We start from the raw sequence: 124,877 nt of genomic DNA on the forward strand, positions 1-124,877 counted from the left end.
CTCACAGAGGACCCTAGGTCTATTCCCAGTACCCTCATGGCAGCTCACAAACATCTGTAACTCCAATTCCAGGAAATTCAGTTCTCTTTTCTGACCTCCTCTGACACCAGGCACAGATATAGTGGGTCAAACAATCATCCAGATAAATATATATATAAAAGACAGGGTCTCTTTACATAACCCTGGTTGTCCTAGAATCACTGATACACCAAGATGTGCTGGAACTCAAAAGAGTTCTCTTGTCGTTTCCTTCCCATGATGCACTGGGTGGCTACTGGGAATGGGTTAGAGGCCAGGAGCTTTTTGGACCACCATTCCAGTAGTGTCTCCCCAACTTCAAATCAGGGTGGGCCTACAGAAGGAGGGCCCTTGAGGGTTGCTGACAACAGAGGCAGTGAATCCTAGGTCCAAAGTTATAGATTATCTGGACAACACAAAGCTGTGGTTACTGTGGATGTCCTTCCCTTGCAAGTAAGTCCTCAAAGACCTGGGAACACAGTGGGAGAAAGTTTTGCAGTGTGTGTTTGGGGGAGTACGTGGTGGGGGGTTTCAAGTGGGGTGCGGGGGGGGGGGGTAAAGGAGCTTGTGGAAGTCCCGCTGAAGTGCTCAGGTAGCTATGAATGTTCTCATATAGATTCTCCTCTGCTTATACGAGCAAAGGCCTCACATATCCAGTATCCTGAGTGGGAAATCTAGTTCATTCCTTGTTTTGCTCATTTGGTGCTGGAGTACGGATCAAACCCACTTGGGCTACTAAGCCCCTCTGTCTAGACCAGAGAGGCCCCGCCTTCAGCATGAAGGCACCGCCCCTCAGGAGGTCCTCTCCAGTCCGGCCCCGCCCACGTGAGCCTGCGCGTTAGGTAGCGCAGTCGGAAGCCGGGAGCAGGCACAGCCTAAGGCCCTCGTTACACCGCGGACCTGGCTTTAGCGTGCACCTGGAGTTGGGGCGCTCGGGTTGTGAGATGGCGACGGCAGCCGAGTCCGGGGCCCGGACCTGGCCGGGCAGTGGTTCCCCACGTCTCGGCAGCCCGGCCGGCAGCCCTGTGCTGGGCATCTCGGGCCGCGCACGCCCGGGGTCAGGGCCGGAGCGGACTGGCAGAGCTATCGGCTCCGTAGCACCCGGCCACAGCTTTCGCAAGGTGACACTCACCAAGCCTACCTTCTGCCACCTCTGCTCGGACTTCATCTGGGGATTGGCCGGCTTCCTGTGCGATGGTGAGAGTCCACCCCGCGTCCTAAGGCCGCTCCCAGGAGCTGGTGCCCTCCTTCCCGGAACACTGCCCTGACCCTTGAGCCCTGCCCCTCTTGGCAGTGGGTGGGCTCAGAGACAGCCTCTTGTTTGAGTAGGACCTTCCTATGGAGGTGACACCTGCTTTTAAGGGCAGGAAGGAGGGGTGCCCTGGGTCTGGCCTCTCTTGACTTGGAATCTCAGGATTTCCTACTGGGAGGTGGAGACAGAGTCGTGTAATGCAATGCTGTTGTTGGAATCCAACGGAGCTCCAAGAAGCAAGGTGTGCGTTGAGGCAGTGGTTGGGCCTAGGCATAGAGATACGAAGGTAGGACTGAGACTTGAGACAATGGGGCTCTCTCTGCTGTTTCCATGTCTGGCTTCCTAAGCGACTGGGACAGCAGGAGTGACTGGCCGTGGGTCCTGGTCATTCTTGTCCCGAGCGCATGCACAGAGAGACTTAATGCTGCTTTGCTCAGGCTCAACTGCTTGGAAAGCCAGGCCCAGCCCTCTTTACAGTTGTGGCATGTCCCAACACAGCTCCCACCCAGCCGCCGAGCCGGCTAGACAGGGCAGAGGATGGCACCTCTTCCTCAGCTCTCCGGGTAATTCTATGGTTGGCCCTCTTTTCATTCTTACTCTTGTGAAGAGGCAGCCCTGAGACACAAATCTGTGAGGGACATCTGGGCCTTTGACAGTGTGTCCTGACCAAGGTCTGAAAGTGGGAGCAGCATCTGTCCTATTCAGGGAACAGTCTTGTGCTCTGGGCAGGATCACTAAGGTCATACATAGCTCCTCACATAGGAGTGTCTTCTGTTAGTGGGGATGGCAAGGTTGTCATAGCACCTCCTAGTAGTGACATAGGTCACCTGGTTTTCTCTGTCAGATCAGAAATACTACACTGTCCTACCTGCCCACTTACAGTATCAAAGTCCCACCAAGATGGGGGCTGTGATGTGTACACTGACTTAGCTACATGTCTGAAACTATACCCCAGGACCCTACAAAGGTGGCATAGGCAGGTTTTCAGGTAGAAGGGTGGTCCTCTACCTCACTTTATGGGTAAAAGTCATAGCAGGCATAGCTTCAAGTCTAAGTCTAATCTCTGAACGTAAAGGTAGTGGAGGTGGACCTACAGATCGGAGGCTAGACCCTACAGGTCAGAGGCTAGACCTAGGATCTCTGCAGAACTGAGAGATAATGAATGTAGGACTCGAATCTAGGTATCCCTCACAGGTGTGACCCCTGTCTGTGCCTAGGTCTGTGGAGTCAGGAAACCTAAGCAAAATCTTCACGTATAGCAGCCAGCAGCCGGAGAGTCTGTTACTCAGAAGAGGGTACAGAGCCTCTTCTAAGCAGCGTTGCTGTAGACATCCTCACGAGGGTATGAGCAGAGTCCTTCCACCTGCAGGAACACACAAGGTCTCAGCCCACAGAGGGGGCAGCTGGCAAGGCCTTCTAAGGGGGAGCAAATGGGGCGCCTGGAAAGATTCCTGTTAGGTCATTACTTTCTCCTCTGCTTTTCTCACCAGCCCTAGCTAGCTAGCCTCCTTCAAGTAGAACATTTCATGGAAAACTTTGGTCTCTTTCTAGGAATGAGGTGTCTGGGGTCTCAGCAGGAGGGAAGCAGCAGCTGGGGCCCTCTGGATAGGCCCTGGCTTCCCAGGCTGCCTTACTGGCCATGTGCCTTCATTACTACAGCCTCTCCCCAGTATCCCACCTGTGTAGCCAGCCCAGGCCCTTCACTCCCTCATCCTGCCCTGGCTCTGACAGGTTACAATCCCCTCTTGTGCATCTCCAAGTTTGTTTCGCTGCTGAAGCTCTATTGTGCTGAGGTCTGGAAACAAGCCCCTCACCCCCACCCCCAACCAGGTGTGTTTTGTATTTCCTAAGCCCCTCCCACAGCTGTTTATGTGCACCTTGTCTTGGGGAACTCAGCTCTCTGCTCCTCTGTTGGCCTCAGAGACAAGGGAGCTGAGTCAGTGTGAGGGCATTGGGCCACTCCCAAGACAGCAGGACACACTCATCTCCCACCATGGTCCTACTGTGGCATCCGGCTCTTGAGGCTAGTGGACATTGGGCTCTTGAGGATGGTGTGACTACCTTGGATCACAGGAGTGACATCTGCCACTAAGTGGCACAGGGATAAGTACCATGTTGACTGGCTGAGCTCAGAAACAACTCCCAATCAGCTCGGGCTGAGTGACTTGTTTATGCTGGACTTTTAGCCCTGTGATCGATTTCCGATTCCCTATGGTCTGCTGGCAAAGGCTGAGTCCTGGGATTTCTCACCTCCTGGGGCACACACTGGGCTGTTTAGCAAAGTGGGCTGACTGACACAGCTCTTTTCCTTGTAGTCTGCAACTTCATGTCCCATGAGAAGTGCCTAAAGCAGGTGAAGACCCCGTGCACAAGCATTGCGCCAAGCCTCGTCCGGGTGAGTGTGGGGGCAGTCCGCGTGGCTTTCCTGGGTTAAGTGCTGAGCCCTAGCTGTCTTTTGTATTATTCAGTTTAGCCACATCATAGTTAGGGAGCAAAGGGCAGAGTTTGATTGTCCTGCTCACAATCAAAAAGGAAGGAGTGGTTTATGAGCCAAGCACCTTGAGTGGATTTCTAGGTAACTATACACCGAGAAAAGTCAGTGTCCAAGGTCACATTCTTGTCTGTGGAACTCTGAGGAAACCAGAGGAATGCAGATCAGAGGTTCAAGGTTAGGAAGTGGATGTGGCTGCAAAGGGACCAAACAAGGAGTACTTTGCTTGGACTGCATGCTCTGGCTATGACACTGACTAGTTCTGTAAGTCATTAACACTGGAAAATAGGTAGAGAGCACAGGGGAATCTCTGGATTGTCTCTGACAAGTGCACGTAAACCTTTAGAGGTTGTAACCTAACAGGCACATGGGAAAAGCCTTAGAGCCTTGGAGTTGGTGTATGTTTTGGCCATTGACCTTCCTCCACAGAGTGCTTGTCAATGAGGCTCCTCCCAGCAGGTACAGAGACTTCCTTTCTGTGAGTAACGATGGTGGTGAGAGCAGCATAGCTAGCCGCGGTTCAAACAGGTGAGCATGGTGGCCTCACTTCCATCAGCTGCATTTACAAAGCCAGTTTACTGGCAGCTCGGCCGCTCTGAACTTTTACTATACATGTCTGCACTAGGAGGTGGGTCCTGCCTCCCAGCTGAGGAGGAGAGGAGACAAGTAAATGGGGTGAGGGGGGGATAAGCCACCACAGCAAGCAGAAGCTGACGAGTGCTCTGAATGAACACTGTCAGATCTCCCTTAACGTTGCTGCTTGGTGTATACTTGATTACTATGTGTGAACACCAAGGGATCCAAGAATGCTGGCTGCTGTCTCAGGATGCTGTGCTTGCCAGAGTGTTGTCTTTGCGAAGCAACATCTTGAGGCTGTATCTTTTTAAAACAATCTCAAAGCTGTCTTATGTACACTTGTGATTAAAAGAAGTGCTAGTGTGATTTCAAATACGCTCAGAGGAAATACTTAAAAAGAAGATAGAAATCATCTTCCGTTCTGACATACAGACCCCCCTTCTAGTGTGCAGTTTTTCTCCTCTGCTTATTGAATGTGCTTTAAGTCTTGGGCTAAGGACCAGTCAAGTTAAGACCTGATCCTTACAATCTATTTTCGTTGGAAGGTAATTTGCTCTCACATGTTCACAGTGACGTCTCCAAGAGGGTGAATATAAGGGGGTGTTGAAAGCTCTTAATCTAATAAGACAGGGGCCCGGTAATCTTGCTGACCTGTGGAGCAGCAAGGAATGGGTATCAGGTGGACTTCTTTTGCCTGTGCTTAGAATACTGCAGATGTGAACTTAGAGAGCTTTTTCTCTGCTCACCTGTCCCACAATCATTCAGGCTAGCCCTAGCCCTAGTCCAGGTCTCATGGTAGTGCAGCCGGATTGAGGTAGGCACTCTCAAGTAGGATCTGAGTTGCAGATTTGTGAAGGTGAAGGAGGAGGAATGATTCTCTCTGTCCAAGCAGTTACCAACAGGTAATGTTAGGCCAGTTCACAGAGCTACCAGTGATAAGGGTGCAAGACCCAGCAGCTTAAGTCAGGATTTCTCTGTCCCTATAGGTCCCTGTAGCCCACTGCTTTGGTTCCCTTGGTCTCTACAAGCGCAAGTTCTGTGTGGTGTGCCGCAAGAGCCTGGAGGTACCTGCGTTCCGCTGTGAAGGTACCATTGGGCCCTTGGCCCCCTTGGAATTGAGCTCCTCTCTCAAGGGGCTGGTCTCTGCTACCCCAGGTAGCCCAGCCCTCCTCTACCTGTGGTTGTCAAGGGCACGAGTGGTAGGCTCAAGCTGACTTTGGGGGTGCCAACAGTATGAGCCTACCAGGCAGGAAGCAATCAGGCTAAAAGAAGCTGGTTCAGGATGGCAGGGGTTGAGGTTGGAGCCAGCCCAAGCTAAGAGGTCAGTGTGGAGGGCAGGGGTGTGGCAAGAGGCCCCTAACCTTGCCCGCCCCCCAGTGTGTGAGCTGCACGTTCACCCCGACTGTGTGCCCTTCGCCTGCAGCGACTGTCGTCAGTGTCACCAGGATGGACAGCACGATTATGTGAGTGTACCAGCGCTGGGGTAGGTTTGGTAGGGGTAGGCTGGCTGAGCTTCTGACTGCCCACCATCCCCAGGACACGTATCACCACCACTGGAGGGAGGGGAATCTGCCTTCTGGTGCTCGATGTGAGGTCTGTAGGAAGACTTGTGGCTCCTCGGATGTGCTGGCTGGTGTACGCTGCGAGTGGTGTGGTGTACAGGTGGGCATGGGAATGGAACGAATGGGGCCCTGAGCGTGGGACAAAGGAGAGGAATGAAATGAGTGGGGCCCTGAGTGTGGGAGAGTTAAAGCCATCAGGTAGGGGTGGGTTCTGTGATGGGGTATGTGGTGAGAGAAGGGGAAAGTTCCCCTTTTTCAAGATGTCTACATCCTACTGTTTTCTGGGCTATGGAGTAGCAACTCTGGCTTCATGCGCCATCTAAGTGGTTGCTTAGCCTAGTAGATATGGAATTAGCCAGCTTTCTGCCCAGGGTACCAGACTTATACCTTTGTCCTCTCAGGCTCACTCCGTGTGCTCCACAGCACTCACCCCTGAGTGTACATTTGGACGTCTACGCTCCATGGTACTGCCTCCTTCGTGTGTGCGCCTGTTGTCCCGAAACTTCAGCAAGATGCACTGCTTCCGAATCCCCGAGACCATGGTCCTGGAGCTCGGTGAGATAGAGGTGGGACTCAGGTATACCCTGGCTGGGCCAGGCACTGAGTATAAGGGCTTCGTCTGTCCCGTAGGTGATGGGGATGATGGCCTAGATGGGAGTGCTGCAGTCGGCACAGGCAGAGAGGTATCGGCAGCTACAGAATCTAGTAAGTGTCCCACTTAGCTGTCACTCTGTCCCACCTGGTTCTAGACCCCCCCCTGAGATTCTCAACGGCTCCCCTCTTGCCTAGCCAAACAGACCCTGAAGATCTTTGATGGCAACGACTCCATGAGGAAAAATCAGTTTCGCCTGGTTACAGTTTCCCGCCTAGCTCGGAATGAGGAAGTGATGGTAAGAGTTAACCTATACACAGAGGTACAGTGCGTACTACCATAACTGGAGCCCTCTGCTTGCCCTCCTTCATATCTGCCCCCTTCCTCAGCTGGCTTCCCTATCTACCTGCCTCCTTTACCTGTTCTCTTAGCCTAGCTCTCCATACCAAGTCCCCTGTTCACCTGGCCCTCCATCATGGCTCTACCCTCTACAGGAGGCAGCACTCCGGGCCTACTATATCAACGAGGACCCTAAGGACTTCCAGCTGCAGGCACTGCCCCTAACGTTACTGTCTGGCAATGCCCAGGCTCTGGGGAAGGCCGGGACCACTGAGGAGGAGACAAGTAAAGACTCCGGGCCCGGGGATTCCGTGCCTGAGGCCTGGGTCATCAGGTCTCTGCCTCGTACCCAAGAGATCCTGAAGATCTACCCTGACTGGCTCAAGTAAGACTCAAAGCACAGGATCTGTTGCGGGAAGGGTAGCATGAGTACCTAGAACCTGGACTCTGAGCCTCTTCCCCACAGGGTAGGTGTGGCCTACGTGTCCATCCGTGTGAACTCCCAGAGTACAGCACGGTCTGTGGTTCAAGAGGTTCTCCCACTGTTTGGACGACAGGTATGTATACTGGCCATTCCCACCCACTTTGGGGTCACCCAGTCAATGGGCCAGGCTACTATCCCTCTGCATGTCCTGTGGATATGAGGGAAGGTTCTGTCCTAGGCTTGATATGTCACCCATGCTGTATAGGTTGAGGATCAGGAGAGATTCCAGCTGATTGAGGTGCTTATGAGCAGCAGACAAGGTAAGTGGACTGCATTTCTCAGGTCCTTTTGTGTAGTAGGCTAGGGCCTACCAGGACACTGGGGCTAGATCAGGCCCTTCTGAGTGGCCCCACCAGATTCACCTGCATCCTCACATGCCCCAGAGACTTAGAGCAGCTGTCTGTGGAAGGGAGGATCCTAGTGCCCACATGCTGTGTCCCTCAATCCTACAGTCCAACGGACGGTGCTGGTGGATGAAGAACCTCTGCTAGATCGACTCCGGGACATCCGACAGGTCAGTGGATGTAGACAATACTCCCGAGGGAACTGCCAGACCCTAGCCATGTAAAAGAACAGCATCAAGGCTGTCCACTCACCTGCCGTCGCCCAGGCGGGCATCTCTTCTCAGACACCGTATCTTCCCCAACCAGCAGCTGATGTCCTGGCTGGCAGCACCTTCTGTAACATTTCACCCGTCTCTAGCTGGGAGGCCTTGAGTCTCAAGAGTATCCAAGTTAGTTCCCTGAAGAGCTAAGTGGGGATTTGGAGGAGCGTTGCTGGCACTGCTGCCCAGCATTCCCCATTCCTGTTCTTTCCGCAGACATCTGTGCGCCAGGCGAGCCAGACGCGGTTCTATGTGGCCGAGGCCAGGGCCGTGACCCCACATGTCTCCCTGTTTGTGGGTGGCCTGCCACCTGGCTTGTCCCCTCAGGATTACAGCAACCTGCTGCATGAGGCCATGGCCACCAAAGGTGTGACCTTGGGTTATCCAGGGTTCTGGCTGGGAAAGGGTCCTGACTGGGCAGTGGGACTATGGTACCAAGCCTAATTTCTTTTGCTTCCTCATGCACTATCTGAAGCCCAAACTCAGTTTCCACTCCAGGACAGCTGATATGGCCTTCATTGTGGGGCTTCTGTTTCCTAAACTATTTAGTCTATGCTTCTGGGGAAATCCTTGTACATTCAGGAGTCAGGGGCCTTGTTTAGGAACAGGGTATAGACAATTCCCAGGACACTGACCCAGACAGATGGGACAGGGTTGCTTGGGTGGACTGCACTTTGGATGTAGATGTCCTTAGGAGGGAGGCTGACCCCAGATTGGGAGGTCGGGTCTGGGCCTCAGGATGCTACTCTGACTGCAACCTGTCTATGCAGCTGCTGTGGTGTCTGTGAGTCACGTCTACTCCTTACAAGGTGAGCTGATACCTGGTGGATGTTCCTAGGGTCAGATAGAAGAGCCTGCTCTTTACTTCCTTCCCTAGATCCATGCGCCTGGAATCATCCCTTAGTTTTGTTTCTTGGTTCACATCAGTTGCTTTTGTTACAATGTAGCTGAGATTAGCTATTTTCCCCAATCTTTGTCCTTTCTGTGGGTCTACATCTTTTACTGGGAAGGATGGTTTCAGATGTATTGTCAGCCTTTTTGGCATGTGAACCCAGGACACTCAGAGACCATGCAGTGCTCATGGTACTGGATTTGAATGTGAATATGATTGGTCAGGGAGACTAGCCTTATTACCCACTGCTAGATCCTGAGTTGAGCCTGCCTTCTGAAGGAATACTTTGCCGGATGGGTAGCTAGCCCCTTACCGTGGATGCCACCTGTAGTCAGCTGACATGAGCTGGCTGTGGTCAGCGCTGAGGTTCTGCCTAGGTGCCTGGTTGTCATATAACACAGGAGAGGTTTTGTGGCTGTGACATCTTGGGGGTGGACTTCTTAGGATAGACCCTGCCCTGAATACCTTTTGGGTAGGGCGGACAAGATGCACCTTTCTCTGGGTACCTTGGGACAGGATACACAGGACACCTTGTGGGCAGGTGTAGGATATCTACCTTGAGCTTTGGCCCACCTGTGGCAGGTGCGGTAGTTCTGGATGTCACCTGCTTCGCGGAGGCTGAGCGGCTATACATGCTGGCCAGGGACACAGCAGTGCATGGCCGGCCACTGACTGCACTAGTGCTTCCAGATGTGCTGGTGAGTAGTCAGGACCCTGAGGCCAGCTTAATGCCCCAGGACCATGTCCACATTGCCAGATGGCTGATATGTGCCACCTCGGCCTTCCTTACAACAGCCCCAAAAGGACAAGGCTGACCAATTTACATCCTAGTCAGAGAGGCAGAACTTGTCCATGGTTCTGACATGATGATTGGGACCAAGGCTGATTTCACATTATGAACCATGAATTTCTAACCTTATGGGATCACCACAAGACACAACTCCACCACTTAAGGCCATAGTGTGTTGTGACCATGTACTAACATACTGCCAGGCCCTGTTCTCTGAAGTATGATCCTGGCCCCAACCTTCACACAGGTAACCATGTACCTAGGGTTATTTCTGGCCAGTAGGTGGAGCTCCCTGACTTCAGATACCACTCTTAGAACCTGGCAATGTCTGGGAAGAGGTGCACAGAGGGCTGCAGAGGACAGAGAATTTCATATGAGGATTGCCAGAAGGATTTATGCCTGGGTTCCACAAAGTCCCCACAGGTATCCAAGGCATGCTTGTACCCTGAACCCTGATCTCGACTTCAGGCTCCAGTTTAGGAGGAACAGAATTCAAGTGAAATGAGTCTGGATTGGGCAGTGTCTTTGGGTCCCTCCTGCCCCTACCTCCTGGTCCTGCCCTGGAAGTAGCCGTCCTCAATGCCTGAGGACATAGGCCTGGGCTCCCTGTGTGTTTAACCATGCATTGCCCTCTGTGGCAGAGTTAGGCATGAAGCCGTTGTTACTGCCTACCTTGGGGCAAATGAGTGTTAAGTACAGGCAGCTCTGCCTGTCCAATGGGTACCCCATCCCAAGTATGTCCTCACTGCAGTGCAGACCCTGGGCTGCTGTTCACCCTGTATCTATGCCTGACTTGTGTGTCTCCTGTTATTCAACACCACTGTAGAGATTTGAACCAGCCCACTGTGCCTAGACTCCTAGGGACTGTCTCTTGGCATTATGAATGGGGAGACTGACTTTATTCCCATAACCAGTAGTATGTGGTTACCTCTGTAAACTGAGTCCTCGACTGCCATGTGGCAGGTGGGATCTGGAAGCTGTTGACCTCTAAAGGGTGTATTGGCAGCTTTGCAAAAGCCAGGCCTTACTCCAGCTGGCTTGTGGTACCTGGTAGGATCTATGGCCTTCCATCATGGGCCTGTGGCTTCATAGCTGAGAGTATAGGAATGGTCCCTTGACATATGTCACAGTGGATATGGCCCTGACATCTGTGCTTGAGCTCCAAGCAGCCACAGTGGTATTCTTATGAGAAAGGATATCCTGAGGGGACAGTAATGAGGTGGAGATAAGTATGTGGACTGCTTAGCCTTAGAGGGACTGGCTATGGCTATGGCTTAGCAGGCTTGGAATCTGAGGCTGGACACTGTTTACCAGTTCCAATGTGGGACCTTTGATATAATTCAGTCCTCTACCTCTCAGCACACGAAGCTGCCTCCTGACTGCTGCCCTCTCCTCGTGTTTGTGAACCCCAAGAGTGGGGGCCTCAAGGGACGAGAACTGCTCTGCAGTTTCCGGAAGCTGCTGAATCCACACCAGGTCTTTGAGCTCACCAACGGGGGCCCTCTTCCTGGGTGAGTCCAGAGTTTTTCTGGCACATGGAAAGAACACCTCCACCTGTCTCTAGCTAGTAGGAATTCTAAGTGGACTGCTGGAATCAGTAAGTCCTCTATGGCCAGCGATGGAACATCTAAAAAGGAAAGGGCTGCCCAGGGCAAGAATGAATATGCAGATTCTGACCTGGGCAGCCAGGAGGTAGTGGCAGAATACTGTCTCCCACACAGGTTCCACCTTTTCTCCCAGGTGCCCTGCTTTCGGGTACTGGTCTGTGGTGGAGATGGCACCGTGGGCTGGGTGCTCGCTGCCCTGGAGGAGACAAGGCGCCATCTGGCCTGCCCAGAGCCATCTGTGGCCATCCTACCCCTGGGTACAGGTGGGCTTAGCCATCGATTTGAGGGATGGGCCTCAGGGCTGACCCTACTGTGGGTCTTGCTAGAGACTTATAGTGGTTTGTGGATTATGCTTTCTCTCCTGTTTCCCAGGGAATGACCTTGGCCGGGTCCTCCGTTGGGGAGCAGGCTATAGTGGTGAGGACCCATTTTCTGTGCTGGTGTCTGTGGATGAGGCTGATGCTGTGCTCATGGATCGATGGACAATCCTGCTGGACGCTCATGAAATTGATAGTACAGAGAACAATGTGGTAGAAACAGAGCCCCCCAAGGTACCAGTGTAGCACCTACTAGAACCGTATATTTGGCTCCCCCTTTGCTGATGTGCAGTTTTCCTCCCAGTTACCCCTAAGGCAGAGCAGGAACTTGTTGATTGAAGCATGTGGGGTTGTGCCTTCCGTGGCCATGCTGTGGCATTTAAGCAGAGAGGTTCCTAGAAAAGGCATTGGCGACCATAGATAGAGATGTCTGGGACAATTTTGGACACTCAGGGGTGGCTGGCTAGCATCCTGGTTATGCCCTGTCTCCAGATTGTTCAGATGAATAACTACTGTGGCATTGGCATTGATGCGGAGCTCAGCCTAGACTTCCACCAGGCACGTGAAGAGGAGCCTGGCAAATTCACAAGCAGGTACCGGTAGGGTAGGGCTGGGGGACCAGGTCACTTTCAGCAGCCAGCAGCTTTTCCCTGGTAATTTGGAATGCCTATCTGCGTGGCAGGTTCCACAACAAGGGCGTGTATGTGCGGGTTGGGCTGCAGAAGATCAGCCACTCTCGAAGCCTGCACAAGGAGATCCGTCTGCAGGTGGAGCAGCAGGAAGTGGAGCTGCCCAGCATTGAGGGTCTTATCTTCATTAACATCCCCAGGTGCCAGGGTGGGGTCCTGAAACTCTGCAGTTTGGGCCGGGTGCTAGGTCTGTGTCTGATCTGTACCTAACTTTGTGTTTTCATCTTTTGGGGGCAGCTGGGGCTCAGGGGCTGACCTGTGGGGCTCTGACAGTGACTCAAGGTTTGAGAAGCCACGCATAGACGACGGGCTGTTGGAGGTGGTGGGTGTGACAGGTGTCGTGCACATGGTGAGCAATGGCAGGCTGGTGGGTAGGCCCCGTGGTACACCTTGGTCCCACTAGCCAGCTCTGCTTTTGTCTTACCCAGGGCCAGGTACAAGGTGGGCTGCGCTCTGGAATCCGAATCGCCCAGGGCTCCTACTTCCGTGTCACACTCCTCAAGGCTACTCCAGTGCAGGTGGACGGTGAGCCCTGGATTCAGGCCCCAGGTCACATGATCATCTCTGCTACTGCACCTAAGGTATATTGGCAAGGCTGAGAGCAGAGGCAAAATGGACCAGGTCAGGGTCAGGCAGGCTGATGCTATACAGTAGCTAAGGCCAGGTGAGTCCAGGCTTTGGCTTTCTGGGACCCCAGGTGTCAGGTGGCCCTGGTGACAGCCTCAGAGAGGAGGTAAGAACTGAAGACAGTGTTCAGTAGGCTGCAGGTAGCAGCTACGAGGCAGCTTTTCCAGGTCTTCCTCTTTTGTGGCGTGGCACAGAGGTCTCAGAGCTGTCTCTTATAATGTCACTCTGGCCTACTGACCCTCAATCCCTACCTTTGAACAGGTTCACATGCTGAGGAAAGCTAAGCAGAAGCCCAGGAAGGCTGGCGCCATCAGGGATACCCGAGTGGACACCTTGCCTGCTCCTGAGGGCAATCCTTTATAGAGGAGCCAAGATGAAAGGTCTCAGCCACCCAGCCTTTCTCATCTTTGGTTGGTCACACGCTGGCTGGCCAACAGATGGACTTAGCTGTAGCACTGACCATAGAATCTCCATGGGTCTTGGGATGTTTCGATCCCTCATCCTTATCCAGTATCACGTGCAAACTTAGGAGAGGGTAGGTAATGGTCACTACTCACTCCGCCTTAGTACCAAGGTATTGACTGGGCACAAGGCTCTGGAAAGCTTGTATTCTGCACAAGACTGATTCTCACAGGATGAGCGAAGCTGGTCCTTCCTGTTAGCCACATTCCTTCCCTCCTTTGAAACCTCTCTTAAGAACTCTCTTGGACCTAATACATCTGGATGCAGGCCATCCAGGTGGGTCCTCTGATTTCACTTTATGTTCTTTCAAAACAGCTAACCATGTTGGGCCCTGGCCTCCATGCTGCCTGTTCTCCTGTACTGATTAGATGGATGTGGCATCCTCAAGTCCCCTGGGCTTATCACTAGACAGCAATTTGGGCTGAAGATAGTTACAAGGTCTCATCCAGCTGGCAGCCATGAACTGACCAAGTTGTACTTAGGGATGGGAATCTTTGTCTACCCTGAGGGTAGGTGAGTTTAGCTATCACGCATGTGTCACACACAGCTGGAGTGTGTGCTAGGCCGTGTGTCCCTCCTTGACCACTGAGTGGGCACCTAGTGCCCAGAAAGGATCAGAACAGGCCGGGTGGTACCTGGCTGAGGAGTGTGTAAATAACTCCTGCTGTGGAGCAGCTAGAACTCCCTTAGACTCGACTTACAGCACTTTATAGACATGGTATTTGCCTGCCTACAGCCCTTCCTTGTAGATGTAGAGCTTCTACTCTGGCTCCTAAACAAATGGAAGCAGCTCTGATGGCCAGGCCTTGCTGGAGACACTGGGTTCACAGAATGAGACAAATGCTGTCTCTTCCATGCACCCAAGAATTCATTGTCACACCTCAGACCCTAGGAAGAATCTGCCCAGAAATGAGCTGTCTAGGTAAGCCTGGTACATGCCAATAATGGGCTAAAGCATAACTGTGTCATAGAGCTAAATAAAGCCCCTGTCAGAAAGTGAACACGTTAAAGACATTGAAAGCTCTAGCCTCAGCCCTGGATAGGGGGAGACTCACATGGAAAGTCTCCTGTGATGCTTACCTCCCACCCCCAAAAGTATGTCTAGAGCCTTTTCCAGTTTGTCATTACTCAGCTTGTGGACACCTTCAGAAGTGTGACACTGGGGTGGTGTGGACCAGGGTGTCTACCTGCCTGGCAGCTTCATAGGACCATTGTGCCACCCGCTCACCTGCTTCTGCCAAAACTGCATACAAGTGCATCAGATAGCCATTTGTGATCTCAGTGTGGATGATCATGTTTACACCATTTTCAATGTTCAAAAGAAATTCGTTGTGATGTAGTTTTTCCTTTTTATTTCAATCTGTAGAACTGTGTGTAAATTATGGTCAGTGTAGCATGTCCTCTGTATTTAAGTGAGACTGTCCTCTTGTGGAGTGTGTCCTGTCTACTGGTCCTATCTTTGTCTGTAATTTATCACTACCTGAATGTGATCTAATTTATATCTGGGCCAAATATAGTGTGGGCTTTGCTGTCCCGTGGCTGCCTCTTGTCTTTGTCTAACAACTGGTAGAGGAGTGGGCAGACAGACTGGCAGCCCCACCAGGGAAGCTCTGTACTCTTGAGGATGTGAGCCAGAAAGGAGCGTCTCAGCCTGAGTTAGCCTAGACTCGATGCTCGAACGCTCCGAGGAGGATAGCCTGTGTGGTCACATGCCGGTCAGAACAAGGAGGAGGGATGGGCCTCTGATCCTAGCTGCATGCTGCTGCATCAAACAATACCTCAGTGACGGCCCAAAGTAGCTTGTTCAGGTTAGTTAGACAAGTAAATTCCCCTGGCAATGTTGTGATCAAGGTAGGTAAGTAAATGGGTAAAAACAAATTCAGTTCCCATGAAACTCCTCACTGCAAAGTGTGAACAATGTTCATAGTTTTGAAATAGATATTGATATTTCACAGTGTAAACAATACTCGGGCCAATATATCCACAACTCCAGTGTCGCGATAAACTTGTACTAAGACATCTCCACAAGACCCTTTGCAGTATGACTACGATAGGCAGGAGTGGCTTTCTTGGCATTAGCAGGAGGCAGGCAAGAGCTGGGACTGTGTCTCGGGTTCACCCTGGTCTTGTTGGGGACGCTCTGGCCAGAGGTCCCATAGGACTTGAAGGCCTGCCAGGGCAAGGCGTACCAGGAGCCGGAGCAACAGGAACGCAAAGGGCACTGCAATCTGCATGAGGTGGAAGATGGCTGTGCTGAACCGACTCAGTAGGCAGGTGGCGGCAAAGGCCAGCAGGCTGGCACAGGGGTACAGTGCGAGCTTGGCAAACATGAAAGCATGTTCCTGCCCACCAAACTGCACAGCTGGCTGCAGTGTTTCTCTCTGGTGCAGCAGGGCTGTAGTCCAGATGGCAAACTGGAAGATGCTGGCAAAGAAGATGATGGCACAGCTGACACGCACACGCTCAAGTTCATCACGGGGTTGCCGGGCAAACGCCGAGGTCTGCTGGTAGGCCAGAGGGAGGCCCCCCACAAAGGCCAGTGACAGTATGTTGAACAACCCCATGGTCTGTGTAGCCTTCCGGACATGCAGGAAGAGTGAGTGGTGGGCAAACCAGAGCAGACCCACTGTGGCGAAGGAGCCGAAGTATGCCAGGAACTGTGGCCCATATGCACCCAGGGCAGCCACAAGGCTGCCACTGAACTTCTGTTGCACATCCTTGGGATCCGGAACATTGTCCTCACTGGGAAGTATGAACAGATGGCATTTGTAACAGCCTCCCAGAGATAACAGGACCAGAAGGGTAGACCAAGCATCATAAAGGGAATGTGAGAGTAATGTGTGGTCTTCAGAGCACAAAATGATCCCAACGTGCTACTTGACGTATTTAGCATTCTAGTCAGTTATTGTTCTTCACTCACAGTCCTAATTTAACCAGTCCTATATTCTCTCCCAACTGGTGGCCCTACCTGACATCCTATCCAGAAACCGACAGCCCTGGCTGGTTGTTGAGGGTCAGCCTTCTGAGGGCAGGAGATGTTCCACAGCTACCCTAACTCTTGCAGGCTGTGTTGGAGCATAAAGTCAAGGGATGGGAACCATGAGGAGATGGGAACCATGAGGAGATGCTCCACAGCTACCCTAAATCTTGCAGGCTGTGCTGGAGCATAAAGTCAAGGGATAGGAACCATGACCTGGATATGAATGATGGGACACCCAAGTACCAACTACTGCCTCCAAATCGGAGGGACACAGTGTGAGGGCAGGAAAGAGCCTGAGGTCTGTCAAAACCGCCAGGCAGAAGGTGGCAGCCTTCTTTTGGCTAGAATTCCTGCCCTAACCATAGCCTCTTGTCTGAGTCCTTCAGCCTTGGCTGCAGAATAGAGGCAACAGCAGGTTGCTCTGGAATGTTCCTAAAATCTAAGGCCTCAGGAAATAAGGCACTAATGAATATTTACTTTTAACCTATAAAATTTATAAATTATAATAGAAAAACCTACTCAAAAGTATCAGGAAAAGCACAGTGTTAGATGCAGAATCTAAAACTAGACTTGTGACATGTTTAATAAAATAAGAATGCAGGGGCTGGGGATTTAGCTCAGTGGTAGAGCGCTTACCTAGGAAGCGCAAGGCCCTGGGTTCGGTCCCCAGCTCCGAAAAAAAAGAACCAAAAAAAAAAAAAAAAAAGAATGCAATGGAATATTATTGAGCAACCACAGGCTAGAGGGGGGTAAGGGGCTTAAAAAAAAAAAAGAGAGACACTTGGAAATAAAAGTGAGCATTCAGACTAGAGCCCCAACAGTACTGTACTAGAGCTAAGCCACATACAAGAGCCAGTCCTAACAGGTATGGAGGTGGGGATAAGGCTGAGGGAGCCGCCTGCGTATTTCTGGGATAGAGAGCACAAGGTAACCTTGGAGAAGTCCTCTTCCTAGCACTTGTGCTGTCAGGCTGAGAGCAACTGTGATGAGAGGCACCTAAGGGAGGCTGATACTGATAAAACCTTTCTGGAGTTTCTAAGAACAAGACATTCTCAGACATATTATCACCTGGAAGATGGGCCAAAGCAGCAAGTTGGGGTTCTCACCAGATGTCCAAGATGAGGAGTGTGGCCACAATGGCATAGACACCGTCACTGAAAGCTTCCACCCGTTCTTTGCTGAGGGGCGCATGCAGGTCAATACTGAAGGGCTCTACATTGTGAGCTGGAGACTCCCTGTGGCCTGTGGACATACCAGGAGAAGAAACTAGCCTAGCTGAGGGACTATCAGACCATTATGGCTACCACTGGCCTCTTTTCCAAGGGGCCAGGGACATACAGGCCAAGAGGAGAAGTGATACAGAGATCACTGGTCAAAGTCTGCTTGGCTAGATGTTTCCCATAAGGGCAAGAAGTAGCCAGGGATCAGCAAACACACCAGATATGGGCTGAGCCAAGGACGGCCCGCCCTAAGCTATCACACACTGATGCCTTGTTCCCACTCAGTGATCCTTGGGAGTAGCCTGCAATCTGGCAGAACCTTCCAACATGCTTACTGTTGTAATGTGCATGGTTACCTACCCATAAATTTGTCTTTACACCAGGTGGTAGCCTTGCTGATGTGAGGGAGGAAGATGACAGTCACCATCAGCAGGTATGACTGCAGAAAGAAATAACAGGTCAGGGTGTTTGAGGATGGAGACTACTTATACCTGAAATCTGGTCCTACTCTTCAGCCCCAGGCAGAGGGGCAACTGGAGTCACAAAGGAAAAACCAAAGAACTGTCTTTTATGGAAATGAGGTGTATGTAAAGGCACAATCCCAAAAGGATAAAGTGCTATAGGGACAAATACATACCAGTCGTGTGCTTTCCTAATGAATACATAATGAATAGTAACAGCTTAACAAAAGGTAAGCATTCCAACTAAGAAATGTATGGGAAGAGACGACCCTTCACCTGTGCCGCCCTGGTCAAAGTCTGCTTGGCTAGGTGTTTCCCATTCAGCATTCTGCACCGTTTCAGTTTATAAAGTCTCTGTTCCCTGGGTCCCACCCACCCAGCTATGTTATTTCCTCGAAAGAAGTAGATCTCCTCATAGGGCTTTAAGTATGGCATTTGTAGCAGTCACAGGCCTTCATTAGTCTGTTTAAAACCTGAAATGTTTTTGAAATGCTTAGCAAACATTAATTTTCATGTATTTAATTTTAATTACATATAATTTTTGTTTTTGTGCATGTGTGAGGGTGCTCATACACTACAGTGCACATGTGATGGTCAGAGGGCAACTTTCAAGAATCAGTTCTCTCCTTTTACTATGTATGTTCAGGGAGCAAACTCAGGTATCAGGTTTGGTGGCAAGTACCTATACCAACTGACCATCTCACCAGCCTGTTACCAAATGTTTAAAATGATCAGCATTTGTTATTTTCCACTATTCTTAGGGTGCTTTGATTTAAGACTCAGTGTACTTTCACAGTATTTAAGCTGACTCTGCTCAAGCCAGTTCCCACAGCCTGTTCTGAAAAACCGTTTCAGCATTGCCTGTTCTTTCTTCTGCTAGCTAGGTTCTTTCACCTGTGATAAGACTTCTGAGATTCTAGCACTCACCAAGGGGAAGAAGAAGAGGGAAAAGACAGCTGCAACAAAACAGAGTGCTGGGCCACGGAGGACTAGGTGCAGAATGTGCCGCCGGGACAGGGCCCTATGTGTAGAGCACTGGATTTGTGGATTCAGCAGATGTGGGAAGTGGAAGGCATAACCCACGATCATTGCCTGGGTCAAACAAACAAACAAAAGAGGCTATAGGGCACCATCAACAGGTGGTGCCACAGCCAGTTAACCCTTGAACTAACATACACATTTCTATAGGTCAGGAGCAAGAGTGTCCCTCCTAGATAGCCTCCTACCCTGGGATGTTCTGAGAGTCTGGGGAGGAGAAGGGGGTTGAAACTCATTCTATTCTACAACTGCAAGGCCCTGGGTGAAGACCTGGACTACCTGAGGTATAAATCAGGATACTGGCACTTGGCCTGCATACCTCATGGCAAACACATATACATACCCTGTGTTCCTACCTGCACAGATCCAATGGCAATCACACACATGCAGAACAGGAAGATGCCCAGGGGCACATCAGGGAATGTTACCATTAGCGAAAACTGTCAAAAGAATCACCACAAACCCCCAAAGGATTATCAGAGTGAGGTTCTGAGATAGTTTACAATGAGCTTCCCCTCTCTGTACTGGGCACTGAGCAGAAACCTGTCCTAGTGTAGGGGCACTGGTGTGGGGCTGGGGCTAGGAATATTCAATCCAACAGAGCAATTCCACCCACTGATTCCTTTAAAGCTTGTGTCACTAATTCTATGTAAAATCCCCTAGATCTGAATTCTCTGCATTATAGCCCTGTGTACAGGGGCCAACAATGGGCTACATTAGAATTTTAAATGCTTGTTGATATGCTAATAGGGGTTACAGAGCAGGCAGGAGCAAAGGGCCTCCCGCACTCAAGGCCTTTGCCTCCAGCAGCCCTAAGCTCTCTCTTCTACTCAGCTGAGGGCAGTCACCCAGATGTGCTCAGTGAGGGGTGCAGGCTGACGGCTGTTACTCACTGTGTAGGGCAGAAGGGTGATGGTCATCATACAGGCCTGCAGTGAAGGGAAGGAGGGAGGTCACAGTCACTCCAGGAAGGCAGAAGTGTATCTGTAGAGTTCTAGGGCTAGACCCAAAGAGCCTGTACCCCTCCCTGTCCTGGACACACGGATCCCATGAGCTATCTGAGGAGCTTCTAGGAATGCACAAAATCCAGGCTGTGGGAACCCATACCTTCTCTGGAGGACTAACTGATAACTAAGCTCATTTTTCAAAACAACACTAACTCACCAGGTTGAGCAAGGCAAGTGTATCATCTATTTTTCCAACAACCTGGAACAATCTAAAGTTAGGAGAAAGAAAGGACAGGCCATCATTCAAATATGGCGCCATACTATTACCTCCCACAGTACTTTCTAGTTAATATCATTGAAGATGCCACTTTTGACCACACCATTTAGTGTATGGGACTGATGGGACTTAGTAGGCTCAGGTGCTATGGAGCCTGGGGACTGGAGTTTGATGCTTAGACCCACGTGAATGGGGGAAAGAACTAAGTTCTACAGGTTACCCACACATGCGCAGAGTAAATGTGATTTGTAGAAATGTAAATACTACCTACTCTGTGGAAGTTTTATGTGGGAAGCACATACCTTTCCCACATATTCTTCCCATCACGTGGCAAAAACAATCTTAAGAAACCAACTGTATGACCAGTAGCTCTTTTTTTTTTTTTTTTTTTTTGCGGAGCTGGGGACCGAACCCACGGCCTTGTGCTTGCTAGGCAAGCGCTCTACCACTGAGCTAAATCCCCAACCCTGACCAGTAGCTCTTATGAACAGATTTCTCACAGAAAGCCTTGAGCTATGGAAGTTTTAACTGTCCAGGGAGTTCCTGCTAAAGGCAGGACTAGCAAGTGTGACTGTGTCTCCTGTCCCAGGAGGTTTGTCCAGCAACCCTTCCTGAGAATAAGCCTCTGGGGATGTGGGGCCACAGCTCCATCATGTAATACATTGTTTTCTAGACATTATGTCTGAAGTCCAGTTTGAAGAAAGGAAGTGCTCTTTTCTCATTCTTTCCCCAAAGATTTCATATACTGCACTTTTTAGAATTTGTTATCTAGCAGAAATAGTTTCATATGGAGACACTACAATATAAATAGAAAACAAAGTGAAGCACTATCCTTGCTCCATGAGCAAAGGCTGCCAAGGAAACTAAAGCCTATCATGCCGGGGCCTACAACAGGGCTGTCCCCAACAGTGCTGGACCATGACTCAGATGTCACCCATCTAACACCAAGCACATGGCCTTCTTTTTGGACTGGACTCAGCTGAACTGCCATCTCCACTCTAGGAAGTCACCTCTAGTTAGTAGCAGTGACATGAGCTCATTTGGGCTGAAGTCTTCCTTAATAAGCCGAACCAAAGGGGCTTCAACCCTAGAGGCAGCAGGCTACCTGCTGTTTCTAAGCTTATGTGTATAAGAGAGCACTCAAAGCGAGACACAGAACAGATCTATGAAGTTCCTCACAGGCCCGAGTCTCAAAACCTGACTGTTGATATGCTCCACAGTGGGTGTGGTCCTGGTGAAAGAACCATGAAGCCAGTATAGGGAAGGTTGGCTAAAGTTACAGGGAAACCAAAAAGATAAGCCTGCCCAGTTTTTGAAACACCTATCACCATCATCTTGCTGAAAACAAGTGTGTAACATGAAATACATGCTGCACTTTTAAATAGCAGTGAGCAGAACACAGGCCTTTAATCCCAGCACTCAGGCAGCAGAGGCAGGATTTCTGAGTTCAAGGTCAATCTGGCCTACTACATAGATGTTTCTTCCCCTCCCTAACACACACAGAGGGGGGGGGGCAGACAGAGAGACAGAGAAGTCATGAAATGTTTACTAGGATCTGCAAGTTTTTCTGCACCTTGAGCATTCTCTGAAGAATATTTTCTTTGAACATGCTAGTCTGCAGCCAGGTATGTAACACCCACATGCCCAGCTCTTCCTATAGAAGCCTCCTGTCCCTCTGTCTGTCTGGCATTCAGTGGTCAGGGGCTCATGCAGCTATGGAGCCCTGTGATCTGGAATCCTAAGGAACCTTATTCTTCCCTAGGACAAAACTCAGACATCAGAATGTAATCTATAGGCTCAGCTTCCATACAGGGAAGGGTTTATGGTTGGTCTGAGACATAGCCATTAAGTTTGTATTCTCTCTCTTCTCTGCCATATTCTATGCTGGTCTTCAGTGGGTCTTCTGCCTCTCCTAACAGACAGGAAAAGGGGGAGGGTGGTGCTGTAGAGCCAAGTCTTCTTTGGAGCAATCTTGACCATGCTGTACTCTTTCGAGTACAAGTCTCAGAGTGAGAACCAGAGGCCAGGGTGGGAAGAAGTAGCTCCCCTGGGACACAACATGTGAATCGAACAGCCCACAGATACCAAGAACAATACAACTCTGCAGTAGTGTAACAGTCCATGTCTTTTGTCCACCCTGAGTAAATCATGACAATGAGGACCCTGGGTTAATTCCCTACCTGGTATGTGCTGCCCAGGCCACAGTTACGATTAGAAATGTCATGAGGTAGACAGCAATCCTAGTTGCTAGAAGTTTCTGTATACTTTTGTCAAACTGCTGTATGAAAAGAACACTGCTATTAGAACAAAGTAACACGTGATCCAACAGTGGTCATTTCAATGGCAAGACTTACCCTATGGCATAGCGAGGCATTTAGAGGGTCCCCAGTCTCAAAGTGCACAACACAGCCTATGTCTGCTGTGAATCTACCTCACTTCTACCACACTTGCCCCACACTACAGCAGTATTGTGAACATACTTTACAAGAAAAACCCCTGCAGTTCTAGGACCTCCCCAAAGATTTACGTCAGCTTACAGGTATGGCTGGAGTCAGGCCCCCTGCTGGGGGCTGGCTGGATAGAGCTGCAGCCTGCCTCCTGCCTGCCTCCTTCAGGGTGCACAGTAGGCATGAGTCCTGTATGGTGATGCTAATCACATGGAATGAATCCTCAGTGCTGTCCAAGCCTCAGTTATTCCACTAAAGGGCTACATGGTGATGACTCCCATAAAGAAAAAAAGCCCATAAAGTCAGATATAAATGAAAATTCTTTTAGAAAAGCTCTTTGTTACCCACATAGGATGGCTTGGTAGACATCCGGGGTGGGCATGGTTCCTTTTCCTCTCAGTGGAGGATATCAGTGCCTGTCTACCTACCTAGAAATCAAACTTCCTTTTGCCAGAGCCTGTGCTTGAGCCCCGCCCTCCTGCTCTGAATACACATCCTTCTAGGAGGGAGCACTGATGTTCTTCCCACTCAGTAAATTCCCTGCCTTGGGGTTGGCTGCCCAAGCCCAGGTCAGGTCTTCTTACTGGCCCACTGTACAAAGCAGACTGTTCCTATTACCTGTTCTGGTGAGATCTCTGTGTGGGTCACAGGCAGGATCTAAAGGAACAAAGACAAAAATGACCAAGCAATACTTCTGGGGCTGGGCTCTTCAGTAGTTATGTTGGCTCTTGACCACTGCTGGGCAGGCTGCACCTGCATGAAAGGTTTGGGCATCCGAGGCTGCCACAGAAAGGAGTGGTAGGTTTGAGGCGGGCCCCACACTGACCATGACAGTGGCGATGATGGATAGTAAGGCATCACTAAAGCCCAGCATGCGGTGGGAGCTCTGTGTCCCCTCCTCATCTCTCCTGTATAGGGATGAGTCTCCCTCGGAATCCACTGCCTGCTCCTGGACCTGGAGCCTGGACATGGTGGAGTCACCAAGTTGTCACAGCAGCCTGGGAAGAAGTGTAGCTCTGAGCATATCAGAGGGATGTTTCAACCCTGTAGACTTCAGCCATTTCGATGCAGAGACAAGGGCTAGGTATAGGGGACAAAAAGAGAGACACTTCACAAAGGAGCCTTTCCAGATTTCCAGTCACAGGCTAAGAGTATCAGCATCAGACTGATCAGTGAGCTCTGTGATTGGACAATACATTCTCTGTCTCAGCGAGAAAGCTCTGATGGTACAGGGTAGATAGCATGGTACCTGAAATCTGACCCCAAGTCTCCCCTAAAAGCTGCTTTGTCAGTTACCTTGAGTTGCACAACTCTCGGCTAATGAGAATGTCCCTGAGGGCCAAAACTGCCTCAGGTCAGAGTCTGGGACGTTTTTAAGTTTGTCAGAAACAACGCTGGGTAGACAAGTGAAATGCCATCTGGGATTCCCTACAAGGAGAGATATTTGTGCCCCAGGAGCAAAGGGCTAAAGTAAAGCTATAGAATCCATCTGCATTCCACACTGGACCCAATGGTAAAAACACAGGGAACCACTCAGCAGCCACAGGATATGGAAGAGGTGAGGCACTAGCAAGTATTTTTCTAAGTGCCCAGTTGTGATCAGAGTGTTGGTGCGGGAGCGATGCTAGGGCCCACTGCAGGCATGTGTACAGGTATGTGTTGGTGTTGCCCAGCCTCAGACACGTGTTAGTTCTCCATGAGGCAGATAGACCTCCATACTCCGGAGCTCATCCTTCAGGCTTCATGTAAATCAGATGTCCATCCAGAGTCCCAAATCACAAATTTCATCTCTACTTAGTTGGAATTGAGCCTCTTAAATGGAAGATGATGTGGACTTTGAAACAAAAGATACAGGAACCTCAGCCACTTCCTAATACAGTGTCTAGCAGTACGTAGAAATGGCTTTGTGGTACTCTATTTTTTTTTCTTTTTTTCAGAGCTGGGGACCGAACCCAGGGCCTTGCGCTTCCTAGGTAAGCGCTCTACCACTGAGCTAAATCCCCAGCCCCATTGTGGTACTCTAAAACCAGCCACATAAAATAGCCAAAATGTCTACTTCAAAGACTGGCAACCTGGTCATGCTAAGGTCCAGCTGGCTGACAATTTTTGCTGTTGTTTTGTTATTCGAGACATGGTTTCTCTGTGTAGCTCCAACTGTCTTAACTCACTCTGTAGACTAGACTGGCCTCGAACTCAAGAGATCCACCTGCCTCTGCCTTGTGTCCCAAGCGCTGGGATTAAAGGTGTGTACCATCATCATTTGATTTGACATTGACATTTTTACTGGGAATATGTAAGTATCAGCCTGCAAACTCATAACATGGATGTCACCAACATCACAAGGACTAGCTGATTGGTATCCAGGATAGGTACCTTTACTTGCACCAGGACACTGTGAAGGTAGGAGAGGACCTTTGTCTGCCTGAGGTACACCTTGGCAAAGAAGACTGAGCAGTATAACTACAGTGGAGAAGAGACCCTAAGTCTGCCATGACAGATAAGGCAACTGTTGCAATCACAGCCACAGCAGAGTAGGGCGGCAGTGGGGGCAGCAGAGCCCACAGAGGTTCCTTCCCCATCCTGGTTTTCTCTGGCTGGACTCGTATATACTTTGGTTTTCTCATCCCTTCAAACTGTCAAGGAGACCCTGCCCTTTAACTAGCTACCCTGGCCAGGAATGAGGGGGCCACAGCCTTTGTGAAGCTACTTGTCTCTTTTCTTTATAACTCTGGTAGTGGGAGGGGAGTGGGTGATACTTGTAATTTGGTTCCCCTCCCTCTTCTTTTAAAATCAATTTGGAATCAGAAACCTATGGATTCTAGCAAATGGTCCTTGTTCACTTTCTCCTATTTAGCTCTGGTCTGGTCCCCTGTTTTTTTTTTATAACCTTTTCCCCCCAAGCACCATGTCTTAGGATTCTTTACTATGAGACACCATAACCAAGGCAACTCTTATAAAGGAAAACATTTAACTGGGGCTAGCTCACATTTTCAAAGGTTTAGTCCATTATCATATGGTGGGAAGTATGGCAGCATCCAGGCAAACACAGTATTAGAGATGGAGCTGAGAGTTCTACATCTTGATCTGCAGGCAGTAGGAAAGTGTATACCACACTGAGCATATACAACCTCAAAGTGGGCCCACACAGTGAGACACTTCCTTCAACAAGGTGACACCTACTCCAAAAAGGCCACACCTCCTAATAGTGCCACTTCCTACGGGCCAAGCATTCAAACACATGAGTCCATGGGAGCCATCCTATTAAAACTGCCACACACTGCTTATACAGACCGAGGACCAGGCCTCTTCTCTCTATCTCTTTCCAAATCCCTTTAGGGTGGTGAGAAGAACAGGGAAGGGACATGCTCCTTCCTCAGGTATCTGGTAGGGCCCTGCTCCCAGGGGCTTCACTCTTTCCTACGGGCTCTCTCGGACACATTGTTAAAATAAAACCTGAATAAAACTACAGGTTTGATATAAAAATATAAAAACAACTAGCAGAACTCGAAAAATGGACAAAGAATGCATACATTTTCCTAACAATGCAGTGACTGGTTAATAATCACATTAGGAGAGACTGAACATCATTACATTGTCTTAGTGAAAACCAAAGCAAAGACCATGATGAGACCATACCCTACTAGGATGGCTGTAATAAAGATAAAAATGAGTAATGCGACAGGGATGTTGGCAAACTGGACCCTTGTGTACTGTTGGGGGATATCAAAGGATGCAGTCACTGTAGAAAATAGTATGGCAATTGCTCAAAAAATAAATAAAAAGCAGGATTATTACAGGGCCAAGCAATCTCACTTCTAAATATTCAAAAGAAAAGAAAGCAGAAAAGCTGAGGCTTTTAAAGTACTTATACACCAATGTTTACAGAAACAGTATTCAGAATAGTCAAGAGGAAGCAAACAAACATCAGACAAAATGTAGTGTGTGCACACACACACACACACACACACACACGTATGTGCTCACAACATACACACTTTTTGTGCTGTTTGTACATGTGTGTGTGTGAACTCTTGCTTATGATCCTATCACTAAGGGTAGAGGTAAGGGTTCAAATTTGAACAAGTAGTCTTTTGTTTTTTGTTTTTTGTATTTTGTTTTTTCCGGAGCTGAGGACTGAACCCAGGGCCTTGTGCTTGCTAGGCAAGCACTCTACCACTGAGCTAAATCCTCAACCCCTCAAGTAGTCTTTAAAATAATTTTTTTGCATGTGTACTTAACCGTAGTACTAAGAACACAACTGGGGCTGAAGAGTTGGCTCAGCAGTTAAAAGCACTTGGTGCTCTTGTAGAGGACCTACGTTTGATTCTAGCAGCCACATGGAAGGTACCAACCCTCCGTTGACTCCTGTTTCAGAGGGCCCAACATGCTCTTGTGACCTCCAAGGGAACGGGACACAACAGAGTGCATATATACATAAATATTATTAAAGAGAAAATGTACACCAGCCTCGCACCTACAATTCACATGTTCAGATAGCCAGCAGCTATATCTTCTCTTCATCATATATCAGGGTTTTGTTTTGGTTATTTTTTTTTTTTTAAAGACAGGGTTTCTCTGTGTAGCCCTGCTTTCCTAGAACTTGCTCTGTTGATTATGGTGGACTTTAACTCGGAAATCCAGTCTTTGCTGCTGGGAGTACTAGGATTAAAGTTGTTTGACATCACATTCAACTCATAGATAGTTTTTTGTTTGTTGGTTGGCTTTTCAAGATAGGATTTCTCTGTGTAGTCCTGGCTGTCTTGGAACTCACGCTGTAGACCAGACTGGCTGTAAACTCAGAATCCACTTGCCTCTGTCTACCGAGTGCTGGGATTAAAGGTGGGACCACCACCACTGCCCAGCTGTCATATATAGTTTTTAAGACACATAAAATAAAGGAGGGAAAAAAAACCCAAGACTGAAAATACTGGGACATGGAGTTGAGGGATAGTGATTTTAAAAGACAGAATTCAGGATTTCTAAATTATGAATCTCACATGAGACAGTGCCCAAAGCTTGTTTCTAGGTTACACCTGCTATGTACTAGGCCCTAGAGACAAACCAGAGACATCCACCTGAGAGTACATCAGACACACCAGCAAGCAGGGAGGGAAAACTTCCAGGATGGGCCTACCTACCACCCAGAATGGGAGCTGTTGTTTTAAATCAGGAATGGGTACTGGGTTTCTGTCAAATGCTTTTTGTCATCCACTGTAGCCCTGGCTGCCCTGAAATTCACTATAGATCAGGCTGTCCTTGAACTTACACAGATCCACCTACCTCTGCTTCTCACTTCTCAAGGTGTGCCTCACTAAGCCAGGCTATTTTGTTTTGTTCTTCACTTTTTAGTAAGTATAAATTACATTGGTCAACATTTAAATACAAAATCAACTTTGTATTCCACAGATAACCTCAACCAGGTGTGAGATATATATATATATATATATATATATATTCACACACACTGGATATACACACTGGATATCCATATGTGTATATATATATATATATGTGTGTGTGTGTGTGTGTGTATACATACATACATACATACATACATACATACATATACTGGATATCCTCCATTTAAGATGCCAAGAAATAGTATTTCATATGTCAAAAAAAATGGAGAAATGAGCATTTTACTGGCTGAACATTTTCAATCCCAAAGTAAAAAACTGAGTACCATTGTTGGCACTTAAAAGTTTTGGATTTTGGATTAAGAATGGTCTAACTTTACCAGACTTATTTTGCTAAAACATATTTTAAAGGATTTTTTTGAATGTATGTTTATGAAACATGTTTGTTGTTTCCTTGTATTGTTTTTGCCAAGTTAGGTAGGAGTTGGGAAATACTTCAATTTTCTGTATAAGTTCATGTAGATCTTTAAAAAATTGTTTTCTTAGATGTTTAATGAATTCTTAGTAGAGCTATGTAAGTCTGAAATCTTTGCAGGATTTTAATCTAGAAAGTGAATGCTTTAACAGGTATAGAATTGCTTAAGTTACCTATTTCTTCTTGGGTAAGCTTATGCTGTGTTTTCAGTGAATTCATTTACTTAGCTAAGCTGAATTCATTGGGAAAATGTTCATGACAGCCTCTGGTTATCCTTTCAGTAGACATTTCTCTTATTTGTGATCTTAGTAATTTTAGTTTTTCTTATTCATATTTGGCCAATGACTTCTAAGTTTTATGGACTCAGAGAATCAGTTCTTATTCATTGATTATTTATTGTTTGTTTCACTGCACTTTGGTATTTATCTTCCTTCTAATTACTTTGGGTTTCATTTTCTCTGTTTTTTTTTTTTAAGACGGATGCCAAGGTTTCTGAATGTGGTCTATTTCCTACAATGACTTAATAGCATCCCATAATTTTGAAATTCTGTATTTTTATTTTTAACAGTACAATAAAACTACTTATGATTTCTTCTTTAACACATAAAAGGATATTATCCTTTTCCATTCAGATAATTTTTCATACTGCTAATTTCTAGTTAAGTTCATTGTGATCTGGTAACATACTTGTTTCATTACCCAGATGTTCTAGATAAGTAGATGTTCTTTACACACTTAAAAAATATGTGTATTCTGCTAATTAATATTAATGCTGCTTGTTAATAGGAATTACTAATTACTCTGCTAATTAATAGGGTTTGCTCTATAAATGGTCATTAATTCGAGATGTCTGACAAGGTTATTCAAGTCCTCTATATCCTTTGCGATTTTCTGGATACTTATCAATGATTAAGAAAACTACCTCAACCTCCAATTTGTCTCTCTCTCCTTGTGGGTCTATTAGCTTCTCAGTTAACACACTTTATAAACGTAGCATTACTCGTGTTTATAGTTGATACATCCTTTTTTGTTTCAAATTAAAAAATGTTTATGTGTGTGACTTTTGCCTACCTACACATATCAGTGTGTACCACATGCACGCTGAGATCCTAGAGGTTTAAAGAGGGCACTGGAACCCCTGGGACTGAAGTTGTAAATGGTTGTGAGCCACCATGTAGATGCTGGGAGCTGAACCCTAGCACTCTGCAAGTATTCTAAGTCACCAAGCCATCTCTTCAGCATGGACACATCCTTTTTATGACTTTATCCCTTCATCATTATAAAATAACTTACTCTTCGGCAGTATCTTTTACTACGAAACCTACGACATGAGAATGTGTTGGTGGGGTAAGAGCACAGGTTCAGTTTTAAATTTGTATGTGTTCATACATGAGGTGAGATCACCAGGAGACCCTAAGATGTAGCACCAGTTAAGATGGTCTTGAATTGGGATCTACTAGGATGCCATAGAAATGATCTATAATTACACGATTTAGAATTTTCCACTTGTCCTAGGTCATGCCAGCAAGAGTTTGCGGTATCAAGTTTCATTATACGCTCTAGTGGATTAATTATTCATGAGGCTTCTCATGATGTTGTTTTAGGTCTCTTGAACGCTACTTAAGCCTTGGGTTCCCTACCTTTTCCTCCTGCTTTCACGTTTATTTTCCTTCTAAATAGTGAAATCTCAGGCCACCAAAAATATCCCTTCAACTTCATCCCAATAAAAACATAGTTACCTGCAACTGCAAGCCCTATTTCCTCCACTCTGCCTCTCATAAGTGTTTCTCTTACAGAAAGGTGCTGTTTCTATGCCAACACTAAATATCCTATATTTGGTTGTGACTTGACTGTCTATTGTGCTATTCTAAGAGACAGCAGTACTCCTCTCCACTGTACCGGGAAGCCTTTAGTGTCTCTCATTGACTTTAGGCTGCTCAAGTCTCCCATCTAAGACGTTAACACCACACTGCCCTTTTAGCTCCCACACTCTCCTCCACAAATCTCCTCAGTTACTGCCATCTCTACCTCATCAGCTCTTTATTCCTCCAGGTGTGATCCACAGCTTCTACTTCACCACTTTCAGGAAACTACTGTTCACCTACCCCGTATCTCACTGTATACTAACAATCATCCTTCATTTCTTTTCTACTTGACTCTCAGAAGAACAGGTGAGTCCCCCAAAGGCATATTTAATAACATACAATTCTGGGACAGTTAAGATGGTGATTTGGGCTTAAGGATCCACTTTTTAGTCCAAAACCACATACTCTTATCTAAGGCTCAGCAGCGTCATATGGCTTCAGAAATCACGGAGGTACAGAGACGGGTGGGGAATCCCGTGATTTTGTCTCACCTGAAATGGACAGCTCTAAGTGTTTGACATCAACAGGATTCTGGGTCCAGTACTGCCAGGTGACTTTTGTACACACGTTGTGAAGCTTTTTTTTTCCCCTTTTAAATTTACGGTTTTTAGTCTTAATACTAGCGACTAGTTCATCCTCCCCCAAACCTGTGTGGGCCAAAACATAAGTATCTGGCTGCTTGTCTGCAAGATACCCTCCTCTCCTAAACCCGGCATTAGGGGACACTAGAGTGGGCTTCAGGCCTCGCTTTACCTTGAGGCGTCAGGCGCGAGCGGCGGGCTCTGGGGCTGTCCGCAGCGCGCGCCCAACGTCCCGCGACGCTCTAGCCACCGAGGCTGGACCCGGGCCAGCGGAAGCAACCGGACGAGGTTAGGGTCAGATGGCGACGGCCCTTACTCCGTGCCTCCTAGGAGCTTGGCGTCTGTAGGCTCGCGCCCTCTGCGCCTGCGCCAGCTGCCGGCTCTGCAGAAACACGTGCCCTTCCGCTTGCTGCGTCAGGGCGGGGCCGCGGCGTCGCGACGCAACTCGCTCTCTGACTTACGTCACGGCGCGGGCGGAAGATGGCCGGGTTGGTTGCCCGCAGCTGCTAACCCGGCAGTGCGGAGCTGGAGCCTGGCTCCCGCTGCCGCGAAGCGGCCGTCGCCATGTCGCTGCTGCAGTCTGCACTGGACTTCCTGGCGGGCCCTGGTTCTCTTGGCGGAGCTGCCGGCCGTGACCAGAGTGACTTCGTGGGGCAGACTGTGGAGCTGGGCGAGCTGCGTCTGCGGGTGCGGCGGGTCCTGGCCGAGGGTGAGGCGTAAGGCGTCGCCAGGCCGCGGGAGGCAGGAGCTGCCCAGCAGGGTCGCTGCTGGGGTGTGGTTCAAGTCAGGGCGCGCGAGGGTCACCGCTTTAGGCCTAGGTAGCAAAGAGGATCGTGTCCAGGGTGTGAATCGAGTCTGAGACCGAGAGAGTCACGACTGAGGTGTGGGTCAGATCAGGGCCGCGGGGAGTCATCTTTCTGGGCAGGGTCTGCCGGAAAAGTCACGGCTGGGATGTAAATCAGGTCATCGCTACGAAGGGACACCGCCGGGGTGTGTGAGTCAGGACGGAGGGGGTCTTGCCAGGAAGGGAGCCCACAGGGAAAAGTGGGTTAAGGCCTTTGGTGGTGACTGCAGAGGATAGGCTACTTCTGGGTTGAACACTTCCTGGTGGGTAGAGTTAGTGCAAGGGACATGCTAGCAGGTGGTTGTCCAGTAAAGGAGGCCTGGGACTGGAGGGATCACCTCTACGTAGCGCCAAAGCTGTATCTGGGGCATATACAAAAAGATTGAAAGGTGGAGTCAAGAGGAGAGCGGAGTCACTCTGGGGTCATAAGCCGTTGTTACTCTTTGTATCCTATGCAGCGTTGTTGTTGCATCCTGAGGACTGTCTTGAGGTGGAAGTGCTTGTGCTGAGTTCTGGGGCCTGTACAGTCTTCCCTTGCTTGGGGAGGTAGGGGATAGATTGTGGGACCCTATAGCCTCTTTTTCTTTTATGGCCTAAGTGTTTGCCTCACCTCTTGAATTTTTCTGTAGTGACCTTGTATAAGTTACAGGAAGCAGAGCCCGTTGGTGTAACCTTTAGGAACCTGCTTGATAGACAATTCCATAGTTATGTGTCTTGACGCCAGCCTAGTTTGTAGGTTCCTCACTCAAGATCTGTAATCAGCCTGTGTGGAGGAGTTTTCTCTTCTGTGATTTTACTTTTTTTTTTTTTTTTTTTTTTTTTCGGAGCTGGGGACCGAACCCAGGGCCTTAGTGCTCTACCGCTGAGCTAAATCCCCAACCCCTGTGATTTTACTTTTTTAAAGATTTACTTTTTTTTTTTAAGAGTTTTTTTTTTTTTTAGATTTATTTATTTATTATATATGAGTACACTGTACTGTCTTCAGACACACCAGAAGAGGGCATCAGATCTCTTTACAGATGGTTGTGAGCCACCATGTGGTTGCTGGGATTTGAACTCAGGACCTCTGGAAGAGCAGTCAGTGCTCTTAACCGCTGAGCCATCTCTCCAGCCCCCACTTTTTTTTTTTTTTTAAATGGTGTTTTACCTGCCTCTGTCTCCGGGCATTATCTGTGTGTACTGCCTGCTGAGACCAGAAGAGGACATTGGATCCCCTGGAACTGGAGTTAGAGACAGTTGTTAACCTCTATGTGGGTGCTAGGAATCCAGTGTTGCTCCTCTCCTCTGCAAGAGCAACAAATCTCTTAGCCTCTGAGCCATTTTTTTTGTTGTTGTTGTTTGTTTTTTTTGTCCATCAGTATCTAGGCGTGTGCCAGATCTCAATAGCTCTGAAGCTTACCTGCTAAACATAGTTATGTTCTGACAAATTGGAAATTGGTTCAGGGAGAAGAGTGGCCTGACCCAGGTCTGAAGCACCTCTCAGGATTGGCGAATCATCTCGATAAGGCTGTCCCTGTCATTTTATGCTTACTGGGAGCAGGGAACTTGTTTAACACTCTTTACTATGGAAGAGCAGAGGTTTTCACAGTGTTCTCCACTGTGATTTACATAGATTTGGATGTGATTTTGTTGAGAAGACGTCTAGTGCTTTTCCCTTCAGAGATGGGTTTAGGACCTCCACTAACAGTCTGATATGTGACACACATTTCATCTATTGAGATGACAAAGATGATGCCAATCAGTTTGTTCATTCTGAAGATACCAGGCAGTTGCCTTAGTTTTTTGAGAAATTCAACGATGAACTGATGGTGCAGGCCTGTAATCCTACCGTCCCGGGAGTTTGAGGCCGGAAAATTCTAACTTCAGGGTCTGCCTGGACTACAGGTAGAATTAAAAGCCAATCTGGGCAAGTTAATAAGATGCTGTCTCAAAAAGTGAAAAGGGCTAGGGGTGTGTGTGTGTGTGTGTCTGTCTGTCTGTCTGTCTGTCTGTCTGTATTATAGTTCAGTGGTATAGCACTTGCTTAACATTTATGAGGCCCTGGGTTCAATCTGAGAACCAGAAGGGAAGAGAAGAGAAGAGAAAGACTGGGTTTCCTTTCTTATAGGATGTAAAGTAAGACACATATTCAGATAGTAGAAGGAAGAGGTAGCTTGGGTGTGGCAGTACAGTAAACAGTGTGAATTCCAGGTTATATGGAAGGCCTGCTTCTATAAAAGGGGGCCAGAAGAAGATAGCTGTACGCTGTACCCACCTGGCCAAGAGGCCATCTCTAGTAGGACATGGTTCCAGTCACCAGGAGAGGGAGATTGTGTAAAGCAGGAAGCTTACTCAGACCACATTGAACCCAGGATGAAAAACCAGGAAGTGTGGGCAGCCACTGTCTCTAGCAGCTTGTTCCCTCTGCTCTCTGGCCCAACTGGGAATAAAAATAATCAGTGCAATTTTAAGCCATAGATTTCCTCCTTTTAGACTTAGGTATTTTAAGTGTGTTTGTTTGTTTGTTTGTTTGTTTTTCCGAATCGAGACAGTAAGAAATCTGTAGTATTTTGCATAGATTACTTAAATGATTTTCCTGAACAGCAGCCATAGACCATGGTCCATTGGGATTTAAGCTGTCTTACAAGAACGTGAGGGAGGCTCTTAACAACATCAGAACTTTTCAGGTTCTAAAAGAGGACTCAGGTCATGACCTTACATCATGGGATGGTCCCAGAGGGGCTGAGAAAAGTTTCTATAGTCAAATAAATTGCTCTATAAATGAATAAATATTCTCACTGTACGCAAATTGCTTCTCTCAGTTTATATCAGGTTTTGTCACAGGTATTTATGATAAACTAAACTTGGTTGTCATACAGTTTTTGTAGTTATTATTAATTTGATTCTGGAGAGAGAAAAAAGTTGTTAGGCAGAACCAGAATAAAAAACCAGATAGCTTTTTATTCATGTTGGGATTTGTCCTGTCTTCACTAATTTTTTTAATTATGTTTATGACTGTGCTCATATGTATACACTATGTGCATTCATGATATCAGTGGAGGTCAAAAGAGGATATGTGATCCCCAGAAATTGAAATTTAGGAGGATTAGGACCAACCATATGGTTGCTTGGAACTGAACCTGGAACCTGGTCCTCTGTAAGAGCAGGAGAGCTTTAAACTGCTAATCCATCTCCCCAGCCTCTGATTTTTGATCTTGATGTTGTGTCCTATAGCCTTCCAAAATTATAGTTTGTTCCTCTCTTTTCTTCATGTGTTGGTGAGGGGCATGTTATGGCCAGCACGTAGTCAGAGAATGACTTGCAGCTGTCACTTCTCTCTTTCCACAATGCTGATTCTGGGGATTGAACACAGATTGTCAGACTTAGTGGCAAGCTCCCTTATCTACTGCCAATCTGCCTTTATTCTTCTATTTTCTCCTCTTCCCTTTCCCTCTATTTTCTTTCTCCCTTCCTTCCTCTCTTTTTCCCTCTATTTTTTTTTTTTTGAGATTTCACCAAATGTGTTGCATTTTGAAAGATGGTGTTAATCTGCAATAAAAACACCCTTACGTGTTTTGTGATTTGGATGCCTTTGATTTTCTTTTGTCTAATTGCATCAGCAAAAGGATCTTGTACAATACTGAGTATCAGTGATGCGCCTTGGCCTTCTTCCTGATATCATTTTACCACTAATACTGTTGCTGTTGGTCCTTTAGGGACACTCTCTATAAGGTTGAGGAAGTTTCTTCCTAGTCTTGGTTTACTGGCAGTTTTAAATTTTATGATAGGACTGTGTATTTAAAGGAGACACCGGGAAGGCTGAGGTAAAGAATGTAAATTGGGGGTGGGGAGTAAAAAAAAAAAAAACAGAAAAAGAAAAAAAAAGAATGTAAAGGCATAGCAACCTTGGTTTTGTTTTTGTTTTTTTATTGGATATTTTTGACTTACATTTCAAATATTATTCCCTTTCCTGATTTCCCGTCCATAATCCCCTGTCCCATCCTCCCTCCCCCTTTTTCTATGAGGGTGTTCCCCCTCCCCAACCACCTCCCCTTCCCACCCTGACATTCCCCTACACTGGGGGGTTCAGCCTTGGGAAGACCAAGGGCTTCTCCCATTGGTGCCCAACAAGGCCATCCTCTGCTACATATGCAGCTGGAGTCATGGGTCTGTCCATGTGTAGATGGTAGTTTAGTTCCTGGGAGCTCTGGTTGGTTGGTATTGTTGTTTTTTTGTTTTTGTTTTTGGTTTTTTGTTGATTCTTTTTTTCGGAGCTGGGGACCGAACCCAGGGCCTTGCGCTTCCTAGGCAAGCGCTCTACCACTGAGCTAAATCCCCAACCCCGATATTGTTGTTCTTAAGGGGTTGTAAGCCCCTTCAGCTCCTTCAGTCCTTTCTCTAACTCCTCCAATGGGGACCCCATTTTCAGTTCAATGGTTGGCTGTGAGCATTTGCCTCTGTATTTGGCATGCTCTGGCAGAGCCTCTCAGGAGACATCTATATCAGGCTCCTGTCAGCATGAACTTCTTGGCTTCATCAGTAATGTCTAGGTTTGGTGGCTGTATATTTATGGGCTAGATCCCCAGTTGGGGCAGGCTCTGAATGGCCGTTCCTTCGATCTCTGTTCCAAACTTTGTCTCCTTATCTCCTCCTGTGAATATTGTTATTCCCCCTTTTAAGAAGGACTGAGGCATTTGTACTTTGATCGTCCTTCTTCTTGAGCATCATGTGGTCTGTGGATTGTATCTTGGGTTGTTTTTGTTTTTGTTTTTTTTGGGGGGGTTTTTTTGTTTTGTTTTGTTTTTTGTTTTTTGTTTTTTTTTTTTTTTTTTTTTTTTTTTTTGGAGCTGGGGACCGAACCCAGGGCCTTGTGCTTCCTAGGTAAGCGCTCTACCACTGAGCTAAATCCCCAGCCCCTTGTTTTTGTTTTTTAAAGTTTACTTCTTTATTTAATGTATGAGTGCTCTAGCTACACATACACCTGCATGCCAGAAGAGGGCACCAGGCCACGTTGTAGATGGTTTAAGCCATCATGTGATTGTTGGGAGTTAAACTCAGGACCTCGAAGTGCAGCCTCTTAACCACAGTCCTCCAGTCCCACAATCTTGTTTATAAAAAGCAAAACATCAGTTCTTTGATCCCTCTTCATTAGTGTTATTAGTCGGTTTTTTTCTCTTAGGGTGTCAGGGCAGCATAATTTCCTTTTTCCCTCCTGGTGTTGATACTCTTTTCTGTTTGCATTATCCTTCCCTGGTGTTTGACAACCCAGATAGAATTTGTCAGTGTTTCTTGTTTTCAGGATACCTGCTTTTTATTTTCCAGGTTCCTTGTTTCTATGTTGGTACAAATTATACTTTCCCTTCCTATCTCTGAGCAGAAGGTATAAAATACTGTGACATAAAAATTGGGCTGCAGTTTTTTGTAGGAAGCAGTTGCTATGTATGGCCGACTTTGGTTTGTAATTTACCTAGTAAAGGAATATCTAAGTTTAAGTCATAGCACTGACCAACAATTCTTTTTTTTCAGGAGGGTTTGCATTTGTTTATGAAGCTCAAGATCTGGGAAGTGGCAGAGAGTATGCATTAAAGGTACTAATTAATGACAAATCATTGTGTGGGGATTTTAGTTCATTGTAAAGGTATCTTGAGTTATTTTCAAGGATGCATCTCTGTTATTCTATGCATATCAGTCTGTTTCAGTCTGTTAATTCTTGTCTCCTCCATGTTCTCAAGGGCTTAACCCTTATGCTCACAACTCTAACTTGGGTTGAGTGCTCTTTTAGGAGCTTTCTATTTTACCTGGGAATATGGTCGGCTTTGGAGGGAGGAGTGGGAGAAACCCTTTGATTTCTCCATATTACTCCACATGTCAAAATAAGGGAACAGGAATTTGAACAGTACAGAAACCACCTACCAAATTTACATTCATGGCATCTGTTAAAAGGATTAAAGTAATGTGGTAGGAAGGGGTCCCTAGAACTTGATTCCCAGTTAGGTAGCTTTGACTTTTATCCTGAAACATGGCAGTAGGTCCAGCTCTGCCTTGATGGGCAAGCAGGGGCTTCCTTCTTGTCAAGAGTGGGGTACAGGCAGTGGACCCTTAGACCAGGGCTTGTTTTGGTAGTCCACATTGTATGCATGTGTTTGCTAGGTGTATAATGCGTCTCCTTGTTTGTTTTGCTTTACTCTGGCCTGTTTTTACTTTTTCTTGAGTCTTTGGAGTATAAAGATCATTCAAGGTTTCTAAGCTTCTGTGAGATCAGATGTTCAAATGCAGGTAAATGGTGTGCTATGCTCCCTGAGACTTGGCGTCCTCTAGACACAGTGCTTACATTCCCTGGGGTGTTTTATCTGTTAAGCAGAAGGTAAAAAGACTTCAATCTTGTGTGCTGTTCCCCGACAGAGATTACTATCCAATGAAGAGGAAAAGAACAGAGCCATCATTCAGGAAGTATGTTTCTTGGTATCCTTTTCCTGAGACTGAGAGTTGCTGCCATGACTGTGTCAGGCTTGACACAGTTACCAGGAGGCTCCTGTGATAAATCAAAGTCAGCCTTTTGCCTTTACCAGACTTCCTATAGACATTCTCATGCAAAGGGTTTTTCTGTCGTTGAAGTAGAAATCTCCTGGTGTTATGAAATGGGTCGCTGGGGCTGCTGTTTCAGCCTTCGAGGTCTCCATGCTGAACAAACAGGTCAGGTATCACACAGAGAGTCCCACTTTGTCCTGTGATGACCTAGGCAAGGACTATATGGATACTTCCATATCAGTGGGCCTCAGTGTGGCCCCAAGACACTTCTCACCCTTTACAAATGGCACATAACAACCTTTCTGCCTATTCTCTTCTACACAGAATGTATGCCTGTAAGGCATAGTCTCTACTGCAGACAGAGCTGCTTCCTTTCCCTTTTAGACTCTACTCTGTGCTATCTGATAGCCTAATAATGGCTGCTTGGGCTTTGAATGCACACTCTTCACCACCTTCCTGTTGTGGGGCCCAAAGGGCTTCTGTCTGTCTCTTTGACCCACTCATATTAGCATTTCCACTAGCTTCCTCCCACTGTCTTCACCTTCTCACTGTCCCATTTGCCCCTCCCTCACCATTCTGTCCAGATGCCCATACATGCTAAGGCTAAGGCAATTTGGGTATCATGACTTTTGTTTCTTAACATTTATGAATGTTTATTTTTTTAAGTGCACAGAATTATGGACATAATTATTCACATTCTTCTTTAACAAGACATACAGAAAAAACTTTCTGGCCACCCCAATATTGTCCAGTTCTGCTCTGCAGCATCCATAGGAAAAGAGGAATCGGACACTGGGCAGGCTGAGTTCCTCCTGCTTACGGAGCTCTGTAAAGGTAAAGTGCCTTGATGTTTAAGTGCTTTCTGACATGTTTCAACAGTTGTTAAATACTCCCAAGATGTTCTGAAAATGCATTGATCTGAACTGAAAGAACCAGCCAGCTATCCATTGATCATTGTGATGTTTGGAATATGCATTGTGTGTCCTTCATGGATTATAGGTTCTTTCTTGTTTGTGTGTGTTTTGAGACAGTCTTACTGTGTAGGTCTGGTTGGCCTGGAACTTGGTGTGTAGACCAGTGTTGAAATCACAGATACCTGCATACTTCTCTCCCTGCTAGAATTAAAGGTGTGTGCTACCATGCCTGGCCTTAGGCTGCAGATTCTAAAGAGCAGGGTCGAATTATGTTTTTCTCCTGAAACAAGATGAGCAGGCATGCAGTGGAACCTCAAGTGCCCTCATACGTAAGCTGGAAAAGATATACATTGGCACGTAACTGTCATGTCCTTAGGGAGTGCAAATAGTGTTTGCACAGGACAGGAGGATCACATAGTGGGCATGAGGCTTTATCAAGTACAAACCTAAGAAAGTATCAGGAAGACTTTCTGATCCATTGGCAGGCCTGTAGGTAGGACATGCCTTGGGTAGATCTCCAGGGACAGTGGCTTCAGGGATGAGTATAGGTAATGCTTGAGGCAAGTTTTTCCTTACTGGGTATGGTATTGCATTCCTGTAATTCTAGCAATGGGGAGTTGAACCCCATACTTTGTGAAGTGGAATTGACTATGCAAAAGTAGCACAGAGCTCTGCTGCTGTCTGCCGGAATGCCATGTCATTCTTAGTGTGGTCTCAAATGTGTGATGCATATGCTGAGGGGAGACTGTGGTATAAGTGGCTGCTTCTGTGTCCACCTGAGCTGAGCAATGAGTGTTGGGAGCGAAGAGGCCAAGAGAGATCAAGGAGCAGCAGGAAGACTGAGACAGGGATTCCTTGTAATCCCAACCATGTTAGAGCCACTTGCCTATATGCCAGTGATCATGAAAAACTATATCGTGGTGGCTGGAGTGCAGACAGACCAGTATCAGCTGAGAACAGAGGAGAAAGCTGGGGATAATGAGTGAATAGATTGGGGAAAGGAATAGAAATGAAATATCTAGCCAATAGGGAAAGGTGTAGAGGAAGTGTGTAGAAGCCACAAATGAGCCAATAGGATCTCTCCGCCAAGTAGAGGAGGGTGGGATCTGTGTAGGTCACATGCGGGCTCTTAGTTGTCAGAAGCAAGAGGCTGAATGTTCAGTGCAGACTCATTTCTACATGGCTGGAAGCTCTGGGATGATAGTTCCTACTGGAGCAGGACATTCCCCTTCAGGCCTCCAGTCCTCTCCACTTGTGTCCTCATGTATCTTCAGGTCCACACCCAGCCCCTGTCAAACTAACCCAGTACCTTGGTCCACCTGTTGGCAAAATCATCCCACTGTGCATAGAGGGCAGGAGCTGTGGGAACTGAGGACTGCCGGGGAGAGAAGTGAATTAACTATATCTCAATTGACATGTATCCAGATAATTTGTTTGCTCAACTTTTTAACTCTAAAGTTTTAAATTTAATGAAAACATAAAAGGTCAGTGAATGGATATATTAGATTTGCTAATTTGTAACATTTTTCTTGTAGTTGCTTTCTTTCTCCTTGGTCTTGCTTTTCTTTCTGTTTAAGACAGGCTGCAAACATCAAGACCAGGAAACGTGGATGTGTGCATATTATTTTGCTTTATTTTTTTAAGGCCGGCTCATTCTGGCCAAGGTTGGCCTGGAGCTTGAATCAGTCTTTCTGTCTTGGCATGAGAGCTGTCACTCCTCCCTACTCAAGGCCAAAATTTATTGTTCATATGTATTGTCTGAGAGTAGGAACCTTTTCTGTTACAGTTGCAGACTCAAATTGTATACCTAATTCTTAGTTTGGATGTAGTATATAGTGTATGATTAACCAGGATGTCTTCCTAATATCTCGTTCCAGCCACCAACAAAATCCTTCATGGTTTCTTAAGTTGTAGTCACTTTGAGTCTGTTTTCTGGGCAACTCTGGACCACTTCTTTACAAGCTAGGAAGGCGCCAGCTCTAGTGGCATGGCCTCCAGCTTAGAATTCTTGGGATGGGAAAACGCTGGCCCTGTGCTAGGTAGTATGAGAGGCTGATTTGTCCATCTGCTACGTTTTGTCTTCATGGATTCCTGTTGTCCTGCTGTATTCAGTTATAAAAGAGCATGTGCGCATTGAAAAAGTCAAAGTCGGATTGGCGACTGCTACTAAATAACCAATTAAGGGGTCATCCTGAGGAAGACCAATGCTCCCTTTCTCTCTCAGCCGTCTTCAGTCTGTAGTCCTTCATTTGGTGTTGAGGCCCCTTGAAATATTCCCCTTCCGCCTTAGCATGTCTATTAGTGTTTTTACTGTTTGGATATTGTTTAGTCAGCCATATTGTTTCAGTATCATAGGTGTGGATCTGAGTCATTTCTACAGGACACAATCTCACAGCCATCTGTCTTCCCATTCCTTTGATTCACTCTGAAATCATATGTAAGCAAACAAAACTAAATAGATTCAACAGGTTGTATTTATATGAGTGTTCACACACATGTATACGCACACGGCGCGCACACAGTCACGTAATAATAAGAAAGAGGCCAGGAATTTTAGAGTAAGGGTAGATGGAGAGGTAAAGTATTAAGGGAAAAAGGCAAAAAAAAAAACCCAACAAAACAAACAAAAAAACCCCCAAGCAATAGAATTAAATAGATCCTACAAAAGGAAGGTTTAACTCTGTAGTTTTCTTTAACCTTAACTGTACCAAACATGTATTCATGCTGGCAGTGTCCCCTTATCCCTGTAAGACTCCGCAGATGCCTGCTATGGGCAGTACCAAACCGTACACAGCAACCTTGCAGTACTGCAGCAGTCCACCTGATAACCAGGAAGTCCCTGAGGCTGCAGCGGCAGTAGAACTTACGCAGTGGTGATTAAGCTACTATTTATGACCCCCCTTTTGTCATTTATGAGGTCAGAAAGCTTTTGCATGATGCAGGTCTTGGTATTTGAAAATCCTGGTTTGGAAGATTTGGACAATATCTGTGAGAAGCTCAGTTCATTGTCTTTGCTGTTTTCTGAGGTGGTGGAGGTGTAAAAGGAGTGGATTCAGTTGCTGTCTTTAAACAGGGTAATGTGGGAGGCAGAAAGGTCCAACCTGCTACATTTTCTCTTATATGGTATACATGTTTATATGTGTGTTTGGGTATGTATGCTTGAAGTTGACATGCAGGATCTCCTCAGTCACTCTTCTAACCTACATATTGAGGTTTTAAAGTCTCTCATTGAACCCAGGACTCAGTTTGCTCTAGGGATTTCATTTCTACCCGCTGTATACCAGGAATTTCTTTGCAGGCCGCTGTATACACCCATTTTTTCCTAGGGGTTCTAAGGATCCAAATCTGGTCTCCATGCTTATGTAGCAAACAGTTAACCCACTGAGCCAATTCCTGCAGTTCCTTTTTGGAAATCAAAAATCATTATCCTGTCTTAGTAGGTCTCTGTTGATATGATAAAACACCATGAGGGAAAGCAACTGAACAGGAAAGGACACATTCCTTCACTGGAGGAAGCCAGCTTAGTAACTCAAGGCAAGAACCTGGAGGCAGGACTAGAAGACACTGAGGAATGTTGCTTATTGGCTTCGTTAGCCCAGAATCATCTGCCCCCTGGGTGACACCACCCACAATGGACTGGATCCTCCCATATCAGTCACTAATTTGAAAAATGCTCCCACAGACATGCCTACAGGCCAAGCTGATGGAGACAGTTTATTGTAATAGACTGACTAAAAACTAACCAGCACAGCTGGCAAACCCATGCTTCGGAGGGTATCTCCCAGGTCCCAGTTTTGGGAGGATACAGATAAGTAACAGTTTGCTTAACAATGAACACTTCTGGCTTAAAGGCTGGACAGAGCTTGCCTGGATTTGGGGCAGAGTTGCTGGACCTCTGATAAATTGGGGAATCCCTCCTCCTCGTGGTAGCAGGTGCAGAATTTACCAAAGGCAGTTTTGAAGTCCTAGGTTGGGCCATGGATCCTTTAAGTTGGTCTTTACTGTTACCTTCATTGGGAGCCCTCAATCTGTTCTTTGTCAGAATAGGCTACTTTTTCTGTATAAAATAAGAGGGTTTTTTTTTTAAAGCAGTCCCCCCTCTGTCACATGGATTGTTTTTTTAAGATACTCTCAAACTGAAGTTCGTAGCATGCATGATTAGTATTTTCAGCACTACAAAAACCAGGTGTGTACACCTGTGATCCCACTATGGAAGAGACAGAAGAATCAGAAGTTCAAGGTCATCCTTAGCTACTTACCCAAATTCGAGGCTTTAAAAAAAATTCGAAGATATTGGTTGGATGGCTCCACAGTTAGGAGTGTTTGCTGCTATTGCAGAGGATCCCAGTTTGATTCCCAGCATTCGTGTCAAGCAACTTAACTACCCGTAATTCTAGCTCTAAGGGATCCAGCGCCTTCTTTTGGCTTCAGTATGCCATTACTCACATGCACAAATGCACATACACACACACACACACACACACACACACACACACACAAAATTTAAAAATAACATGTTGACGTTCACTGTTAGGGCCACTGAGATGGCTCAGGGGTAAAGGCATCTGCTGCTGCACTTGACAGTCTGAATTCAATTCTTGAGATTCACATGGTAAAAAAAGAGGACAGTTTTTAAAATTGTCCTCTAACTTCCATGCGTGCATTGTCACACACACCCTCAGTAAAAATTAAGAGGAAATAAAAATTTATTGAAAAATTTATGTGTATTAGGGTTTCACCTCTCTGTATGTATGTGTACCACATGTGTGCCTAGTGCCCATGAAAGTTAGAAGTCAGATCTAGAATTGGAGTTATGAGTCGTTGTGAGCCACCATGTGGGTACTAGGAACCAAACCCAAGTCTTCTGCAAGATCAATAGGTGCTCTTAACTGCTGAGCCTTCTCTCTAGCCCCCAAATAAGTAAATTGTAAAATTGTCCTGTGACTCGTTATGGTTGGTACGTATATAATCCTAACACTCAGGAAGTTAAAGCAGGGTGGCAAGTTTTGAAAGCCTGTCTCAAAACAATAAAAATCTCTTAATGCTTACCAAGAATGAACTATTGAGTGAGACAGTTAAAATTAACACTATGATCAGTCTGGCATAGAGCTGGTGGACATAACTGCTCCTGCCTCTTAGAGCCTGCTTCTGTTTCACCAGAGGCCTGGGTTCTTTGGAAGACCCCTGTTCCTTTAAGTTTATATATATAGACTCAGTGAATCAAGTATGGTAGGAGCAGGAAGTAGTCTAATCTTGCCAGAGTTGGGAACCAGAATGGAGTTACCAACAGGGAATGATGCAATTCTGAGCTGGGGAACTGTGGTGAGGAATCTACATTCAGAGTCAGGGTTTCTGCTCTGCCTGTGCTGTGCTGTGAACATGAGCCTAGAGCTTCTGCTTTGTGATCATTATTTCAGAGACCTTGGTCACTGCCTCTGCTCAACTGTTAGAACTTTGCTCCTGCCTTCAGGGCTTTTTCATATGATTGCTTTTGCTGCTTGTTTGTCCCAGAGATGTTCTATGCTTTTTCTGCCCCTACCCTCCCCAGAGCAAGGATGGTCCTCACACTCACTCTTTTATTTGTCTTCCTACAGAAGTTGAAGGAATGGCTAGAGTGGTACTGATTGGGTATGCAGCCCAGCCAAGGCCTTAGAATGCCACTCCTGCCTGCCTGGGCTGCTATACAGAGGTGGATCAAACCTATTAACAAGTAGGATACAGCATTCTAAGCCCTAGGGTGACTAAATTCACTTGTCTCCTTTAGGACAGCTGGTGGAGTTTCTCAGGAGAGTTGAATGTAAAGGCCCTCTATCCTGCGACAGCATTCTGAAGATCTTCTACCAGACATGCAGAGCAGTGCAGCACATGCACAGGCAGAAACCACCCATCATCCACAGGGATCTCAAGGTACCAGCTGGGTTGCATTACTGACTGTGTCTTCACACTCTGTTCTCCTGCCTTAGGATAACTCCCTACTTGTTTTTGTGCCCCTCGTGCTTGATCAGAGCCCAGTGCTTTCTGATCCTATTATCCTGGTGTGCAAGCTTCTCAGTTGCCTTTCTTACAGAGTTAGAGGCATCCAGGTACAGTGCTGACCTCGGTGGGGAATCATTTAGGTGGAAAGGCTTCTGTTGTGCATCTCCAACTACAAGTGGTGTTGGTGTACCACAGCCTAGCTGAGGGCAGCACCTGCCTGTCTGGAATTGCTGTATACAACTTATATAGTCTGGCTGAAGAGTAGAGTCATATGAATTTATTTTACTTTTTCCTGTTATTAATGAAGTTGAATGTTATAGCTACAGCACCTTTTTCTTCAGTTTCTTTTCATTTTTCTTTTTGTCCCCTCTTTTACCTTTTTAAAATATATTTGGCTCACTGGAACTCCAGGTGTGTGTGTGTATTATATATATATGTGGGGGGGGGTGGGTGGGTGTGTGTGCATGCTTTTCCAGAGAACCAGGGTTTAATTCCCAGCACCCACATGGCAGCTCACAACTATCTGGGATCTGACACCCTCACACAGACATGAATACAGGCAAAAACACCAGTGCACATAAATTAAACTAAAAAGAAATTATTTTTAAAAAATAACTTATATGTTTTAATGTATAAGATATACACACACACACGAGTATTCTATCTTCCTGTATGCATACGTGACAGAAGAAGCATCAGGTCCCATTATAGGTGTTTTTGAGCTACTGTATGGTTGTTGGGAATTGAACTCATGACCTCTGGAAGAACAACCAGTGCTCTTAACCACCAAGCCATGTCTCCAGCTCTTCCTGGTATATTCTTGAACAAAATATTTAAGGTTATATTGCCATAGCTTAGTGTGCATTCCTCTACTGTATCTTTTTAATTTTCTGAGACTGGATTTGTGAGGAGGCTTAGCAGGTGAAAGCATTTTCTACCAAGCCTGATGTCTTAGTTACTTTACTATTGCTATGAAAAGACACCATGACCAAAAAGAAAGCATTCAGTTGGAAGGGTTGCTTAGTGTTTCAGAGTGTAACCATTATGATGGGGAGCATGACAGCAGGCAGGCAGGCAGGCAGGCAGGCATGGTGCTGGAGCAGTAGCTAAGAGCTTACCTACATCCCCATCCTCAAGTTGGAGGCATAGGTAGGGGCTAAGGGAAGAGACTGGAAGTAACATAGGCCTTTGAAACCTCAAAGCCCACCTCTAGTGACACACCTCCTTCAACAAGACCACACCTTCCTGCCCTTTCCAAAACAGCTCCACCCACTAGAGGCTAAGCCATCAAATCTTTGAGCCAAGGGAGACCATTCTCATTCATACCTCCACACCTGACAACTTTGTCCCAGGCTACACATGGTGAAAGGAAAGAACTGACTCTCTAAAGTTTTTCTCTGACCTCCACACAAATGCTGTAGCATACATGCACCCGTTGCACAAAGTATATACTTATTTAAATTTGCAAACAGTGCAATGTTATTGTAGTAGTGGTGGTGAATGTATGTTAGGAACAAAGAATATATAGAATAAAATTATTAGAGACTCAGTCACTTGCCCAGTGAGCTGTCTATATAGGTGATGCCTGTTGCCCCCTACTTTAGGAGCTCCAAGGGCTGGCTACCTCTAGTCACTGCTTGCTATAAAACAGGCACACAGTGTGCATATGCACCTCTTGTCTGGCATGTGTTACTTGTGCAGCAGCCACTGTCTGCTTTCCTTGATCATGATCTTGGTTTTGTTGATGCTACACAGTTTGTTTTCCGTGGTGATAGGTATCATTTGAATGTACCTGTGCCTATGCATTCTTTTGTGCCTGTTTTTTTTTTTAATTGCCCAGTGTTGTCTTTGTGTGTAGTCTCATCTCATGGAATGCGCATTATGGGACTTTTTCATTATATATCCTTTTTTGCTGTGGACAACACGACACATCTGTTTTACTTCTCTTGTTTGTAGCTGACTGTGCTGGCCTGTGTCCTGAGGACAGTCCATCTGGCTTGTCCATAGAGCAAGTGTCCTCTGTAGTTAGAGGGCACAGGCATCTAATTCTGGGTGTTCTGGAGGACACTAGCTCTGTAGTTCCCTCCTTTGTCAGCTTCTGATGTAGAGACACTCAACCTTGACAGATCTTACAAGTAGGTTTGGTTTGTTTGCATTTTCATTCTGCAGGTTCCTACTTCCCTAAAACTCTGAATTTTATTAGATTGCTGTGACTCTTCAGCACAGTTGATAGAGTTTCAGGAGAGTACTAGGCTAGGAATGGTAACTGGCTGGCTGCTGACCTGTGTTGGGACACTCTACTCTGATGCAGATGACAAAAACACAGGATGCTTAATGTACCTCGAAGGAGGAGCAGGATGCCAGAAAAGCTATGCACTGGAATTAGGTTTGCATGTGATCTTATGACTCATGGATTTAAAGTTTGGCTGGGTGTGGTGATGCATGCCTTTAATCTCAGCATTTCGGAAATAGGCAGGTAGATCTTTGTGAGTTCAGGGCCAGCCTGATGCACATAGTAAGTTCCTGACCAACAAAGGTTAAATATAATAAAACCCTGTCTTTAAAAACAAACAAATTCACCTCAGTCATTTTAAGGTCTTCTGGACAGGAAGTCTTTGTCCATCCTTGTTAGAGTTATTCCTAAATTCATGATACATTGCTGTAGATATAATTAGTGTATTTTATTCCTTTGTTTCTGACTTTTATGAAGGCTCATTAAGTTATCTGTTTGCTTGGTGGGTGGTTTTAACTTCAAAAAATTTTATGGTAGCTCCTAGCAACCAGCAGCCTGGACCTTGGTACAGAGGATTTTCCTGATAAGGAAGTGGCGGTTACTAATATTTCTGTTTGTCCTTGCAGAGGTTTAGGCCCCATGTACACACTGAGTTTATAGAACCACCCTTTGGAATTTTGCAGGTTGAAAACTTACTGCTTAGTAACCAGGGGACCATTAAGCTGTGTGACTTTGGCAGTGCCACAACCATCTCCCATTATCCTGACTACAGCTGGAGCGCCCAGAAGCGAGCAATGGTGGAGGAAGAGGTGAGGTGTGCGTTTGAGTCTGCACTCTTAGAAAGTAGTTCTCAGTTCCTCTCTCTCTCCTGCTCTTTATATCCCCTCTGAGTCTTCCAGTACAGGCCTGAGTATGGGTTTGTACATATTCTTAACCGACTCCCTAGTACTGTACCCTGAGAGCATCACCTTCTTCCTGGCTGTACTCTGTTTGTGGCCACAGATTTTAACAGACTGGAGAAGTCATTTCCTCTCATGTTCTTCTTATCAACTGGCCTTTAAATGAAATGTCTTTATCCTATTAATTTCTTAGAATTTATTGCCTTAAATATGTACAACAGATTTTATTTTAACATTTCAAGTTAGATTTCAGCAACATTAAAGATTTTCATATTATTGTACAGCCATCTTCAGAACTTGTCTGTCATTCTAAACAGCAATTTGGAAGAACAAAAAAAAAAAAGAAAAAAGAAAACCCATTTAGAGAGCTGATAGAACACTTGCTTAGCATGAGCAAGTTTGTAGATTCAATCCTAGTATGAAAGAATTATTTAGAAACACTTTTTGTTGAGAGGCCCACAGCTTATTTCACATGGCTCCTGCCCCTGCAGAGAGTCTGTATCCTCAAAGTGTGTATATAATTCCACAATGGTTGACATTTCATAGAATTTACATGAATACAGAGCACTGCTCAGCAGAGAGGTCCCAAGGCATAAAGATAGGTAAAGGATAGTAAGGGGACTCTTGCTGCAGATTCTGAAAGGTTGGCCTTGCATTTCTAGCCTGTCAGGTGCTGCAAACTGCCTTTCCAGGGGGACACTTGCTTCCCAGGGCTGCTGCTGTGGAGGAAAAGGCAGATCTACTTTGGCATGATGCCTGTCGGGATGTTTATGTTTCTTGCTTATCCTGATACAGAGCTTACTAAAGGCAGGGTTTCTGGGTTGCTTAGAGGTCTGTCACATCAGAGCTATGCTTCATAGACCAAGTGGGTCCTCCTTTGCAGATCCTGTTGAGTTCTGTGTTACCACTGTTAGAGTTGAAGCCTATGGAGACTGCTGGCCACTTAGGAAGACTGCTCTTGTGTGCAGCATTTGTCCCACTTCACAGCCCGTTGTGTACAGTTCAGTTTCCAGTATGTCAGAGCTGTCAGGCTCCACCACTATGGTGGAGACCATTCGGGTCAGTGTTTGTTTGGATTCTCAGTGCAGTCCATTTCCTTTTGCTCAGTTATCCAGTGTCCTGCCTAACTATGTTGTATGGATACAGTCCTGCGTCCCTTTCCCTGTGCCTACCTGTTGTGTATAGACCTCGGCTCACTGCTCTTAACTTCCAGTGTCCTGAAAGTCTGCTTCAGTGGTGATAACTCTGCTATAGGCTTTAGTACTCTGCCCGTCACTGAAGTGAGAACCTCAGAACCTACTCATATATTTGTTATTTATAAGGACTCAGATACCGTTTTTCCTATGGTCATGATTCAGTATGTCTGTATTTTGTCCAGATTAGCTTCACAAGGCTCTTAGATCCTTTGACATTTACCATCTGGTATGGTTTTCATGTGACTTCTTTTTTCCAAACTTAACACTTAGCTTAATCCTCATTATGAAGTATTCATAATGTGGAATCTTACATCAGTTATGTTTAGAAATGGACCCTTTTAGAAAGGATTAGGATTAGCTAAGGTCATCAGGATGGAGCCCATTGTTTGAATTTTGGTGACTTTCTGAAAAAGAGCAACCAGAAGACACACGTACATTACGTCTGTCTATGTGGTTGGCCCCTGTACTGCCTTGGGACACTGCTAGGAAAAAAAGACTACCACCATATGTTTGCTCTTGGCCAGAATTATTAACCAAAACAAACCTTTCTCATAGTTTACACAGTCTTCAGTGTTATGTTATTAGCAATGGTAAGCACATGCCTACCTTGCTCTGGGCCTGGGATCAGCTTCTTGTTTGAGAAGCATTGCTGCCTTGGAATGAGAAAGGGATAGAGCCCCTGGTCTGATCACAGGTGTGCGGTCAGTGTTGAGGCTTTGTGTCTAAGCCTTCTCAGTAGATGTACTTACTTGTACCACGCGCGTAGCTGTGCAAGTGAGCACACATCCATTCTCAGAGTAGCGACTACAGCTCTGCACAGTGCCTCTACCCCAGTGTGTCTGCAGTGAGAGCCACCCTGTAACAGTCTGACTGCTTCCTCATCAGCCTTGGAATCATGTGCCCTTGGCACCAAAGAGTCTACTGGAAGTTTGGGGTTGGTTTGACTTCTTCTGTTCCCAAGTCCCATGTGCTGAATAAACATAGTATCCAGACATTCCTAGAGTTTTTTTTTTTTTTTCTCTTGGATGTGATCCTTACTCATTTGAAATCTATTGGAGTTTACTTAGTAGTATTAATCCAGAGCAATCATCATATGTCTCTTTTCACAATGGCTTCTTAGCCTTTATTTAGTATTTTCCCTCCTAATCCTTTTAATCCAGAATGGGCATAGCCGGTATCCCTTTTCTTTGACACTATGGAGTCCTTTTTGGGGATTTTGTTTATTGTCTGAATCCTGGACTCTGCTGAAGTAAGTCTGCCTTAGTCCACTCAGTTTATTCAGTTTCTGTAGCTGCTTGCATTCCCAGTGTGTTATCTTTATGTGTCTGTTGCATATGCTGTTTTCAACATGTTAATAGGCATCAACAGGTTTGCATGAGCAAGTACCATATGTTCTTGTATCAGATGGTTCTTCAGAGTGTACACCTGGGGGGTATGAGCTTGCTGGATTGAAGCATCAGTGCCTTAAAGTATATGCAAATCAAGTTTTAATGAAAGTGTCTCACATGCTATAATACATGGTCACAGTATATGACTTGGTGTTGGCCCTGTCGGTTACAGCGCACTCCACATTGCTCTAGCCTGACTTTTGTCCCTTCTTCTGATCTCACTCTGTCTCTTGAATGCATGCTGTTTCACACCTTCCTGCAGGCTCTGCTTGCATACATTGCCTTGTCATCCTTAGAGCCGCCTCTCATGCTGGCTGTTTACTGCTTGCATCTTCCATGGAATAAGAAGCCATTGCCTGTCTGAGGCCTTGCTGCCTGCCTTCCTGCAGTATGCAAAGCCTGTTGGCTTACCCTTGTTTGAATCATGAGTCTGCTGTGAATTTCCCATGCTAGAGTATTACTGGAGGTCTAGCAGGTCTCAGTTTTGTATGTGTATTTATGTATATGTGAGTGCATGAGTGCATATGTATACGGAGACTGAAGGACAAGTTGAGGAGTTACTCCTTAGGAGCTATCCACCTTGTTCTTTGAGACAAGGTCTCACTGGCCTGGAACTCACTGATTAGGTTAAGCTGCATGACCAGCAAGCCCCAGAGATCTGTCTGTCTCTGTCTTCCTAGCACTGGGACTGTATGTTCTTGCCACCACACCAGCTTTCTTTAATGTGTGTCCTGGGGATCAAACTCAGGCCCTGATATCTGTACAACAAAGCACTTTACTGACTGACCTATCTACCCAGCTTGCTCTTGGCTCTCAGTTTTTAAACATGACCAGCTGGCAGACTTCATTATTTCTTATTTATTTATCCTATCAGAACTCATCTGGAGACTTCTTTCAGTATAATACCTCTGTTTGCTCATTAGAATAATACCCCTCATGTAAGCTTGCCTTTTTGGTCACTTTGAAGTAGGCTTCTCATGCCAGGCACAATGTGTTTCCCTTGAAGAAATAGTGCCTTACGTGACCAGGTGAGTGAGCAGAGGTCCCTCCACAGCACAGTGGGAGGGAAATCACTGCTGCTGCCTTTAGCAGAGAGCTTAGGAAGTTGTAGGGCCTCTCGTGTAAAGCAAAAAACAACGCTTATGTGTGACTTACCCTGAATGTAACTTACCCTGAATGTAACTTACCCTGAATATTGTGTTTTCTTCAGATCACGAGGAACACCACACCCATGTACAGAACGCCAGAAATTGTAGACCTGTATTCTAACTTCCCTATTGGCGAAAAGCAGGATATCTGGGTGAGACCTGAGTGCTTCTCTTGCTGGTGCCTGGACAGTTAGGTCATGTCAGGAGCTGCAGAAGCCTCTAGCTTGTCTGTCTTAGGCCCTCATGTCTTATCAGCTCCTTTCTGTTAATCTTCTCCCTGCCCTTCACCTTCATTTTCTCAAGTGTCTCTTGTGACTGATTTTAGCAGGGGTGAAGTTTCAGAGCTAGAGAGGTTAGGAACCTCCTAGTGGTTAAAATACTTGCTCTTGCACAGGACCCAGGTTCAATTCCCAGTGCTCACAAGTCGTCTGTAACTCCAATTCCAGGTAGAGCAATGCCCTCTTTTGACCTCCAGGGGTACAAGGCATGCACATGGTGTACAGACATACATGCAAGCATATGTAATACCCTCTCTGGGACTATATCCTCATCTGCCACAGGCATCCACTTTCCTTTCACACCAATACAGTTGACACAAGAAACCTGCATGACCTCAGAAAGTCTGTCTCCATGGACAGCAAACAGTCGGTTCCCAAGAGGACACTCCCTTAGGCCAAGACATTGCTAATAAGTCGGTGCATCTGTTTGCTAGATGCGGTGTCACGCTACCACAGGGTGAGGCTCAGTCCAGCATGCCCACGTCCACCCCTTCTGTAGCAGTCACAGGTTGTTTTGCCTGTGCTTCTAACTGACTCACTATGAGCCTCCTGTGGTTTGCTTAACTTCCAAGAACAGCTCATAAAACTTAGGGACACATTCCTGAGCGTTTACTACTTTATTGTAAAGGATATTATAACTGATATGATAGAAGGATTCATAGAGCATGTAGGAGACCAGATGGGAGCCTCACTACTCTGCCAAGGTGTACTACCCTCTAAGATTCTCTATCTGCTCAGCTGTCTTAGGAGCTCAGGTAAACCCTGGTATTTCTGTTTTATGGAGACCTCGTGATTGATTACAACATTGGTCAGGGGCAATCAGCTTAACTGTCATTTCCTCTGCCCTTTCAGAGGTCGAGGCCTCTGATCCCAATTTTGTCTTGGTCTTTCTCATGACCTGCTCCATCATGAAGCTACATATAGATGGCCAGCAATTACTTAGAAATTCCAAGGATTTTAGGACTTATGTGGTAGAAAATAGAACAAGACTAAAAATATTATTTCACACAGGATGCCTGTTTTACATTGGTCCTTCCTTGTTATGGCCAGAGCCATCATTTTCTTAGGGCAAATGATAGCATCAGCAGCCCCCCAGACACTGTCAAAGCTGAGACATTTGATGTTTATAAGGAAGATACATCTTCATTAATTTTTTGATACACACTAGAGTATTCTCATCACACAGTGGGACACATGTAGGTTCATCTAGATATTCTGTATAATGCTACATGCCTCAGTTACTCCCTGTTCACATTGGTGGGTGTGGTAAAAGAACAAACCACAAGAGGAGGTCAATTCTTTGGGAATTCCCAGGTTGCCCCCCTGCCCTTCACACTGCCCAGTCAGAAGCTGTCAACCTTCTGTGTGGAATTCATTCATGGTACCTGCTATGCCTTTATGTGGTAAGGTTCTCAAGATGCCTACCCATCTACAAACCTGTGTTTGAGTAGGAACTGTATAATTTTGAAAGGAGTTTTTTTATTTGAGTAGTAATAGCATAAGACTTATTGCTGGGACCTAGAAAGTCCTTTATGTTGGAAGGGGGGGGGGGGCTTCCCATGGAAGGAATTGCTATCATTGGCCCATCTTGCCAGGTTGACTTTTTAAATTTTAAATTATGTCTACGTATGTGTCTGTGGGTAGGTATGTGCATGTAAGTCTGGTGCCCAAGGAGGCCAGAGGCGTTAAATCTCTTTGGAACTGGAATGACAGGTGGTAGTGAGAGCTAAACATTGCTGCAGGGAGCCAAGCTTGGGTTCTGGAAGAAGAGCACTGTGCACTCGTAGCCATGCAGCCACCTCTCAAGCCCTTAGGCTGGCATCTTTTTAAGTCATAACCAACAAAGGTCAATAGCCTGATTGGCTGATTGCCCTTCAAGGGTCAGTAAGAAGGGGCAGCTCCTTTGTACCCCTCTGCTGCTGACCTTGTCCTCTGGGTCCCTCCCTCCCTGCTGGTCCCTGTTAAACCTGTGCCCTTTTTTCTTTGCACAGAACCTCCCCACTCTCAGCACTCAGCCTCTGTTTTCCCCTTGCTTTTTTTTTTTTTTTTTTTTTGGAGCTGAGGACCGAACCCAGGACCTTGTGCTTGCTAGGCAAGCGCTCTACCACTGAGCTAAATCCCCAACCCCCCTGCATTTTCTCATTCAATCTTTACCTTGTCTCTCACACTTTGCTGCTGTTTCTTTTCCCCCACAGGCACTGGGCTGTATCTTATACCTGCTGTGTTTCCGGCAGCATCCTTTTGAAGATGGAGCAAAACTTCGGATAGTCAATGGGAAGTATTCCATTCCTGTGAATGACACTCGTTACACAGTCTTCCATGACCTTATTCGTAAGTTCCTGTTATGAATTTGCTTGATGCCAAAACTTGAAAAGATGAACTTCCCTGTTGGGTTTTAGGTGCTGCTCACCCACTGGCTATGCAGGTCCACATCAGCCACTATTGTGGCTGTTCTGACAGCATTCTAATGTGCTTTTTCATAGAGTTGCCCACCTGCCCAACTTTCTATAACCTTATGGTATTCTGAGTGGCCACTTCTGATAGACATGTTTAATTTCTCTAGTCATCACTTTGTCTTTCTTTCCTTAGCTTCTGAAGTCAGCGTTGTGGATAAAGTGTGATCTTTGTTCTGTAACCTCTGTGATAGCAGGAGGTGCCATCCAGCCTAGTCCCAGAGCTGTCAGTGATATGGGACTAACTTAGGTTGCTGTTTTGCCGTAGGTGGCATGCTAAAGGTCAATCCAGAAGAGAGGCTATCCATTGCTGAAGTGGTCCGACAACTGCAGGAAATTGCAGCAGCCCGGAATGTGAACCCCAAAGCCCCCATCACAGAGGTAAGGCCATCACAAGGCTCCACTGTCCATGCCTAGGCCTCAATGTGCTATGACTTCTTGGCATTAACCTCTGGACAAGCTCATCCAGATGAGCCACAAGGATCAGTCTATCATACCACTGGTTGAGGTTTTGTTTTATTTTGTTTTGTTTTTTCTGGTTCAGGTGATGATGGTAGCTATACATACATCTCACAGTTTTTGGGGTCACACACCAACCATGACTTCATGGTTGCATTCATCCCCAGACTCAACACAGGTCCAGTACACACAGTTATTGTCAATACTCTGCCTTATGTGCTGTTGGACAGAGGCACCCTATGGTTATATGTATTTGGGAAAAGCAGGAAGTCCAAGAAAGCATTGTGGCATGTGGGCCAGGAATCCTTAAATCCTTAGGTCTAGCCCACAGCATCAGGGCCCAGGCAGGGTTTTGAGTGTGGTTAGGATTCCAGCATCCATGTTCACTTCTCTGTGATAGCCATGTAGTTAGCAGGGTGGCTAAGGTCTGTGCTGCTGAAGGGTAAGGGTAGAATGCAGAAGAAAGGCATTTTAGAGAGACTGCTCTGAGTCCTCATCCATGCATAGGGATCTTCAGAAGCAGTGGGTAGAGGAAGTCTGTGATTCCTTTAGGGAAACCTGCTCATAAGATCCTTTCTGTTTCCATTAAGGAGATCTCAAAACTAGGAACAGGATATGTTTTAGGAATTCAAGTGCTCTGAAGATGGCAGGTAGACGATAGGGAGTGTTTCTGACAAATTTCTTTGGCAATCAGGTTAATGGTAATGGGTTAGAGAGACAAAGGCATTTGGGTGGGGGGGTTGCTTTATGGCAGTGCTGCCTGAGGCTTTGCCTATTACCTTTGGTCTTTGGCAGAAGTGTTTGCTGGCTGTCATGGAAACCACAGGAAGGTAGGAGACAGGACTTCCTTGTTCTTCATAGGGTGTCAGAGAAGTGCTGCTGGCCAGTGAAGACACCAAGAGTTTTATGATTGTAGTGCATATAGAGCCTGTGAATACATTCTCTGGGCTAACCAGCTCCTTAGACAATATGCACTGTGGGCTGAGTTCAAAGAATCATGCAGGCTTGGTCCAAGGAGTTGTTGGAGGAACCCGCACAGCACTAGAACCACAGGTGTTAGGGTTCAGGGCTGCACAGCTGATACATTTGCTCAGGATGGTTGAGTAGAATGGAGAAAATGAATAGGAAGAACAAATGCCATGTCCATAAAGGTTTGGATATGTCTGGATAGGATAAGGGTGTTAACATTTAAGTGATGATTACTCCCTAGGTTACCATGAATGTTGTTTAGAGCTGTGAATGGAAGTTTTATGTGAAGCCTTGCCTAGGCTTCTGAGAACTTCCTTCCCTTGCATGCTAGAGTAAGGCAGAGAGAGGTCTGGCTATTTAGCTTCTGCTCGTCAGCCAAGGGCACAATGCTAAGTGCAGTTGTAAACTAGCTCTGACTTGAATGAAGCTGACACCATGCTTTTGAATCTTATAGCTTCTGGAGCAGAATGGTGGCTATGGGAACTCAGGGCCTTCCCGAGCACAACCACCTTCTGGGGGCCCTGTGAACAGCAGTGGAGGTAAGTGGCCAACCTACCCACTTCCTTTCCCTACAAGGATGTCTACTGTTATTTACTGGGTACTCAATATGCATTAGAACAGATATCAAAACCCTGTTCCTGTGGGCTTTTCATCTGGTAATTGGCTCTACCATTCTGTGGAACTCAGACCTTTTGAGCCATATACTCAGGATAGAATGCAGAATTTGACAAGGCATTTTGACTCAGATCAAACAAGGGAAAGGTTGTTAGGGCAAGATCCAGGAGAGACTAACCTGTAGCCACCAGTTAGCCCTGTCCTATAGGAGTTTTAGTAGCACTTCTCAAAGCAAGAATTAACTCACCTACCATTCCGGGTAAAATGGGACAAGCCTTCCAGGGATGGTTGACTATGGTCTCTAGCTCCTCTACACTGTACCTTGAACATCTGCACAGTCCAAAGCCTATGGAAATGATCCTTCTTAAGGGAAGACACCTCCCCACTCTAGAATACCTCCCAGAAATGAAGCATGAAGGCCAACTCTACTTTGACAAGGTCAACAGATAATGTCTTAAAGTCACAACACTAGAGGTGTCTACTAGGAGAAGAGGAGATGGGGTCATAGGAGCTGGAGTGCAGTAGGAAGGGTTCCTGCTAGTTTGAGAGAGCCAAGCCTTAGAACAGTGGCCTTCTATCTTAAGAGGACTGGATGCCTTGAGAGCACCAATGAAGGAAAGGAAGATTCTGAAATATGGTCACGGACTGACTAACTGTGGAATGAGCCGTTTCTTAATTTCCTTTTTGAGATGTCAAGTGCGAGTTTTAGTCCTTCTCTAGAGCTTTGTTTCTTAAAGAGAAGGCTCTTATCTCCTGTGGTTGTCTACCCCTGTGGTTGGTACTTCAGGTCCTTACTCTGCCCCTAGCATGTGTGCAACAGTTGTAGATCATGGGGAGTGGGTTCTGGGGTGTCTACTTTTGCATCATACAATGTGGGCTCATTGTGGGGCTGTTCAGAACCTACATAACATGTTAGCTCTGCCACCACAGTCTTTGAGGGCCTCATTCTGTGGTCTCAGAATACACTTTTGTCGGCTTCACCTGCACTCACTTTAGAAAAGTATCATGTCCTGCAGTTACCACCTTGAAATTGCGTCCCATAGTTGGTACAGTTCTGGGTAGAAGCTTGGTCTGACATGTTTTCACATAGCCTTCTGTGCCTACATTAGCCATTCTTTGGATTTCTGAAATGGCTAGAAACAACAGGCTAGCACCTGCTAATGAGAAGGACTGTTGGTTCACTGGTGGGTTTGAGGGAGTTAGGGGGAGCAGTGAGGCTTCTTGGGGGCATACTCTTGATCTACTGTGGCCCTGCTAATGAGAAAGACAGTTGGTTCACTGGTGGGTTTGAGGGAGTTAGGGGGAGCAGTGAGGTTTCTTGGGGGCATACTCTTTTTTTTTTTTTTTTTTTTTTGGTTCTTTTTTTCGGAGCTGGGGACCAAACCCAGGGCCTTGCACTTCCTAGGCAAGCGCTCTACCACTGAGCTAAATCCCCAACCCCGGGGGGCATACTCTTGACCTACTGTGGCCCTGCTAATGAGAAAGACAGTTGGTTCACTGGTGGGTTTGAGGGAGTTAGGGGGAGCAGTGTGGCTTCTTGGGGACATACTCTTGACCTACTGTGGCCCTGCTAATGAGAAAGACGGTTGGTTCACTGATGGGTTTGAGGGAGTTAGGGGGAGCAGTGAGGCTTCTTGGGGGCATACTCTTGACCTACTGTGGCTCTTTCCTGTAGTTTTGGCTCTGGCAGAGTATGACCAGCCCTATGGTGGGTTTCTCGATATCCTACGGGGTGGGACAGAACGGCTCTTCACCAACCTCAAGGATACTTCCTCCAAGGTCATCCAGTCTGTGGCTAAGTAAGTATGAGTAAGTGTGAGGACTATCCTATCCTATTCTTTGCCCGTGTGGAGATTCCCCAAGGCGGTGTTGTGTTGTCACTCTCTGTCGGGCAGAGCCAAATGCAGACTTAAGCCTGGAGCCTTGCCTTAGTTTGTGTTCTGTTGCTGTGATAAAACATTGACCAAAACCAGTGTAGAGAAGAGAGGACTTATTCAGCTTATAGGTTTAAGTTCATCATCAAAGGAAGCCAAAATAGGAACTCAAAGCAAAAAGCTCTGGAGGTAGGAACTAAAGCAGAGGGCAGAGAGGAATTCTGCTTACTGACTTGCTTTCTATGGATTGCTCAGCCTGCTTTCTTATGTAGCCCAAGATCACCTGCCCATAGGCCAGTCTTACAGAGGCATTTTCTTAATTGAGTTTTTCTCTTCAGAGATAACTCCAGCTTGTTTCAAGTTGACAAAAAAACTAACAAGCACAAGCCTGAGGCCCCTGTCCATAGGACCTGCTACAGAACTGGCTTTGTATAACTTCAGCTCATGATCTCCTTAGCCCTGCCAGTATCTGTCATGATAGCACTAGTCTTTTTCTTTGCTGTCAAATAAATGCAGCAGTTGCAAGACAAAGTGACATCTTCCTGCCTACTCTCATTATTATAAGTCAGTTGCTATCAGACCTGGGCCTCAGTGGGTGTGAATATATGCTTCAAGTCAAATGAATGGCCCCAAAGCTATAGTGAGTGTTCAGAACACAGCACTGTGTTGAAGGTTGCTCCATCAGCTCTTCCGGAGGGAATTGTGACTGAGAGCCTGGCCAGTCTCACTGGCTCTTGTCAACATGGATGCTTCTACTGCCCAAGGACGTCTGCTGCTGTAGTGAGCACCATTCAATCATAGTGCATAAGTCCCCAAACTCCTATGGTGGATGAAGTATCCTTTCCTTTTCTTGGTGGTGGTGGTTTTGTAGCCTTAGCAGTTGTATATGTGTGCCTGTGCTAATGGGGGAGTGCACATGAATATGCTACATTTTGGAAATACAGATATGTGAACATGTGCCTTCTGTGTGGAAGATATGCTTAAACCACTAGGCATGTCCAAACTTTTGATATTGTGATATGATCTCTGTATTAGGGTTCTTTAAAGGAACAGAACTGATAAATATATATTACATATTTACATATGGGGCTTATTAGATTTACAGGCTATAGTCCACATAGTCCAATGATGACTGTCTTATGATGGAAAGGCCAAGAATCCAGTAGTTGTTTAGTCCACATTGCAGCTGATGAGGCAGTCGCTCCAATGTCACCATTTGGTTCTCTTGGGCTTACCCACCTTTCTGAATCTACACTTAGATACACTTTTTCCTTCTTTCCTACTTTTGGATGTTTTCCAAAGCTTTCTTTAATACTTTGGGCTTTTTCACTTTCTCAAAAACTCCACTTCCACTATGTGGCTGCTTGTCTGCCATGATGCTGACCTCCGTGCCTAACTCAAATAGCATAGCCTTCTTGCTTACCATTGAGCAACTCATGATGTTTTAAGTAAATGTATGATTTTTGTGTTGAGCCTTATTCATAACTGTCTTTGACTACATAGCCTGTGGGTTACAAAGTAGACATGGCTGATAAGAGTTCCGTAAACTCCTATGTTTATTAAACCGACTTACAAGTAGCAACAAACACCTTCAGTCTTTGACTATATCAGTGAAGATAGATGCCTTAGTGTGGTGACAGGTGGCAGAAGTGACCACTTCAGCTTGAATGGCTTGCCTGAAGCTGAATGATGTCTTAGAAGCCAAGGTCTTGTCTGTGTTGAGTACAGCCCTGACTTATGTACTCTTGGACCTTGCCCAGAGCCGAGCTGTCAGGGTCCCTGGACTCTTCTTAGGCAGGCTACACTGTATGTGAGCCCTGAGTGATACTTAGCACCCACTGTGCACCATTGCCTATGCTTTCCTATACCCGACCTGGTGCTGGGGCACACTTATCTTCCTGGAGAGACGACTCGGTTGTCTTCCTGCCTTCGTCTGCTGCACATTTGCAGCCTACACCCTTTCCTTTACAGCCCTGATTGACTAAGGCCACTCTGTAGATAAGGCTGGCCTTGATCACAGAGATCAGAAATCTGTCTGTCTCTGCCTTCACAGTGCTGGGATTAAAGATGTCTGTCCATGATAACCTGTATCTTGGTTACATTTGGGTCATTGTTTTTGTGAAGAAATAAATTAGAACTAGTTAATTCTGATCTGGCTTGTCTGTTTAATTGCCTTTCTCCACAGAAATTTAAGCACCAGATAAAGCTGTATTTTAGTACATCTTGGCTTTTGTCTCAGGGAGTCCTTTATACCCTAAGTAACCCTGTCTTAAATAGGTTCAAATGACATTTTAAAATGTTAAAATTGCCACAATCAGATTTTATGTCAGTGAATTTATAGTGTATGTGTCTTCTTTTTCCACCTGGCCCTCTGTAAAGACCCCGTGGTGACTCTACTGATGCCTACCTCAGCTCTGTTCTGACTTTCCTATCTGACCTCACTGCCCAGCTAAGTTTGCCAAGTTTTTACATAGTTATTTAGGTTTTGATCTGGATTTTTCAGTTTTGTGAACCAATTTAGGGGATTAGTTTTTAAGAGTTCTTGGTGGCCATGAGCAATAATGTATCTTGGTCATTTAGGATGTCTTTTTTTTTCCCCTTCAGCAGTGTCTTCTGTCTCCTTTCAGGTTCATAGGGCATAGAGTGTGCTGTCTCCTCATGTTCTTATCCAGTCCCCTGGAGCAGTGGGATCAATGACTGATGCTACTGTCTTGCTTTACTTACTATTTGTCAGGATCAGCCCTCCATGTCTTTGCCTTGGAGAACACTTCAGAAAGCAAAAGATGGCTAAAGCTCTTCCTTGGGCCTCTCTCTTCCACTCACTTCTCATTGGTTGTCCACTTACAACAGTTATACACAAAACATGGGCATTCACATACACACTACTTAGAGGATGCAGTCTGCAAACAAGGTTACCTCAATATTCTAGGACATAGGCTCCTCTTAAAACCCTTATAATTACTAAGTGTTTTCTATTCTGATTGAGTGTTCTTTCTATTCCAGCTATGCAAAGGGCGATCTTGACATATCTTACATCACATCCAGGATTGCAGGTAGGTCTACTTGGAGGATAGACATCTGTAGGAGATGTAGACAAAGGACCAGTGGAGGTAGCCAACGTGCAAGGTGCCTCTTTAGCCTATTTGATAGCTGTGGATTCATCTGAGGTTTGGCCTGGAGAGCTACCCCAAAAGAGTGGAGGGTAGGTTACATATATTGAGCATATTTCCTGGCCACTGTTAGCCCAGCTTCTGGTATGATTGGAACTCTGAGGATACAGAGGAAGTAATGGTAGGACATTTAAAACTAGATAATCTAGGCAAACTATAATCAGAAAAGTCACCTAAATACCATGATTGATTGATTTTATCATGTCACCAGGAAAGCTCTCTCAGATATCAGTAGTTAGCTTTGTAATGTTTCCCATATTGTATTTTATACACATAACACTACATAGACCGGGAGACTTTAAGAGGATAAGAAGAGCCTGTGTTTGGCCGGCTGCCTGACTGGGGGGTGAGCCCAGCCCAAGAGGGCAATCCCCTAGCATCTAACTTGGGCCTACTTTGTTTCAGTGATGTCGTTCCCAGCAGAAGGTGTGGAGTCAGCAATCAAAAACAATATAGAGGATGTACGATTGTTTCTGGATGCCAAGCATCCAGGACATTATGCTGTCTACAACCTTTCTCCAAGAATATACCGGGCTTCCAAGTTCCACAATCGGGTAAGTGGCCTTGAATTATTCTTTTACGATTTGGGCCATTTTCTCACTTAAGTGCAGTCTTAAGTGATGGATCTGCACTAACCTGATATGGACAGTGCCAGACAGCTGCAGGGAGGGCTAGAGGTATGGCCAGGGATAGGGATAGGCCAGAGTGTCATATGCACACACAGAGAATGAGAGACAGAGAAAGACCTTGAAAAGACTTTTGCTTCCCTTTCCTCTCCTTGGCACAGGAAAAGCTAGTTCATTTTGCAGCATCAGTGAACCACTCCTGTGGCACAGGTACTCATAGCCAAGAGGGATGTCAGATGAGAACCCTAGCTGAGGAAGATGCTCAGAGTTTCAGGCCACTTCAGTTATAGAATCACTCAAAAAGGACAATTGTGTGGAGAGGGGAAGAAGGGGAGGCTAAAGGTATCTGCTATCAAGTCTGACAACCAAGTTAATTCTCTCGGACCCACATGGTGGAAGGAGAAAATCAACTCTTTATTAGTTTTCCTCTAACCTCCACATACATATGCTCTGTGGCACTTGTGTGTATGCATGTACACGGGCACACAAAGGTTAAAAGGAAAATGGTTTTTAAAAAGGACAGTGTTGTAGGCAAAGACAAAGTAACCCTGTGAATATGCCAGCCACCTTGGGACTGGTGTAGAAACTTAGCTGAATGGACTTTCTCCCTACAGGTCACTGAGTGTGGCTGGGCAGTCAGGCGGGCACCACATCTCCACAGTTTGTATACTCTATGCAGGAGCATGCATGCCTGGCTCCGGGAAGACCACAGGAACGTCTGTGTTGTACATTGCATGGTAAGTTGTGTTAGCTGCATATTCTGAACCAAAGCCACATTGGTCCTGGGTACGATAGGGGAATACTGACCAGAGGAAGACCTCTGTGCTTGGAGCTTTGGGCTTGATGGACACAGACTCCCTGGTTCCTACTCCTATGGGACAAAAAGTACTCAGAAGGGCTCTTTTTTGGTGATCCAAGCAGCACATCCAGCATCTCCAGCATCTGGGGGAGGGATATGCAACCTTGAAATAATTGAGTTTTTACCTCAAGTTTTTCTAACCATAGAATGAGGAAGAAAGATTTGAATACCTTGCATTTGTGACACCCAACAGGAAGTACACTTAGGGCTCTGTCCTCCTGTACTGCAACTGTGTTTTGATTTTTTTGATATACGGTCTGGCTGTTCTGGGACTCACTATGTAGATCAGCCTGGCCTCTAACTCACAGAGATTCACCTGCCTCTGTTTTCCAAGTGCTGGAGTTAATGGCGAATACCACCACATCTGGCACAACTATTATTATGAGAACAGTAGTAAGATGGACCTGGTAATACTGGCTGGTAATCTCAGCTACTTGAGAGGCTGAGGCATAAAGATCAAAAGGTAAAAGTCAACCTAAACAATAGTAGTGAGAGCCTGACTCAAAATAAGTGAAAGTGTTGGGAGTATAGCACTTACCTAGCATGTAGGAGGTCCTAGGTTTAGTTCTCAGTGACACAAATGAAGAAAAAGATGATGATAAGAGGTCTTAGGAAGGGATTGAATGTGATGAGGCCATCTGAGTGGGAGGTCAACCTGTGCACTTTGCTAATGACTTGATTATCTTCTGGGCTTAAATTTTCATTGCATGAAGCATATTTACACATTTAGATACTTATGTTCCTAAGTGTATCCTAAACAAACCTAGCGTTAGAGCCTTCCCGTAGCCACAGAGATAGGTAGGTTTACGGGAACTGTTGTGAGTCTTCTTCCTTTCTGTGCGTGGGCATATGTGTAAAAGAAATGTGCCTTCGTTGTAGGATGGGAGAGCTGCGTCTGCTGTGGCAGTCTGTGCATTCCTGTGCTTCTGCCGTCTCTTCAGCACTGCAGAGGCTGCTGTGTACATGTTCAGCATGAAGCGCTGCCCACCAGGCATTTGGCCATCCCACAAAAGGTACCAGGTGATCCTTGCTGGGGACAATGATGCCTACAGCTCTTTTGGCCCTGAAGTGGTGCTGCCTTCACTGTGTTGGACCTGCAGTCAGGTACTCTAGTTTGCCGAAGGCCAAGTCAGTATCACTGTGGTTTCTAGCTCTTCCCTAGACCTGTGCCCATGGGTACCCAACAGCTGCAGGCCATAGTTGACATTCAACTAAAGCTCTCCAGCTGTGATGACTTCTGACTTGTGGTGCCAGTCTCTTACTGAGGGCCTGGGTACCAGATTTTTCAGTAAATGTGTGAACTCTATGTGGCCATGTCTTCTGTGGAATCCAAACTTATGTGGACTTAGGATGTTATTTGATAATGCACTGTGAACCTTCACACTTTAAAATGTGAAGTGTTGTTACCCTGCTTGCTCTGAGGTCACAAAAATGCATATAAGATTCACTCAGACATTCCTGCTGCCATAGATCATTCACTTGCAGTGTAAAGAAATCAATTTCTTTTGTTTTCCTTTTGTTTTTTTGACACAAGGATCCACTCTGAAGCTCAGCCTGGCCTAGAACTCACTATGTAGGATAGACTGGTCTCAAACTTAGGCCAGTGTCTTAGTGCTGAAATTATAGTTATTAGTTGTCGTATCTGGTTAAGAAGCAAATTATTGTGTCTCTGCCTATTTCTGCCCCTTGTCCACTGACTAGGGGACTACCACATTTACTAGCTATGTCCATTCATAGTTAGTATTCACTATTCCCCTAAAGCAAATCTTTCATTGAGAAGTTCAGGTCTAGAGAGACATTGCCCATCCATCATAAATGCCTCTGCCTTAATGAGTACTTGGAAAAACATGCATCAACCTCCTCTCTAAGAAAGTGGGTGGGTGGAACATGAAACAAAAGCCAACATGAATGCTATTATGAGGCAAAGGTCCAGGCAGTAAGGGGCTCCATATTTTGGCAGTAGGAGTTGTAAGTGCTCTTCCCAATGTGCACACATCTCTTGTGAATGGGACCCACCTTATTTGCTCACTGACTGGTGGGTAGAGCATCATGATGGCAGTATGTTCCTCAGGCCATATGAGGAGAATGGCTTTGCATCTGTGTCCCCATTCTAGCCTCTGCTAGGGGTGACTGGAAGGATTCAGCATATTGAGCTCTTAGCCATTTGTACTATTGTTTTCCACATGTTGGGGCCTGCTGGGCAGGAGATGTGGGCAGCAGCGCTGCTAAGTGTGGGTGGAGCATAAAACAAGACAGTATCTTTGATACTCTGCCGTGAACCCTGGGACCTCATGGAGGCACAGTGACTTGGTGTCACTCATGTCCTAACAGTCACTGAGACAACTTCATATCTCTGCACTTTCAAACCCTTTGTAAACTGGGACCCTCATGCCATCAACTTGCCTCAGATCCAAAAAATCACTGGAGAGATGATGCACTTGCTGCCAGGACAGATTTGGTTGGACACCATATGAGAAGACTCAGAATACTGTGGTGTGCATGGGTAAAGCTTTGGGGTATTGTAACAGAGTGTCTATGCCTTCATGTCTGTTCTCCACAGTCTCCAGAAAGCAAGGAGAGGGAGGTATATGTAGTGTCTGACCCTTTCTGTCCTGAGGGAAATAAATAGAACCAAAGAGTACATTGGAATTCAGAAGGAAATTTAAAGGAGCTGATGAGTCTGCCAAAGACCCTAGCAAGAAAAACAAAGAAGATTGAGATATGTGTGTGTTTGGGGGGCAGAGGGGCTGATAATCACCTTAGTAGAGCTGCATAGTAGTATAAGAATCTCAGACTCTTGGGTAGACTCTGACCAAGAGAGGAGTAACCAGTGATCTGAAAGACAAATCACCATGTATTGCTCACCTGCAAACCAACAAAAGACCAGAAACCCAAGAGTTTGTTGCAAATGGCCAATCATGTATGTAGGTGAACCCAGAAGAAAGTTAAGTACAGAATGAAACACTGCGTACACGAGCATCTCCAGGATCCACAGCAGCTACAGCCACAGGCCTAGAATGTCGGAACAAGAACCCATCCTTACATATCATCTTACTTCTTCCCAAATATCCTGAACACAGACAGTCAGAGCCAGAGGGAAGGAAGCCACTTGCAAGAAAGGAAAGCATGACTTACAGACTCAGAAACCCTGGCCACCAAACGAAGAGTTTCCTTCCTTCCTTCCTTTCTTCCTTCCTTCTTTTTTTCTTCCTTCTTTCCTTCTTTCCTTCTTTCCTTCTTTCCTTCCTGTTTGTTGGAGACAGGGTCACTCTCTACCTAGCCCTGGCTGTCCTGGAACTCACAGTAGATCAGGCTGGCCTTAAACTCACAGAGATCCCACACACCCTTTTTCAAGACATGTAACCTCTCTATGTATCCTTGGCTGGCTTTTGATTTGCTATGTAGACCGGACTGGCGTCAAGCTCTTAGAGATCTTTCTGCCTCTCTGCCTCAGCCTCACAAATGTTAGCACTGAAGGTATGCTCCACCATGCAAGGCCTGAAGATCGTTTTAAACATAGTGATTAGTAAGTCAGTAGAAGAAAGGACATGAGTGCATAAAAATGTTTATTTAGCCAGAGTGAATTAAAGAAGAAAAATGAAACCAAGAAAACATAAGTAGAAGAAAATACAGGTTTTAGTCCATCCATGTCGGCATTGAGACTTAGCACAAATAATCCAAGAGCTCCAGTCAAAGACCCAGGACAGACGAGATGAGTATGAGGAGCATCTAGCAGCATAGGGAGCAGGCTGCATCAGCGGCCCTGCTGCTGTAGGGCCTGTGGGTTGTCCTACACACCAACAACAGGTCCTACTCAGGTCACAGGCTGCATTCGGGGGCCTAGCCACATTGTCAGGTTAAGGTTGAACCTCTGACATCCCAGAGAGCTTGTTTCCCCTTCATTTTGGCTCTACTTCCAGACTCAGCTGTGGATGCCCTCCATGCTATTTGCTGTTGGCTAGTCATCAGGTGAACACAGTCTTAAGGGTGTGGCTACCACAGTTTCCTGTCTCCTGCAACTCAGACAAGTCTGCAGGAGAATCGCATCCCTTCACCCATGTTTATTGAGGAAGACAGCTGGTTCCCATCCCTGTCCCCTGCCAGAGGAGCCACTATTGGTGGGAGCCTGACACAAAGATGTCCCACTGCAACACTCCCCAGAAGAAAGGAAGAGAAGCTCTATCATCAGTAGACAAAGTAAATTAGAGCTGAGCATGGAGGTGTATGCCTATCGTCTCAGAACTGGGAAGGCAGGAGCAGAACGACCATGAGTTCAAGGCCACCTGGACTGCATAGCAAAACCCTAGCTCAAAAACAAACAAACAAACAAGCAAACAAAAGTCACAAAACAAACAACTGGGTATAGAGGCACATATCTATATCCCATGGCTTGAAGTTAGATACAAGAGTTCAAAGCCAGTTTTAGTTACATAAGAAGTTTGAGGACAGTCTGGGCTATGTGACCTTGTCTTAAATCAAAAATTATATGGTGTGGTAAACCTAGAGAAATGGCTAAGTGGTTCAGGCCAGAAGACCTGGATTCAATTCTTAACACCCACATGGAGGCTCACACCTATGTACAGCTCTAGTCCCAGGGGGGTCCAGGTCTTCTGGCCTCTTGGGGCACCATGTTTGTGCGTGGTGTGCGGACTAGTCTACATGAAGGCAAACCCTGGCATACATAAAGTAAACAAGAGGCAGACTCCTAACATCCTTCTCTCAGTACTCAGTAGAATAAATACACATAAAATCAGCGACTCTGTACCATTGACTGACTGCTATAGAATATTTCATCATAAATTGAAAGATATATTTCTTTCAAATGTGTTGAACATCAAAGCAACGTCAGTTTGAGCCATTAGTTAAATCTCAACAAATTTCTTTTTATATTTTGAAAAGTGTGTGTGTGTGTGTGTGTGTGTCTGTGTGTCTGTGTGTGTCTGTGTGTACTAGAGATACAGGTCATTGTGCTTAGCTACCTCTCCAGCCCCTAAATTAAAAGTTTCTTATATTGAAATTATACGTGCAAAATATGTTCTCAAGCCCTAAGGGTTAATAAGACAAGAAACCATTAACATAATCTAGAAGACATTCTAATTTTTTCAAAATGAAGCTTCTAAACAATCATAGGTAAAAAAGAAAGTCTCAAGGGATTTAAAAATGGCTTTAAGTACCATAATGGAAAAGTGTCTGATGTTTCTGTCCCCTGAGGACATCACATGCTTGGGTGACAGGTGCATGTCTGCCTTAGGTACATTGAATACGTGTGTGACATGGTGACAGGCGCGTGTCTGCCTTAGGTACATTGAATACGTGTGTGACATGGTGACAGGCGCGTGTCTGCCTTAGGTACATTGAATACGTGTGTGACATGGTGACAGGCGCATGTCTGCCTTAGATACATTGAATACGTATGTGACATGGTGGCAGGCGCGTATCTACCTTAGGTACATTGAATACGTATGTGACATGATGACAGGTGCGTGTCTACCTTAGATACATTGAATACGTGTGTGACATGGTGACAGGCGCGTGTCTGCCTTAGGTACATTGAATACGTATGTGACACATATGTGACATGGTGACAGGTGTGTGTCTGCCTTAGGTACATTGAATACGTGTGTGACATGGTGGCAGAGGAACCCATCACGCCCCACAGCAAGCCAATGCTGGTGAAATCTGTTGTCATGACCCCTGTGCCACTGTTCAGCAAGCAGAGGAATGGCTGCCGACCATTCTGTGAGGTCTATGTTGGGGAGGAGCGTGTAACCACCACATCCCAGGAGTATGACAGGATGAAGTGAGTACAAATTTGGGATTTCTCACCCCTTGTTGTTTTGAGTCCTCTTGCAAACTTCTGAAGCAGAAACTACCTTTTGTTTTGATTGACCTGTGCTAAGTACAAATGATTTCATGTTGGACTGAGGGTGGAGAAAGAGGGGTTATGTACAAGAGTACATACACTTAGGAGATAGAGGCAGGTTGATCTCTGAGTTCGAGGCCAGCCTGTTCTCCAGAGCAAGTTTCAGGGCAGCTGGGCTCCATAGAAAAACCCTATCTCAGCAAACAAAAAAAGAGTGGCTTCTTGGAATAACTTGGTACACAAACATCCAGAGAAAGTGTGGGTTCAAATGTTTGGTAACATCTTAGAACTCTTTTTTTGTTTGTTTGTTTATACTTAATGTAAGCCAATGTCTCAATGTGTTCCAGGGAATTTAAAATTGAGGATGGCAAGGCTGTCATCCCCCTGGGCATAACAGTTCAAGGCGATGTCCTCATCATCATTTACCATGCCAGATCCACTTTAGGAGGGAGACTGCAGGCCAAGGTGAGTGTTACTGTGTGACTGGGCCTCTGGATTGACCTTACTACCCAGTGAGCTATAGGCTAGTGTGTCTTAAGTGTCTGAGCCAGTCCTCAGTGCTCACCCTATGGCACAGGGCAAAGGGGATTTTATTCTGAAAGGTCCAGAATCTCCCCCATGAGCATAGACTGTAATCTTCACCAAGGGTTGTTGTACTTAGTCTTGGTACTTCTCCTGCCTCAGCCCAAGCTGTTCGGGCCCCTATGCAGGCATCTTCTCTACTTTCACCAAGCATTTGGCAAGGAGTACCATCCTCCGGGTAGTGTTACCCTATCTGTACTGTGCCTTGAATTCCCTTGAGAAGAACAGATTAATTGGACCCAATCAGACAGCTTATATTCTTGGGGAAGAACTCTGATCCAGAGTTAGTATGCACTCTCAATGGGTCTCCTGCTGGTCTTCTTGTAGATGGCGTCCATGAAAATGTTCCAGATTCAGTTCCACACTGGGTTCGTGCCTCGAAACGCAACCACTGTGAAATTTGCAAAGTATGTTGGTGTTGCACTGTGCTGCTGTTGGAGAGGGACAGGTACCCAGAACCACTAGCTGAACACATGAATATGGGTCAGTCAAAAAAACCCCAAAAGACTAGCAAGTGTGAGGCCTGCCACATGATACTGGACCTAGGCCCTGGGCCTGTTTGTGTCTTCTGTCCCTCACAGTTTACGAAGGACCCAAGTTAGCTTCCACTTGGTTCCTGACCCCTTTGGACTGACCTTATGCATTTCTTTTTAGAATTTAGCCAGTTAAGTCTAGATGTGGTGTAACCAGTGGTGTGGCAAAGTTTACTCTATATTTGATTCTTTGCTCAGTGCACAGGGCTCTGAGTGCACAGTGTTGGGTACAGAGTTGGGAGGTAATGTTCTGGTCCTACTTTCTATAAGCTTGGTCTGCTTTTATAAACAAATATATGAACAAATACTACAAAGGAGTAACTCTCCAGGTGACAGGACTTTCGCAATAGTGTTGTGTATATTGGGTTCTAACAACAGGCTCTAGCTTATGAAGAGCTGGCATCACTCACCACTTCAAGGTTGTTGGTATAGCCTATAATCATCATGATATATTTTCAGATTCAGTTGTGTGGGTCTTGCTTCATCAAAAACATTCATCAGCCCTGGGTAGAAAAGAAATGAGGGTTCCCAGAGTGAGCAGAGAGTTGCCAGGAGCTATGCCCCTGCCATGTTATGTTCTTGCTTTTTGCACTCCCCTGTGGAAGCACTAAACAGAGCATGCCACAGGTCACAACTCCAGGAGACTGTGTAGGTGTATTAATGGTGTTTGCTAATCTCTTGCATTTATTTGACATTAATACCCCACTCTTTGTTTGTTTGAGACAAGGTCTCTTACTCCGTAGCTTAGGCTTACACCAACTATGTAACCCATGCATGTCGATCCTCTTGCCTCCGTTTCCCTCACAAGCGTTGGAATTACAGGTACCTCACTCACTCCTTTTCTTGCAGACAGTAGTTTCTGTAGTTTTCAGCCACCATAGAGGGAGGCATGGTCAGGTTTTTTGTTTTGTTTTATTTTGTTTTTGTTTTTGTTTTTGTTTTTTTAAGACCAAATGACTGAAGACCACCAAGAAAATGGAGGCAAAAGGCCTAAATGATTCAGGTATTAGAGTTTTTTTGTTTGTTTGTTTGTTTGTTTTGTTTTGTTTTGTTTTTTGGTTTTTTTTTTTTTTCCGGAGCTGGGGACCGAACCCAGGGCCTTGCGCTTCCTAGGCAAGTGCTCTACCACTGAGCTAAATCCCCAGCCCCAGGTATTAGAGTTTTTTAACAAGAACTTTCAATAGTTCTGATTAGTATTGCAATGGTTTGAATGACTCCACCAAGTTCATGCTGGAATTTAATTCCCATTGAGAGTTTTTAAGAGGCCTAGTGACTTTATCTGACTATAGTGTCTGGGTCTCGCCTTTGAAAGGCTAATTAAGATTAAATGAGGCCATGAACACAGGGCTCTATCCACTGGGACTGTGGCTTATATAAGAAGATGAAGAAGCCTGAGGTAGGACACTGTATCTGGCCATAGGATGCCCAGGGCCATCTAGGGACCCTACAAAGCTGCTGCCAGTCAAGAAGCTCTCACCAGCTTCAGACACCAGTCTCTGACCTCTCAGCCTTCAGAACCATGAAAAGCATAAGCCTTTATTTTCTCTCAATCTGTTATGGCAACAAAAAATGGATCAAGACAACATATTGAGGAAATCACAGGGAGGGCCACCAAGATGGCTCTGAAAATAAAGGTAATTGTTAACCAAGCCTGATGATTTGAGTTTGATTACAGGAACCGATAGGGTGGAAGGAAAAAACCAGCTCCTGCAAGTTGTCCTCTAACCTCTTAATTCAGGTTGTAACTCTTGTGCACACACACACAGACAGACACACACACACACACACACACACACACACACACACACAAATTAAATATATTAAAATATAATAAATAAATAAATTTTAAGAAAGAAATCAGAGGTAAAAATGGAGCATTTCAGCAGACCTAGAATGTGGAAGCAAGAGAGATGATTTCTAGAACTGAAAACACAGCTTACATGAAAAATTTGGGAATTGTCTTGGCAGCAGAGCAGTCACAGTAAATTGTAAAAAATATATTCTTCAGACTGAGCACAGAGGAGGTGAATAGACAGATAAATGTCAGGTCTGAAGTCAAAGGAGAAGAACAGATTCAGCTCCTGGGAAAGTAGCAGACATCTGCCAGTGAGGTGTCAGGGCCATGCATACCAAGTACTTTCTAACAGGAAGAGAAGCCTTGCTTAGAGCATAGGTAAATTGCTGAAAGCACCTGGTGGGGAGATACCATGATTGCCGTGGTAAGGCTAACATCTGTGAGTGAACTGAAGGGCTAGTAGCCAGAAGTCAGGGCAGCATCATCTTAGGAGTGATGAAATATGAAGCTTCTCTATCTAGGGAAAGCGGCCTTGTATAGTGATTAGTTTAGCAGATGTGTTCAAGGAAACAGAGAGAGGCAGTTTAGTACCAGAGGGAAGGCAGAACAAACTAGAAGCAAGCATAGCTATAAGATATGAGGAAGATTGGGATGCTCACGGCAGTGAGTAAAACTAGTGTGTTCACTGCCTAATACATCAGAAATCACCATTAACAAGTAGATTTGTATGGAGCTAGACACGGTGGTAAACACCTTGGGAGGAAAAAGTAGTCAGATTTGCATGAGTTTGAGGCCAACTTGGTCTACATAGGGAGTTCCAATACAGTTAGGATTGTATAGAAAGACCCTATCTAAAAACGGGGGAGGGGGAGAAAGATTTGTTTGTAGTAAAATACGTAACAGCAGCACTAACCAAAGAGTCAGGAGAGGAAACGATCTCTCATGAGCCTCTGAGGCCTGGCAGTCAGCGATGTGTTCATTGCAAGTCAAGAAGTATGCTATGATTCCACAGAAGGCAATAAAGAGCTTAATAAGGTAGAGGAGAGGACATGTGGAACACAAAATATAACTTAATCTAGGTAAGGTCAGGATGAAGAGAGGAAGAAACAGAACCAAAAGAGATGGAAGGAAGCCAAGCAACAGAGTCATCCCTAGAGGGTTAGTCTGATTCCAGATATACAAAACAGTGGTGTTGTTAAATAAACAACCCAACTGAAAACTTAGACCTCAAATGCATGTCGTTTACAAGAGCCATGTTTTAGAAATATATATGTGAAGACCAAAAAGACTAAAGTGATGGAACCTACCACACAAATATAGGCTAGAGATGTAGTTCCTCTCAGTGACAACTAGTGCAGACCAGGGTGAAATGCTTCGAGAGAAAGCAGTTTAGTGTGCGGAAGGGCCTGTGAGGCAGCAACAGACCGTCCATGAGTTTGTGGGTACTCAATCACAGAGTGGATAAATTACATACAGTTGATGTCATTTCTTCTTTCTCTCTCTCTTTCTTTTGGCAAGCAGAACAAATAAATCATTATATAGATCTTTTATACAATGACTTGAGTTTTTTCAAACTTTAGTAACTAAAAATAAAAACCTGATTTCTCTATTTTGAAGTATCCAGTGTATGACACTGTTGTGTGAGTTTGGGGGACACTGCAGGCCACAGAAATAGGTTTTATTTGAGTATACTGGCTACATAAGCCTACAGTGAGGCAAGGGCCTTGACAAGAGAAACATACATACATGTGCAGCAGGATTGCTCTGCAGAGCAGCTGAACTGTAGCTACCGGTAGAAAAGAATTGGGAGCAACACATCAGATGAGCCTGAGTGGGTCAGTCAGGTCATGGGATACAGTAGATCTGAGGTATCCTGTGATCGAATGAGGGTCTGAGGGGGATTTCATCTTACTATACTACAGGCAGGACACAAGTCAGAATTTTGTTTACATGTGTGAGAATTCCCTTCACTGCCCATTGGAGCCTAGACATACCAGTATCTAACCTCCAGGGCCTCTGAAGCCCTGTAACTTGAAACCCAGCTCCCTGGCCCCCTGCTCACACACCCTCATTGTGCCCTCACTGCCCTGCTGGCTAGGCTGGGCAGTCTCAAGGTCAGTAGGGCAGGCAAGTAAGAAATGAGATGTCCCCAGAACTCATCAACCCGTATACAGAACACTCTCCGTGGGCTCTCCTGCCTTGTTTCTCCATCCTCATTGATGGCAAGTTTCAGCCTTTCCTCCCTGTAGCCATCAGCTACGTGTAAGCCTAGCTGCATGTAGTTACTGAGTTATGTCCCAATGGAAAGATACATATGGATACAGGGCAAACCCCTGTCACAGAGCCACCTTGCTCTGCCCTGGGTTGTGCTCCAGTGTGCAGAGGGTTGCATCCCAGGCAGGAAGTAGTAAACTAGGGGTGTCTAAAACATGCAGGCTTATCAGCATGCTTTTTTATAGTAGTAAGAAACAAAATGAATCATTGCTTTGCTACCCAGACAACCACTTTGCTCTCCCCAGCTTTCCTTACACAGTGGTATTGGTAACTACAGAATCACACAGATTCAGAGACCCCCTTACGACCAGGAGTGTTTGGCCTTCCTTGACACCTGGGGGACCCCTGAAAATGGTTCACCATTGCTACGTGTATTTCTTAGATTTTGTTGGCAATGGTGTTGTTGATAGGTAAAAACTTAGTATGATGTACAAAGATAGTGGGTGGCAGATGGATATGTTTGTGACTGAGATGGATATGTTTGTGATTTCTTGGAGCAATTTGGAACTACAAAATGGGGACAGTTTGTAAAACGGCTAAAGTTGTTGCCTACAGGGTAGCCTAGCCCAACCTCCCCTACTCCCCATGCTTCCCTGGTATCTGAAGACCCCATGGCCTCCCCTTTCCCTACTCCCTGCCTAACCCTCTTCTACAGCCCAGGCTGCCTCCCTGAGCCTTCAGCAAGTCTTGTTTCTAGTTTCTGATGGCTAAATCCTGGAAGTCTTAGATTTATGGTTATCTACTAATAATTGGTATTTTCACCAAGGTGTACATATTTTTATAAAAATATTTAAAATTTCAGAGTACCTCATTTAAACCAATCAAGTACCTGTAGTATTTGTCTACTAGAAAGTGATGGGTGGGGCATAGGTAGGGTCTCCGGTCAGAGCTCAAGGTCTGCTGTATGGAGCCTGCCTTCCCTTTTTTCTGGATTTAGAAGTCATGCTATGCTAGCTATCCTGTGGTCACTCTGAGCCCCTGGCCTCCCATAGCAACGTCTGTATTGGTAAGCGCAATATTCTACCACCTTGACACTAGGGAAGCAGGGCAGTCAGTAATTGTGGGTGCATCGGTCCTGCTCTAAGTTGTCCTTACCCTTGTTCCATGGGTGAGGATGGTTATGTGCCTGTTGCCTCACCAGCAGTCGTTTACCCTTCCTGTGGGTGTTGAAGAACTTTGGATACATCTTGGCCATACTCACCCATTCTCTCTTTACCTGTAGGTATGACCTGGATGCTTGTGACATTCAAGAGAAGTACCCAGATCTGTTCCAGGTGAACCTGGAAGTGGAGGTGGAGCCTAGAGACAGGCCCAGCCGAGACGTTCCACCTTGGGAGAATACCAGCCTAAGGGGGTTAAACCCCAAGATCCTCTTTTCCAACAGGGAAGAGCAACAGGACATTCTGTCTAAGTTTGGTAAGATGTGCTCTGGCTCTCAGTGTACTTGCTTGGAACTTAGTTCTAGCTCCTTTCACTTCTGGGTAAGATTTATAGGAACAGAGCTCTGCCTAAGGCTGGGCAATACTTCTGCCCTGGGTTTTGGGCATTCTACCTGCTCTGTGCTTATTAGTAGAAACTCGCTGGTAGGTAATGATACAGCTCTGGAACCAGAGCAGGGAAAGACATGGCATTATGATCCTGAGGCCCTTTCATGGGTTAGTAAGCCCCATGAAACTCTGGGCCTCCTGACGTGGGCACAGCAGGGAAGTCTATTTTCTTTGCTGTGCCAAAGCATCTGCTAGAGCATTGGTTCTCAACCTATGAGTCACAACCCCTTTGGCAAACCGGTCTCCAAAAATATTTGTATTAAGATTCATGGCAGTAGCAAAATTACAGTTATAACATAGTAACAAAAATTTTATGTTGTGTGCTCATCATATCATGTGGAACTATATTTAAGGGTTGCAGCATTAAGAGGGTTGAGAACCACTGCTCTGGTATAAGGTCCTGTTGCTCTCTGGGTGCATGAACCCTTGACCTACTTTTGGGGTTAACATGAATCTGTGACTTGGGGAAGGATTTCCTCCAAAGTTCAGTTTGTACCATAAGTTGACTTAGGTCATATACTCTGGACGTGACAATTTAAATCCCACATTGAAGGTTGTACAATTTACATGTATTCTTAAAAGGAATATATGTTTGCATGTATGTATATGTGTGTGATAGGCTGTATGAGTGTGCTGTGTGTGTTCATGGGTGGGGCACAGCACTGAATAGAAGGATATAGGAATCTAGTTGTAGCCAGATCTTGTTGTTCTCAAGGAACTGGTGCCAGGTGCCCCTGTGGCCTACCATATCCAGTTGCTCTGACTGTGCCTTGCCCTGTGTTATGCCTGGCACTGGTGGCCTGATGCAGCCTTTTCCTGACAGGGAAACCAGAGCTACCCCGGCAGCCGGGCTCCACAGCTCAGTATGATGCTGAGGCAGGGTCTCCAGAGGCTGAGATCACAGAGTCGGACTCACCACAGAGCAGCAGCACGGACACCAACCACTTTCTTCACACACTGGATTGGCAGGGTAAGCATAGGGCACAGCTAATCCTTCATCCTTCAATGGGGTCCAGCCTGTCACAGGACCCTGAACTCTCTTGTCACTACTAATTTTTGGCATTATTAACACACAGTTGCAGCATTCTGCAAGGGCCATGTGCTGAGTTCAGGTACTTAGGGTGACAGGTACTTATGAGGACAAGCAAAGTTGAGGTCTCCTTACAGGGGCCATAGCCCTACATCTTGGCCTGTTTTGGAAGGATTTATGTCTGGGGATCAAAACCAGGGCCTTGTGCATGTCAGATAAATCCTTTATAACTGAGCTACACATTAGCCTTGGCTCACAAACTAAGAAGAGTATATATTCGTTTAACACAGAAATAGATACACACACAACACACACATGAATGTGCGCACTCGCATGTGTGTACACACACATGCACACAAAGCTCAAGGTATCAGTTTTATTTCATTATTGATTTGAAGTCATTTGCTGACCATGTCCCTATATACATAGTTTCGTTAACAGGCCCAGGGTTTCATAAGGTCCACAGTAGAGGGATAAGCTAAACTATGGTGGTTAATCACATCCCCACCTGGGAATTACTTTACTTCTTACTGCCTCTAGTTTCTACTGGGCATCATGGTCTCTTCCTCATGTCTCATAGCCTAATTAATACAACTAAACACCTAGGATTCACCTTAACCACTTGCCTCCCTGACTTATAACCCAGAGTATGCCACTACCACTCAGGGAAGGGCATTTCCCCAGGAAGTGCCATTGTATGTCCCCTACTAGGCTATGTTTTACCAAGTGTTTTGCATAGAGATGGAGAGGCTGGCCTGCAGATGAACCTGTGTGAGCCTGAGCTGCTTTGCTGTTGGATAGAGACAGTATTATGGCTCCATGGTGGTCTCTGAAGCTCAATTCTCAAGAAATAAGCTTTGAAGACTAAGATAGCCACTGGGGTTGGCATGAATGAGTGAGGGTCCTGGTGTTGGCTGAGCTCTGAAGACTAAGGTAGCCCACTGGGGTTGGCTTCTGTTTATGTCAGCTTGTTCTGCTCTTTCACAGCTACTCTAGCATGTGGGTCACTAAACCATTGGTTTTCTTTCCACAGAGGAAAAAGACCCAGAGACTGGTGTAGACAATACCTCTCCTAAGGAGAGTCAGTCTAACCTGATTGCAGATGGAGATGGAAGTGAAGTATCAGATGAAGAAGAGGCTTCATGCCCTAGTGAAGAGAGAAAGCCTGGGGCTGGAGAAGATACACCAAGGCTGGCAGCTGGGACCAGACAGCAAGACTTAATATTTGATGTGGGCATGCTGGCTGCCCCACAGGAGCCTGTACAGCCTGAAGAAGGTGTCGATCTCCTGGGGCTGCACTCTGAAGGGGACTTAAGGCCTGCTGCTCCCTTGCAGGCTAGCGGGGTCCAGTCTAGCAACACTGACCTGTTGAGCTCCCTTCTTGAACCATCTGATGCTTCTCAAGTGGGACCTCCTGGTGACCTGCTTGGTGGTGAGACTCCTCTGCTGTTAGCAAGCCCAGTTTCTCTTCTTGGGGTGCAGAGCAACCTGCAAGGAAAAGTCCCTGACACTGGTATGCATTTCAGTTATGCAGAAAATTGGTTTCATAGTAATGAACAAGGCTTAACTGTTCCTGCCATGTAGAAAAAGGATCATCCTGTTATATTGACATCTGGTGGGAAACACCTTCTATAGAAACTGCATGTGTGGCTGCATTAGTTCCTACTGGTCTCAGCTCACAAACCAGGACTGCCAGATCTGGCTTCAGGTGATGCTGTATCCATGGGATAGTCCTAAGATGTAGGACATTAGAAGGGCCATGTATCCCTGGGTGGGCTGCTGGGTGGTATGAGTTCATATTGCTGAGGAAAGGGAGGGCTGAGAGCAAGGCAGCAAGGTTCCCAGGGTGCAGGCTAAGGTATGCTTGTCCCTGCCCTGCCTATGTCTCCTAGTGGACCCATTTGACCAGTTCCTGCTGCCATCCAGCTCGGACACCCAGCCCTGCTCCAAGCCTGATCTCTTTGGAGAGTTTCTCAACTCTGACTCTGTAGCTTCCTCAACTGCCTTCCCATCGACCCACAGCGCCCCACCCCCATCCTGCAGCACTGCCTTCCTGCACCTGGGTAAGTATGGCCATGATGAATATTACATAGAAGCCACGAGTTTATGTCTGAACAGGCCTAGGAGCACCTACTTCCTGAGGCCTGGGGATAGGACTTGGAGATGGAGCAGTGGGCATAAGGGCCTTCTTTCTGTCTGCTCAGCTCTGATATAGCCTAACTTATACCTCTTATACCTAACTTTTCCTCTTCGCAAAGTCTAGGGCTTCCCAAAGCCTAGCAGAACATGATAGCATCTTTTTCTCTGCTGCTTATAGGCCCTGCTAGTGGGCATTTCTGTGACGCTTGGACTGTAGCAGAGACTAGTACTTACTTCTGCCAGAGCTTCTAGGAGGGGAAGGACCAGGAGGTGGGAATGACCGGTTAAGGGACCAAAAAAGTCCAGGTTTATGATGAGGCAACAGGATGGCTAAAGACTGATGTGTGCATGTGGGAGCAGCAGACATGACCCATTTAGGCAGAAATTGCTATATCTTGGAGAGAAAGCTTGGTTCTGCTTCCTAGAAGAGAGCAGATGGTCTGGGGTATACTCTGGAGACAGCTGACTGCTCCAAATGGCTTGTGGGTAGAAGGTATGACATACGGCTCCGCCGTGCTGAAGTGGGTGCATGACCAGCAGAGGACACAGGGACTAACTAGCTCTAGACTCCAGGGAGTTCCTAAAAATTCCTATGAGTCCTTTACCCATCGTGGTAGGTTAGAGAAAGGCAGAAAGGCAGCATACAAATGTCCCTGCTACCCTGTGAAGATGTTGCCTGCTGACCTCTGTTGCCCAACTTTATGGCTATCTGCTACATCTTCAGGACCATCAGGAAAAAGGCCAGATGATAATGGCTGAGGCCTGCTAGTTCTGCCCGCCAATCCTGTGAGTTCAGAGTATCAGCCACCAGGTGTCTGTCTGAGCAAAGCACTGCCTCGACTGCCTAGCCACATTGGTCCCTTGGATGTAAGCTGGGCAGCAGGTTGCCTCCTGCTTCTGCCTGGGATAAGAAGGTTCCCTCAGCATTATGTGGCGTATATACTCAACCCAACCCCTGATGTTCTCTGGCTTCTTCCAGGAGATCTGCCAGCAGAGCCCAACAAGGTGATTGCTTCATCCAGCCACCCAGATCTGCTAGGAGGATGGGATACGTGGGCTGAGACTGCTCTACCTGGGCCGGCCTCCATGCCAGTACCAGAAGGTATGACCTCCATCCCCACTGTTCGCTGGTCTCTCGAGACGCAAGTCTCCCCATCCCTTTTGAGAAGAGGACAAGGCAGGGCTCGTTTACAGGTTAGGGTTAGGGTGAGGGTATGTCCTAGTCAGCCTTATGTGCGTGTGAACCACAGAGTTCTCTGCTGCCTGTTCCGTGGGAGTGCCCACACTCTGTAAGAGGTTTACCCTTGTGGAGTGGCAACAGTGTCTCCTCCTCCCTTTGTTGAGTGGCAACAGTGTCTCCTCCCTTTGTTGAGTGGCAACAGTGTCTCCTCCTGCTATTCTTCCATGCTGTTCCTTTCCATGAAGGCAAAGTTTGGACATAATTCCTTGCCTGTGTGTGATCAATTGCCCTGTTTGTTTATGTACGTGATTTTCTATATTTTCTGTGTTCTCTGAGGGTACCTCAGAAAAGCTTCCATGTGTGTGCTGTGGCTTCTAGGATGTGCCCTATTGGTGATGTGAATTACAAGGAGTTCTTGACATTTGTGCACATCCATCTGACCACTCTGTGCATACTCTGTGTACCTATAGTTTTATCTTGCTAGCACATTTTTGATCCAAATTCTGGCACAAACCTGTTTGCAAAGTCTAACATACATCCCCTTCTACTATTTTATCAGTTTATTTGCTCAGAAACAAGAATTCTTGTCTTTGGTTTCTCGTCAGAGTTGGATTTAAAAACATTTTACAATTTAGTAAGTATTTTTTAAAAGTTGTTCATTTATTTTAGTGTGTGCATGAGTTGTGCATTTGTAGAAGTTAGAGGGTGACTATTATTTTCTATACTTTTGATTGTGAGGTTTTTCTTTGATTGTTTTCTTCAGGGTTATTTCGTATTCTTTATTAAGCCCTTTTCATGTTGAGAATTCGTTCTTGTTTGTTTATTCCATTCTGATTGCAGTTTCTCCTCCCTCTTCTCCATTTCTCTTCAGAAAAGGGCAGGTATCACATGGATGTCAACCACTCATAGCATCTCAAGTTGCATTAAAACTAGGCACCTCTTCTCCTACTAAGGCTGAAGGAGGCACCCAGCAGGAGGAAAGGGTCACAAATGCAGGCATCAGTCAGAGACAGCCCCCGCTCCCACTGTTAGGAGTCCCACAAGAAGACCAAGCTACACAACTGTAACATATGTGCAGAGGGCCTAGGGCAGTCCCATGGAGGCTCCCTGGTGGCGGTTCAGTCTCTGAGCTCCTTGCAGGTTAGTTGATTCTGTGAGTTTTCTTGGGGTGTCCATGACCCCTGTGGCCCCTACACTCCTTCCTCCTCTTCTTCCACAGGATTTCCCAAGCTAATGTTTAGCTGTGGGTCTCTGCATCTGTTTCTGTCAGTTGCTGGGTAAAGCCTCTCTGGCGACAGTTGGGCTAGGCACCAGTCTAGTATAGCAGAATATCATTAGGAATCATTTCATTGACTTTTTTTTTTAATGTCAATCATGTTTGGTTCTATCCTAGGCCTCTGGGGCCTGACTCTCTAGGCAGTGTCAAGGGTTGGGTACCTCTCGTGGTATGAGTCTCAGGCTGGATCAATCATTGGTTGGCCACTCCTACAATTTTTGCATCACCTTACCCCAGCACATCTTGTAGTCAGGACAAATTGTAGGTCGAAGGTTTATGGCTGGGTTGGTATCTTAGTTCCTCCACTAGAAGACTTGACTGGATACAGAAGAGGGTCAGTTCAGGCTCTGTATCCCCCATTGCTAGGAGTCTTAGCTAGAGTCATCCTCATAGATTGCTGGGAGTTTCCATTTCACTAGATTTCTAGCTTATCCCAGAGATTTGCCCACCCCCCAATTCACTCCTGCCCCCACCTCCACCCATTCCAGTTGTCTCTCCCAGTACTCCATCCTTCCCCAACCTCTCTTGTTTCTATCCACACACCCCCATCCAGATGATACCCACCAACACCACCCCCTTCCCCCCCCAAAAAAACCCTATTCTCCCACGATATCTAATTCTGTTTCCCCTTCACAGTGAGATTCATATGTCCCCCTTTGAGCCATCCTTGTTACTAAGCTTCTCTGGGCTGTAGTATGATTATCTTTTACTTTTTGGCTAATATCCACTTATAAATGAGTGAATACCATGTTTGTCTTTCTGCGTCTGACTTACCTCACTCAGGATGATCTTTTCTAGTTCCATCCATTCGCTGGAAAATTCCATGATGTCATTGTTTTTAACAGCTGACTAATACTGTGCGTTGTGTGGGTGTACCACATTTTCTTTATCATTCTTCTGTTGAGAGGCATCTAGGTTGTTTTCAGGTTCTGACTGTTAGAAATAAAGCAGCTGTGAACATAGATGAGCAAGTGTCCTTGTGGGATGTGCGAGCATCCTTTAGTGCCCAGAAGTTAGGCTTGGGTTAGCTGGATCTTGAGGTAGACTTATTCCTAGTTTTCTGAAAAAATGCCAAATTGACTTCCAAAGTAGCTGTATAAGTTTGCACTTTCACCAGCAACGAGGAAGTGTTCTTTCTCCACATTCTAGCCAGCATGAGTTTGTTAGATTTATTTACTTATTATATGTAAATACACTGTAGCTGTCTTCAGACACACCAGAAGAGGGCATCAGATCCCATTACAGGTGGTTGTGAACCACCGTGTGGTTGCTGGGAATTGAACTCAGGACCTCTGGAAAAGCAGTCAGTGCTCTTAACCACTGAGCCATCTCTCCAGCTCCTATACGTATGTCTTACTCAGTTTGTTTTTTGTAGTTGTTGTTGTTTTGTTGTTGTTGTTGTTTGTTTTTTATCTTAGCCCTTCTGACAGGTCTAAGATGAAGTCTCAGCATTGTTTCGATTTGTATTTCCCTGATGGCTAAGGATGTTGAACATTTAAGTGCTGCTTGGCCATTTGGAATTCCTTTGTTGAGAATTCTGTTTAGATCTGTACCCCAATTCTTATGGATGTCTATTTAGTTTCGTGAGTTCTTTATATATTTTCGAAATTAGCTCTCTGACACAGGTAGGGTTGGTGAATAACTTTTCCCATCCTGTAGGCTGTGCATTTGTTCTATTGTCAGTGTCTTTTGCCTTACAGAAGGTTTTCAGTTTCATGGGTCCCATTTATTGATTGTTCACCTCAGTGCCTGTGTTATCGGTGTTCTGTGTACGAAGTTGTCTCCTGTGCCAATGAGTTCCAGGCTGTTCCCCACTTGTATCAGATTGAGTATATCTGGTTTTATGTTGAGGTCTTGGATCCACTTGGACTTGAGTTTTGTCACCAGGGAGATAGATTAATGTGCTGACATCCATCCAGTTAGACCAGCACCATTTGTTGAAGATGCTTTCTTTTTTCCATTGTATAATTTTGGCTTTTTTGTCAAAAAATCAAATGTTGATAGGTGTGTGGAATTATTTCTGAGTCTTCAATTAGATTTCACTGGTCAGCTTGTCTTTTGTTATGCCAGTGTCATGTGGTTTTCATTACTGTTGCTCTCTAGTACAACTTGAAATCAGGGGCGGTGATGCCTCCAGAAGTTCTTTATCACACAAGATTGTTTTAGCTACACTGAGACTTTTGTTTTTCTATATGAAGTTGAGTGTTGTTTTTTCAAGGTCTGTAAAGAACTGTGTTGGGATATTGATGGGAATTTATGTTGAATCTGTAGATTGCTTTTGATAAGATGACTATTTTCACTATGTTAACTCTACTAATCCATGAGCATGGGAGATCTTTCCATCTGCTATAATCTTCTCCAATTTCTTTATTCAAACACTTGTCATACAGGTCTTTCACTTGCTTGATTAGAGTTACACCAAAATAATTTATATTATTTGTGGCTATTTGAAGGGTGTTGGGCTGGAGAGATGACTCAGTGGTTAAGAGCTCGACTGCTCTTCCAGAGGTCCTGAGTTCAATTCCCAGCAACCACATGGTGGCTCACAACCATCTGTAATGGGATCTGATGCCCTCTTCTGGTGTGTCTGAGACAGCTACAGCGTACTTATACATAATAAATAGAATAAATCTTTAAAAAAGAAGAAGGGTATTATTTCCGTTTTCTTTCTGAAAACACTTATTGTTTATATATAAGGCTACTGATTTTTTTTAATTAATTTTATATCCAGTCACTTCACTGAAGGAGTTTATCAGCTATAGAAGTTCCCTGGTAGGATTTTTGGGGTCACTTATGTATACTATCATCATCAAATAGCAATATGTTGACTTCTTACTTTCCAGTTATATCCCCTTGATCTCCTTTAGCTGTCTTTTTGTTCTAGGTAGGACTTCAAGTACTGCTATATTGAATAGGTATGGAGAGAATAGACAGCCTTGTCTTGTCCCTCATTTTAGTAAAATTGCTTCAAGTTTTTCTCCATTTAGTTTGATATTGGCGACTGTTTGTTGTATTTTGCCTTTATTGTGTTTATGAGTGTCCCTTTTATCCCTCATCTCTCCAAAACTTATCATGAAGGGTGTTGAATTTTATCAAAGGCTTTTACATCAATGTTCCTGGGGGAAATTGATCTATAATCTATTTCTTTGTTGAGTCTCTGTGTAATTTGGATATCAAGGTGACTGTGGTATCATAAAATGAATTTGGCAGTGTTCTTTCTGTTTCTGTTTTGTGGAATAGATTGAGGAATGTTGGTATTAGCTCTTCTTTGAAAGTCCGATAGATTTCTACACAAAAACTATCTGGTCCTGGACTCTTTTTGGTTAGGAGACTTTTAATGGCTGCTTCTTTGGGTCTATTTAAAATCTTTATCTGATCTTGATTTAACTTTGGTAAGTGGTATCTATTGTGACAATCGTTCATTTCTTTTAAATTTACCAATTTTGTGGGGTATAAGTTTTTGAAGTATGACCTAATAATCTTTTGGATTTCCTTTGTATCTGTTATTACCTCTCTTTTTTCATTTCTGATTTTGCTGATTTGGATATTGTCTATTTGTCTTTTACTTTGTTTGGATAAGAGTTTGTCTATATTGTTGATTTTCTCAAAGAAGCCAACTGCTTCATTGATTCTTTGTATATTCTCTTTGTTTCTATTTTGTTGATTTCAGCCTTGAGTTTGGTTATTTCCTGCTGTCTACTCCTCTTGAGTGTGTTTGCTTCTTTTTGTTGCAGAGCTTTCACGTAAGAACGCTCTAATTTTTTTATGGAGGCACTTAGTGCTGAGAACGTCCCTCTTAGCACCACTTTCATTGTGTCCCATAAGTTTGGGTATGCTGTGCGTTCATTTTCATTGAATTCTAGGAAGTCTTTACTTTCTTTGTTTCTTCCTTGACTCAGTGGTCTTCATTAGACAGTTGTTCAGTTTCCATGAACTTGTGAGGTTTCTGTTGCTTTTGTTGTTGGCGTCCAGCTATAAACCATGGCGGTCTGGTAAGATGCAGGGGGTCATTTCCGTTTTCTTGAGTCTGTTGAGATTTGCTTTGTGATGGAGTGAGTATATGGTCAGTTTTGGAGAAGGTTCTATGAGGTGCCGAGAAGAAGGTGTGTTTGGGTGAGATGTTCTGTAGATACCTGTTATATCCATTTAAGCCATAGCATCTGTTCCATTATTTTTCTGTTTAGTTTCTGTCCATTGATGAGAGTGAGATATTGAAGTCTCCCACTTCTAATGTGTGAGATTTGCTGAGTTTAGTAATGTTTCCTTTACAAATGTGGGTGCCCTTGTGTTTGGAGCATAGATGTTCAGAACTGAGACATCTTCGATTTTTCCTTTGTTGAGTATGAAGTGTCCTTTCCTTTCTCTCTTTTTTTTTTTTTTTGTTCATGACAAATTTTACTGTGCAGCAGTAAGTACAACCTAAGCAGTATGCAAAGAAATAAAAGATTCAAACATGGTAGCACAGATCTGTAATCACAACACGTGGAAAGTTGAGGTGGAAAGATCAGGAGTTCACGATCACACTTGGTTACATAAAGATTTTGAGTCTGGCATGTGCTATATGAAAGTCTGTTTTAAAAATAAAGAGAAAGAAAGGAAGACAGACAGAAAAAAAAGGAAAGAATGAAGGAAGGAAGAAAAGAAGGAAAGAAGAAAGAAAGAAAGAAAGAAAGAAAGAAAGAAAGAAAGAAAGAAAGAGAAAGGAAGGAAGAGGGAGAGAGAGAAAAAGAAAGAAAGAAAGAAAGAAAGAAAGAAAGAAAGAAAGAAAGAAAGAAAGAAAGAAAGAAAGAAAAAGAAAGAAAGAAAAGACTCATAGTCCCCAAACTGCAAAGGTTACTTTTGGATTCCAGGCTATTACTGTTGTTTGACTTTACATAGCTTTCCTCTTTTACCATCTACCAATTTTCTTGTCAGTGGAGGTGAGACTAATAGTAAAGATAGTAAAGTTGATATAGTTAGAATTAAATATATTTTGTCACCGGGGACAGTATTTGACACATAATACGTACTCAAAACTTTAGTTATTTCTCTTGGTTTCCATATTTGGGCCAGGAAAAAACATACAACATCCTTGACTTTTATGACCAAAATTTGGTTCAATATAAGCTATCTGTTCTTGTTCAAGTTGACATTTTGCTTGTCATACATAAAACAATAAATATCAGCTCCGTATAAACTTCAAGATTAGAACAAGCATTGGCTGACTTAGTAGCTGCTGTAGAACTTACCAGGTGTAGAGACGGGTGCATGTGCTGGAGATGGAGAGAAAATGAGTGCTTCCCCTCTTGCCTTCCCTCCCTTATGTTTCTTTCCTTTTTTTTTTTTTTTTTTTTTTAACGTGAGTTTTTTTTTTTTTTTTTTTTTTTTTTTTTTTATTAACTTGAGTATTTCTTATATACATTTCGAATGTTATTCCCTTTCCCGGTTTCCGGGCAAACATCCCCTCCCCCCTCCCCTTCCTTATGGGTGTTCCCCTCCCAACCCTCCCCCCATTGCCGCCCTCCCCCCATAGTCTAGTTCACTGGGGGTTCAGTCTTAGCAGGACCCAGGGCTTCCCCTTCCACTGGTGCTCTTACTAGGATATTCATTGCTACATGTGGGGTCAGAGTCCAGGGTCAGTCCATGTATAGTCTTTAGGTAGTGGCTTAGTCCCTGGAAGCTCTGGTTGCTTGGCATTGTTGTACTTTTGGGGTCTCGAGCCCCTTCAAGCTCTTCCAGTTCTTTCTCTGATTCCTTCAACAGGGGACCTATTCTCAGTTCAGTGGTTTGCTGCTGGCATTCGCCTCTGTATTTGCTGTATTCTGGCTGTGTCTCTCAGGAGAGATCTACATCCGGCTCCTGTCAGTCTGCACTTCTTTGCTTCATCCATCTTGTCTAATTGGGTGGCTGTATATGTATGGGCCACATGTGGGGCAGGCTCTGAATGGGTGTTCCTTCAGTCTCTGTTTTAATCTTTGCCTCTCCCTTCCCTGCCAAGGGTATTCTTTTTCCTCATTTAAAGAAGGAGTGAAGCATTCACATTTTGATCATCCGTCTTGAGTTTCGTTTGTTCTAGGGATCTAGGGTAATTCAAGCATTTGGGCTAATAGCCACTTATCAATGAGTGCATACCATGTATGTCTTTCTGTGATTGGGTTAGCTCACTCAGGATGATATTTTCCAGTTCCAACCATTTGCCTACGAATTTCATAAACTCGTTGTTTTTGATAGCTGAGTAATATTCCATTGTGTAGATGTACCACATTTTCTGTATCCATTCCTCTGTTGAAGGGCATCTGGGTTCTTTCCATTTTCTGGCTATTATAAATAAGGCTGCGATGAACATAGTGGAGCACGTGTCTTTTTTATATGTTGAGGCATCTTTTGGGTATATGCCCAAGAGAGGTATAGCTGGATCCTCAGGCAGTTCAATGTCCAATTTTCTGAGGAACCTCCAGACTGATTTCCAGAATGGTTTTACCAGTCTGCAATCCCACCAACAATGGAGGAGTGTTCCTCTTTCTCCACATCCTCGCCAGCATCTGCTGTCACCTGAGTTTTTGATCTTAGCCATTCTCACTGGTGTGAGGTGAAATCTCAGGGTTGTTTTGATTTGCATTTCCCTTATGACTAAAGATGTTGAACATTTCTTTAGGTGTTTCTCAGCCATTCGGCATTCCTCAGCTGTGAATTCTTTGTTTAGCTCTGAACCCCATTTTTTAATAGGGTTATTTGTTTCACTGCGGTCTAACTTCTTGAGTTCTTTGTATATTTTGGATATAAGGCCTCTATCTGTTGTAGGATTGGTAAAGATCTTTTCCCAATCTGTTGGTTGCCGTTTTGTCCTAACCACAGTGTCCTTTGCCTTACAGAAGCTTTGCAGTTTTATGAGATCCCATTTGTCGATTCTTGATCTTAGAGCATAAGCCATTGGTGTTTTGTTCAGGAAATTTTTTCCAGTGCCTATGTGTTCCAGATGCTTCCCTAGTTTTTCTTCTATTAGTTTGAGTGTGTCTGGTTTGATGTGGAGGTCCTTGATCCACTTGGACTTAAGCTTTGTACAGGGTGATAAGCATGGATCGATCTGCATTCTTCTACATGTTGCCCTCCAGTTGAACCAGCACCATTTGCTGAAAATGCTATCTTTTTTCCATTGGATGGTTTTGGCTCCTTTGTCAAAAATCAAGTGACCATAGGTGTGTGGGTTCATTTCTGGGTCTTCAATTCTATTCCATTGGTCTATCTGTCTGACTCTGTACCAATACCATGCAGTTTTTATCACTATTGCTCTGTAATACTGCTTGAGTTCAGGGATAGTGATTCCCCCTGAAGTCCTTTTATTGTTGAGGATAGCTTTAGCTATCCTGGGTTTTTTGTTATTCCAGATGAATTTGCAAATTGTTCTGTCTAACTCTTTGAAGAATTGGATTGGTATTTTGATGGGGATTGCATTGAATCTGTAGATTGCTTTTGGTAAAATGGCCATTTTTACTATATTAATCCTGCCAATCCATGAGCATGGGAGATCTTTCCATCTTCTGAGGTCTTCAATTTCTTTCCTCAGTGTCTTGAAGTTCTTATTGTACAGATCTTTTACTTGCTTGGTTAAAGTCACACCGAGGTACTTTATATTATTTGGGTCTATTATGAAGGGTGTCGTTTCCCTAATTTCTTTCTCGACTTGTTTCTCTTTTGTATAGAGGAAGGCAACTGATTTATTTGAGTTAATTTTATACCCAGCCACTTTGCTGAAGTTGTTTATCAGCTTTAGTAGTTCTCTGGTGGAACTTTTGGGATCACTTAAATATACTATCATGTCATCTGCAAATAGTGATATTTTGACCTCTTCTTTTCCGATCTGTATCCCCTTGATCTCCTTTTGTTGTCTGATTGCTCTGGCTAGAACTTCAAGAACTATATTGAATAAGTAGGGAGAGAGTGGGCAGCCTTGTCTAGTCCCTGATTTTAGTGGGATTGCTTCAAGTTTCTCTCCATTTAGTTTAATGTTAGCAACTGGTTTGCTGTATATGGCTTTTACTATGTTTAGGTATGGGCCTTGAATTCCTATTCTTTCCAGGACTTTTATCATGAAGGGGTGTTGAATTTTGTCAAGTGCTTTCTCAGCATCTAATGAAATGATCATGTGGTTCTGTTCTTTCAGTTTGTTTATATAATGGATCACGTTGATGGTTTTCCGTATATTAAACCATCCCTGCATTCCTGGGATGAAGCCTACTTGATCATGGTGGATGATTGTTTTGATGTGCTCTTGAATTCGGTTTGCCAGAATTTTATTGAGTATTTTTGCGTCGATATTCATAAGGGAAATTGGTCTGAAGTTCTCTTTCTTTGTTGTGTCTTTGTGTGGTTTAGGTATAAGAGTAATTGTGGCTTCGTAGAAGGAATTCGGTAGGGCTCCATCTGTTTCAATTTTGTGGAATAGTTTGGATAATATTGGTATGAGGTCTTCTATGAAGGTTTGATAGAATTCTGCACTAAACCCGTCTGGACCTGGGCTCTTTTTCATTGGGAGACCTTTAATGACTGCTTCTATTTCCTTAGGAGTTATGGGGTTGTTTAACTGGTTTATCTGTTCCTGATTTAACTTCGATACCTGGTATCTGTCTAGGAAATTGTCCATTTCCTGAAGATTTTCAAATTTTGTTGAATATAGGTTTTTATAGTAAGATCTGATGATTTTTTGAATTTCCTCTGAATCTGTAGTTATGTCTCCCTTTTCATTTCTGATTTTGTTAATTTGGACGCGCTCTCTGTGTCCTCTCGTTAGTCTGGCTAAGGGTTTATCTATCTTGTTGATTTTCTCAAAGAACCAACTTTTGGTTCTGTTGATTCTTTCTATGGTCCTTTTTGTTTCTACTTGGTTGATTTCAGCTCTGAGTTTGATTATTTCCTGCCTTCTACTCCTCCTGGGTGTATTTGCTTCTTTTTGTTCTAGAGCTTTTAGGTGTGCTGTCAAGCTGCTGACATATGCTCTTTCCTGTTTCTTTCTGCAGGCACTCAGCGCTATGAGTTTTCCTCTTAGCACAGCTTTCATTGTGTCCCATAAGTTTGGGTATGTTGTATCTTCATTTTCATTAAATTCTAAAAAGTTTTTAATTTCTTTCTTTATTTCTTCCTTGACCAGGTTATCATTGAGTAGAGCATTGTTCAATTTCCACGTATATGTGGGCATTCGTCCCTTACTGTTATTGAAGACCAGTTTTAGGCCGTGGTGGTCCGATAGCACGCATGGGATTATTTCTATCTTTCTGTACCTGTTGAGGCCCGTTTTTTTGACCAATTATATGGTCAATTTTGGAGAAAGTACCATGAGGAGCTGAGAAGAAGGTATATCCTTTTGCTTTAGGATAGAATGTTCTATAAATATCCGTTAAGTCCATTTGGCTCATGACTTCTCTTAGTCTGTTCGACATCACTGTTTAATTTCTGTTTCCATGATCTGTCCATTGATGAGAGTGGGGTGTTGAAATCTCCCACTATTATTGTGTGAGGTGCAATGTGTGTTTTGAGCTTTAGTAAGGTTTCTTTTACGTATGTAGGTGCCCTTGTATTTGGGGCATAGATATTTAGGATTGAGAGTTCATCTTGGTGGATTTTTCCTTTGATGAATATGAAGTGTCCTTCCTTATCTTTTTTGATGACTTTTAGTTGGAAATTGATTTTATTTGATATTAGAATGGCTACTCCAGCTTGCTTCTTCTGACCATTTGCTTGGAAAGTTGTTTTCCAGCCTTTCACTCTGAGGTAGTGTCTTTCTTTGTCTCTGAGGTGTGTTTCCTGTAGGCAGCAGAATGCAGGGTCCTCGTTGCGTATCCAGTTTGTTAATCTATGTCTTTTTATTGGGGAGTTGAGGCCATTGATATTGAGAGATATTAAGGAATAGTGATTATTGTTTCCCTTTATATTCATATTTGGATGTGAGGTTATGTTTGTGTGCTTTCATTCTCTTTGTTTTGTTGCCAAGACGATTAGTTTCTTGCTTCTTCTAGGGTATAGCTTGCCTCCTTATGTTGGGCTTTACCATTTATTATCCTTTGTAGTGCTGGATTTGTAGAAAGATATTGTGTAAATTTGGTTTTGTCATGGAATATCTTGGTTTCTCCATCAATGTTAATTGAGAGTTTTGCTGGATACAGTAACCTGGGCTGGCATTTGTGTTCTCTTAGGGTCTGTATGACATCAGTCCAGGATCTTCTGGCCTTCATAGTTTCTGGCGAGAAGTCTGGTGTGATTCTGATAGGTCTCCCTTTATATGTTACTTGACCTTTTTCCCTTACTGCTTTTAATATTCTTTCTTTATTTTGTGCGTTTGGTGTTTTGACAATTATGTGACGGGAGGTGTTTCTTTTCTGGTCCAATCTATTTGGAGTTCTGTAGGCTTCTTGTATGTCTATGGGTATCTCTTTTTTTAGGTTAGGGAAGTTTTCTTCTATGATTTTGTTGAAGATATTTACTGGTCCTTTGAGCTGGGAGTCTTCACTCTCTTCTATACCTATTATCCTTAGGTTTGATCTTCTCATTGCGTCCTGGATTTCCTGTATGTTTTGGACCAGTAGCTCTTTCCGCTTTACATTATCTTTGACAGTTGAGTCAATGATTTCTATGGAATCTTCTGCTCCTGAGATTCTCTCTTCCATCTCTTGTATTCTGTTGGTGAAGCTTGTATCTACAGCTCCTTGTCTCTTCTTTTGGTTTTCTATATCCAGGGTTGTTTCCATGTGTTCCTTCTTGATTGCTTCTATTTCCATTTTTAATTCCTTCAACTGTTTGATTGTGTTTTCCTGGAATTCTTTCAGGGATTTTTGTGTCTCCTCTCTATGGGCTTCTACTTGTTTATTTATGTTTTCCTGGAATTCTTTCAGGGATTTTTGCGATTCCTCTCTGTAGGCTTCTACTTGTTCTCTAAGGGAGTTCTTCATGTCTTTCTTGAAGTCCTCCAGCATCATGATCAAAAATGATTTTGGAACTAGATCTTGCTTTTCTGGTGTGCTTGGATATTCCATGTTTGTTTTGATGGGAGAATTGGGCTCCGATGGTGCCATGTAGTCTTGGTTTCTGTTGCTTGGGTTCCTGCGCTTGCCTCTCGCCATCAGATTATCTCTAGTGTTACTTTGTTCTGCTATTTCTGACAGTGGCTAGACTGTCCTATAAGCCTGTGTGTCAGGAGTGCTGTAGACCTGTTTTCCTCTCTTTCAGTCAGTTATGGGGACAGAGTGTTCTGCTTTCGGGCGTGTAGTTTTTCCTCTCTACAGGTCTTCAGCTGTTCCTGTGGGCCTGTGTCTTGAGTTCACCAGGCAGCTTTCTTGCAGCAGAAAATTTGGTCTTACCTGTGGTCCCGAGGCTCAGGTTCGCTCGTGGGGTGCTGCCCACGGGCTCTCTGCAGCGGCAGCAACCAGGAATACCTGTGCCGCCCCTTCCGGGAGCTTCAGTGCACCAGGGTTCCAGATGGTCTTTGGCTTTTTCCTCTGGCGTCCGAGATGTGTGTGCAGGGAGCAGTCTCTTCTGGTTTCCCAGGCTTGTCTGCCTCTCTGAAGGTTTAGCTCTCCCTCCCACGGGATTTGGGTGCAGAGAACTGTTTATCCGGTCTGTTTCTTTCAGGTTCCGGCGGTGTCTCAGGCAGGGGTCCTGCCGCTCCTGGGCCCTCCCCCACGGGGGCCCAGAGGCCTTATACAGTTTCCTCTTGGGCCAGGGATGTGGGCAGGGGTGAGCAGTGTTGGTGGTCTCTTCCGCTCTGCAGCCTCAGGAGTGCCCACCTGACCAGGCGGTTGGGTCTCTCTCTCACCGGGTCTGGGAGCAGAGAGCTGCTGCGGGCCGGGATCCGCGGGTGTGGGACTTCCGGTAAACACAGAACGTGCCCGGTCCTAGAGAAATTCTGCTTCCGTGTGTCCCAAGCTCACCAGGCAGCTTTCTTGCAGCAGAAAATTTGGTCTTACCTGTGGTCCCGAGGCTCAGGTTTGCTCATGGGGTGCTGCCCAGGGGCTCTCTGCAGCGGCAGCAACCAGGAAGACCTGTGCCGCCCCTTCCGGGAGCTTCAGTGCACCAGGGTTCCAGATGGTCTTTGGCTTTTTCCTCTGGCGTCCGAGATGTGTGTGCAGGGAGCAGTCTCTTCTGGTTTCCCAGGCTTGTCTGCCTCTCTGAAGGTTTAGCTCTCCCTCCCACGGGATTTGGGTGCAGAGAACTGTGAGTATTTCTTATATACATTTCGAGTGTTATTCCCTTTCCCGGTTTCCGGGCAAACACCCCCCTCCCCCCTCCCCTTTCCTCATGGGTGTTCCCCTCCCAACCCTTCCCCCATTGCCGCCCTCCCCCCACCAGTCTAGTTCACTGGGGGTTCAGTCTTAGCAGGACCCAGGGCTTCCCCTTCCACTGGTGCTCTTACTAGGATATTCATTGCTACCTATGAGGTCAGAGTCCAGGGTCAGTCCATGTATAGTCTTTAGGTAGTGGCTTAGTCCCTGGAAGCTCTGGTTGCTTGGCATTGTTGTACATATGGGGTCTCGAGCCCCTTCAAGCTCTTCCAGTTCTTTCTCTGATTCCTTCAACAGGGGTCCTATTCTCAGTTCAGTGGTTTGCTGCTGGCATTCGCCTCTGTATTTGCTGTATTCTGGCTGTGTCTCTCAGGAGCGATCTACATCCGGCTCCTGTCAGTCTGCACTTCTTTGCTTCATCCATCTTGTCTAATTGGGTGGCTGTATATGTATGGGCCACATGTGGGGCAGGCTCTGAATGGGTGTTCCTTCAGTCTCTGTTTTAAAAATATGGAACGCTTCACGAATTTGCGTGTCATCCTTGCGCAGGGGCCATGCTAATCTTCTCTGTATCGTTCCAATTTTAGTATATGTGCTGCCGAAGCGAGCACTCCTTTCTCTTTTTGTTAACTTGGGTTGAATTCTATTTTATTAGATATTAGAATGGCTACCCAGCTTGTTTCTTAGGTCCATTTGCTTAGAAAATCTTTTCCCAGCCCTTTACTCTGAGATAATTTTCTGTCTTTTGATGTTGAGGTGTGTTTCTTGTATGCAACAGAATGACAGAACCTGTTTCAAATTCATTCAATTAGCTTGTGTTATTTTGTTGGAGAATTGAGTTCATTGATGTTGAGAAATACTAATGACCAATGATTGAATATTTCCTGTTAGTTTGATGGTGGTGGGTGAGTGTGGGCACCCTCGCTCGTTCACTCACTCACTCGCACACACCTGTGCTTTCCTTCTTTTGGTTTTGTTGGTGTGAAATTACTTGCTGTGTTTTCATGGGTGTACTTATCCTCCTGGGGTTGGAGCGTTCCTTCTAGTATCTTCTATAGAGCTGGATTTGTGGCCAGATATTGCTTAAATTTGACTTCCTTATGGAATATTTTCTTTGCACCATCTGTCAGTTTTGATAATAGGCTGGGCTAGCATCTGTGGTCCTAGAATCTGCAAGACATCTCTAGGCCCTTCCAGCTTTTGGAGTCTCTGTTGAGAAGCCAGGTATAATTCTGATAGGCCTGCCTTTTTTCTTGGAGCTTTTAATTTTCTTTCTTTATTCTATATATTTAGTGTTTTGACTAGTATGTGGCAGAGGGACTTTCTGTTCTGTAAGCTTCTTGTACATTTATAGGCATCTTTTTCTTTAGGTTAGAAAATTTTTCTTCTATGATTTTGTTGAAAATATTTTTCTGGATCTTTGAGCTGGGAATCTTCAATTCCTATTATTATTAGGTTCAGTCTTTTCATAGTGTTCCAGACTGCCTGGATGTTTTGTGTCAGGAACTTTTAGATTTAACATTCTCTTTGACCGATGTATCAGTTTATTCAATCATATCTTCGACACCTGAGAATTCTCTTGTATTTCTTGTATTCTGTTGGTGATGCTTGTGTCTTTAGTTCCTGTTCACTTACTTAGATTCTCCATCTCCAGGATTCCCTCAGTTTATTTTTTTCTTCATTGCTTCTATTTCCATTTTCAGGTATTGAACAGTTTATTAATTTCCTTCACCTGTTTTCATTTTCCTGAATTTCTTTAAGGGATTTATTCATTTCCTTTTTAGGAACCTCTATCATCTTCATAACATTGGATTTAAGATCAGTTTTTTGTGCTTTAGCTCTGCTGGAATATCCAGGACTGGCTGCAGTAGGGTAGCAGGGCTCTGGTGGGCCATGCTCTGACTGTTGCTGTACTCCCACACTGCAGTGCCTCTGGTCGTCTGGGTTTGGCATTATTATAAGTTTAGGTGCTGATTTCTGAGTTTATCTTTGTTAGATGGATCATTTTTGTTTTTCCCCACTTGATTTCAGTTTCCTCTCTGGTCTTCTGGCCTGAGTGGCCTAGGGTTCTGGTGACTAGTGAGTCTTCAAGTCCAATAGGCTGTCTCTGCTGGAGTTTTTGCAGCCTGGGTGACCTCTTGGGTTTTGGGTGCCAATATTGTCTCTTGGGTTCCAAGTGCCTGCATGGCCTCTGGAAATCTGGATACCTGCTTGGTATCTGGGGTTCCTAATATAACATAGTCTTCAGAAAAGCAAAAGTCTTCTGCTGGAGTTGTAGGTCAGAATGGGGGTGCAGTTAGGGGCTGTTGGAAAGGCTCTAAGGAGTGTTGTTGGGCCATGGGCAATGTTTTACCTGGGGTCACTAGTGCTGCTGTGGCCTTCAATAAAGCAGAAATCTTTTGCTGCCTCTACCTCCCAAGTGCTGGGATTAAGGGTGTGTGCCATTACTGCCTGGGACTAAATGTAATTTTTACAAGTTTTTACATTGTGTTAATTTATGGGGGGTGTGGAGTGGGGAGCAGTGTGCCTATCATGGAAGGCATGTAGAAGTTAAAGGAAAACTTGGGTAACTCCATTCTCTGCTTTCACCAAACAGGCCCCAGGGATTGTGATGCATAGTGATTGAACCCAGGACATCAGATTGGGTAGCAAGTGCCTTTTACCCACTATGCTGTCTAGCTAGCTCTGTTGTTGTTGTTGTTGTTGTTGTTGTTGTTATATGTGTTTTGTGTTTGTTCATGTATGAGTATGGATTTACATCTTCTGTGGTACATGTGCATGCTGTGGTGCACATTTGGAACTCAGAGAACAACTTCTTGAGGTCATTATTTTCCACTTTGTTGAGGCAGGATCTCTCATTTCTGCGGCACCAGCTTGCTCACAATCTTCTAACCAATTCTCCTGACTCTACTTGTCTGTCACCAAGTGCCAGGATTACAGGTGCACACATATGGCTTCTTCACATGTTCCAGGATCAGTCTCAGGTCATCAAGCTTACATAGCAAGCCCTTTTACCTGCTGAGCCATTTCATTGGCTCAGTTGTTTTGTTTTGTTGTAAGATGGAATCTTATTGTATAGCTCTGACTGTACTGCACTTTATGAGACCAGGCTTGCCTTGAACTTAACAGAGATCCACCTGCTTTTTATGTGAAAATATTACATGGGTGCTGGGATCTGAACTTTGGTCCTGATGATTGAGCAATAAGCACTCTTAACCACTAAGCCATCATTTTTAATGACGAGATAACATTTCGAGTAGTTGTGCAATAATTATTTCAAGATTTTATGCTTAGCTAGTCTCAAATTTCCGATGTTATATCATGAAGGACAGTCACATTTCAGAGATTATAACAGACGATGCTGCAGAGTCAGAACAGTGAAGACACTTTCTGATTCTTGGTACCAGACGGTCAGTGATTTCCCTGAGCAACATGGATATGGACAGATGCTGGAGCCAGCCATTCGGCCGGGTGTGTCCTGTGCTCTTCCCACCATCCTTAAAGAATTACCAACCTTGAGTGGGGCCTTTGGTTCTGAAAGGGAGGATCAGGAACTTTGGGTGACTGTGTTTCATTCTGTGCTGTGTAAATCTCATGGCTTTTGTCCTTTTTCCAGGTACTCTCTTCTCTTCTGCAGGTCACCCAGCCCCTCCAGGCCCCAACCCCAGCCAAACCAAGTCTCAGAACCCAGACCCATTTGCTGACCTCAGTGATCTCAGCTCTAGCCTCCAAGGTAATGCAGGGTCAACCCTATGTGGTAAGAAACTCCTTTCCAGGGTTGGGGATTTAGTTCAGTGGTAGAGCGCTTGCCTGGCAAATGCAAGGCCCTGGGTTCAGTCCCCAGCTCCAAAAAAAAAAGAAAAAGAAAAAAAAAGCAGCAGCAGCAGCTCCTTTCCATGCTCTATTACACTCCTATGTCCAAGGACCCCAGAAGCTTATGTCTGCTTTCATTCTGAGTGCCCATTGACTAAAAAGCTATAAAAATGAGAGTTGGTAGACCTAATGTTGATGCATGGCCTGTGTGACCATGCAGTATCTGTACCAGCTAACTCCAAGGTTATGGTATTATCCAGGAAGTAGGGCAGCTGAGGAGTTAGTTGGTGAGGCTCTGCTTAGTACTGAGTGTTGGACATCAGCATTCTCATGGTAAAGGTCAACCATGGAGTCAAATGCTACTCCTTGTAATATTCATGCCTGTCTTGGGGCTGGACCACATTTTGTACCTCCTATCTTCACAAGCTGAGCTTCCCAGACGTCATCTCAGGTTTGTCTTCTAAATCTCCTTTAGGCTCCTCCGCTCCTTTGTCAGTATCTCTTCTTCATAACTTCTGAGAAGGGAAGTCCAATAAGCTATAGGGCATGTAGTTTCTGGTTGGGGATATTGTCAGGTTGCTTGTTGCACAGGACTTGCTTGTTCTGGCATCTGTCTTAGGTGGTATTATATTCACTCACTAAAACATAACTGACCTTGGCTGACACTGGGCACCTGACAGAATTTAAAACAGTGCCATGTATAGTTGATTTTTGTAAAAAAGCTTTCAGACCAGGTAGGGGTAGAGGCTTATGCCTGTAATCCCAGCACTCAGGGAACTGGGTAAGAGGATCAGGAGTTCAAATCTTGGCTACATGAGACCCTGTCTCAAAACAGTTACAAAAGCGCTTTTAACTGTAAACATAAAGAAACATGTAGTAGCAATATGGTGGAAATACAACACAAACATGGCAGTCAAGATTGAAAGACACTAAATGTTTGTGTATCACAAGATTGCCCCTCTGCTTAGTATTTTAATTGATCTGTAGGTCTAATGTTCTTTCCACCAAAATCCCAGCAAAGATTTTTGTACAATTTATCTGAGAAAGCAAATAAACTACAATGATTGGGGCTTCTTGTAATGGAGAGTAGTATAGAATCTCCACCCTGACTTTGAGGTACATTCTCTGGCCACAGAAACCAAGACTGTAGTGTTAGCAAAATGCCAGGCACTGATACCTGGATAGGAAGAGAGGACCCAGCTGTGTACCCAAATGGGGACGACAGAAGTATGAAAATTGGTGGAACTGGAACCACTGGATTTGCACAGGCAAGAAAAGGAGTCTCAGCTGTACCTGAACCTCATAGCCCATTGCAGTGGGATGTAAGGAAGTGCAGAAAAGAAGCACAGATCTGAGACTTTCAACTGTGGAAAGACCAAGCAAAAATGTGGGAAAAACATTTTTTTTCGAAAACAGTTTGACAAAGTACTCTACTAAAATATACAACTGTAGTAATAAAAAAAAATGTAATCGTGTGGGGAAATGAGGAGAGGGGCAAAGGTTCCATCACAGTTATTCTGGAATGCCAATGCTCCCATGAGACAATGTTGAATCATCAGCTGCTTTAGGGGAAGATTTGGGTGAAGCAAATCATAGAAATTGAGTTTCTTATATTTACATGTTTCTTAGTCAGGGTTTCTATTCCTACACAAAACATCATGACTAAAAAGCAAATAGAGGAGGAAAGGGTTTGTTTAGCTTACACTTCCACATTGCTGTTCATCCCCAAAGGAAGTCAGGACTGGAACTCAAGCAGGTCAGAAGCAGGATCTGATGCAGAGGCGGGGGGGGGGGGGGGGGGGGGGGTGTTGTTACTTACTGGCTTGCTTCCCCTGGCTTGCTCAAGACTACCCAGCCCAGGGATGGCACCACCCACAATGGGCTGGGCCCTCCCCCCTTTGATCACTAATTGAAAAAATGCCTTACACCTAGATCTCATGGAGGCATTCCCTCAACTGAGGTTCCTTTCTCTGTGATAACATCAGCTTGTGTCAAGTTGACACACAAAACCAGCCGGTACAATTGACCCCTTATCAACTTGACACACAAACCCATGGCTATTAAGCCTCAACCCTTACTTTGTTATTCACCCCCAAGATCTAAATAACTTTAAGAGTCCCACAGTCTTTACAAATTCTTACATATTAAATTTTCAATCCCTTTAAAATATCCAATATCTTTTAAAATTCAAAGTCTTTTTACAATTCAAAGTCTCTTAACTGTGGGCTCCACTAAAATACTTTATTCCTTCAAGAGGGAAAAATATCAGGGTGCAGTCACAATAAAGCAAAATCAAACTAACTATCCAATGTCTGGGATCCACTCACAATCTTCTGGGTCACTTCTCCATCTCTGCCCTTTGTAGCACACACCTTGTCTTCTAGGCTCCAGATGCTTGTGGTCCACGCTGCTGCTCTTGGTAGTCATCTCATGGTACTGACATCTTCAAAACACTGCTGTCTTCTGCTGCAACTAGGTTTCACCAATAGCCTCTCATAGGCTCTCTTCATGGTGCCAAGCCTCAACTCCTTTGCATGGCTTCTCAGTGCCCAGCCTCAGCTGCTCTTCATGACCTCTTCTTCATGCCTTCAAAACCAGTACCACCTGGGTGACTCTTAAACACTACCAAGTCCAGCCTCAGCATGAGGTACAACCTTGGCTATCTCTGGAACACAGCTTCTTTGTGCTTCCAGAAAACACTTCCCAGAGCTTTCACCTCAGTGATGTTGGTCTCTTCTTAATCGCCACTAATTTCTTAGCTCCAACTAAGGTTAGCATCGATTGTCCCAGTAATGCAAAGGTTTCGCTTTAAGTAGTTCTGTTATCTTGTTAATCACAGCTGATTCTTCAAAACTACAAAATCTTCACAATCAGAATAGCAACAGACCTGATAAGAGTCTAATCTTCCCTCTGAAATTTCACAAGCCAGGCCTCCATCTTCTGGACTCCATCCCTGGAACCCCTCCCCCCCCCCCCAGCCCAAGCCAGCCCCCAGAGCCTATGAACAACTAAGGTCTCACTTTAGTGTGATTGGGGCTCCTACAGAAGCTCTTAACATCCCAATAGCTCTTCTAAGTCAAAGTTCCAAAGTCCTTCCACAGTCCTCTCCAAAACATGGTCAGGTTATCACAGGAGTACCCCACTCCAATTTGTCTTAGTCAAGGTTTCTATTCTTGCACAAAACATCATGACTGAAAAGCAAGTTAGAGAGGAAAGGGTTTATTCAGCTTACACTTTCCACATTGCTGTTCCTCTCCAAAGAAGAACTCAACAGGTCAGGAAGCAGGAGCTGATGCAGAGGCCATGGAGGGATGTTACTGGCTTGCTTTGCCTGGCTTGCTCAACTTGCTTTTGTATAGAACCCAAGGCTACCAGCCCAGGGATGGCACCACCCACAAGGGGCCCTCCCTCCTTGATCAGTAATTGAGAAAATACCTTACAGCTGGATTTCATAGAGGCATTTCCTCAACTGAAGCTCCTTTCTCTGTGATAACTTCAGCTTGTGTCAAGTTGACACATAAAACCAGCCAGTACACATGTACTTACAGGAAGGTGAAATAATATAGCCATTTATGGTCTGTTTCTTACAAAAGAAAACATGCAAATATCATAGGACCCTAGTGTTTATCCCAGAGAAATGAGTTTATATTTCTATAAAAATCTACAAGTAAATATTCTGCACGTGCTCAGAGAAGAGCTATTTGTAATATCCAAGAAAATAAACTCTGAATAGATGTTCTTCTGTGGATGAAGATTAAACAAACAGCAGTCCCTTTCATACTGTGAAGTACAAAACTTTCTATCCTTGGCAGTAGAAAGGCATAGGAGTGGGAGTCAGCTGATCACGCCACACTTGCAGTGAGAAAACAAAGAAAGATAAACACATGCTTGCTAATGCTTGGCTTACCTTCTTTGTTCAATCCAGGGTCCCCTTGCCCAAAGGAACGATTTCACCCACAGTTACGGTGGATCTTCCCACATCAATGAATATCATTAAGATAATCCCTGACAACAGGAGACACACCTTTAATCCCAGTGTTTGGGAGGCAGAGGCAGGCAGATCTTTGAGTTTGAGGCCAGCCTGGTCTGCAGAGAGAGTTCCAACAAAGTTAGAACTACACAGAGAAGCCCTGTCTTGGGGAAAAGAGGATAATCTCCACATCATGCCTAGAAGTCATCTATCTCCTAGGTGATTTTAGATACTAACAACGCCATCACAGGGTCACAGGGGAACTTCATTGCTGGGGACATTGTGTGAAGATTCTCTAGACTTCTTAGCATGTATTGCAACTTCTCCCCCCCCCCCCCCCCCCGACCTGAGGACCGAACCCAGGGCCTTGCACTTGCTAGGCAAGCACTCTACCACTGAGCTAAATCCCCAACCCCGTATTGCAACTTCTGTGATTACTATTTCACAGAAATTTAAAGAGTCAGCCACGCATTTGAGTCAGAGTCCACACAAGAAGACCGCCCCTGGACCACTCAGCAGATGGGGTATCCTAACATCTAACTTCATTCAGAAACATTGAGCAACACAGCACTTGTGTTAGGTGGAAGAGATCAGCTAAGTGAGGGTGGTTTATGAGTGCACGTCCCAGCAGTACAGTATCCTCAGCCCCAGAAGTAACTCATCATTTGGCTATGAGACTTACACATGTCCCCTGGTGTCTCCCCAGGCTTGCCTGCTGGACTTCCTGCAGGGAGCTTCGTTGGCACATCAGCCACCACTCACAAAAGCAACAGCTCCTGGCAGACAACTCGTCCCACAGCCCCTGGAACCTCATGGCCCCCGCAGGCCAAGCCAGCCCCCAGAGCCTCTGAACAACTAAGGTCTCACTTTAGTGTGATTGGGGCCCGAGAAGAGAGAGGTGTCCGTGCGCCCAGCTTTGGTAAGTCCTGCATTTACATGCTGGTTGGAAGTAGAGCCCCTTGTTCCCTGCTCAGAGCCGACCAAGACAGTTGTATTTATGGTGCTCACAGAGGCTACCCCAAGGTAGCCGATTTGGATTTGTATGCTGGTGTCTTGGGGCATCTCTGCAGGCCTGGCCCCTCTCACCTCCCCATTCCCAATGGCTTTTAACAGATGGTACTGAGGCCATGTTTTATTTCCTGTCCAGGTATCAGAACAGACAACACCTAGGTAAAAAGCAGTCAATGTCTATAAAAAGGGTCTATTTTTTTTTTCCCAGCCCAAAAGCCAAAGGTCTCAGAAAATGATTTTGAAGATCTGCTGCCTAATCAAGGCTTCTCTAAGTCTGACAAGAAGGGGCCAAAGACCATGGCAGAGATGCGGAAACAGGAACTTGCCAGAGATACAGACCCATTCAAATTGAAGGTGGGTAACTCCAGGGTCCAGGTCACACTGTAAAGGCCAGTGTCTCCAGCCAAAGACTTGTTATGTATGGACCTGGCACCTGGAGTTCCTTGGAGTATATTCCTGGGCAACTTGATATTATACTTAGTGTTTCCTCATGGGCACTGGGGATCAGTGAGGGATGCAGGCACCAGACAGGGCTTCTAGTACTCTAGATGTATTTGACCTTGGCCTTGAGCTAGCAAAAGAGCATTGCTCAGACTTGTGCCTATCAAAACCAAGGTTTCGTCTGACTATTGAAGACAGCAATTTGTTTGGGTTCTGGTTTTGACCTAGAGCCCTTATAGTGGAGTGAGAAGGAGTCAGCATAGCACAATGACCAGAATATCCCACGTGCATGTGTGCATGCGACCCTGGCTGTCCTAGAACTCTATTTGTAAACCAGGCTCCTCGCAGACTCACAGAGGTTCACCTGCCTCTGCCTCTCAAGTGCTGGAATTAAAGGCATGTACCACCACACCCAGCTGAGGTTAGTTCTTTAGGGCATGGTGTAGCCACTCCCTTAAGAACTACCTGAAAGGTTACCAGGAGCCCACTTGTCCTCATTGAACCCTGTTCCTTGATCAGGAGGCTTTACTGAGAGTTTAGGAGTTTGTATCTAGCTGAAAGGATTATCAGTTCCATCCATGGTACCTTCTATCCACAAATCACAGTAGCCTGATCGGGTGGGCTTAGTGCTGGGATTGAGAGGTCCAGGTTGGGGACCTTCTGGATATCAGGGAATAGGGGAAGAGGGAAGTACAACTATGGTTGCCCTGTTCTCCTATAGGAGTAAACAAAGAGGTACCAAACCATGTTCTTGAGGCCTCCACAGAATCTTGCTTCCCAGGCCATAGGTGATCTTTCACTTGAGGACCAGGTCCATTGAAATATGATGCACCCACCCTCTTCAGCATCTGAATATCCTTCAGTATTTCAAATGCCGCTTACCTTGATTTCCCCACCCTACCCTCCACACAGCAGGGAGGGAGGTATCCTAAATACAGCTCCTTCCTGAGGGTCTGTCTACATTGATGTCTGTAGCTTTTGGACTGGATTGAAGGCAAAGAGAGGAATATTCGTGCACTGCTGTCCACTCTGCACACAGTATTGTGGGATGGGGAGAGCCGCTGGACACCTGTGAGTATGGCTGACCTGGTGACTCCAGAGCAGGTGAAGAAGCAGTACCGCCGTGCAGTGCTGGTAGTGCATCCTGATAAGGTAAGTGTATGGGGAGGCAGTTCCCAGGATGCTAGACCTTGGGCTTCTGGACCTTGTGCTTGTGGTTGGGTTGTCTCTGCCTCTCATCGCCTGGGGGCCTGCTGGCTGTGTTCTATGAAAGGAGCTGGTGGGAAGGTGGGCTGAGTAGTCAGGCTGGCTCTCACCCCATTGCCCACAGGCCACAGGGCAGCCATATGAACAGTCTGCCAAGATGATCTTCATGGAGCTGAATGATGCATGGTCTGAGTTTGAAAACCAGGGCTCAAGGCCCCTCTTCTGAGGCCTGTGATGACTATGGCTGCAGGAGCTGCTCATGAATCCTGAATGCTGCTGGCCTGACTGAGGCACAAATGGGACCATAACAGGTGTGGCAGGTGATATCGCCCCAGGGGCCTGGACCATCTACTCCCAATCATCCCTGCATTCATCATGGACAAATACCATTCCATGGCTGGGAGAGAAAGCATTCCTCAGATCTGATATTTGTTGTTTTGTTTTTCTTTTTCTTGTCCCAGAGGAAAAGTGTTGATTTATATTCCTTCCACAGCTGTCACAATTTGTGATTTACTTGGTGTCTGGTGGCTGTCACCTCTTGAATGGCACATGTCGCTGGCACTTCTCTCCTGTAATTTCTTCAAATATGGGGTGCATCCACACCCCACTCTGATAAGTTTGCCAATCATCTGTACATAATTAAACTATTTTCCGATGGCTGGTGCAGTGTCTGCTTGTAAAGCACTTCTTACCTAGTTCCTGGTCATGTATGTGTTCACCTGTTTTTACCTGTGGTGGATGGTAGGTTGTGCAGTTGGCCTAGAATGGGCTGTAAAGACCACTGCGACCAGCACTGATGCCATCCTCACTGAGCATTTTGCTGGAGAAAAGTTCTGGAATCATCAGAAGGGAGTCCACAACACTGGGTTTCTCCCAAGGCCTGGAGTCTTAGGCCACCTTCAGTAATTCTACGGTTCTTCATCTTAGCTCATAACTAGTGTCCTCAGAGGGGTGTCGGGACACTTCCACCTGCCAGGGGCTGCAGGGTTGGGTCATGTTGTCTGCAAACACTTCCTCTACTGACTGGATCTCAGCCTCTAGGAACTCTAATGAAAACTTGAGTCAGTGGCCCAGGCCTAAAACCCACTGATGAAGAAATGTTGAGGTGAGTGTAAGCTCAATGTTAGGTCTTCGTCACTGTGTAGATAAGACACGGCCATGGAGCTTATGCTGCCCCTTGGACTGACATCCTTGGTCAGAGTTCAGTTTGAGGTATAGAATACTGCTTCAAAAGAAACCAGCAGGTAGGCAGCCAACCATGATTGTAATACTAATTGGAGCTCAATAAAAGAGGCCCCTAGACCGCAAGGATTTGGGTCTGAAGCATACAAGTATGTATTGATTAGGACAATACTGACCAAACCAGGATGTCCCAGGTTTAAGTCAGTGTCAAAATCAGACACATTCCTGGTACCAGGGTCTGGTTGTAAAGCACTCTGGTGATCTGTTTCTAATTCTTTGGGGATTAGGGAAAGAACTTTGTGTTAACATTCAGGAAATTCAAAACATTATTTCTTCAACTGCCTCAATCACAGGTAGATAGGCTTCACCATAGAGCTTTTGGACTGTAGCCCATGGATGATGACTTGAATTCAGCCAGATATGACTAATTCATCTTCCTCTGGAGGTCTGTAAGTAGCATCTGTCTACAGGGACCTAAGGAATCATCTTATTGGCAGAGCACTTGCCACTTCCTGTGTGACCTCTTAATCTAGAATGTAAGTCATCCCTGTGATGCCAGCTGAAACCCAGATAAACATGCAAGTCCTGAAGGGCATAGTAGCTCCTTGAGTAAAATAGACGTGTATGTAAGACAGCTTGTCTGTGAGCCACTAGCTGCTGAACGCTTGACTTAGAGATGGGGTGTGCATCTGGCTAGGCTAACAAAGCAAGAGCAGACACGAGGTGGTGAGTACAGACAGTGGGGTCTAATGCACCTTAGGATGAAAGCCTGAGAAGGAGCTATTCTGCCACTCTATTGACCAGGAACTGTGAATGGTCTTGTCCAGGAGGACAGCTGAGATCGTACCCTCACTGAGCAAGAGATGGAAAGCAGGCGTCATGAATAGCTTGGATGTTAAAGTCATGTATGTTATGGGAGTTGTTCCCATGTGCTGCTCTGTTCCAGTCTGCCATCACTTCAGTCACCTTGTGGGTCTGCTGCAGAGGAAAATGTTACTCCTTTAGCTGTGGTCACTGCTGGCAGGACCCTAGGGACAAGTGTGCTCTCCCAGTAGAACAGTGTTGGGAAACCTAGCTACCATCACCAGAGTGGATGCCAGGTGGGCCCAGCTCCAGCCCTGGGAAGCTAGAAGTTTGTGGTTGCTACTCCCGAACACCATAATGGCCTTAGTTCCATGTCCACATCAGTTGGTGACCAAAGCTCCAGTTTGGCAGACCTGAGCCTCCTTCCTTGCCACTCAGTGCCACTGCCACTAGCCCAGTGCAGACCCAGAGTCTTGAGTCAGGGTTGAGGAGCGCTATCTACCCTGCTCTATGATAGGTGATACTTAGCACCATCCACCGCTCCCTTAATCTGACCCTGAAAGCTGCAGGCCTCATTCTGTCTGTCACCCCATTGTTTAATGACTCCGTTTGCTATGCATTGCTGCTATTTTAGTGTTCAGTTCTTTTAAAAAATAATGAGCAGACTGGATAGAAGCCAAGATTTGTGCACATCAGAATTGCTCAGGGTTCCCAGCTCAAGCCTGATAGCTCAAGCAGACACTGGAGCTCTTTGGTTATGTTAGGGAGTGTCCACACATTCATTGCTCCCCAAGAGAGGGCTTGTGCAAGGTAGTCGGTGGGATCCAATGGGTGGTAAACAGCTTCTAGTGGTGGGGAAAAGGTAGACTCGGGGATCTTTGGAACTATGAAGAGGTAAGACTAGTGTTGGGCAACTTGCTGGTTCCCTATGGACATTGGTTGTACCAGGCTTTGTGCCCCCTGCCTTTATGGTCCAGCCCTCCTGGTGTCTCCAGTGCCCATTCTGCCAACCCCACAACATGGAGTTCTCCCAAACTTTCCTTACCCCAGGTCTAAATGTTGGACGCCAAATTTTCCCCACAGTGTATTGGTTTTAACACCTCCCCCTCTGGGGGTTGAAGGTGCAGATCTCCCACTGTACCTGACCTCACCCTTGGAAGCCCTTTGGGGCCATAAACCACAGTTGTAATTAAGGGACAATAAGTTACTTGCCCAGACTCACAGAAGTTTTGGAGAGTGTGGTCATTGTAGAATGAGGAAGGAAACAGAAAAGAGACACTGAAAAACAAAGTCCCACCCAAGAGTACTGGCACCCAAAAGGTACTCATGCATGAGTTTTGAAAGCACCCACATGTGGAGAAAAATACACAGACAGCACAAATCACAGCCTAGACACTGCTCTTGAAATGCTCCTGAATGGTGTAATTTCCTACCTGACAGCCAGCCAAGAGCTGTCTGCTTTCTAAGTAGATAGGCCTGTCTAGCAAGGCCTTACTTAGCACATGGACAGTGCTTTCACGTTACTCTTTAAACACCCTAATAGTGATAATCCCCACCCCACCCCCGCCTCCATATTTTGAGAGAACTGCTTTTAGGGGACCTAGGATGCAGATGTGGGCCTGTTTTTGTTAACTGTGGCCTCCAGATAAGGATGAACAGAGAGCCCACCTTAAAAGAAGTAGATGGGTACCTGGTGGGAAGGTTTATGAAAGTGGCCTGCAGTGCAGGGTTGGCAAATGCACCAAGAGCCCACTCTTAGGATGGGGTATATCCAGATTATCTAAGGGACAAAAGGATGATGCAGGTTGGCCCCCACAGGACTCAACAGCCTTTAGATGGTGCTCACAACCTCACTCAGCTTGATACATCTCAGACCCCAACATCAGTGCACAGCCTGGTGGAGCTCTTGGTTCTAGTACTACAGCTGGAGGTGGCCAAGTTCAGGCAGGTTGGCCAGTAGCTGTGTGTAGGGTCTTGGGCCACAAATGCTCTGGTTTGTGGTCTGTGCCCTTAAGGGTCAGGGCCCAGAGAGAGTTCCAATTCACAACAAAAGGTTGAATGACATTTTTATGCTCAGTACAGTCTTGCTGTGACTAGCCCTTACAGCAGGCCTTCTGGGATTCAAGGAATCCACCTCCCTGTGCTTGGGCCACAGGATACTACAAGCATCACTGAGGTCTTGGAAGTGTAAGAGGAGAAAGTGAGGTTGTCCTTACATTAGCAATAATAGGACAGTTGACTGCGGCTACTACAGTGATTCTCAGACCCTGGACTGAGACTGAGGGTTTGACCCAGAACCCGGGGCCCTCAGCCCAAGTTGTATGAATATGAGAATAGGTTCCAGGTAGAAGTGCCATCCATGCCGTGTTATCAGGGCAGAGGAGATAGTCTTCTCTCTGAACCCTCCTGATGAGTGTCAGTTCTGCTGAGGACTGCTCTGTGAGGATCCTTTGCTGGACTTAACCTGTGAATATTCCTTTATTCATGTAAAATTGTCTGAACCCCTCATTGGAATTCTGACCTTGATCCCAAATACTACAAGACCATCTGTGGAGCAAAAGAAACCATGTTCTAGGAACAACATTATGGTGGTAGCCTGGGGCTCTAGTTCTCACTCTGCATAGCACATAGACAAAACAAAAAATGAACATGGAAAAGATTACTCCTGAGCTAGAGAATGGAGGCCTCCTCATCACCTAAGGTAGAATAGTAATCAAAGGAGCAAGGCCCAGGTCCTGTGAGACTTGATCCTTATAAGTAGAGTCTTAGGCCACTCTAAGAGGTGTCATCAAATACACAATAATCATTCTGTGATGCAAGAGCACAGAATGTGACAGGTACTGCCAAAGCCCTGTGTGCGCACTGCAGTGCCTACCCTACAGGTCTGCGTAGTTAGGGACTCTACGTGCAAGCCAAATCCTGACCCAGATGGCCTCACTGGGGCGAAAGTGACCCTCAAAGGAGCATGGAAACCCTGGTGTTTGGGAGGAAGACTTGGGGACACAGCACCCACCCATACTGCTGATTGGTAGGCTCTGGCATCAACATTTACTCAAAACTGAACTTCACACACCTGCTGCAGCCACCTCACCCTGGTTCCTCCCAGGTTTCCTGAGCCAAGCACAGGGGTCAGTAGAATATACTGCAGGTAGCATGCCCTCATGCAGCTGCTCCTGAATCATGGGTCCTACCACCACAAGGGGTTAGTGTGGACACTAGGTATGGTGTAAGAAAGTCCACGACCAAGTCTTCCCTTCCAGACTTCAAGGAATAAAGGAGCTAACCATTTGTCAGTCTGCACAAGAGCAACAAAACAGTCCTCTGTGGGATGCTGAGCAGCAGATAGTATGACAGGCATCCTTCAGAAAAGAGAAGGGAATACCACAAGCTATTGCTCAGTACCCTATGCATATTGGAGATGTCAAGGGCAGAACCTGCCAAGAGAGAATTCTAAGCAAGGGCAGCAGAAACTCTCTTAGGTCCTCCAAGATGTTTCTAAGTAAAGATCTGTGTGTATGATGTGAAACCTTCAAATCCTGGCCCAAAAAAAGTGGGCACTGGAACCTCAACAGCTCACAGAGCACACAAACATCAGTACGTGGGTTGGCATAAAAGAATTTTTTAAGGAAGTGTCTCACTGTGTAGCCCAGCCTAGCCTTCCTTAAACTCCCATGTGCTGTAACTACAGACACACACTACCATGCCTGTCTTAAAATTTGTGTTGTCTTATTGCTAAGGTTAAAACAGTCCTAATACATGATGAGGTATAGGGGATTCATAGAAATAAAATGTTGCAAATATCTCATACAGAGGAAGGAACACGTAAAGGTCAGCAGAGATGAGCAAAAGCTGTATAAACTCCAGTAAAGCCCTTGGAATGCAAAATAAAAGGATAATCAAATCAGGACAAAAGTAGATCCTGTAAGATAGTCAATGAACCAGAATGAAGTCAAAGCTGGGTGTGGTGGTACACACTTAATCCCAGCATTCAGGAGGGGAGGCAGAGGTAGATCTCTGTGGTTATGGTCTACATAATGAATTCCAGAATAGCCAGAGCTATGTAGAGAGACTCTGCCTCAAAAAACAACAAAAAGGAAGGAAAGAAAGGGAAAGAAGGAAGGAAAGAAAAAAATAATAGAAATAATTTTAAAACAAGATGGTAGACATAAATTTGATTAAAATGTTAAAAATATTACTGAAAGGAAGAGATATTTCAGTATCTGAACAATATTAGGTTTTTGGTGTATGTGTGTGTAAACCTACTTTAAATATAAAGATGGTGTAGACGGCCATGTAGCTCAGTCTTAGAGCACTGCCTAGTAAGAATATGAGATTCTGGGTGTAACCCCAAGTAACCCTCAGAGAAAAGAATGGACTGTGGACCACTAAGAACAATGGGCAAGTTGGCCATATCAAACCAAGCAGACCTCAATATGTGCAATATAACAAAAACAGAAAGTAGGTGAGTGTGGTGACTCACCCCTGTAATCCCAACACTCTGGAGGCCAAAGCAGTAGAATCTACATGAAATGAATAAATTTCACAATGATCAATGATCAGGAAACTTAAATGTATTCAAAATGCTAGAACTTTGAAATATATGAAGCAAAACTGGTGAAGCATGAAAGGACAGATAAATCCACAGTTACAATCCTTCAGTAATACTTCTTCATTAATTGATTGTAAGTACACGGAAAATCAGTAAGACTAGACTAACAACTTTGACATATATATAAAATATTCTAAGACTGAAGAACTCACATTCATTTTCAAACAGGAAACAAAGCATCTGGCAAGTCTCAACAAATCAGAAAACAGCAAAGAGCACGTTTGCTGACCAGAGCAGAATTAAATTATAATTCAGCTGTAGAAAAAAAAATATGTTTCTCAATTCAAAATACTTGGAGTCAAGTAAAAAGGTCTAAAGTAACCCATGTGTCAAAGGAGAAATTACAGAAAATGTATTGAAATAAATAAAAATGAGTTATGAGCATGTTAAAATTTATAACAGCAAGAAAAATGAAGCCACGTGGTGGTGGCTCATACCTTTAATCCCAGCACTTGAGAGGCAGAGGCAGGCAGATCTCTATGAGTTCAAGGCCAGCCTAGTCTGCAGAACAAGTTTTAGGACAGTCAAGATCACAGAGAAACCTTGTCTGAAAAGGAAAAGTGAAAAGAAAGAAAAAAGTGAGAGAAAGAAAAGGGAAGGAAGGAAGGAAGAAAAAGAAAGAAAGAAAGAAAGAAAGAAAGAAAGAAAGAAAGAAAGAAAGAAGGAAAGAAAGAAAGAAAGAAAGAAAGAAAGAAAGAGAAAAGAAAGAAAGAGTGGATATTAGCCCAAAAGCTGGAATTACCCAAGATACAATCTGCAGACCACATGAAGCTCAAGAAGAAGGATGACCAAAGTACAGATGCTTCAGTCTTTCTTAGAAGGGGGAACAAAAATAGTCATAGGAGGAAATATGAAAACAAAGTTTGGAGCAGAGACTGAAGAAAAAGCCATCCAGAGACTATCCCACCTGGGGATCCAGCCCATATACATACAGCCACCAAGCCCAAACGATATTGCTGATGCCAAGAAGTGCATGCTGACAGGAGCCTGATATAGTTGTCTTCTGCCAGAGCATGACAAATACAGAGGCAGATGTTCACAGCCAATCATTGAGCTGAGAACGGGGTCCCCCATTGGAGGAGTTAGAGAAAGGACTGAAGGAGCTGAAGGGGCTTGCAACCACATAAGAACAATACCAACCAACCAGAGCTGCCAGGGATTAAACCACCATCCAATGAGTACACATGGCCAGACCCATGGCTCCAGCTGCATATGTAGCAGAGGATAGCCTTGTTGGGCACCAAAGGGAGGAGAAACCCTTGGTCCTGCCAAGGCTCCTCCCCACCCCCAGTGTAGGGGAATGTGATGGCAGGGAGGCAGGAAGGGGTTGGTGGTTGGGGAAGGGGAACACCCTTATGTAAGAAGAGGGAGCAGGGATGGGATAGGGGGTTTATGGACTGGAAACCAGGAAAGGGGATAACATTTGAAAAAAAAATCCAATAAAGAAGAAAGACTAAAATCCAAAAGTAAATCGAACCAAAGCAAATTGGAGGGATGAAATAGAAAAGACAAGTGTTGACATCAGTATAAAAAATACAACATAGGAGACAGTCAGACAATCTGAGTTTGATCCCTAGAACCCATACAAAAGTGCAAAGAAACAAACCTGTTCTTTAGCCACATATATATTGTTGCACACCCATGCCCTCCCCTACATTAATGATAAATATAAAACACTTTTTAAAATACAAAATAGGAGGAAAATTAGCTTAAGTCTAAATTTTGAAAAGCTCAATAAATTTGACAGATACCTATAGATTTCTTAAGGTACAAAGGCGAAAATACAAATTACAAGTACTAAGAATGAAAGGATTTATGAAATTGGGAAGGGCACTATCACAGCAGAGCCTAAAAGCACTAAAAGAAATGTTATGAAATGAAATAAATACCTTAGATGAAATGGACACACACTTAAGACCTAAATTATCAAAACTGATGTATATGCTGAACCAAGTGGTAGTGGTACAAGACCTACCCGTCAGAAGGCTGAGCTACAAGGACCCAAATATCTCAAAAATTCTAGGTCTACCTGGGCTATAGACTGCGCTGAAGGCTACTTTAGGGAACAAAGCAAACTCAAGGCCAGCATGGGCAACTAAGACCCTGTCTCAGAGCAAAAGAAAGCTGTGTGTGTCACACAGTAGTAGAGTACTTACCTAGCACGCACAGAGTCCTAAGTTGAATCCCCAGTTCTGGTGTAAGGGTGAGGAGGGAAGAGAAGAGGGAGGAATGAGGAAGAGAGAAAGAGTTTTGAAAAGCAAGTATAGGCAACATCACAGAAATTGAGCTAATGATTTGAATTATTCTTAGACAAAAAAAATACTCTATACAGTTTATTATGAAACCAATCAAACACTAAAAAAACAGGGTCCCAGGGAAACACCAGTCACCATGACAACGGGCAAGGCCCCGAGATGTGTGAAAGAAAGCCAGTGGAGCCTTTGAACAGAATGTAAGGTCTGCAAGGCAACTGACAGATAGCCTGGGACATTTCACATCTGTGGACAGGCGAATAAAGACACTGACAAGGCCTGTAAGAATGTAAAGCAGCCAGAGCCCTAAAACAATAATTCTATTCACTTGAAAAATAGTTCAGCAGATGTGTGTGGTAGGTTGAAAACTCAGCACTCAGGACTGGAGGAATGTTGCAAATTTGAGGACAACCAGCTCTACATAGCATTTCGGGTCAGCCCGAAAACAGGGAACATATATGCACTGTCTTTTCCTTGATTCTTTTAATGTGTATAGTTGTTTTGCCTGCATGTATATATGTGTATAATGTTCGGGCCTGGTTTCTACAAAAGCCAGAAGAGGGCATGGAGTCCCCTAGGACTAGAGTTACAGATAGTTGTGAGCCACTGTGTGAGTACAGAGAATCAAACCTGGATCCTCTGGAAGAGTAGCCAGTGTTCTTAATCACTGAGCCCCCTCTCCAGCTCTGAGACCCTGAGATCCTGAGTTCAATTCCCAGCATTCTGTAATGAGTTCTGATGCTCTCTTCTGGTGTGTCTGAAGACAGTAACAGTGTACTTATAATAAATAAATAAATTAATTGATTAATTAATTTTTAAAAGGGGGAAGAAAGGAAGAGGTGGGAAAAGGAAAATAAAAGAGAAAAGAGGAGCAGAGAGAAAGGAAAGCAACATCAGATCAGTCTGGAAGCACACACACACACTGGTGTGTAGAGTGAATCCCCAAGGAACTCAGAACTAGTTCACAGTGAGGAAGGCAAGTCCAGGTGATAAAAGGGGCTTTGGGTAGCACAGGGATGCACTGTCTTGGGGACTGTCCCAGGACATGTACTTTTGACGGCTTTTCTCAGGTTTCCAGTCATTACTGAGGCCTGCTGTCTTCTCTTCTTTCTCCCTTATGAGTTGCTGAGTACCTCCCAAGGCTGTTCGCTCTTCCCTGGAGCCACACCGTTGGATAGACAGGCCTTTGTGCCAGCCAGAACTTATGGGAGATCCTTGTGTTAGAAACAGATATCCTCAGCTTGCACGAGAAACACAGAGTAAAAGTATCACAGCAAGGTCATTTCTTTTTGAGAAAAGGATACACTAAGAGTCAAAATATGCTAGCAAGCACAATGGAACAAGGAGGTCACTTAATATTTTTTCTAATGCAGGTAATGACCATGGTATTACCTTCTACCCATGGAAGTCTTGCCAGCTCTGTCCTTAATATACCCTGCCTGAGTGTATCTCTGAACCTGAAACATCCCCATCTGTGTCCAGATTGTATCAGTCTCTGTGGTGGTTCAAATAGGTATGCCCCCCATGGATTCATGTGTTTGAATGCTTGCCCTATAGGGAGTGGCATTATTAGGAGGTATGGCCTTGTTGGAATAGGTGTAGCCTTGGAGGAAGTGTATCACTGTCGGGGGCAGGCTTTGAGGTCTCCTATGCTCAAGCTATGCCAAGTGTGACACACAGTCTCCTGCCTACAGATCAGGATATAGAACCCTCAACTCCTTCTCCAGCACCATGTCTGCCTGCATGCTATCATGCTTCCTGCCATGACGATAATGGACTAAACCTCTGAAACTGTAAGCCAGCCCCAATTAAATGTTTTCTATTTTAAGAGTTGCTGTGGTCATGGTGTCTCTTCACAGCAATAAAACCCTAAGACAGTCCTTGTGACAAGATAGCTGAGAAAAACCAAAGAGAAAGAATTTGTCTGATGTTTTCTGAGGTTTCTTTCTCTATGCTGGTTTTATTGCTTTGGGCCAGAGGTGAGGCAGGATATTGTGTGTTAGGACACATCAGAGAAAAGCTGCTAGGAAGCAAAGAGCAAAAAGGAAGAGGTGATGGGGATAGACTTCCAAGGACTTTCTCTAACCAGATTCTGGTTACTAATAACCAGTCAGTATGAACTCTTTTTAAAAAAAGATTTATTTATTTATTTTATATATATGAGGGCTCTATATACATGTACACCTGCATGCCAGAAGAGGACATCAGAACTCATTTTAGATGGTTGTAAGCGATCATGTAGTTTCTGGGTATTGAACTCAGGACCTCTGGAAGAGCAGCCAGTGCTCTTAACTGCTGAGCCATCTCTAGTCACTATGAACTCTTTAGTGGGCTAATCTGTTGATGAAGTTTGCATCCCAACGAGGCAGTGACCTGCCAACAACACCAGCAGGCAAACAAGCCTCAATATGTGAACCTGAAAGGGACACTTCATACCCAAAGTAGATCTTACTAGGAACAAATGCCTGGGCAGGATCAGGGCCAGGGCAAGCCTGGTCCCCAGAAAGGGAAGGAGTGTGTTTTAGGGTCTTCAACGATGCTCTGTAATGAAATAGATTCAAAAGTCCAAGGAGTCCTAGAGCCAGATGGCTCAGGTACTATGATATTCATATTCAATGTGGGACATGGGTAGGAGTCAGTCACCTCACAGCCTCCTCTGGTACTTTGAAGGCTTTATAACAACCTGATTCCCAAACCACAACAGGGGCTGGAGAGACACTCCCTGCAGGGTAAGCTTAGGCTGCAGTTTAGTATTCCTTACCTGCTGGAAATCTCTTTTATTTGAGGCCTCCTCTGCAGATTTGAGAAACCACAAACAGGTGGCTCAAGCTTTCATCTTCTGAGGACCACCATCTCAGGGGCAGAACTATGTTGAGCCGGGCATGACCCTGCTGTATCCCCAGTCTCCTCCTAACCCATAGGCCACCTACCTTAGGGCTTCACAGCATGACTGTCCCCATCAGAGTGAACTATGGTTCTAAGTTTTTGTCTTTGGGTGGGATGATATTCTAGAGGCTTCTACCAGCCATTCACTGTGAGACCCCCTACCAACAGCTTCCAATCATTCTAAGGGTTTCTGTAGGGGCAGAGGTGACTAGGGATCCTCACAATACAGGCAAACCAGATGGCTCTTTGCATCTCTTGAGGCATTGTCAAATCAGACATGCATCCAGCTGTCTCTTTCCTCTGAGAGCTACGACACTAGCTGGATATTGCAAGGTCCTCTCCCAGGCTTTGGGGAGCTGAAAATTAGCTCTAGACTTGAGAGCTGCAGAGAGAGTGACTTGTCAGCATCCTTTGCCTCTTAGCTATGAATGTGAGGCAGCTCTAGGCTTCCTGCTTGTCACCACATGAATGTCACCCTGCCACTCTCTCCATGGCCCCGACTACCATACTTGCTATGATTGTTCTTTCTGGCAGGTCCCTGGGAGTCTTTTCCCTAAGTCCATCCCTAGGGAGGCTGATGGTCTTGAGAAATATCCCTACATCATTAGAGCTGTGCTGGTCCAGTTGATTACTCCTGCCTTAAAGAAAGCACTGAGGATCCCAGCCCAGGTTCTCTCCTTGATCCTGTCACACATGACAGATAATCTACAGCTCCTTAGGGACAACGTCCTCACCTGCTTCCTCCTACAGCACAGTTCTGGGAAGTCTCTCTATCTCCTACCACTGCAAGGTGGCAAATGCTACCCTAGTTGCTGTAAAGAGACACCATGACCATAGCAGCGCTTACAAAAGAAAGCATTTAACTGGTGTGCTTGCTTACACGCTGAGGTTTATTCCTTTATTGTCGTGGTGGGAAGGAAGCACAGTGGGCAGGCAGGCAGACATGGTTCTGAAGAAGGAGCTGAGAGTTCTACATCTGCATCAGCAGGAAGAGAGAGACACTGGGCATGGAGTGAGCTTCTGAAACCTCAAAGCCCTTTATTGACACACTCCCTCCAATAAGACCACACCCCCTGATAGTGCCACTCTCTGGTGACTAAGCATTCAAATCTATGAGCCTACCTGGCCCATTCCTATTCAAACCACCAGACATTCTTTGGGAGACAGAGGCAGAATAATCTCTGAGTTTGAGGCCAGTGTGGTCTACATAGTGAGTTCCAGGACAGGCAGGGCTACGTCAAGAGACTCTGTCACAAACAAACAAATGAAAAGGAAACCCACTGTAATCCATCATGCGGCTGGGAGCTCACATAGCAATCTAACCTCAGGCAGCATGGCTTCCATGGCAGCAGGGCTGAGTGACCCATGTCTTTAGCTCCAGGAAGAAAACAGCTATTTGTCTTACCCCTTCCTGGATCCTGGTGTAGTGCTGGCCTCTGTCCCTACCTCAGACATTCAGTTTCATATGTCCTGAGACAATCTTTGCCCTGTATGTTTCCTAGCAGTCAGTGGACAGGCAGGTGGACATCCCTAGCAGCAAGGGCCAGAGGTGTTTTGAGTTTATCGTGAATCCAGCCCACCTGGGCTAATAGCAGATAGAGTGGGACAAAGCCACAGTCTGTGCTTGAAGCCAGAACCTGTTGGAGGACCTGAGATTCTCCTGCTTCTGGGCTGCTGCTCTCTTACAAGGATATGACCCCCAGGAATGTTCCTGGACCCCTTCTCATCCATACCTGCTCTAGCTTGGAAGCATCCCCAGTGCTCGTGGCAGGAAACTCATGGCAAGGTTTGCATGCGTGTGCTCAGATTTCAGGGCTTTACACCTGTATGCAATGCTGTGATGCTGGCAGAGTAAGCTCATCATCACAGGAAGAGCTCAGCCTCCTCTCCTTTGTCCCCCTCACCTCACATCCTGTAAAATGCAACATGAAGCCCTCACCAGACGAATTCCCTCTCCCCTTTCCAAGGATTGCTAGAATAAACTGAAAGAGATAGGCTAATTTTGAGAAAGACACAAACGTGTTACATAACTCCATGAGTGAATGAATGAATGAGCGGCTGAATGGGCAGGTTTGAGTCACACTTGCTGGAGGATAGGGTGGATAAGGACAAAAAATCCCTGCCTGTGGCAGTGAGGGGTAGGCAGGCTGGCATTGGGTAGTTTCTCCTTCACCTTATGGGATCCTCCTAGGTTCCTGGAGGGACTTTGGAGACAGGTGGGTTCTATTCTGCATCTACCTAGGAGGGTGCTCCCAGTAGGGGCAGGGTCCAAGCAATCCACTCCAGGGTTTCCACAAGCATCTCTGTGAGGCAGGATGGAAAGAGGATGAAAACAAGGAAACACAGAAAGGGGAAAGACCCCCTTACCCTGGCGTCTATCGGAAATCCTTGTGAAATGAGACTCAAGAATTCCAGTGCAATTAAAAAATTTTTCTGTGAAGTTTGCCTACATAAAGACAGATGTTCTTTTTACTTTGTTTTTAATATTTTATGTCTATGAGTGTTTTGCCTGCATGTACATATGTAGGGCATCAGATCCCCAGGAACTGGAGTTGCGGATGGTTTTAAGCTGCCTATGTGAGCGCCAGAAACTGAACCTGGATCATTTGTAAAAGCAGCAAGTTCTCTTACCTGCTGAGCCATCTCTGTAGCCCCAACAGTCCTTTTATATAGAAATATCTCAAAGAAGAATATTAAAGTAGTAACGAAGCAGCCAGGAGTGATGGTATATCCCTGTAATTCCCAGAACTTGGAAGGTAGAAGCAGGGGGACTCTCTAAGTTTGAAGACAGACTGGTCTACATGGATACTTCCAGGCCAGTCAAAGCCACACAGGGAGACCCTGGTTCATTTAAGATAACGAAGGAGCTGTGTCTATTACGATGGCTCAGTGATTAATAGCACTTGCTGCTCTTGCGGAGGACTTGGGTTCAATCCCTAGCACTTAAATGGGGCAGTTCACAACCATCTGTAACTCCAGTTTCAGGAGATCTACTGCCTTCCTCTGGCCTTCAGAGTGTATATGCAGACAAGAAAACACAAATACACACGCATGAATTATAGTAATAAAATGACAATCATAATAACCATGCTTGGGCTTGAGCATGTAGCATGTAACATTGATCCTTAGCATGTAGTGTGTAACATTAATCCTTAGCATGTAGCGCGTGTAACATTGATCCTTCCCCAGATACAAACTTGCTGCTTTTTGGAAATCTCCCAAACAAGACTGTAGACTTTGTTTATAGTAAAAACAATTCTCTGAGCTGCTCTTGTCACTTACGCTTTTACTTCATTAGCTATAATCACATCCAGTGCACCTCAGGGACTACCACATGATCTCATTTACAAAGAAGAAAAAGTTCCTTGGCCACCCCTAAAGATCTTCAGAGGCCATCAAAAGCATCTCTCTGTTTAGAAATTGTAAACACTTGAACATGCCTTTCTTTTAAGAAGTCCACACACACACTTGGGCGTATATTCTTTCCCTCAGCACCTTCCTATTAATTCTAGTTACTAGAAAGTTAGTCTATGTTAGAATCTCATAACAAACTGCATAGGTTGGAGATACAGTTCATTTTGTAGATTACCTCACCAGGGTTAATCTCTAGTACTGAAAAATATTCCTCCAACTAGGCTTCATATTGAAATTCTTTTCTGTAGCATCACTGGTATGCTGAGACAGTCACCAGCTGGCTTTATGGGAAGAGGGAAAAGTAAGGAAACACAGAATGGTACTGTTCCCTGGCTTCTGCAATGTAGATGTCTCACTGGGCTAACTTAAAGGTGACAAGGGGATAAGGCTCCCTTCCTTTATTTGCTGTACCTCCCATTCATCCCTACCTTGACTTGGCCATACCCCAAATACATCACAACAGGACCTGGATCCAGAAACTGATGCCTCTGCCCATGGACATGAGGATCAATAGTCAGGAGAAGATCTATGCCCATGGGCATCCATTTATAGCCAGCACCTTGCCAGAGCACCAGTATGTGAGCACAGCAGGCTGTGGAGGGTCCTGCTGCAGCAGAGCCAAAATAGCTCCTCCCTCTGCTTCTCTGCTATGTGACAGTCCAGAAATACTCACATATGACATGACCTCAATCTGTACGTTACCTGAGAAGAAGCAGCAGAAGAAAGTACAAGCCTTCTAAAAAGATCTAACTCCTCCTACCCTGCCCTCCATCTGCAGCTTTATGGGACTGGCCTGAAGCACACGGACTGGAGGGCTTCATCGCCCACTGCAGACTTCTCCCAGGGTCAGTAGACCAACCCACATCCTATCTGGAGAGAGTCTCCCTGAAGCCTCTTCTTCAAGAACCAGCTCAGTCACCTCATTGAGGAAGGATATTTGACTGCTTCGTAAGGTAAGGGCTAAGCATCCCAGAGTTCTACCCTTCAGCTGGAGAGCTCTAATCTCAGGTGGGCAGCTAGAGAGCCTAGGCAAGCTACTAAGCCCGGTCAGCCCTGATCCTAGAGGAAGTGGAGAACTGGAAGTTCCAAGTATTGAGAAAGTGATAGTCATGGGGCATGGCCTGAAGTATCATAGCTACAATGGATGAGACCTCAGCAGGGAACAAGGAACCTTGGTGTGCCTCAGACCCTCCAGGCTTCCCTGCCCTACCAGCATGTGTCCATGTCTCTCTCTTGACCCTGTTTTAGCTCAGAATCTTCCTGGGACTGGGATTCAGGTCTCAAGGAACAGAAGGGGAGTGGGGTGTGTTTCAGGCCATGGTGGCTGTTCCAGACCTCGATGGCATTAGAAAGCTTGGGGCTGCCTGGATCTGTCCAGCCTTAGTTTCCCGCACTGACATCTTCAGGCAACCACTCAGCCATATCGCTAAGCCTGAATTGTTGAGGAGCAGAAGTAGCTCTTGTGTAAGTTGTCTGTGTACTCTGTCTCTGTGCTCACAGGCTTAGCTGACAGTTCAGGGTTGGGGAAGGGAAGGTCAAGCTTCTTAAAGGGTGTATGGAGGCCTCCAGAGCCATGTCCTCGGAGGCCTCTAATATGCAGCATAAAGCTTCTCAAAAGGGCAGAAGAAGTAACAGCTGGTGTTGAGTGCCAAGGTACTGAGGCCACACACCCGCAGAGACACTTCGGATGCTTCAGACACCAGTCAGGTAGAGGTCCTTCTGTCTGTTGACTAGGTTCTCCCTCTGAGTCTGGAGAGGTGGCCCAAGCCTCCCTGACTAGACTCTGAGTCTGAGCAAGGTTAAGACCTTGGTGGCAGCTGCCGTGCTTCTTAATGTTAGACAGTGTCAGAAGTATATGACTTGGTAATAGTAGAACCCAGGGTAGGATTGTTGGCAAGAGGCCACCAGCGAGGGTAGACACCCCTACTTCTGATCATAGGATCTCAGAGGACAAATTCCCAGACATAGATTTTTTTTTCAGGCATCTAAGACCCAGAGTCTGGGTTTTGTTAGCCAGCCACTGGTTTGGTAGCAGTAGCAGGAAGCCCATGGAAATCACTGAGACAGAAGGGATCTCTCTACCCGAAATCCCCTCCACCCACAGCCCTACCTGCTGCCCAGCTCAGATGAGCAACTGCAGTTCTCCATCTTGTGTCTCACGTGTTGCTCTCTTAAATCATTACAGGACCCAGCAGGAAATATATCCACAGATGGTGCATCCTCTCCGGGTCTGCATTATTCAGGACCCTGAATTATTAATTTTGTTTGAAGTTCCTGGACCAATGCCTTGAAGATCAGTCAGTTGACAAAGATACCACCCCCATAGTCCCCTGCTGCTAGGCCCCATACCAGAACTGAAGATGACTCCCTAAAAGAACCCTAAAAGTTCTTCTGGGATCCTTTCTGGGCCCAGAGCAGGGAAGGGACCTGCCTCTCAGGACCTGCCTAGGCAGATGAATAGCCTCCTTAAAGGGGGCTTTGTAGAGATGTCCAGAGGGACCAGAGTGCAGCTGGAGCAGAGTCACCTATCCTTCCCATCCTCTGGAGCAACCTACATTCCAGAGGAATCAAAGTGGAGGGTGTTCTGTACCCTCTGAGTCTGTACGGACACCCAGACACCAAGTTCTCAGCATAAAGATTTATTACCCTGGAGAGATTGGGGATGGGGTGTGCTTCCTCTGGGTAGGACAAAGACAGCAGGTGTTTCAGTGGGAATGGGTTTTTAAGGGGACAAAGGAGAAGTGTGTTAGGATGAGTTGGTAAGACCTGATTGGACCTGTTAACCAGTGTAGCCAAAATATGAATGTTGATTGTTGGACCTTGGAGTTTTAGTCAGGCATAAGGAAGTGGCCAAATGAGAGAATAGACCTTGAGACCTAGCTTAGGAATGTAATCTAACAGTTTAGCAAAGGAAGAGAAAAGGGGAAAAGACAAGGCCTGCCAGCGCCATGTTAGCAATGCTCAGGCCTGTTAGAGAACCCTTCAGAGGGGTTTTCTGTCAACCTAAGGCGGCCCTCTCACATTGTGTGCTTTCTGTTAATGGAGCCCCTGAAGGGCCTGTAAAGGGGACAGGTGAGCAAGGTGTCACTCCGCTATCTCAGGCTCTTAGCCAGCATTTACCAGTAAACAAATGCATATGGTGTCCAGGCTGACCTCTTGGTGGGAATCTGGTCCCTCTAGCTGTTAACTCCTCCATGATGACTACACCACCTGGCCTTTGATCCATTTTCACCTTTTCCTATCACCGTCTCCACCTATATGTCCTAATACACAAGTCCTCTGGACCCTGGAACTCTCACTTCCTCAACCTTCAACAAACCAGTCTTTTTCACTGGGTTCTTGGGATCCTTGGTACAGATAGAGGTCTGTAGACTGAACCTGGATCATCGGTAAGAACAGCAAGCTCTCTTACCTGCTGAGCTGTCTCTTCAGCCCCAGTAGTCCTTTTATATAGAGATACCTCAAACAAGAATGTGAAAATAGTAAAGAAGCTATCAAGAATGGTAGTGCATCTCTTTAATTCCCAACAGTTGGGAAGTAGAAACAGAAGAATCTCTGCTGAGTTTGTGATCTCAAACTCTGTGAGTTTGAAGCCAGCCGAGTCAACTTGCTTTCAGGCAGCTTTGTCTGCTCCAGACGGCTGGCCAGTTAGGCAGAGGCCTTCTGCCGTGTCACCTCTTTGTATCATGGGTTCAGAGGTGTAGGCATCTTGTAACAGCCAGCCTTAGCTATGGTCCACACCCCAGCTTGCCAGGCAGTTGTGGAACCTTCTCCCTAGGTTAGCACTGCCCTGAAAGTGTTCTCAAACCCAAGCAAGCAACTGCCGCCTTCCAGGGTTCTGTCACTCAAATTTGAGACTGTCACTGTCCTTGCCTGTTTTCCTCAGCAGAGTCTGGGAACAGCATTGTATTGTACTCTCAGGGCTTGGGAGTTGATGACAGGAGCATAAAGGTCAAATATAAAGGTCATTGCTGCCTATATATCAAAGCCAGTCTGCAATACTTGAGAACTTCTTTGAAAACAACAACCAAAAAATAAAAAAATAAAAAAATAAAAAAGAAACACATATACAAAATTAAACTAGGAGACTGGAGAAATGATGCAGTAGTCAAAGCCACTGGCTGCACTTTCAAAAGACCCAGGTTTGACTTCCAGTGTCCGCACGGTACCTCACAGCTATCTGTAACTCCAGTCTCAGGGGATCCAACACTCTCTCCTGGGTGCTATGGGCACCAGATGCACATGTGGTGCACAGACATGCAGACAAAATACCCACACAGGGAAAAAAAGAGGCTAGGACAGAAACAAAGAGAGATACACAGAGACATAAAGACAAGAACAGCGATATAGAGATGCTAGAGACACAAGAAGATAGAGACAGACAGAGAGAAACAGGAAATAAAAGTCTGCTAGTCCTAGCATCTTTTGACTCTAGTGATCTCTGCTGGGCTCAGGACTATGTATGGGGGCAATGAATGGATTAGGTTGGCCTGCTTTGACTCAGGAGGTCAACCCAGGGTCTTCTATGGGATTGCTGCCATGTCAGCTGCCAGGTCAGGTCCATCCAGTGGAGTGGAGGGAAGAAGAAAAGCCATTGAGAAGTAATGAGTCAGGGTTGGGGATTTAGCTCAGTGGTAGAGCGCTTGCCTAGCAAACGCAAGGCCCTGGGTTCGGTCCCCAGCTCTGAAAAAAAAAAAAAAAAAAGAAGAAGAGAAGTGGCTTGCTGTGGCCCTTGCTTTTTTGCTAGCTACCATAGACTCCTAAAACACAGAATGAGTCAGACTGGGCACATCTGTGTACAGGTGACCCCATTCCACGGGGCATCAGTCCTGGGCCTGAACAAGGCTTGGGGCATCAACCAACCTTACCAGAAGTGTGATGGGTGAACTGAGATGGATGGTGTCAATAGGAATGGCACTGGGAGACTCTTCTGTGTATGGTGTGAGTCATGTCCAACTTTCTGAATGATCCCCTCTCCTAGGCATAAACCTGGGTACAGTGCAGGCACTTCACCAGTGGGATCAGACTGTATCCCTAACTACAAGGCTCCAGGCTGAAGTCAGGGCTAGAAGATGGGGGACTTCTCTTCCTGTCTCCACTCCAGCTCCCTTCCTGGTCTCTTCTACTTTGAATCTGCCAGGTCAAAGGAACAAAAACTGATAAAAGCAAGTCTACGATGGACTCCATACCCTCCCTCAGCCCCTCGAATTCAAGCCACCAAGCACCCTGGGGCAGCTTTGGGATGTTAGTGAAGGAGGAATACTCATTAGGCAAGAAGTTTCACTGAATTGGGTGAAGGTCAAGATCTACCTAATCCGGAGGAATGACTCAGCCAGGAGGAACAGTAACAGTTAATGCAATGACCATCAGCACAAGACCCTGCGGGTCAGGAAATACCTCTGGCTACCCAGAATCAAAAAACAGCTTAGGTGTCCCCATATGCTCTGACTTCTGCGAAGCTGAT

At 45.4% G+C, this 124,877-nt stretch overlaps 3 protein-coding genes and 1 non-coding gene across 54 annotated transcripts; 2 read left to right on the plus strand and 2 right to left on the minus strand.

The window, feature by feature from the left end:
* The first annotated feature begins 865 nt into the window (after nt 1–865).
* Dgkq (diacylglycerol kinase, theta) lies at nt 866–14,837 on the plus strand. Of its 11 annotated transcripts, none has more exons than XR_015636470.1 (23): nt 866–1,215; nt 3,586–3,665; nt 5,324–5,423; nt 5,715–5,800; nt 5,874–5,999; nt 6,301–6,454; nt 6,530–6,604; nt 6,689–6,789; nt 6,986–7,215; nt 7,297–7,387; nt 7,520–7,574; nt 7,767–7,828; nt 8,135–8,285; nt 8,689–8,727; nt 9,393–9,508; nt 10,960–11,111; nt 11,341–11,470; nt 11,580–11,758; nt 12,017–12,117; nt 12,207–12,353; nt 12,451–12,562; nt 12,642–12,794; nt 13,102–14,836. XR_015636470.1 is itself a non-coding variant. In XM_087582078.1 (23 exons), the coding sequence occupies exons 1-23, from the start codon at nt 963–965 to the stop codon at nt 13,201–13,203; spliced, it is 2,808 nt and encodes a 935-aa protein (XP_087438204.1). In that variant the 5' UTR covers nt 866–962; the 3' UTR covers nt 13,204–14,836.
* Nucleotides 14,628–31,303, minus strand: Tmem175 (transmembrane protein 175). 33 transcript variants are annotated; one of them, XM_087583675.1, is made up of 11 exons: nt 31,123–31,303; nt 23,499–23,752; nt 23,291–23,329; nt 22,406–22,500; nt 20,166–20,217; nt 19,895–19,930; nt 19,358–19,441; nt 18,891–19,055; nt 17,863–17,941; nt 17,389–17,524; nt 14,628–16,044 (listed from the first exon to the last, which is right to left on the minus strand). In XM_087583675.1, exons 2-11 carry the CDS (start codon nt 23,640–23,642, stop codon nt 15,378–15,380), a joined length of 1,497 nt encoding a protein of 498 aa, XP_087439801.1. In that variant the 5' UTR covers nt 23,643–23,752; nt 31,123–31,303; the 3' UTR covers nt 14,628–15,377.
* Nucleotides 31,304–31,404: 101 nt separating this feature from the next.
* Nucleotides 31,405–104,926, plus strand: Gak (cyclin G associated kinase). Of its 9 annotated transcripts, none has more exons than XR_015636827.1 (28): nt 31,405–31,659; nt 37,300–37,361; nt 38,176–38,235; nt 39,021–39,135; nt 44,980–45,122; nt 48,108–48,233; nt 52,118–52,207; nt 54,529–54,664; nt 55,055–55,167; nt 56,669–56,753; nt 58,505–58,628; nt 61,707–61,756; nt 62,279–62,427; nt 63,114–63,236; nt 64,238–64,371; nt 68,964–69,158; nt 69,569–69,686; nt 70,131–71,339; nt 75,628–75,821; nt 76,776–76,922; nt 78,016–78,414; nt 78,875–79,045; nt 80,101–80,223; nt 97,442–97,558; nt 102,315–102,527; nt 102,828–102,973; nt 104,036–104,212; nt 104,391–104,926. XR_015636827.1 is itself a non-coding variant. In XM_087584406.1 (28 exons), the coding sequence occupies exons 1-28, from the start codon at nt 31,515–31,517 to the stop codon at nt 104,490–104,492; spliced, it is 3,837 nt and encodes a 1,278-aa protein (XP_087440532.1). In that variant the 5' UTR covers nt 31,405–31,514; the 3' UTR covers nt 104,493–104,926.
* LOC120096867 (U6 spliceosomal RNA) lies at nt 94,330–94,436 on the minus strand. The gene has a single exon (XR_015637824.1). It is a non-coding gene; the product is annotated as a U6 spliceosomal RNA (small nuclear RNA).
* Nucleotides 104,927–124,877: the final 19,951 nt, after the last annotated feature.

This window comes from Rattus norvegicus, chromosome 14, assembly GCF_021556685.1.
Source record: "Rattus norvegicus strain SHRSP/BbbUtx chromosome 14, alternate assembly SHRSP_T2T, whole genome shotgun sequence".
NCBI classification, from domain to species: Eukaryota; Metazoa; Chordata; class Mammalia; order Rodentia; family Muridae; genus Rattus; species Rattus norvegicus.

What these genes read in the sequence shown, in the direction of transcription:
- Dgkq (XM_087582078.1), top strand. Translation starts at nt 963, where the DNA reads ATGGCGACGGCAGCCGAGTCCGGGGCCCGGACCTGGCCGGGCAGTGGT. An exon ending in TAGTGCTTCCAGATGTGCTG is followed by an intron (nt 9,509 to 10,959) that starts GTGAGTAGTCAG and finishes TCTACCTCTCAG; the next exon opens with CACACGAAGCTGCCTCCTGA. An exon ending in TGACAGGTGTCGTGCACATG is followed by an intron (nt 12,563 to 12,641) that starts GTGAGCAATGGC and finishes TGTCTTACCCAG; the next exon opens with GGCCAGGTACAAGGTGGGCT.
- Tmem175 (XM_087583674.1), bottom strand. Translation starts at nt 23,642, where the DNA reads ATGTCCAGGCTCCAGGTCCAGGAGCAGGCAGTGGATTCCGAGGGAGAC. An exon ending in CCATCATCGCCACTGTCATG is followed by an intron (nt 23,330 to 23,498) that starts GTCAGTGTGGGG and finishes TTGTTCCTTTAG; the next exon opens with ATCCTGCCTGTGACCCACAC. An exon ending in CCCTCTTCTTCTTCCCCTTG is followed by an intron (nt 17,942 to 18,890) that starts GTGAGTGCTAGA and finishes TTCTTTCTGCAG; the next exon opens with TCATACCTGCTGATGGTGAC.
- Gak (XM_087584406.1), top strand. Translation starts at nt 31,515, where the DNA reads ATGTCGCTGCTGCAGTCTGCACTGGACTTCCTGGCGGGCCCTGGTTCT. An exon ending in AGTCTTCCATGACCTTATTC is followed by an intron (nt 54,665 to 55,054) that starts GTAAGTTCCTGT and finishes GTTTTGCCGTAG; the next exon opens with GTGGCATGCTAAAGGTCAAT. An exon ending in TGTCCGTGCGCCCAGCTTTG is followed by an intron (nt 102,528 to 102,827) that starts GTAAGTCCTGCA and finishes TTTTTTTCCCAG; the next exon opens with CCCAAAAGCCAAAGGTCTCA.